At 25.8% G+C, this 126085-nt stretch overlaps 8 protein-coding genes across 15 annotated transcripts; 4 read left to right on the top strand and 4 right to left on the bottom strand.

Annotated features, from left to right (window-relative positions):
* The first annotated feature begins 7856 nt into the window (after positions 1-7856).
* LOC135927880 (uncharacterized) lies at positions 7857-11583 on the top strand. The gene is made up of 4 exons (XM_065464116.1): positions 7857-8009; positions 8148-8512; positions 9214-9314; positions 10403-11583. Exons 1-4 carry the CDS (start codon positions 7955-7957, stop codon positions 10866-10868), a joined length of 987 nt encoding a protein of 328 aa, XP_065320188.1. The 5' UTR covers positions 7857-7954; the 3' UTR covers positions 10869-11583.
* An 11904-nt stretch (positions 11584-23487) lies between these two features.
* Positions 23488-26538, bottom strand: LOC135929170 (uncharacterized). The gene is made up of 4 exons (XM_065465695.1): positions 26392-26538; positions 25017-25249; positions 24394-24494; positions 23488-24334 (listed from the first exon to the last, which is right to left on the bottom strand). The coding sequence occupies exons 1-4, from the start codon at positions 26444-26446 to the stop codon at positions 23788-23790; spliced, it is 936 nt and encodes a 311-aa protein (XP_065321767.1). The 5' UTR covers positions 26447-26538; the 3' UTR covers positions 23488-23787.
* A 467-nt stretch (positions 26539-27005) lies between these two features.
* On the top strand, positions 27006-38456 carry LOC135928008 (uncharacterized). Of its 4 annotated transcripts, none has more exons than XM_065464319.1 (4): positions 27006-27292; positions 34993-35057; positions 35106-35241; positions 37412-38456. In XM_065464319.1, the coding sequence occupies exon 4, from the start codon at positions 37440-37442 to the stop codon at positions 38181-38183; it is 744 nt and encodes a 247-aa protein (XP_065320391.1). In that variant the 5' UTR covers positions 27006-27292; positions 34993-35057; positions 35106-35241; positions 37412-37439; the 3' UTR covers positions 38184-38456. The 4 variants fall into 4 exon arrangements, with proteins under 4 accessions (XP_065320391.1, XP_065320390.1, XP_065320389.1 ...); XM_065464318.1 differs by having other exon boundaries at positions 37385-38456; XM_065464317.1 differs by lacking the exons at positions 34993-35057; positions 35106-35241 and having other exon boundaries at positions 37385-38456.
* Positions 31221-32402, bottom strand: LOC135928585 (uncharacterized). The gene is made up of 5 exons (XM_065465041.1): positions 32351-32402; positions 31987-32240; positions 31705-31805; positions 31523-31647; positions 31221-31447 (listed from the first exon to the last, which is right to left on the bottom strand). The coding sequence occupies exons 1-5, from the start codon at positions 32400-32402 to the stop codon at positions 31221-31223; spliced, it is 759 nt and encodes a 252-aa protein (XP_065321113.1).
* A 4646-nt stretch (positions 38457-43102) lies between the features above and the next one.
* LOC135928143 (protein arginine methyltransferase NDUFAF7, mitochondrial-like) lies at positions 43103-47893 on the bottom strand. Of its 3 annotated transcripts, none has more exons than XM_065464507.1 (6): positions 47711-47893; positions 47556-47666; positions 47290-47508; positions 47043-47150; positions 45146-45289; positions 43103-43676 (listed from the first exon to the last, which is right to left on the bottom strand). In XM_065464507.1, exons 1-6 carry the CDS (start codon positions 47780-47782, stop codon positions 43188-43190), a joined length of 1143 nt encoding a protein of 380 aa, XP_065320579.1. In that variant the 5' UTR covers positions 47783-47893; the 3' UTR covers positions 43103-43187. The 3 variants fall into 3 exon arrangements, with proteins under 3 accessions (XP_065320579.1, XP_065320580.1, XP_065320581.1); XM_065464508.1 differs by having other exon boundaries at positions 47556-47669; positions 47711-47848; XM_065464509.1 differs by having other exon boundaries at positions 47556-47669; positions 47716-47779.
* Positions 47894-59224: 11331 nt separating this feature from the next.
* LOC135928995 (uncharacterized) lies at positions 59225-93191 on the top strand. Of its 3 annotated transcripts, none has more exons than XM_065465478.1 (10): positions 59225-59334; positions 87418-87521; positions 87641-88048; positions 88308-88638; positions 89678-89738; positions 90283-90413; positions 90555-90724; positions 90857-91079; positions 91201-92584; positions 92721-93191. In XM_065465478.1, the coding sequence occupies exons 2-10, from the start codon at positions 87438-87440 to the stop codon at positions 93082-93084; spliced, it is 3156 nt and encodes a 1051-aa protein (XP_065321550.1). In that variant the 5' UTR covers positions 59225-59334; positions 87418-87437; the 3' UTR covers positions 93085-93191. The 3 variants fall into 3 exon arrangements, with proteins under 3 accessions (XP_065321550.1, XP_065321552.1, XP_065321551.1); XM_065465480.1 differs by having other exon boundaries at positions 59316-59334; positions 87423-87521; XM_065465479.1 differs by lacking the exon at positions 59225-59334 and adding an exon at positions 68060-68081 and having other exon boundaries at positions 87423-87521.
* A 10712-nt stretch (positions 93192-103903) lies between these two features.
* On the top strand, positions 103904-109540 carry LOC135928584 (lathosterol oxidase-like). The gene is made up of 4 exons (XM_065465040.1): positions 103904-104148; positions 104193-104325; positions 108663-109070; positions 109374-109540. The coding sequence occupies exons 1-4, from the start codon at positions 103939-103941 to the stop codon at positions 109538-109540; spliced, it is 918 nt and encodes a 305-aa protein (XP_065321112.1). The 5' UTR covers positions 103904-103938.
* A 5814-nt stretch (positions 109541-115354) lies between these two features.
* On the bottom strand, positions 115355-122611 carry LOC135928055 (homeobox protein 2-like; the record flags this gene model as incomplete). Its single annotated transcript, XM_065464385.1, has 3 exons — positions 115355-116608; positions 121693-121911; positions 122489-122611. Coding segments are annotated over 3 exons (1596 nt in total), but the record flags the coding sequence as incomplete, so codon positions are not given.
* Positions 122612-126085: the final 3474 nt, after the last annotated feature.

Raw genomic sequence — 126085 nt, 5'->3', positions numbered from 1 at the left:
AATTATCATAAAGTATTACACAAACAGAAGAAAAAAAGAAATTGTGAAAACTACAAAAAATATAACTAAAAAAAGCACAAAGTTTTAAGTAATAAAAAAAACGATATCTCAGGTAAAAATAAATAGTCTATTAACTTGATTAGTTGTTAATAAATAGGAACTATCACTTTGGTCTCTTGGTTTTTCTTAAAAATATAGCTGCTCAAATTTGAAAGAAATTAAAATAAATTAAAACGTCTTAAAGTTTTTCCCAAATTTATTTAACCTACCCTATATTTTGGCAATGATATTAATTAGTAAGTGTTGTTAAATGGCTCGTTTTGAGCCGATTTTTAAAAACGGCTAACTCAATATTTCGTCCAGAAAAATATTACGCAAGCCTCAAGATTTTTCTCATAGAAGGAACAAAGGTCTAGGCATATATTATCGAAATCTCGAGACTTAGGCAATATTTTTCTAGCTAAAATATTGAGTTAGTCGTTTTAAAAAATCGGCTCAAAATGAGCCGTTTAACAACACTGCAAGTATAAATGAGAGGATTATTTTTAACAGAGAATAAAAACCTATTTCAAAAGTATGACATCTTAAAATCGATTGATTGGACTAGCTTTACTCAATATACATCGAAATTTAATCCGCAATACAGAACAAAATATTAAAAAATTAGTCAAATCGCAAAGAAGGTAAAATTTTCATTTATGAACGCTATATGTTAATTTGCTTTTTAAATCCTCAGATAATGTTCCTATTATGTGATTTACCTACTGATTTAATTGTAATATTTTTTAAGAATATTATACACTCTTAAATATTTTGTATTTACCAATATTTTATTATTTGGGTTCGAATATCAAATTTAAAATATAATAAATTTTATGATTAGTTTTAATAATTTTTATTGCTCCAAAAAATATCATTTCAATAAAAAATAATTATTAAATTTCTGTATACGGGTCTGGATGGGGAGAACGAATACTATATAATATATGTGGATTTTTAAATAATTAATAAAAAAAAAATTTATAGAAATTATATCTATTTTTTAATGAATCTATTTTAAAAATGAATTAGTATCGGTATTGACAGACTTTTTAGCATTTGAATCGATATAAAGTTTTTTGATTAAAGTATATTATTAACAATTCTGATAAATATAATATTCGATATTTAAAAAATAATTATAAAAACAAAAATCAATATATAATATATATTAAAAAGTGAATATTTGTTGTCCGGTTTATTAATGTTTTTGCTTTATTTCTATTTTTGAATATTCAATTTCCCGCCCTATTTTTTATTGATATTAATTTAAAAAAACAAATCTATGGTTAAGGAATTATTTATAAACATAGTAATGAATTGTGATTTTTTTAAAAAAAATACTATAGAAATAAAATATAACATAAACTATATGATCAAAAGTATGAAATAATTAGGAGAACGAATACTATATAATATATGTGTTTTAAATAATTAATAAAAAAAAAATTATAAAAATTATAACTATTTTTTAATGAATCTATTTTAAAAATGAATTAGTATCGGTATTGACAGACTTTTTAGCATTTGAATCGATATAAAGTTTTTTGATTTTTAAAAGTATATTATTAACAATTCTGATAAATATAATATTCGATATTTAAAAAATAATTATAAAAACAAAAATCAATGTATATATATATATAAAGGGAATTTTTAGTTATGTTTTTTTGTCCGGTTTATTAATGTTTTTGCTTTATTTCTATTTTTGAATATTCAATTTCCCGCCCTATTTTTTATTGATATTATTTAAAAAAACAAATTTATGGTTAAGGAATTAATTATAAACATAGTAATGAATTGTGATTTTTTTAAAAAAAATACTATAGAATTAAAATATAACATAAACTATATGATCAAAAGTATGAAATAATTAAAAGCTACAAAAAGGAACATTAATAATAATAAGTGAGGGTTTCAAAATATGGTTTAAAAATAAATATATAATATGATATAGTGGTGCAAAGTTTTCACATAAATACGTTTGTAAATAATATTTTTGATTCCATGGATAGCATATAAATTTTGACTTCTTCCTTATTTTTCAAATCGAATTGATTTCAAAATTTATACACACTAAATCATTCATAATATTTGAGTGCAATTGACGCTTTTTATATTTATTGGACAAAGATATCCTTTGCAAGTTTTCTGAAGTTCTCATTAAATATCATAAAAATGTAGAAAGTGAGGCAATGGTTAGCCAGATTCAAAACGTGAGCTAATACTAAATAATCCCGAAAACTGCAATTTAAATCGTTAAGTGATTTGCACATAAAATATTTGTAAGCTAAATGGGTTATCAATTGAGGTATTTCACAAATTAAAAATTGAACTACTATGGTTATTTGTATCAAAGTTGCTGTAGATTCCTCGCCGCTCAACTTAAGTTTTATACCATTGCCTGGGCTTTTAGAAATGAAAGTATTATTATTGATATTACTATTGTTATTATTGATAATTTTATGTGCATATGATAATTTTTTCATTCTTTTCCTGTTTATAAAATAGGCTCTGTGAGCCACTACGATAAAATAACTTAATATGGTTATGAGCAGCACTGGAATTATCACACTTATGATATCGCTTAAGATCTCTAATATATATGGTAATTTGTCCTGGAAAACAATATCCAAGAAATACCCATTGTAAACATTAATATATTGGGTACTTGCTTGTTCAAATGGGATTGAAGAATTACCTTGAACTATATGGAGATCAGTATTTGAAACATTTAAAAGTAGCCAACGTTCGAAATATTGATCCAATAATGAGTTGTAGTTCAAGTAATTCTTCATGAAGATGAAATGGACATAAGCCGTGCGGTACCAAAGTATCGTTCTACTTTCTGTGACAATAGAAACTAGAGTTATGATTATCAAACTTATCTTGCAATTTTTAAGTGTAGATAGCGATTTATATCTTAAAGGTATCTTCAGGGCTATGAATCTATCCACTGTCATGGCCAATGTGATTCCTATTGATATTTTCAAACAAACATTTCTTAGAGGGAATTCTAAGTTACTCATAAATAAATTATAATATTTAGATCTCCAAAATTGAGATTGATTATAGGCCCCCCAATAATATAACAACGGCCAAGGGATGAGGGTAAAGCAAAATAGGAAATTATTGACCGACAGCGTCTCGGCGAATAAAGTAGTGACAGTGGCCTGACCTTTGTTTTTGTTAAATATTTTTCGAGCAAAAGTATAAATCTTGGATACTATGTGTAAAATACTCAAGAAATAGTGCAAATTGGATGATTTTAATGTTTTGCTATTATCAGACTGTTGATTTTTCCTCTGAGATTCTTCAACCTTTATTCCTTTTTCGTTTTTTTTAAAGTCCTCTCCTAATTTATCTTCCTTAAAATCAACAATGACAGGTATTTTTTTATTGTATTTACTAGTTGAATCCTGAGTCACTATAGCTTCTTTGATTCGTTCTTTCCCACAACTTTTCTTTCTTGAACCGTTGAAACTCAAAAACATTAGAATATTTCCTACCATCCCTAGAACTGTTAAAACAAGGGAAATATAGCAAAATCCAATTCTTTCAGATTTAGTTATGAAGAAACCAGAAACCATCTTCAATTCATTCATTTGAGTAATTATTATTTTCTAGTGTGAAAATTTTAGTATAGAAATTTATTTTTTAATAAAGAACTTTTTATTTAAATAGTTATAAAACTAATTTAACGCAATTTTAATTCAGTTTTAAAAAATAAATTATACACAATTATTTTTTTAAATAATTATACTATTTGTAAAGTATATTTAATAGATATATTTATTTATTTACAATAAATATCCTGTAGGTTGAAAAAGAGACTGGCGTTTGTTGGTTGTTAATATATCGAATACCATGATAAATAATATATTTTTAAATTACGGCTATCTCCGTCAAAGGAAAACAATATAGTAAATATAAATCGTTATGGTTTTAGAAATGGATTAGAGATGTGAAGGAGCTAAATATTAATTATGAGATATTTTATTAAACTAAACATTAGTGAAAAATCAATCAAAAATTTATTTAAAATTAAAAGGCGATACTTCACAGGAACCTCAAGTAATTTCTCAAACCAAGATTTCGTTAGCAAAATAAATACTTGATGATAGGATACTCACATTGTATGACCTATAATCATTAAAATTTAGCTTAGTAGTTTATATCTACCCAACCCCTTTTAAAATAATTAAATTTATTAAAATTCATGGATGAAGGTTGTATTGGTCCTTTACCCATGTATCCATCTTATTCTAAGTCACTTACTATTTAATGATTCTAATTAGATGTAAAATGAGGAATAGAGCTCGATCCAACATTTGAGGGCCATGCGCAAAATATAATTTTATTTTGTATAAATATTTATTATGACAATATCAATTACCATGGAGGGGGAATGGTATAACAAAAGATATTACATATCTGTACCGAGCTTAATTTTTCAAACCCAGCCAGACCCGACCCGAATTTTGAACAAAACATTTTTTTTATTTATCCCACCCGAGGCTTGTCAGCTCTTCCAGATAAATATAGATTTAATATTTATTTTTTTAATTGTAAAAATATTATTCTTACAAATAAATATTATTAATACCTTGTTTCTTGTAATTTTTACAATATATCAATTTATTTCACTAAATTGAATGATGTTATATTTAAAAATTTTAATGGCCTGGCTCTAATTTTATAAAAAATATATTAAACCCGACCAAGTTTGACCGAATTTTCTTTTAACCCAGCCTGGGTTTTAACATATAAATCTCTAATAGGCATTAAAATTGAAGAAGGAAGTTTGTAAAGTGGCAATAGTCATTAGGATAGGGTGGGGAAGGGGGGAGGGATATTGATAAAGGTATTTGGACAATTACTCGTATTGAGAAATGTAAGCCCGTTTTAGGATAGGTTGTTTTTGATAAGTTTTTTTTATTCATTATAGAAAATAATTTTGTTTATAAAAACTTATAGTATTTTAAGCAAGCAATCATTATAAGCAAGAAAATGAACAAGTTTATTTAATAAATTAATATTGATATCTTTACATCTTTGGAATCCCCATCAAATTCGCTTAAAACTAATTCAAATTTTTTAAATATAATATGCAGAGACCTGCAGAGGTACCATTTGCACGGCCTGGCCCAATTTTAAATTTTTTAGGCCCGGCCCGGATATTTTTTAAAAAAAATTTTTACGGCCCGGTCCGGATTTAAAAATTTAAGGCCCGGCCCGGATATTTTTTAAAATTATATTCGACCTGGTATATACAAAAATTCACCCATGAGGTATTTTACCATATTTTTCAGCGAGTATTATCGCTTATTATTTAAAAAATACATGTAAAAAGCTATTATTTTGAGAATATTATATTGAATTTATAAAAATTATAACTGTTATTTATAAAAATGGATATTTTGAGCATATATTATATTTTATATTGCATTTATAAAAATAAAACTAATATTCATAAAAATGGTAATAATATTTTGAGCATATACTATATTTTATATTGCATTTAAAAAAAATAAAACTAATATTTATTTTATAAAAATGGAAAATATTTTGATATAATATATTGTATTTAATTTACTATTTATAAAATAAAAATAAATCGCTATTTAAAAAAATGCATGTATAATAAATAGTATTTATTAATATAATTTATTTTATAATATAAATTTTTAACAAAAGAAGATAATTGTATTATATAATATTGTAAAAAAAAATAATGAAAAATGTTGGATTAAAAACTTTCATGACTCAAGGTAAATATAAAAAATGCAATAAATATTTGACAGTTTGCAAAGTAAAAAACCAGCATGATTGACGAAACCCTATACTCAAGAAAGATATTAAAAATTCACAAATTATCATGAAGAAAGAGAAGCATATCTACCTTTTCAGGTTGAAGATTACTTCTTCTTTCTTCAAGAATTCTCCCAGTAATGGAAAAATTCCGCTCACAGCTTGCACTTGAAGCAGGAATTGCCAATACCCGTTTTGCCAATTTTGCTAAAAGTGGAAATTCTCTTTGATGAGCCGCCCACCACTCTAACAAATTATCCACCTTAAATATTTCATCTATTTTTTTATTTATGTAATTATAATATTCATCATCGGGTATTGACATATTACCAGAATTACCATCGCCCCATTTGTCATAAAACGATTCAGTTTGTTAACAACAATCCTAATTTGACTGGTCGATGGTATTTCATTTACTTCCTGAGCCTCTTGTAATTTAATATAATCTTTTATATAGTTTTCGGTCATCTTGCGATCTGTTCCTGACAACATACGTAATTGCTTGAATTTGGGACAGAGAAAAAGAGAAATAAAATGATACTTGTGTAAAACAAATTTTTCAATTAAAAAATGCTTTATATTAAGTAAAATCAATTTTATTTCTCCTTTTTTGCTTTGAAAGGTATTACAAACTTCAAGAAGTGATATTCCTTTATTTGATTGTTTTGGTAAAATATATTCTAAAAATTTAGATATGAATTATAAAAAAATATATTAATAATACTTGAGTATTGGGGCTTATTTAAGATATTCCTTTATTTGATTGTTTTGGTAAAATATGTTGTAAAAATTTAGATATGAATTGTAAAAAAATATATTAATACTTTGAATAAATTTGCAGGAAATTAATAATTAGATCGATCTGTGGGTGTTAGGTAGTGTTAACCATCACCCAATATTATATTAATCATAACTATAATATAATATAATCTTATAACCATTAACTCATAATGTAAAAATTTTTATAAAAAATATTAAGGCCCGGCCCGGCCCGGGTTTGACAATCTTAGGCCCGGCCCGGGTTTGACAATCTTAGGCCCGGCCCTATATTTTAAAAAAAAATTTTTAGGCCCGGCCCGGATATGTTTAAAAAAAATTTTTAGGCCCGGCCCGGGTATATTTAAAAAATTTAAAATACGGCCTGGCCCGGGCCGGGTTTAGGGCCGGGCCTGCAGGTCTCTGATAATATGTAAGAAAATATAGATATAAATTTTTAGAATTGCCACCAAATTTAGCGTTTGTATGTTTTTTCCCGGGAATGTGTAATTAATTTTTTCAACTTTAAATCATTTTTTTAAGCGCGTTAAAACATTTTATTGGAAAAGTATTTCATCATTTTTGGAACATCTATCCTATTAATTTCAAGCATTTCGATATGAAATTTTAACTTAACATAATTTCCCTGTACTCAAGGTGTCCCGTCCCCTCTGGATCATTCCAGAATAAATATAAAATTTTGAATGTCCTTTTTCTTTCTTCTCATTTTCTACTTGCTAAGTGTCGATAATTTTTACTTAAAACAAATAATAATAGTATTAAATTAAACCTATTTTTATTAATATAATTGCAAAACATTTATAATTAATATAAAAGAATACTAGAAATTTCATAAATAAATATTTCATAAAATATTTAGCATTTAGATTTTTTTTTTAAAGATTCGGACCGAAAAAACGGAAGTTGCAAAAACTGGAAAGAGGAGACAAATTGTAAAAGCTTCGGACTAAATATCGATTTTAATTTGGCTTATCTAGCCCTGCCCATTTTTATCTTGTCCAGACCAGGCCGGTCCTTCATTAATTAAATTTATAAATTTAAAAAATAATATATTTTATAAAAAAACAAATATAAATCTTTATTGATATGTTTAAATTTTTTTTATTAAAATTATATCCTGTTTGCAATTCATAAATTTAACATTTTGGCCAGGGTACAGGTAAATATTTCAATATTTTGCGTTTAAAATTGATTATAAATTTTTTTTTGTATTCTATACTAAGCCAAATTAAATTATTAGGTATATACCAAGCTATATAATATATATATATATATATAAAGTATACTATTTTATAAAATTTTCATTGTATCAAACTTAATATACCATATGATGATTCGTTTATTATTCTTAACTTTAGTCATAATTAGATATATGATTGCAGGTAATTTATGTGTTATCATTTTTGTTTCATCTTTTTCTTTTTACCATCTACTCCCATTGCTCTTTTTAAATATCAAAAAATTATTGTAACAGTAAACTAAACGTACCAACACTCTTTTATTTTTTTAATAAATTGAAGATGATAATAAGAACGATCACGGCAAAGAATTTCGGCTGGAATATTTTGATTCCCGCAAAGAACCTGGTCAGAATTATTTTGATCGCGGTGCAAAACCCTGGGAAGCTCATTTTGATCGCGACAGAGAACTTTATAACGGCGAAGAAAGTGGGCAGGATTATTTATATCGCGGCAAAGAATTTGGACAAGATTATAATCCTTTGGACGATTATGACGAAGAAGGAGAGGGAAAGAGATGGGATAATTCTCGTGGATTTGATTACAAAGACCCAGACGATGTTGATGAGGATAGCATTTTAGACGACCTCGATAATTCATATAATTCTGATGGAGAGGAATGGGAAAATAATTGGTGGGATAGAAAAGTTAATTAAATGTTCATTTTTTTAAAAATTTAAAAATTTTTTATTTACAAGTTGGAATATTAAATCCAATTATGAAAATTCGGTAAATGTCGGAAATGTATTCTGGTCATTGGCCGAGTTTTATAGTGTATGTCCACTTTTGTGCAAAATGCATTTTTTTCGATAAATCAATTCAGTGGGGGAGACCGGGGTGCATGTGAGCTCTAAACGGCAAACTTCAATAAATTTAAAACTACTTAATAATATTGAATAAATAATCTCAATTTATTCCATATATACTTTTATGCTACACATAAAAATAATTTTTTAAAAAATTATACTTTTTTAACATTAATAATTTTTCCGAAAAAAGAATTTGAAAGAAAATGAGCTCTCCCCATAGAAGTATGAGCTTTCCCATGAGGCTCATTTGAGTTGCTAAATATTTCTTTAAGAAAAATGAGGTATAAAGGGAAATTAGTAAAAATTAGTGAAATTTATTGACAATTTAAACAAATAAAGAATGGATCAAAATTGCAACATGTTCCAAAAAAAAAAGCATTTACACGGAACAAAGACCCATAAATATTTTAGATGCATTTATTAGATAATTGTATAATATAGTTTCTTGCTCTTTCTTGAATATTTGTCTTAATGTAGACATTTTAAATGCATCTAAAACTAAAATAATAATAAAATATATATATTAATGTTTATTATAGGAAAGAGGTAGCAATAGGAGGAAAGATATCAAATGCACATATGATACCTACAGGATATGTTATAGGAGAGGAAAAAGATTTAGGGGTCTACCAGGATGTCGGTAATGAGAAAATAATTTGCAATAAGCTAATAATTATTATATAATTATATCATAGACCTATATCAACATATACATAAATAGATCAATTAAAAATTAGTTTAAGAAAAAACTTTGACCGAAATATTATCCATTTTAGTATATACTACTTCATTTCGATTTAAATTATAAAGGAGATTTAAGTATAAATTATAATTTTTCTAAATTATATTTATATTTTTTTTAAGAATTATAATATTTCTAATTTATATATATTTCTAATTATGTCATAGATAATCTTTTTTCGGTTATACATTTCTTTCAAATAATTTTTAAATTTATTAGAAAAAATAGGTAACTATTGGTGTCTACACAGTCAGGATATGGGTGAGAGGATAGAAATAGCCTCAGATCTTTAAGGGTGGAGAAAGATAGGGATGGTGATAGAATTTTTAGGAGTTAGGGCTTTAGCCAAACATTCTGTATGCTATTATATAGAAACTATGTCGAAATACAACCAATTATTTTTTAACTATAATTATGATGTGTTAGGTCTTTACTTCTAACTAAAGGGAGGAAGAGCGGGGGGACATTTTATTTCCTTCTAGAATTTGTCTCTTTTCGTGATTATCATCAATCTTAGATTTTTTCTATCCTCCTACACTTTCCCCACATCTTGTCTCTCATAAATATTATGTGACAATAAAAATAATAATTAAATATGTAAAAGTCAATTATAAAGAAGTTTAAATTATTAATTTCTTAAAAGGACCCGGCCAAATACTTGCAATAAATTGGCGCCATTAAATAAAATCAATTGGTAGAAAAGCCGCATAAAAGTTGTCCCCCCCCGTCTCTTACGAGAATCCAGGCTGCGCCTTTGGAGATATGTTTCTTATATGATACAAAATTTTTGTTTAAGATAAAACAAATATTTTATTTAATTATACTTGGAAATAATATATTTATCATATTTAAAATATATATATATATCAAAATCAATATTAAAGCGCACCAAAAATGCTGCATTGTTTTGGGCATAAAATGTTGAAATATTTAAGCGTTCTATGTGGAATTATATATATTGCATAATAATCCATTGTATAAAACAGAAAATTTGTAGATTGCTTTAAGCCCTGGAGACCGATTTTTAAATGTGGACCTGGTAAAATTTTTCATCAAGGAGTTCAGTGTTGCCGAAAAATAAATAACAAATTCAAATGTCGCTGTTACATACACAAAATTTTTACGACTACGACCTTTAGAACTTTAACTAAAATCACCATGTCTACCACGCCTACTAAACCTATCACGCCTACTACGCCTACCACGCCTACTACGCATACCACACCTACTACGCCTACCACGCCTACCACGCCTACTACGCATACCACACCTACTACGTCTACAACGCCTACTACGCATACCACACCTACTACGCCTACTACGCCTACCACTCCTACTTTGCCTACCACCATAACCACTACAACAAATACTACAACTACTACTACAACTATTTCCAATACTACTAGTTCATGCAAGTACAAGCATAAGTGGCATAAGAAAATTTGTTATTAATTTTTTTTCTCTGTTTTAAATTTAAATTATAACAAACTGTATTTATTGATCGAGGGACGATTGTTAATTTTCTCATTTTTATTAGAATCGCAATATATTATAACACAAAAATGAATAATTATTTTATATTTTTATATATTATATATTTTATTTTTGAAACTTCTTTAAAATAATTGAGATATGCAAGTTAAGTCAACACTGTTTTAACAATTCACAATGCCTTGTTTTTTATATTTTTAGGAATATAGTCTTATTTTTATTTTTACTCTTTTAAAGGTATTTTATTTTAGTATTGTTCTTGATTAGTCATGTGCCCAATTTCTCAAGCCCTGCCCGAAATTTAAATTTAAAATATTTATCCGACCCGTCTCAATCCCGAACGAATATTTTTTTATTTGTCCCGGAAAGCCCGTCCCAAAAAATTATTTTCTCACCCGGTATGTTTTAATGAACATCAAGTTCTTGATTTTATCGTCAAATATATTTCCGAAATTGTAATCAAATTTACTCTTATCTAAATGAGGAATACATATATACATCTCGTTATTTAGGTGATCTAAAAAATTATATAAATATATATATTTCATAATATTATTTTATTTTTATGCCTAGCTGTATAATTTATAATTTAATTTAAATTTTTATTCACAAATTGAAAGAAATATATCGCCTAGTAACAAATAATAAATATTAGCTCTTTGTTTCTTGTAAAAAATTGGAATAGAATTTATTTTATTTCACAAAATTAAGTCAATAAAAATTTTAGCCCTACCCGGATCGGATTGAAAAACAGGCCCGACTGTTGTTAAACAGCTCGAGTGGAGCTGATTCTAAGCTTGAGATTAATAGATGCCCAGACATTTGTGCCATCTATGACCAAAATTTTCAGGCTCTCCATAATATTTTTCTAATAAAATATTTAGCTAGCCGTATTTAAAAATCGACTCAAATCGAGCCGTTTAACAACATTAGGCCCGGGCCTACTTTTGAACATCTCTATATTAAATGTTATTTTATATTGTGTTCTTAAAAATATAATAAATATAATTTCCTAGAGTATGATCGTTTCTATTTTGTAGTGTTGGTTAAAAGGCTCATTTTGAGCCGAATTTAAAAATGGCTAACTCAATATTTTATCTACAAAAATATTAAGCAAACCTGAAGATTTTTCTCATAGATGTTACAAACATCTATTAGCAAAATCTCGAGGTTCAGGCAAGTTTTTTCTGGCTAAAAATATTAAGTTAGCCGTTTTTAAAAATCGGCTAAATTAATCTGTTTAACAATGTCATTGCAGCAATAATTGTAGAATAACATAATGGATAATTTTCCTTAAAGTTATTTACTGTTAGAGACTAGGAAAGGAAAACTCGTTTTAATGAAAATTATTGGTCATTTGATGAATTTAAAATAAAATTATCTTTGCAGTGGGTTGAGAGATATGAATGATATCAAGTGAAACGAAGAATTAATGGTTCGATTTCCGAGAAGCCCACACTTTTTTAAAGCCAATCATAGCGAACAGTTAGCTAAGGGTTAGAGAGATGGGTAAAAAAATTAGAGTCATATATTAAGGGTTAGAGAGATGGGTGGAAAGGTTAATGTTATATATTTGAGAATATATAAAAGTGACATGAAAAGAAACAAGAAGACCACCAAATACGATTGTAGACATTCATTTATTGTGACTTTAATTAAAATTATTTTAGTTTTTTTAAAATTGAATATTTTTTTGCGTGTTGGATCATTGTTTTAGTATATGTAAATAAATGATAAAGTTGGATGATGATAGTATAAGTTTGTTTAATAATTAATATAAAAAATAAGTTATATACCCCATTATTTTGGTTTTAGAGTTGAATAATCAAGAAAATACAATAATTTTTATAAGGAATTATTTTTTATATAGTAGTTAGATACCGAGGCAAAGTTAATATATATTTTAGAAAACTGGCAAAATTTATATATATATGGGTTGTATTTAGAATTGATAGGTTTATTTCAATTCCTGAATTATCAACAACAAAATTTAGAATTGTAAAAATAATTGTAAAAACTATTGATTAAAACAATTTAAATTATATTTATTACTGTAATTTTACTTTTTTTTTAAAAAAATAAATCCTCGACAATTGAAATTGCTTCTAACAATAACCTAATTTTATAGATAATTTTACTATTTATATTGTAAATTGTTATAGAAATGTTATAAATTGTAAAATTTTAAATTGGAAATCGAGGATTGCTGTAACTGGAATGTTTCTATGATTGCACATTCATATATGCAAATATTTTTTCTAATTTACACAGCCAATTAATTAAATATTTTAACTTTGATATCTAAATCCTTTGCGCAGATATAAGACATATGGAAGAAATCAAAATATACGGAGTAAATGACTCAAAAGAGTTGAAACTATTTTTTAAATATCCACCATATTTGTTTTATTAGTTCTGTAAATGTTACAAAAACTAATAAAAATATATACCCTTACTTGAAATCCCTTCCTACACTCAAATTACAATTTAAGGACAACTAACTCAACTAGAATCCCTTCTAGGAATTTCAGAACAGTTATTTTGTAACAACACGATACTTTTATTATAATATTTTATTAATACAAAATGTCTTCAAACAAAGCTAATAATTTTACAATAATAATATATTCGGAACAAATTCCATAATTTTTTAATAATATATTCAAAAAATAAATCCTATAATTTTTTTAATAATCAATTTTTATCAGAAAAATCATAATAATCTACAATTTTATACGAATACTATAAAAACATTATTTATATCACGTTTTCTTTAATGTTAATTATAATCCAATCAACCTTTTTTTCGTTGATTGGCATTATGCAAAAATTAATATAAATTCATATATAAAACTACGACAGTTACTTTCGTTACACTTCATTTGTGAAAAAAAATTTACATTCTCGCTACTCAAAAACGTTATCCGGTACTTAAAAAAAATACTAAATATTTATGAATTTTCATTTTGTAAAAAATGTTTCATGCTGATGCCAGGGCATAATAAATAATCTTCATCTGAAGAAATAAATACTATTAACATATATTCTTATAAAATAAACTACATTATTGACTTTATAAAGTTCAACAATAATATGTAATAAATTAAATAAAAATTAAGATCTTTGATGGTTTGAATGAAAAAGCTTTGCTTAAATTATTTATAAAATTTTCGAAAAAAATATAATAAAATATATTTTTTATTATATTTTTAAGAAAAAATTCAAAATACGTTACCGTTACTCAAAAAAAAAATAGAAACGCGTTACTCGTTACACCCATACTATTATGGCGTTCTTTACTTCTAAAAACGTAGCGCCGTTAGTAACGACTTTACTTTCATTGACGTTACTTTACAGCACTAAATTGTTATTTATTTTACCAATAATAAATAATTTATATTATATAATAATATAAGGCAAATTTAATCGCGTTCCAAAGAATCTTTGCCTTAAATTGCATTTTTTTTAGAGCTCATAAGTGTTTTGAATCAGAATAAAATACATGTAATTCTCTAAACTGAGCTAAATTCAAAATATGGAACCAGTGCCTCTCTTGAAATATTATAACATCTAACAAAATCAACTAATTATATTCATTTTGTATATTATTATCTGATACCTGGGAATCGGGTAGTAAATAAATACTATTTAAAAATACATACCTATTTAAAATAGTACAAACCTAAAAATAGTAAACTCAGGCTTAGAATAAAAATTTAAAAACAATAAAATGTATCAATTAATATATTAAAAAAATTGGAATATGATGGATCATAAAATTCATTTGTTTTTTATATTTTTGTTATAAGTAGTTTACAAAATGGAGCCTAGCAATTCAAATGATTAACTATGCAAAACCAATTGTAAAATAAATAGACACATCAGATCAATAATCTCGGGCCACGGGCAAAAAACATTCGGAACAGAGAATGGGACGAGTCAGCCTATACCCCCAGGCCCATACCCAGCTCAGGTCAGATACTAATATTATATTTTCTTGCGTGCCTGGGCCGATCTTGGGCTTTTGTAAAAAAAATTTAAGGGCTTGGGCTTAAAATTTTTCATTTAAATTTAACGTATTTTAAGGATATTTAAAAAGACAAATTATAACAAATCATTATAATTTTATTAGCCTTATACCACAATACACTTTCCTACATACCTTAGAGAGTTTTAATTTTTTTTTTATTGCTTATTTTATCTAAAATCTCAAATTTATATAACAATAATTATAAAATTTTAAGTTTATAGGTAATAAATATAATTTATATTTTAATGGATCCAATTTTATTAACAATAACATGATATATGATGTAAAAACCATTACTCGGTTAAACGGGTGCATATTTGAATGTAAGCTTAAAATGCCATTTTTATGCTCATTATACATCCATTAAATTGGTTAATAATCCACAAATTAAAATAAATTAAAATTTAAATCACAGAAAATTTATTAAATCACATGTTTATTTTAAAAATGTACCGAAATTTATTAAATGATCAAAAATACATTAGAAGGTTTTATTTTTACCGGGTAAATAAAAGTATAAATAATTAGGGTAAAAATTTATTTTTACAGATACCCATAGCATAATTGAAGATTATAAAATTAGAAAAATTAATTGTAACATTTAATACGATTGAATATTTAATTGTTTACAAATTCCAAATCAATGTAATTTTGATTTCTCTCCATTTTTTATCATATTAAATTCATAAAAATTATACTTATTATAGAGATCGTTCCAATAGCTATTTATATTTTCTTCCGCATCTTTACTATCAAAGACATATATCTCGCCGTTTTCATTATCCATAATTGGATAAAGGATTTACCTTTTTTAAAATCATTTCCAGCTTTAATTGTGTCGTTTAAATTATCATTCCTATACATAGAAAATGCTATTTTGTAAATTATTTGATATATTATGAAATCATAATAGATTCCCTTTAATCTGTTAGATTTAAACTGTTTAAATTAAATGTGCCCTATTTCATTTTTTTAAAATCAATTTTAAGTAATAAATAAAGGATCCTATCTAATCTCAGAATAAATACTTGATGCTCAGATAAACTTAATTGGCGAGAAAAGTGCCAATTAGTCAGGTATAAAACTGAAACGTTCAGAAAAATATATTTGAAACGCTCAGAAGTAAACTTCAGTGCTCAGATTATTTTTTCTCAGTACTATAGATTTTAAGAAATTGTATACGATTATAAATTTTTAAAAAAATATTGGCCTCTTTCGGTTTCCTTGGACTTCTGTACCCTTTAATTTCAACCACATACGTCTAAAATATTACGATATTTATATCCATAAAAAATAATTTTTCCTCGATATAAAATTTTATTAATTATTATTTTATAGAGATAAGGCGCCATTTATCATATAGAAATATTGGAACTAACCATTCGATTATAATATATCAAACCACCCTAGCTGCAAAAGACATATCTATAGGGGTAAAAATGGGAAGACTAAATGAGGCTAAGTTTGCTTATTGACTGATCGAATTTCAATATATATTATTTGCAAAACCATTGATTCATTAAAATATTATACTAAAATATGTATATAATAAAAAAATTTATGAACATTTAAAATAAATTTAGTGCTTGTGCTACATATAAACTATCTAGCTATAACTATGTTATAAAAATCACAACTAGTGATCCATCGGGCCTAATTTTTCAAACCCGGCCCGACCCGAAATTTTTTTTAAAAAAATTTACCGACCTGGCCCGGCCTATATATATTTAAATATAGAAATTAATTTTTACAATTACTCAAAATAAAAGACATATGTTATGTTTAGTTTCAATAAATAAAATTAAATATTTTTATTTTACATAAAAAATTATATACTTAATAAATTTAGATATATTTTAAAAAAATTTCAAGGTCCCACCCGACCCGGCCAGAATTTTTTTTTTTAATATTAGGCCCGAACCCGGCCGAAGCCAATTATTTTAAATAAAATTAGGCCCTAGCCCCCTAACTTTGCAGATCTCTAATCACAACCTCGGAATACCCAGAATGTAAATAACATAAGAAGAAGAAAAAAATTATTCACTTTAATTTGAGAACCATGTCAATATATTATAAACCCCATCCCAAATCAATTTACCCGAAAACCCGAGTGATATTTAACACCGCCATCATTATCTTTAACTTAATACTCATGGATACGTTAGAAGGTCAGAATGCCCAAAGCGTTATGATGAATAAAAACCAATATTATCTGTATATCATTATATTAACTTTTAGAAGATACCAATATCGAAATATTATATTAGAGTTTCTTATAAGCTTAAAATGTTTGATTTTTGTCTTCCTTTACTTTTAACAGTTTTGAAACTTATTGAACAAGTTTAGGACTCAGCCACCCATAGCCGCTCGAAAACAAAATAAATATAAAAACTGAAACTTAACAAGTAGACCTTGTAAAAATTTATAGAAAATGGAATCTACTCTATGAAATGATTCTAAACCAGAATAACTTTTAGAAAAATATTTAGACCGGCTTAACGGTAGAATTGTATTTTTTTTTAAATAAAAGTCCTAATCCATGGCTTTAGGTTTTTCGAATGTTCAATTTAAAAAAATAGTCATTATGACAAAAAGGATATTAGAGAAGTAGCCAGGTAACTCCTTTAAAAATTTGTCAATCTATGTATGTCATTTTAAGCAAACAAAGATTCCATTTTTCAAGTTTTATCTTACTTAGTCATTCCAATCAAAGCTTGCAAACTTCGATATTTATTAGAGTACTACCATTAAATAATCGCAAAATTTTGGGAAATAGATTAAAATATATCTAATCACAAACACAATTCTTTTTTCTAAAACACTATATTATTATGCATAATTAAATTCTTAATTATATAACATCTTGCGAAGTAAAATTATATTAATAAAATTTTATTTTTATCTTTTGACTTATTAATAAATATTTTTTTTAGTAAACAGATTATAAGATAGATCTATCAGTTTGGATGATAGCATAAAAAGTCCTCAGACTGTTGTTGATACATGTGCGGCTTGCCCACAAATGTGTAGGGAGCTCATTTTTTAATTTTTTCGCTCAAATTAATTTATCCCATTTAGCAGGGTTGGGCAATTTTTCAGAGAATTGTATTAGGATACAGATACAAATACTTTATAAAATTTTGTATTTAAGATACAGGATACTTTAGAAAAATTTTAATATGATATAAGATATAAGATACTTGTATCTTTTTTAAAAAAAATTATCTAATATACAAGAAACTTTTTTAAAAAACTTTAAATAGTCAAAATCAAAATGTATAAAGCTTTATTTTCTTATCTATAATATAAATTTATAAAAAAAATTTAAAATAAATTGTAGAAAATAACAAATTTATTATATAAGATAATGCGATATTTTTTTTAATGATTGTATAATTAGTAAATAATAATAATTCAGCATTATTTTTTAATATTATTAATTTAATAATTTATGATTCAATCTTTGACGATTTGGTCTATTAACCATATTAGCAAAGCTAAATAATCGTTAAACGGGGGTAGAAAAGGGTAATATTGTGTTATATTTAATAAATATTTCTTTTATATATTTATAACTATTTAACATATTTATACTTCATCTGTCATCTTTCATATAATTTAGGACCTGTAATTCAATATCTACTTTTTAAAACAAAAGTAATCATCATCTTCATCAATTGAAGATTTTGTTGACGTATTAATTTCAATATTATTTTTAAAATAATTAAAGCTTCATGTATTAACATCCTGAAGGTATTTTTTTTCTTTTTCACCATCAATCCAACTATTTTTAAAATAGGGATGAGAAATAGTTGCCAAAAATGCGCTTTTAAAGTTATTATCAAAATCTTTAAATTTTTTATTTAAAGAATTTTCTACGGTAATAGCTAATGGTTTGCAAAAATGTAAGTTTGAATTAAATTTGTAATTTTTTTTAACGGCATTTAATATTGGAACTGATTCTCCATAATAGCAGTTGATTTCACTTTGTATTTAGTCAATCGTTATAGCCAATAGGGACATTATATCGCAATATTCTTCTAAATATTGAATTTCAATATCTCTTAATGGAAATTCTAATTTTTGACATAATTTAGGAAGTTCGCCTTTAAATTTTAATAAACTACTAAGACTATCAAACATACTATTTCATCTTGTGCAGCAAGGTGTAACTAATTGTTTTTTTTAAACTGCTTTGATAAGTTCTGCAGTTGTAGGCATATTACTAGCATTCCATAGCTTAGTACATTTGGCTATTGCGGGATGATGAATTTTAGAAATGTTAGGAGAATCCTTAATAGCTTTCTCGACATCTGTTGTGGCAATAAGACTTATCGTATGGCACAGACAACGAATGTGGGAATATGAAATGATAATGAATATGATTATAAATGTGATTTATTATATAATTATATATTATATTTTTAGATGCTTGACAAAATTTAATGACGAGTCCGCAAAACCACTTATAGATTTGTGGCATTCTTTAAATTCTGCAGTAATTTTATTATGATCATGTTCAAGTACTTGAAAAAATTTCCCATTTAAAATACTTAATTTAAATTTATAGTTATATTTTTCGGTTGGAGAATCATCTGAAGATGAATATAAGCATATTATTCTATTTTCTTCTTCCATTATTTTAAAATAGAAAGATATAAATCGATTCAAATAAAATATGGTAGTTCTAATTGTTAGCGAATTGCTCATAAATTTTCTTAAAATATCTAAATTCTGATTAAATTTTTCATATAAATTTTAAAACAATATCATTTTAAATTTTAATACTATTTAAATTAACTAATATAAATTTTTTTTAAAGTTTCTGTATCTTTTTGAATACAAAGTTGGTTAAGATACAAATACTTTAAAATAATATGTATCTTAGATACTGGATATAAGATACTTTCCAAAATTTAAAAAAAGATACTTGTATCTTAGATACAAATATCCGCGATACTGCCCAACCCTGCCATTTAGATGGAGATGAGAAATACCTATGCGCCACCCTGTTGAATCTTCAGCGATAGAGGCAAAAGCTTTATAGATCATGTACACGTAATTTTATACCATCGCCATTTTTAAAAAAAATTTATTTTAGGCATTTTCTTCAATTCGATATTCTTATCATATTTATAATTCTTTAACTACTTTTAATTTTCACGTTTTTTATTTAAAAAATTTGTTCATAAAATTTTAATTATTTTTAGGTTTTATTTGTTATCTTTCTATTCTTCAAAAATTTTATATACAAACCTTGATTTAAAAAAAAATTCATCTTCACTTTATATAATTTTGATTAAGTAATAAAAACGATACCCAATATTTTATATATCTTAATATATTTAAAAAAGTGCAAAACATTATATTTATATTAAATTATGCTAGGCATGTTTTCAAGAACTTCCAAGCTCGGAGTGGGGTGTGGGGGATTGTTCATTTGGGAGGGCCAATATTTTTTGAAATAAAAAGAATAGCTAGGCATTCGGAAATTTTTTTTTGCTATTTTTAGTGTAGATTTGTAAAAATAAATTAAAATAATATAAAAAAACAAATGATTTTGATTTTTAAATTTTAACATAAACAAATTAAGAGATAAGTTTATTTTATTTTTTTAAATATCCCATTAAAACTAAATATTGTTTTTTTCTATTTTTCATTGACAAAAAATTGGAAGTACAGCAGTCAATAAGAAAATATTGAATATACGTTATAAAATATTCAATAAGAAAATATTGAATAACTTACGTTATAAATATTATGAGGTGAGTAATTATAATGAAAGGTGACAGTTTGAGATCTCCAAGTGTCTAAGAGTGGTTTAGTTAGAAGCCACTTAGAAGAATGAGTCATAAGGAATATTGCCTATATCTTTGATGGCTACACCAAAATGGTCAAATACAATTGAACATGTTTCCAAATGGGTAAACCCTTATTTTTTATTGAAAGTTTTTTCGAATACACCCTCTAATTCGAACATACCTTAGAGAAATTGATCTCATAATATGTTGATGTTATATTTATTCCACCCTTGAAATTTGATATTAAATCTCAATTGCTTACAAATTAAATATGATTCTTAAAAAGAATCTTGATAAATAGCTGAGTGATTTTCATTCCCCTTCACCCGAAAAACTTCACTCCTATCTTATATAGGCACTTAATTTGGCTGTGTTCTACGAGCATGCATTTCATTTACCATTATATCCTATAAAAAAAAATTTATAGGGTAAGGAACTAGTGATGTTAAGGTAACTAGTTACGTAACTAGTTACCTGTTGGCTAAAAAATAACTGTAACTAGTTATAATTTTTGAAATGTAACTACCAAAAGTAACAAAGTAACTAGTTACTTTTAAAGATATATTTAAATAATTAATTTTATTTTTAATATGTTGTGATAAATTAATTTTAAATTAAATTTATTTTTTAAATTAAATTTATTAATTTAAAATTTTGTGAAAATGTCTGATTGTTATAATTTCCCGTTCAAATTGATTTTATTTTCTTAAATTGTTACATTGCTGCTGGGCTTCATAATTTTGTAAGCAAATTTAAGTAACAAATGTAGCACAATATATTTTTTCCCGTCAAGTAACAAGCATTGGAACTTCATATCATACGTAATAAAAATAAATTTTAATTTAGTATAAGGAAAAACAAAGATAGATTATTTTAGAATTTAATATTAAATTATTAATCATTACTTACAAGAACCAAGTCTAACAAAAGCATAAGCACATTACTCAAATTTAAAAAAATGATTACAACATCACTTGATGTAGTTGGATTTTTTGACCTTAAGTGCCAAAATATTCTGGATAATGAACTTATAGAAAATTCTATCATATCTAACAAGTAACAACACTTTTTCTTTATATAACGATTTTCCAAAGTTAAAATTACTCTTTATTAAATATAATGTTGTTCTAACATCAAGTGCTCCCGTAGAGCGCTTGTTCAGTCTAGGTAAGCTCATTTTTGGAGATAAACGAGCACGTCTCCTAGATAATAACCTTGAAATTAATTTGTTGTTAAAAGCAAATAAACATTTATTAGATTCTAATTTTTATGAAAAATATGTTTTTTTTTTCATTGCAAATATATATTTTTATATTCGATGTAAATATTCAATTTTGCGATATTTTTTTATATAAATAAATTGTATATTATTTTAAATAACTGATTATACTTTGTTTATCCTAATTTTTTTTATATTAAATAAATGCATTCAATAAATAAATAATGCGCTATGAATGATGTATAAAGTAAGTAACTAGTTACTTTTGAAAATAACTGTAACTAATAACTAGTTACTTTTGTAAAAATGTAACTAGTAACTGTAACTAGTTATGTTTTTGCCAATGTAACTAGTAACTGTAACTAGTTATGTTTCAAAAGTAACTTTTAACATCACTATAAGGAACCCACTATTGGCGAGCGAGAAGAATTGATTTTTGTTCATCTCAAATGTTTTTTTGTCTTTTTTATGAGCTAATTTATCTTTGAGTTTTTGAACTTATATAATTGATTCTGCAGATTATAAATATATGGGAACTTGATCCCATCTTTCTAGCTTACCTAGAAAGGTATAAAATAAATCAGATTTAAGCAGCTCTGGGAAAATCTTGCAAGGACTAAGATTGCATTTATAGAGGTTAGTGTTCGATAAACCAATGTTATGCACCAAAATAGATTTAAAGGCATATTAAGGCATATTAAGGCATATTGAAAATCTTTTTAATATTTTTAATCAATACAAAAAAAAATAATTACGTTATTTTGCTAAATTTGTTTCAAAAATACTAGCTTTGAAGTTTTTTGTATTTTTTTTGATATATTTTATCGATATTTTGCTTAATATGTTTGATAAATTGTTAACTTTTATTTTTTGTGGAGGGATGTTAAATATGCAAAAAATTTCCCCATGGCCTTATAGTTGTTAAGGGTAAAATGATTTTTTTATATATAATAACTCAAATCATGGAAGTGGTTCTAACTTATATATCTTCTTGATTAATGTTGCAGCTAGCAGATTCGTATGGTAATACATCGACCTAGGGCATGGCCTTAATGCTCTATTTGAATTTACGATAAGTGAATAGCGATTCATGTATTCTCATTTTTGTTCAAAAAATATTTTTTTTACTATAAAAAAAATGTCTAATCACTACTCACCTACAGAATTGTAAATTTCGACCTCAGAAACATAGTGACTCAAGACCTAATGCAGATGTAAAACTTTCGAATTTCCGTCATTCTATTATTTATGAATCTCAGTCATCTTAACAACAAGTGTCATATAATTTAATTAATGTGTATCAATACAAACGCTTGTGGTGTGCCATTTTGGTGTCTCAATAAACAATTTACACTAAAATTTTTAAAAATCAGTTCTGATTTAACAATTTAAAAAAACGATATAACACAAAATGGCATCACCAGATGATTTGTATTCAATAATGTCTCCTGATCAGTCAAGTATTACATGTCTTTGACTGCAGTAGTCGTTTATAACGTTACAAGTGCCATTCATTATAAAAAGTTTAAATTAAGGATTAACGCCAAAATATTTTATTTTAATCACATAGATAAGTTTAAATTAAAAATTACAATATCGATATTATAAATATTAGAAATAATAATTATAAAAAAACATATTATTTTAAAAAAATTGAAAATTAAAAGAATATTTAAAAATTCAAGAAGAAAATAAATATTGAATAATTTATTTAGATATACTTATCATGTGATATAAATTACAAAAAATTATAAATACCATATATTTAATGTAAATTTATAAATTTAAATTATATAAATAAAAAAAATTAATTATAAATTTTTTATGGTTTTATGGTATTATAGAAGTTGTCACGTTAGCTTGTCTAGTAATATTTATTGGCGCCGTAGTTAAGTTTGTTTGAGAACTAGAAAGTGTCGTTACATTCGTGGATAGAGTCAGAATTGAAGTGCTCCCGGTAGAGATTTGAGTTGTCACGTTTGAAGATGGTATAGTGGCAGAAGTAGTATTTTGCTGAGTAACAGTTGAATTAGTTTGTAATATAGTACTATTGGATGGTGATGTCTGAATGGTAGTAATGGATGGTGTAGTTTGTATGGTGGTAGTAATGGATGGTGTAGTTTGTATGGTGGTAGTAATGGATGGTGTAGTTTGTATGGTGGTATTAATGATGGATGGTGTAGTTTGTATGGTAGTAGTAATGATGGATGGTGTAGTTAAATTGTTCATTTTAAGAGTTGTAGTTAATCTATATATGTAACAAGGACATTTGAACTTACGATTAAATTTTCTGCATGACTGAAATGCCTGGTGAAAGACTTTGCCAAGTCCGCATTTGAAAACTCGTTTATCACGATTGTCACAATCTACGAATTTTCTAGATATTAGATATATATTAAATAGTTTCGAAAATATTCAGAAAGTTTTTAATATTACCGGCATCCAGGAAGGCCCCTAAATCGTTTCCCTCTGTTACCGCAAATATATTGGATATTATATGTACATTTGATGCCTTTCCTGCTTTTACTAAATCTTGCCTAAAATTCATATAAAAGGCATTTTGTTTTAGAATAATTAACCCTTTTAAATTTTATAATAATAACTCAATAATATTGGAACCCCCTTTCCCTTTCTTGATAAAAGTTTTCCTTCATACGATAAAAAGCGTAATTTAGATTTTTGAGGTATGTATCACTTGCGGTATATTTTTAAAATGAACATACGATTGAATAAATTATCTGTGATGGAAAATTATTTATGAATAGGAGCCATTTAAGCTGTTTAAGATGGATATTAGAATATAAGCCTAAAAAATCCTTTATTTTTTAAAATTTATCCATTGTAGGGATTATTAGCAAATCTATAAGTAAAATTTCCATCATAAAAAATTTATTAACATGTATGTTGTTTTTTAAAGTGATATAAGTCTCAAAAATAAGCTTTTTATCGCACAAATAAAAACGTTTGTCAGCATATTGAAGATAATTTCTTCTAATTTGTCCATATTAATATACAATATCGTTCCTAAATATATAAATCAAAATAAATATTTTATTAACATTTCTCTCTTTATCATCGTTCCCATGACTTTCTTCTTCAAGGTCATTTAAATCATCAAGTTCATCCCAAAAGCTATTTAAATCATTCTCTTCCGGGCTTGTGTCATGAAATCTATTCGGTTTACCCAATATTTTGTTATGTCTTTCCTCGTCAAAATCTGCCAAAGGATTTATACCTTTGCCGAAATGATCGTGGTCAGGTTCTTTGACGTGATGGTTTTTATTATGACTTTCTAAATAATATAAATTAATAAAATGATAAAGTGGTAAAAATTTTATTTGGTTTAAACCTAAATACTAACAGAAACTTATTTCGTTTAAATACTTTCTAAAACCATCACTCTAATTTTTTTTGAGTTAATATACTTTATTAGTTCATTTAATATAATATTAGGTTACTATCGGGATAAGGATGTTGAGATTAATTTTAGATATTAGTAAGAAACAATTTAGAATAATAAAAAAAAAGGGTTTCAATCAGCAGAAAATCGATTGGAATTGTGTTAGATTAAAATGTTTTGCATGAGAAAAAAGTTGATAAATTAGGCATTTTTAAGTGGCAAATGATTCGAATATATTTTTTGAATATTACATTTCATAGGGCAGGGGGGAGAGCAAGGGGGAATTTTTCCCTTTGTAAATTTGTGTGTTCTCGTAAATATCATTTGAGATAATAAAAAATTCCCCCTTACTCCCTATCTTCCAAAAAATGTATATTAACTCGATTAAAAAAAATTTGAAAGAAAAATTAGTAAAATTAATAACTTTTTAAAATATAGTAAGGAAAAACCTAAATAATTTTTATAAATCTATATCCAAAGGCCTACAATAAATGGGCCTAAAGATCTTCAATAAAATTTATGTGGAAAACCCCATTTAATAGTACCCCCCCCCCCATCTAAATCCTGGCTACACTTATGCTACATTCATTTATAAAACATTAGACTACTCTCTAGATGAGGATGTTGAGATGGGAGTAATTAATATAGTAAAGAATTTTATAGATAAACAATAATGGAGGAATAGAAGAAGTAATGTTGTTACCGTCTCGATTTGAGTCGATTTTTTAAAAAATTTACATCTCAATATTTTATCCTCAAAAATATTATACACGCCTGAAGATTTTGCTTATAGATCGGACTTAGGTTTATACATCTATTAGAGAAATTTTGAGTCATAGGAAGTCTTTTCCTGGTTAAAATATTTCCATTTTTAAAAATTGGCTCAAATCGAGCCATTTAACAACACTAAGAAGAAGTCTATACTATATAAAACTGATTCAAAATACGATGTTCAAAAAAGGGTGATAGCTACCTATATATAAATATTATGCAAAGAAAGAAAGAAAAATATTCAAATAGAAAAAGTAAATTACCTGTAATCTTAAAACTTGCTAATATTAAAATTGAGAACAAAAAACTAGCCGTCATGGTTTTTAATAGAAAGTAAAAATGTTAAATCTAAAATAATTTATATATAAAACGCTATATATATACTGTTATTATCATTATTAATTTTCTTAATTTTTTATTCAGAAAAGATTAGAAAAAGGTGATAATAGATAAATTAACCAAAATCAAAAAAAAATTTTAAACGAAAATTTTAATAAATTTATACACTTCTTATCTTAAATAAATTTTTTAAATTTATCTGTAAATTTATAATATATTTTTTCCCCCAAATTTTAATCTGTCGTTTAGAATATTTTATAATTTCCTGTATTAATAAGATAGGAAAAAACCTCAAATACCTGTGAAACCTGATAATGGATAAAAATTAAATCGGAGGTGTTAATTTTTTCTAAAAAAAATGCTAAGTTTGGCGTTACGATTATTGTCCTGTTGGTCCGTCTTGTTGTTTATTGTCATCGTCAACTTGTCATCATCTCGTTTGATTATTTTTCGTTGTGATTTGATGTTGTAATTATCATTATAATAGTTATCATTATTATTTTTAATTTATCAAGAATAGAATAAATAAGTTTTTACTTACTATGAATTATAATTAAAATTTATTTGGTAATGAAAATTTCTAATAGTTTAATTAAAATAGCGAAAAATGTTTTTATTAGGAGGTTTAACTAATGAGATTCAACCATAGATTCTTTATAGATTGAACTAATATAAACATAGAGTTAAAAGCTAATCATCCTCCTCATTCAAATGATACTCATGAGAATATCTCAGAGAGAATTAGTGGTGATTTGACTGTATGAAATTGAATGTAAATCAAGTAATGTCTTCAGTGAATTTATTGGCATTCCATTAATATCAAAAGTATCATATGCATCATAAATCATATTTTAAATATATATAATGAATTAATAACATGTCACTATTGAATAATAAATAATGTATCACTGGATCATAAATAATACATTACTATCTAATAAAAACATACCTTATATATCTCTTTTTGTCAAAAATTAAAATAGGTTAAAATAAATCATTTTAAAAATGTGCATAACAAAAATAAAATAAAACAAAAATATACTTTATTCAAGAATGAATTTAAGTTAGGTGACAAAATAAGAAGAAATATAAATTGTAACGCAATACTAATATAAATGAAACTAAAATGTTTTCAATCATGCAATGAGGAATAAAACTTAAATATATTTATATATAACATTCCCTCCTTTGTTTTAGTGGGTGGGGGGGGGGGTCTTACTAAGTTTAGCGTTACGATTCCTGATTGTCCATCTTGTTGTTATCGTCATCGTCATCGTCAACTTATCATCATCTCGTTTGATTGTTTTTCGTTATCATTTGATTTATCATGATAATAGTTATCATTTTATTTTTAATTTATCGCGAATAGAATAGCTGAAATAAGAATGAATTGGAATGACCGAGATAAATCTACCAAGTTTTTTTTGTTAAGTCTTAAGTTTGAGATAAAGGTTACTAGTCTGGTCATAATGAGAAAAAGAAATGACATTGTTCCGATATTTTTCACATTTCAATCTTTCTGTGGCTAGTAGATCTTTGTTTAAATTGATGGAGCCAGAAGGCCGATTCAAGAAAAATCCAATATTATGAACTTGAAATCCTCCCATGGCAATCTAGTAACTCCAGGTCTTCTCTAATCTGTAAATATTGGGGGGGGGGGGGTGTTATGGAGCTGCTTACTGCTTCTGTTGCATTGGAGTTCTTTGTGGCTTCTTGCATATTTATGTGAAGTGATTGAGTTAATGTTCACCTTTAGCTAATGTAAAACTGAATTCTTAAGAGTTCTAAGCTAAAGTTGTTAAATGAGATTGACCCTAAAAATTTATTTACTGAACTGTTGTTCAAAGCAACAAAGGAAGAATGCGACATTTTGCATTTTATTTTTACTGTTTACATAATGGTGTAATTTATCAGATTACATGATTATGAATTCTAATATTCATATATGTAAAAATATTTTTATTTCTATAAATAATTTTTCAAACTTTATTTATTAATTCTATTCCTTTGTGAAGAGATTCTAACATTTCTCCTCTTATTTTTTAAATTATTTTTACAAGACGCTTCCTTCAATCTTTAGTAATCTCTTTACAAATAGTTCTGATTAAGAATAAATGGATGTAATGCATTTGTATAGAAAGCAGAGGCCTACAGAGATTGAGAATTTTAAACATTATACTCAAACTTTTAAAAAGTCTATTCTCAAACTGAGCCCGCCTTTAAATTTTCTTATTGCCAGGGTATATCAGAAAATGGGTGCTTATCGAAGAAGCTGCAAATTAAAAAATATAATTCTACCAACATATCAAATAAATCAAAACTTTTACTCCATGATTTCTCTTTTTTTTTATTATTTCTTTTTAGATATTTTAAACAGCTGTTTCTCAAATTTTAACTTTTCTAACCCTTTCTGTTGTCTGTCGATGGAATAGTTAACAGTTATTTATATAACGTTGATAAATTCTAAATGCCAGATAAATTATATAATTAAATTGTGAGGTAATATAAAACTATGGTTAGTTCAATTAACGATATCATCTTCATACATTCACTACGGCTAGAAGCTAAATATCGTTATAATAAATCAGCAATTATGGAAATGATACTATTAGATTTAGTCCATCATTTTCAAAAGTCTTTAATATAACTTTTTATACAGATATTTTCATCTAATCCCCTCTGGAGTAAAATAAAAAAATCTGTTTGTGTTATATCACTAAATCATTCCTTTAATTTCATAGCCGCTAAATCTAATGACATAAAAAAAACGACCCCCTATCTTTATAAAGGGAAATGGCAGACCCTGCCCAGGACCCTAACCAGACTGGCGTGGGCCATAGAATAGTATTTCATATTAAAAAATTCGGGTCGGGTTTAATCAACAAACTTGATCTAGGCCTAAAAATAATTTTTTCCCACAAAACCCATATAAGACCGAGCAAATTAAAAAAATTTAAATATTAATTATATCATGACATTGACTTGATTAAGAAGATGAGAAAAGCGAAGAGCATTTTATTAGAACTCAAGGAAATTAGGGCTAATGTTGATGAAGAATTTAGTATTTTGTGTATTGTTGAGTCAAAAGCAGAGCTATAGGTGTTTAATATTTGTTTCCCTCGACTTGCAGCAAGGCAAACTCTTCGTTAAAACATTAATATAGGATAATAGAAGAGTATATCTTAGATACAGATACATTTATAAATAAATGAATGGTTTTTAATTTATCATGCAGCACTCACCATCTGCAAATATTACATCCACAAAAGCTTTCTCAATCTTTTTCAGATGGTGATAGGGAAAAAAATATTTGTTAGATTTTCATCATGAAGATGTTAAAATATCTTATGATGCCTTATTAGCTGAATAACTATGTATGTAGGATTAACTATGGTTGATATAGTCTCAAAAAATGCTATGGATGCTAGAGATCTGCAAAGTTAGGCCCGGCCCGTACCCAGCCCTAGTCCGGCCCGGCTAATCGGGTTCGGGCCGGGCCCTAATATTTTTTCAAAAAAATCAGGCAGGGTCGGGTAGGACCTTAGAAATTTTTTTAAATATATCTAAATTTTTTCAACTTTATATTGAATTTTTTATGTAAAATAAAAATATTTGATTTTATTTATTGAAACTAAACGACATATAACATATATCTTTTATTTTGGGTAATTATAAAAATTAATTTCTATATTTAAATTTCGGGCCGGGCCGGACTTGAAAAATTAGACCCGATGCAGATCACTAATGGATGCTCTGTATTATTTCAAACACATTTTCGATTATTCTTAATGTATTAAAAGGGTTTATATATTAGCAACTCTTCCTATTAGTAAACTAATGAGAGAACATTCTCTTTTTTAAAAAGAATAACAGAGTCCTGCAGAGGTACTATTTGCAGGGCACGGCTCGGATTTTTTTTTAAAATTTTTTACGTCCCGGTCTAGGCTTTTTTTAAAAAAATATTTCAGGCTCTGCCCGACTATATAATATTATATTATTATTGGTTTAACATCAATCTCTATGCCATTCATTAACAATATTATTTTCTAATCAACCTAAAACCACGATGCATTTTTACTCTTGTAATATTATTTTACTAGAGGAATAGCAAAATTGTTCTACATCTCTCTAAAAATAATTCAAATATATATCTTTTTTAACATAAACAATCTTTCTTTACTATAGTTCCCTCTGACTTGCATGATTAAAATATAGACATTCTTAGACTATTTTATTTATAATATTTAATCTCTGCATATTTCGTTTCTTAAATAAGAAATATTAAAAAGTTGGTATAAATAATAATTATTCCGATAAGGGTTTTTTGAATCCTTTTTCTTATTATACAATAACTAAACTAATATGAACTTCCATAAACAAATCAAAAAGAACATTAAAATTAAAAATGATAGTAAATAAGTAAATACTGGATATCTGAGTTAATAATATATATTTATAATATAAAAAAACTATATATTAATATGAATAAGAAATCGAAAAAAAATTAATAATTATCGATACTTGATTATAACTAAATAAATAATATTAAATTTTATTAAAAACTTTAAAATTAAATCACATTTTTATAATAACGAGAATTTTTTTTTAATCAGTTGAACATATTAATGGATATGCAAAAGTTAAATATAAAAAAAATATTATAATATAATATACAATAAAGATATTATTATATATACTAATACTATATAAAATAAATATCCATGCAATGATAAATTTATCATTTGCTATGTATTTAGGGTTTCGGCTTAGTCGTACCAATAATTATTTTTTGCGAAGTGGAAAGAGCTTTAGTACTCATGGGGGCTAGAGTTGTCGTAGTTAGTTTAGTAGTAGCAGTAGTCATTGGCTGCTGAGTAGTTGTAGTGGTAGTTTGTATGGGGGTTGTAACGGATAGTGTAGTTAAGGTGGTTGTAAGAGTAGATGTAGTAGGTGTAGTTACTGTTTGCTGAGTAGTGGTATCTGTAGTTTGTATGGGGGTGGTAATAGAGGGTTTAATTAAAATGGTAGTTTTAAGAGTATTCGATAAGATATTACCTATGTAACAACGACATTTGATATTTCGATTAATATTTTGGCACAATTGAGTTTTCTGGTGAAAGATTTGACGGCGTCCGCATATATAAATTGCTTTCTCGGGATGATTGCAATCTACGAATTTCCTACCATATTAAGTAAATAATTTTTAAACATTTTCTCTAATAATATTAATTTGTTACCGACAACCAGGAAGTTCCCTAAATCGTTTGCCTATACCAGAGCAAATGGACTCGGTATTATATGTGCAGTAGATGTCTTTTCTACGATTGCTAACTTTTGACTTGAACAAAATCATATTTTTTTAAAAAAAGACATAGAGATAAATAAAGATAAGCCTCATAAAGTTACTGTGCTTTAAAATGAAACAATTATAATTGAAAACTAATATCAAAATGCTCTAATTATATATTTCAAAGTTAGAAACATCTGTCTCTAAACACGAAAATTATTATTTCATTTACCATTCTCTCATCTCCATAATTTTCCCAATTTTTATCTTCATCAAAATTATCCCAATCATCGAGGTCATCCCAAAAGCTATTTGTATCATATTCGTCTGGGTCATTGTTATCAAAATCCTTCCCCCATACTCTGCTATTTCTTCCTTCGACATGATGAAATACAGGATGATTTGAATCTATATCAAAATGATGACCATGCCCATGACCATAACCATGCCCATATTGTTTCCAAGATGCACGTCTATTATGGCCTCCTATATCGAAAAAAAATTGTTTTATATTATTTTTATTAAAAATTAATGAGAGAAGGATCAATATCAAGCAGGGCCAAAAAAATATTTTATATAATATTTAACAAAATTACCTGCTACCTTATAACTTGCTAATACTAAAGTTACCAAAAAAAAACTAATCATCTTAGGTTATTTTATAAAATAAAAATTTTAATTCAAAATAGTATCAATATAAAAGCCTATTGTATATTAATTTTTAGCAACTTTTAGATTATAAAAAAAAAGATAATTACGATGAATAAACCAAAATATTTAAAAATTAATAGCCAATTATAACTTTAAAATCGTGGGGATTAAAATATATCAAATCTCCCCACATTAAAATTTAAAAAACTATATTTAAAACCTAATCTAAAAATATTTTTTTTGAAAAATTAATAATCTAGTCGTTTTAAAATTTTTTTTCCAATTTCCTGATATTGATCACAAGGGGGAAAAAATCATAAATACTAACTGATAATGATTAACAAAACTAAAATTTTATATTTTAATCGCGAATATTTAGATAACAACATTAAAACCATATTTATATTCTATAACATATACAATACATTAGAAAATATTTTATTGATTCGTGATTCATAAAATAACAAAAATATAAAAAAAAAATTAAAAAATCTATCAAGCATTTAATATAGTGTGTGATTTAAAACGTTTGCATTTTGTGTGCTTATGACAAATTCAATATCTTCTTCCCTCTGTAACTTTAGATAAACAGTGTTGACACAAATCATCAGGTGTTCTCGTTGTGTAATACAACTAACTTGTATTTATCATTGCTCTTTCCTCTAGATTATATCATTATATTAGTCAATTTTCATATCTTCAAATTGGGTTTTCTTTGATGAATCTTTTTATACGAATGCCTTCCTCGATACTGTTTATTATCTACTTCCTCTTTTAAAAAAATTAAGTTTTTTAGCATTATTTTAAAAAAGCAGAGCTATGAACGTGAACCAGAACAATATTTCAATGAACCAAAATCCGAACACTTTTTTAAAATTTAGGATTCACGGTTCAATAACATTTTTTTAAAATATAATTTATTAAAAATAATATTAATATCAAATATAAAAAATTATTTTTTTGTGAAAATTATTTTGCGTGGAATAATTTTTACTATATTTTAGAAAATACTTCATTTTATATATAAATTTTTAAAATTTTTACCACCATATTTTGTAACTCTTTTTAATAAAAGACAATAATATATATTTTAGGAAAATTTATTTTTGTTTGTTGGATTATTAAAGGTAAAAAAAAAAGAAAATAATCACAAATAAATATCTTTGTTAATTCCAAGTTGCAATGCAATGTCAAAGTTAGGCATAAAAAATCGTTATTTTAATTTAAGCATCTAGATTTTGTAAGATATCATGATATTTCGCTTTTATTTTTATGGCAAGGCCTAAATATAGTAAAATAAAATTTATAAAAAGGCTGATGTTTCTGTTATTTTTATTAAATTTTATAAGTCTTTATTTTTCTGGACCAAGAGCCCACCTGAACCCGAACCTACCTGAACCCGAACCTGGTTCAGATATATTTCACTGAACCATTTTTTTAGAAGGAGGGTTCACGGCTCTTTAAAAAACATTTGAGATGTATATAAAAATATTTAATTAATTTTACCTCAATAAAATATTACATTGTTATACATTTAGGAAATTTAATTTGATTAATATTAGATATCTCTTAATGGATTTTTTTTATTATGCAATCAGTTTTATATTTAATGTCTTCTTACGATAAAAGGAGAATGCAGAAAATATTTCTTTCTTATTTCTTTTTTTCGCTCGTTCTTTATCTGTTTTCCTCCATTTAAAATTGTGAGACAATATAGATGATTTCTTGTAATTAATAATGTCTCTAGAACATTGTTATCATTTGAATTATGATTTTCAATGTTACCTGCAATATCTATAAATCCTCTTACCATTAATTTCGGCAGTTTTTCTCAATTGGGTTTTTTTAAAGTGAGCCTGTGCTTCTTAAATCGTTAGAAAGCGTTTCATTTTTAATCATTTAAGTAAAATAATATAAAGTTAATAGAAATACAGAAAATGTATTAAAATGAAGATCATTAAATATTCTGCGAAAGGAATCTCAATAAATATCTAATTTTATTATTGATAGTTAGATGGGTAACATGATAGTCGTATAATGGAAAAGAAAAATTACATTTTAAATGATCAAATCATAATATCATGTGATTTTAAATTTGATATGTGAGAGCTATCGAACCTTAAACAGCAACCATAATAGGTTTATTGCTTAAACTGTTTGGCAGAGGAAGGAAGGAGGAGCTATAAAAATTAAAAAGAATATATACGTTATGAATACTTTTTAAAAAATTTAGTGGGGAAGAGGTTTAACCTTCCTTTTTCCCTTCCCCCGCCAATAGATCCTGAGATGGCCACCTATCACATATAAATTATATTTTATAGCTTATCTAAATTCAAAGTTGATAAAGGATCTAATCAAAAGATCGCTGATCCTGAATTCGATCCTAAATTTGTTAATTTTCCCGGATTTATGATCCAGACATAAATTGAGGATCGTGATCGCGATCCTTTTTTTAAAAAAGTCGATCCCGGATTTCGATCCTCTTATTTTATCGATTAACAAGTCTGTCTAATTTTAATTTAATTTTCAAAATATTTTAAATTAATTTATAATATAATATATTTAAAAATTAAATTTATTTATAAAGTTTTAGACAATTGATATTAACTATTTTATGAGCGTTATTTGGTAATTCAAATTCATCTCTAAAAGGTGATACAAAACAATCAAAATATATATTAAATCTTCATTATTTAATAGATAATTCTATCCATTTCGGTGAGAACAATGATGAATGCATAGCTAATGCTAAGAACATGAAGTTACAACCTTTAAATTTAAAAACAGCATCAGGCATAGAAGAGAAGATTTGATTTAACTAGAACTTAGGAGAAGGGTGAGGATGATATATTTCAGATTAAATTAACCATTTATGAATACAAATTACAAAATAAAATAATATTTTAATATTTTCAAGGTACAGAACCGTAATTTTTATATATGACCACCAAACGATATTTCTAGAGGTATTGCCTCTTATATGTACTCTTACCAAATATGATTTGACATTAACGTTAAATCTACATTATAAATATAAAAACCATTATAAAATGAATGACATTACAATGTTCTAAGTTTAAATACTATCTCTATAGAGCATAATTAATATAAAAGTTACACCGGGGATAGATTTATCTAGGGCAGGTATTTTCTTCTTAAATAGTTTCCGTGATTTAAAATTTAAGGCAAATTTGTATTTAAATAAGAAGCTTAAATAGTCTCAAAAATATAAAAAAATGAATATATAAAATTTAATATGTAAGAGACATGTGTAATACCGGGGCAGATGATTTCTCAAATAGTTCTAAAAACTAATAAACTTTATTTTTGAAATTTAAACCATAAAATAATTATGATATATTTTAATACAAATTTTTAAAATGACTCATTTATTTAATGGTAATTTTTTACAGGCACTCGAAACTAGTTCTATATTTTTTTTTGTATGAGTATAATGTTTAAAAAAATAATATCAGAAATTTGATTAGGTAATTTTTTCATAGAAAAAAATGCGATTTTTTGGGAAAGATGTACATAAACAATTTTTAAATCGATTGTTCAATTGAACTTGAGTAAGATACATGGCAAATGTACACATTTTGACCAATTTTGAAAGAAATTGATCCAATAGAGAAAAAGAATGGGGATGGAGGAGGCGATTCTACATCTTTGGACGTTTAACCCTGAATTCTCCGTTAGCGCGAATTCATGGCGAAGCGCATAAAATTCACAAGAATACAAAAATAAAGCATATTTTGTATGCCGGCGGGATATCGCTCTAACTGTGAATGCAGAATAAAGCACTTCTTCCCTAATGCAAAGATAATTTTTGAAATATATCAATAAATAAATTTGACATTATAATTGATGTCAAATTCTGATATGGATTTTTTTTTAAATTGCAAACCTATTATAAATTTTCTAATAATGAACATTTTGACATAACCTTGTCGTAAGGAAAAGTAAAAAAAATAAATATATAAATAATATCTAATTCTCCACTTGACCCATCGTATTAAGATTTGAATGGAGTTAAGAGATTGGATAAACTAATTTTAGAAAAATATTGTCTTGAGAGAATTTACTTTATTTTTAAACTCTCTAACCATTATAATATCCTTATCACTTTATACTTTAAATATAATAAAGCATAGATATCGTGAAAAGCAGTAGAGTTGTTAAAAGTTTTCCTATTTAATTTAATTTTCCAGTTTTTTAAAACGTATAACTGACAAATTTTAATTATTATTAGAGATAGAGTTTCCAACTGGTTCCTTTTATCCAAAGAATAAATATTTCAGTTTTCGCACTTTTTACATAAAAGTTTAACTAGACTTTTTAAGGTATTATTCCTTTTATAACTTTTTTAATGTAGTTTTTATAAAACAAAAAGGAAGAATCTAATAAAAATATTATATTTTTATCTTATAGAGACATAACCATTCTAATGTTCGCAAATTATTCTTTTTTAAATCGAGGTTTAGGCAATATTTTTCTGGCTAAAATATTGAGTTAGCCGTTTATTTAAAATCAGCTCAAATCTAGGATAACAACACTATAAAATACATAATATACACTTGCAATTATAATTTAGATATATTTATTTATTTTTTATCTTTTTAAATTTTAAATTATCGATCTAAACATAGTAAAAAGAACATACATTATACTATAATATAAATATTAATATTGTGTATGGATGATAATAATTATGAAAATTGCGAAACTAATAACAGTAATAAATAACTTTTTTATATATAAAAAAAGAGGCAGAAAAATTATATTAAAACGGAATAAAAAAAATATTGAGGACATTTATAAATTATGTATTGTCACCTTGATTTTCATTTTTTTTGTGTTTTTACCAGCGAATAAAGAAAACAGATAAATTTATAGTGGCATCGTAAATTATTCCTCTTACATAAACCTTTTATTTTTGTGGTATTTAATTTATAATCGTAATTTTATTAATTTCATAGTTAAAATTTGGCTTAAAAATCATAAAGAATAATAAAGATGATCGAAAACTAATAAATGATAGATTCTATAGAATCCATCGGCATCGAATTCGTGTCCAGGGATCTAAATAACGATGTTGATACACCTATTCCAAATATATTAGATTCTTCCAAAATTGAATCTACAGATCAACCTTTTTCTAATATTAGCGAGGTATCGTCACATCGAAATTCTGGAAATATTAATATCACGGTAGAAAACGTCAACCATAAATCAGATAAACCAACTCCCCACGTTGAACCTCAAATAAGACGCAAAAATCTTATGACAAAGATTGATAGTGAATCTGACCATTCGAAATTACCCATTAAAAACGTACGTAGATCATCGACTCTTCCAAATCCTAAAATGCATAAGCAGATCTCTTTTCACAAAGATAATAACATAAAAGTGATTGACTATGATAACAAGTCCCGCCACCACACTGTCCTACACAAGGTATTCTTGAGTGTATTGAGGACCGAGAAAAACATAACATGTTTTAGTAAATTCGTGGCTTCCACTCTTTGCGTTGGTATCTTGTTTGTCATAACTTTATCCTTCGTTCTTTACTTCCATTTTGTGTGGAATCCTAATTCTAAAAACGTTAATATACTATGGGGTTCCCCTTCTGATTCTAAAAATGATAGTGGCGACTCCAATACAACAAATGTATCAAATGCCGATTTTAATCAGACCAATTTTTCCTCCATGGTTACCACAATATTGATAACTAAAAAAACGTCGCGTTATTTCGGCAAAAAATTAAAAATTATATGAGGGCAATAAATAAAATGTTGATATTCTAAAGATATATAAACGTTTTATGATGAATTATGTATTATATATATCTTCACAGCTTATTATAAGTTTTTAAAAGGTTTTATGTACAAAATGCAACATCTTAATTCACACTAAATATATCTATATATAGGGTTGGCTAGGGTATTAAATTGACATTTGTTGAAACTATTCAATGCCGATTTTTTTTTCCTAACACATTCGCAATATTTTTGATTTTATCACTATAAAAATAAAATAATGCAAATAAACTAGCAAGATTTTGTAATGAAAAATTTATTTGTGTTCAACAATTTTCAAATATATATGTTGTATTAGGATTTCGAAACCTCTCAATAAATCATTAACTGAAGTGAAGAGTAAATATGAAAATTTTGATTTGGCGGTAAATTTATTCCAGCACAATGTAAAAGTATATATGAATTTTTTGCAAAATTTTTGCCAATAAACCATTTTGCTTTTTCATAAAAATTATTATAAATTAGTACAAAAAAAACTATTTGAACAGGTCTCTTATAAATTTAGGAGTAATTCAAAAAATGTTTTTGACAAAATTCTGAAATTTACAGTTTGGGTACTCTAAGCATTCTATGAAATCCTTTGGGGATTTCAAATATTTTTAATTTAAAATAATTTATTTTGCAAGGGATTTTTAAATTTAAAAAAAAATAAAAAATATAATTTGATCGAAAATGTAAATTCAAGCATGTATCGAGTATCCAACACTAAGAATTTATAAGAACAACGTAAAAGAAATTATACTCATTAATATAATATTATAAATAAATTTAAAAAAGATTCAATGTCAAAATTTAAAACGTGAGTTTTCCTCTATTCATGTTGAAATACATTTCGGCGATATAAAAATTTCCATAAGCGATATCAGTAAATCATTTAAAATTGAATGATTCACTGGCAGATTTTTTATCCTTGTAAGATGTATATATTGTAGGATAGATGAGGGGGTGGGGGGGGGGGTCAGGGTAGGTTTTACAATACTATCAGAAAATTTAAAACAAATGCAAGTAAAAACAAATTATAGATCAAGATGTGCCCAATCCATCTCATAAAAAAAAGTTTAGCTTTTCCTGCCAATATATTTTTAAAAATATAAATATTTAGGTGAAATGTTAATATTTTCGCAAAATATATGAACACAACTTTACTGTATTATTGAAAAAAATACTAAATTTAAAAATTATTATTTAAACTTATATAATAATAAGAGAATGTAAGGAATAAATTTTAAGATAATTCAATTTAGGCACCATCGTACATTTAAATCATTTCCGCGACTATTTTAAAAAAAAAATTTTTTATAACACATATTAATGTTTTTTTTTGTTCATTTTACACGGAATGCAAATTATTTCGAAATTCTCTTTTTACATAATTAATCAGACTAAACTCTTTTACTCATAACAGCATCGTCCCAAGATTAAATTTATTATATTAAAAATTGTTATTGCTCGATTTTCAGTGAGGACTATAAACGTCTAATATCTTTTATCCGAGGAACACGTGTACAAAATTTTAAATCAATTCGTATAAATAGACAATATTTATAAAGTAATTTTCATAATTTAAGAGTAAAAAAATACTGTTTTTTTGACATATCAGCCCTGGAACATTTTCGAAAAGATGCACATATGTAAGAAATTTAAAAAAAATACACTTATAAAATTTGAGGTATTAATATCTAAAGGCTAAAAAGTTAAACATATATCGCTTTACCCTGGACTCCCCTTTATTTATTTTAAAATCAATCTTTATTTGTAAAAATACTATTTAAAAAGCTATAAAAAATAAAAATATATTTAAAATAATATATATTAAAATATAATAATTAATAATATCGACTATTTGCGTTCCCGAAAAGGAGCCGTATTATGTTTCAATATTTCTGATAGGAATTAGGCATTCTTCACATACTTATTACACTGTTAGAAATAAATTTAACTGTTTGTTGAATTTCTCTAATCCTTAGTTTTAATTTATTTTTTACCATACCACATTTATAAACCCATTTATATAGACCAAAAAATTATTATAAACAATTTTTCATTTTTTTAATAAAAAAAATTTTGAAATATGAAATATTATTCATATTGATAAAAAAATTTATAAATATATTTTTAAAAAAATTCAATATAATTGTCCGAATGTTTTGTTATGTTCTGATTTTAAAAAAAAATTTTTAATTTTATTTTATAGTCGATAAACATGTGTCTAATATCACAACCTTAATTTGACTTCGACACAAAACTTTCGATGTTTGTAAGTATATTTGTATTTTTTCCCTCGCATATCAATTATGATACACTTAAAATTGCATAAATGACAAAATATTCCCCCATATCTGTCTATAAAATATTCATCCTATTTGTTGCATCAACTTCCTGTCCATAAAAAAAGGCCAAGAAGCCCCTCGGAAAGAAAATAAAATTAGAGATTTTTAAAATTCAGATATTATTGACATATCTATGGCTTAGGTCTAACCGTCAAAATTTGAAAAGATAAAGAAAACGGTCATATTACTTCGTCATAACTTAACATAGTAATTATTATACACATATTGTCCTGCCATTTTACGATCCCAATACTTTGTAAGTCAACTCCCACGCAATACTCTCAACTGTAATTCAAATCATTAAATCTGCATGTTCCCTTCGCTTCACGTCTGGTATATATACTATGAGCAGTATCGAGGATGTGTATCCAAGATACAAGATAATTTTGTGTCTATATTTTGTATCTATATTATTTTTTAAACTTTAAGATCTTATCTTATATCCAAAATAAAGATTATTTAAAAAAATCTGTATCTTAATCAACTTTGCATTCAAAAAGATATAAGTATTTTAAAAAAAATTGTATCTTTGATTTAAATAGTATTAAAATTTAAAATGATATTCATATGTTTTAAATTTAAAAGGAAAACTTAATACGAGTTTAGATATTTTAAGATAGGATATTGATATATGATGTTGGTCTTCCTCTTCATATAGGAATTTGGTACTCAACTACCATTTATTAAAATAACCAATCTAGCATCACCTCATATATAAAATTATGAACCAAATTATTGATGATAAATTATAGAATCGGAAAGTGAAAACAATGATGGCACATAAGGAGAATACAATAATAAATTGAGCATATTAAATAGAAAATTTTTTGAAGTCACCCAACATGAACATACCAATAACAATATGAGAATTAATGCAGAGTATAAAGAATACCTTTAATTTATAAGTGGCTTTACAGATTCATCTAATTTTGTTGCATTTAAATATATATTTTATAATTTTATTAAAATCATTCTTATAATAATTTCATATTCATTTTTGGATAAATTTATGTTTATTTTTTAAATAAATGTTATATTGATGATTAATGATGAAATGAAAATGATATATTAAAAATCTTTTAGAATTGAAAAGAACAAGTAAAAGACAATTGATAAAATATATTAAAAATAAAAACTAATAGTAAAAAAATCTCTAATCCAAAATATTTTTTCTTTCATTGATAGAGACGTCATCTAGAATCATATAAAAATTACATGAATCATCATAAAGTATTACACAAATAGTAAAAAACAAGAAGAAATGTAAAAAATGCAAAAACAATAACTCAAAAAACCTTAATTTTTAAAATAAAGAAAAAACAATATCTCGGGAAAATTTAATAATCTATTAAGTTGCTATCTATAATTGAACAAAGAATTTGCAAAGATGATAAATTTAAAAAAATTTCTTTTTAGTAGACATAAAAAGGTGGGGTACGCTGTGGTCTCATTCACATCCCCAACAAATCAGAATTTGTACAACTAAATTCTGATCCGAATAATCACAATTTCAAAATCACTACCCTAGCGGAACTAACGTACTTAGGTTCCGCTCGAATTCTTCACAACAGCCTACTCTTGATATCCTCCTTAAGATTTAATTTTGGCCAGGTATCCTCACATAAATCATTTTTCCTACTCAAAAATTCTTTAACATTCCATGCATTCTTTATGCTTTACGCCCAACTCTTGTTTTTAAATTATACCTCTTCGCATTTAATATCTTGAACCAGAAACACAAAATTGCATGTATAAAATGATGGTTAGGTTTTAAAATAAATCCCTTGCCCCTTCCACCTATTCATCTAAAAATTTTGACTAACCCATCCGCCCAAATTTTTAACATTATTTAATTTGTTGGTTTAGCTCTTTATTAATCTTTTTGGTATATTTTTCGATCGTATAAGACAAATCCTCAGAGACAACTTTTGCCATTTGCTGAGCCAGTGAGCCTTAAGATGCGCCTAAATATCTTCCATACTTGAAACACCTAGACTTTTCAAATTCGACGGACAACAGCCTCGTGGAATCACCGGAATTCTATGAAGAGGGACCAATTTCTAGTTTGAAACTATTCCTTCATCAATCTTTTGAATCAATCCAACCCAATTTTAAAATACTTTGATAATATGCTTTATTCTTCAAAGATTTGGAATCCCACATCCGCAAGGTCTCTTGTGACATAAAATATTATATATCATTGGATGAATTAACCTAATAAAATTACTATTAGATTGTATAAATATGATATTTATTGGATTATATATATAAAATAAAATAGATTGTATAAATTTTTTTATGAATTCTTATATATAATATGATTTTTAAATATAAATCGGCTCAGGAGTCGGCTTAAATGACTCATTAAGCCGCTCGAGTTTAACCCGTTTTTTGAAATCCGGCTCGAGTTCAGAGTCGAAAAAACTCTACTATTTAACAAATACACATATATATATAAATAGATGTGTACAAGGCAAATATATAAAAAATAATATATAATAGGATTAATTTTATTCGATAGTATATTGGAACACTCACACCAGACAATTTTTATTTTTCATCAAAAATAAGATATAAAATAATTTTATCCATATTAGTACATATACAATAAGTCACGATTTGTATTTAAATAATTATCGAGACTTAATGATCAAAAACTTGAATCGGTTTCCCATAGCGTTAGGTCCGACCAAAACTTCGAAGTTTTTCATCAATTTTTCCTTTTCCAGTTCTGTATCTGGATCCTTGTTAAGATCTAGTTTATTCAACAACATTTGAAGTCTAAGCGCTGCCCCGTTCTCCAGTAAAAACTGTCTTTGATCAATTGGCCCTATGATTTCCAACCTATCATTCTTTTCCCCGTTTGTGTTCGCCGTAAATTGATCGTTTATAGTTTTTGAGCGATTTACATCGGTGTAATCACCATATTTTAAATTTGACTTATCGAGAGTTTCCCCGTCAAAGTTTTTTCCCCGGTTTTTATTGCGTTTCCAATTTTGTTTGCCCAGTTTTTCGTTGTAGGAACGTAGAATTCGTAAGCAAAACTCGAAATCAACATCGGCCGTTAGATCACACTCTCCGGGGTTAGAAAGCGGATCTTGGATTTCGTGATTTTTAAAAGCCTAACCAATAAAAATGATATTAAATTTTTTTTTATAGTCTCTTAAATAAATGCAATCAAATGATAAAGCGTATTATCTTTCTCAAATATTTTAACTTAGAATGATTTCTATTCGTAAATATATAGAACACTCTTCTAAAAGTTTAATGTCAACTTAGGGATAGAAAAAAACGAAAAAAATTAAACAAAAAAAACAGCTTTTTGAACAACAAAAAACAACAAAAAAACAACAGAAAAAATTGAAAAAAACAATTTTAAAAAATACTAAAAAGACAATGCCACCAACATCGAGGGAACGATGGAAATCTTTTTAAACCTAAACTTATTTTTATATTATAAAAAAAACTTTATTAAAATATTATTTTTCGATAAATGCAAAATTATTATAAAACATTTCGGTAAGGGTTGGGTGAGAATGTTTAAATAACAATGTAAATTATTTTTAAAAGTAGAATTTTATTAATTTTTTTAAATTGTAATATGCTGTGATACAAATCTCATCATGTATACGACAACCTTTTATTGCTAGAAAAAAAAGGAAATAATTTATCAATGCAAATAGTGCTCATAACACATTTCTTCTTCAAGTAGCAGCACACTGGATCATAATATAAACTGTATAAGAATGATAAATTCTCGAGCAGAAAGTTGATATTATACAACATTATGAGCCTGCATCAACTCACTACCATTTTGTTCACAACATACACCAATTTATATTTCAATGAGAAAATGTTCATGAAAGCTTGATTGTCTATTATTTGTATTGTTAAATTTATTTCATTTTAAAATTTTATTTAAATGATTGTGAAAATAAAAAATTTAGCATTAAATATAATATTATATTAATAAAAGAAATTTTAAATAACTAAAAAACAATTTGTATTTTTCCCGAAAAAAAGGTTTTTCATCCCTAGGCTATCTTAATACTTAAAATCTGTTCATATAGTCCATTTCAATTAGTGAACATCGCAAAATCCGAAAGCTGAATTTACACACTTTTTTGCCTTCTTATTTGCTTAATTAATTAGTATAATTTAAAACTTGACTCTTATTTCCTTTTCAGAATTATAAATTGATTTTTAGATAGCTTTATTTATTAATCTATTGTTGCAATACATATATTACGGCAATAAACATTATATATAATCCATAAATAAAACGGGTGTGAGTAATTATAAAATCGAGGGCCCTCCTCCTAGTAGTGGTAAGTCGTCGATTTTTCCAAAATAAAACAGCTTAGCCAATTTTTTATCCTAGAAAAATACGTTATAACCGTTAATTTAAGGTTTAATATAGAGGTTTAAGTCATATTTTTTAAGATAGTTTGGCTAAGCAATATTAGAATTGGCCAAAGTCAGGGGTTTAAAAGGACTTTCAGTGATAATTCCCTTTTAGTTTTACGAGGTGGGGAAAATACCCTTTTCTTGCTTTCTTTCTTATTTTATTATAATTAACATTAATTTAAACCCTGAAGGTATCGCTTTTGTCCCCTAAATGTCCATAATCACAAATCAGGGCAAATCCTCCATTTTCAGACAATCTGTCACACATTATTTTAAGGATGGAGCCAATTTCTGGACTGATTTCAACATGGTCTCTAGTTTCATTTTCCTTAAAGAATAATTTTTTTAAAAATAAATATAAAAATTTTAAAAAAAATATAATATATAATAATTTTTAAATAGATTAAGACTTTTATCATTTGAAATATTTAATTTTTGTATTAAATGTATTCGATATCTATCCTAGGCAAAGTCATACCTCGTTAAATCTAATACTAAGTCAGAGTTTAAAAGTAGCGCACATTCATTCTAGAACCCAATCTATTATCGAAGGAAAACCTGAAACTTGATGAATACAATTCCTTGGAAGTCAAATATCCCTTATTTAAAACTTTGTGCCTCCCCCCCCCTTTAATTTGTTAAAAACCCATAAATCAAGGAAAATAGAAAAATATTTAAATTAACTAAATTTTCACTAATTGTATTTTCCTCATCAGATTGAATCAGGGTTGCCAGGTCCCATCATCAGCGTGAGACTCCCGCAATTTTTTAGTTGGCACGGAGATACCTCCCTCCCGCAAAATTCCCGCAATTTTAAAATTTCTCCTCATTAAATTTTTAGCATTTTAACGTTTTTAATTAAACACTATTAGATTATTTATATATTTTTTAAATAAATTTTAAATTAAAAAAACATGTCTAGTCTGTCAATTTTCTTCTTCCTAATATGTTTTACTCAATAATAAAACAATATCATTCATTTATATTTTATAATTTTAATAATATTCATTTAAACACTTAAATAACGAATATCATACTTATTTCTAAGATAATTATTTTATTTATTATAGTTCACTTTGTGCAATTCATTATTATAATAATATCCAGTATTTAGAACAGCGTTGAAAATTTCAGAATTATGAGAAACAGTCATTAATTATTCCTATTTCACAAATATCAAGCTCTACAAACTACTAGTACCACAGATCAGGCGTGTATCTAGAAATTTTCAACGGGGGGAGGGGGTAAAATAAACAATTTATTAATACATTCCAAAGAAAAAAATCGGCAGTCATATTAAATCTAATAATGTATCCGCTTCAGATAAAATATCCGTTTCAATTGATTCTGATATTTTCCCAAGTGCATTAAAATAGGCTCTTCTAGATCTAAAAAAATGCTGTAGCAGCTTGATGTCGAAGACTCCATCTTATCGTGCAGGATTTTTATATTTTCTTTTTTCCTGTAGCACAAGAAATCTCAGTAATAATTATATTTAGATTCTGCCTATTTGGATATCTAAATATTTCATAAATTCTAGAAATTTTTTTATTTGATAAAAAAAAATTATGAAGGAGATATTTATACTAAAACAATTTTACAGTTGTTAAAAATAAGGATAATTATTTATTTTTTTGTCTCATTAGATCAAATTATTTTCTTTTATAAATAAATAAAGTAACTCCACTACAAAGAAGCAGAAATTAAATCTAAGTATAAAAATTACCTATTTTGGAAAATATTATAAAAAGTTACACAATTTGTTAATATTAATAAAGTAATTGGAATTAATAGGGGGAAACTAGGCCATTTCACAAACCTGGTTCAAATGGTATATATCAGCCCTATTTGATATTTAATTATGGCATAGGTTTGAGAGTAATTAATTACATATGTAGTTGATTAGAAAATTACAATTTTTTTGGAATTTGTATCTATAATTAATTTTATTTTTTGGCTAAAAATAATGAATTAGTAACTAAACTATAACACAATCAATTTTTGCAATCATTCATTCAGATTCTTAAATCAGACATTGTATATTAAACACATTCTATTATTATATGTATAATTTTAAATACCTTTATAAATGATGATAGGTAAGATGCCTTGGAACTTAAAACATATGTTAAATCAGTTTGTTCTGGATTTAATCCTATTAAAACTTGTCTCCATCCATCTTTTGTTTTCTAATTTATTTATTGATAAGTAAAATTTAATTAATTTTTAATTTAATTTAATCAATATATAAAAAAAAATTTGACAGTTTAATATAAGATATTTTTATAAGTAAAATAATAAATTTATGATTCCAATTCAAATTTTTACTTGTAATTTATAAAAAGGAAGTGCATCAAAAAATTCATTCGCAATAAAACAATATGGACCAATATCAATTGGTAAATTTTCTAATTTTTCATACCAATTTATAGAGTTCTTGTTATTTATATCTATTAAATTTTGTTGCTGTATCTTTTTGAGCTTAGGACTTATTTCAATCATATTGTATCTAAATTTATCTGTTGTTGATGGAAATTTTCGAAATGTCTGTATTATATTTTGTGTAGAAATATTAGCATGTAGAGTTTATTTACTCGTTGTAAATCCCTCATTAATGTGCCATGGCCTGGTCCTAACTCTACTAGGTTGAAGGGTTGATTATTGTATTTTGATAACCATTCATTTAATATATAAACCCCAATTATCTACTAAAAATATTAGATATATTATAATAATCTATTGACCATACCTCACCAAATATTTGACTTATTTCAGGTGATGTTACAAAGTCTTCTTTTTGACCAATGGCAGTTTTTTTCATGTAATAGCCATCTAATGGATTGGTTAAAACATATTTGATGTATTGAGCTAGAGATATTGGACCTTTTAATTTAATTATGTCATATACACTATATATTTTTTTTAAGTTATAAGTCATATGGAAATTTATGAATGTATGTTCTAAAATCTAGGAGTTATAAATTTAAACTAAATGTTGACCTATAAATTAAACAATATGATATTAAATAATAATAAAACTATGCTAAATTTGATCTACTTTTCGTAAGTAATATTATAATAAGATATATTTCCAATAAAAATATTAGGGCCATTGCTTTTATATGTTACTATTTATCAAAAAAAGTAAGATAAGAAATGAAATAATTTAATTATTGAAATTAGAGACCTTCATTAGCTATGATTTCTTCATCAGGCCTAGCTCAGGTAAACAGTAAAAATAATTTGCAGGCCTAGTCTATCTTTAATATATAAAATTTAAACACAAGCCTATCATAAGACTTAAGTGTTTTGCCCAAGCTCATATCCAAAATTTTAATTTATTGTTTTGAGTGATAATAAACAATATCTAAGTGTATTTAAGCAGTTTGTTTGCAATATTACAATTTATTATTATTAGAAGATAAAAAATACAATATATTACACAGTGGCGTCGCGCTAGGGGGGGCGCAGGGGCTCGAGCCCCCTGAAAAATTTAAATAGCCCCGTGAAGCAAAAAAAATTTTTTTTAATGGAATCTTAACCCCTTGAACTAAAAATAAATTTTTTGATTGCCCCCCTGAAAGATTTCTTTTTTAATTCTATTAAGTAAAATAGATTTAATTTTATTATTTAAAAATTTATAAGACTATCTAAATATTTATAAAATGAATATTATTTTAAATATTAGATTAAATTAATACATATAAATTATATTTTCACTATAACAGCTAGCAATCAAATTTTGTGCTAAAAATAGAATATCAATATCACTTACTAAATATTAATTTAGCATTAACAGTTGAAGCTTAATTGACTATTATTATTTATTATTTTATAACCCTAATTAAATAAATATAATCATTTATTAATTGAAAAATAAAAAATATATTGAAATTAGCAGAGTTCAAAATGACTAATCAACTGTATATTTCTTTTTAAAATTTATTATCATACCTATTCCTAAAAACATTTTCAAGGTCCAAATAAGTATAATAAAAAGTAAGTAAGTAGACATATAGTTTATAATCCTCTATTATATTCAGTTGTTTATAAAATATTTGTTAAAATGCCACTTTTTTAGACGTATTTGACAGTTATAATATATTACAGCTAATATTATAATGATTTTAACTAATAAATGCTTTTGATAATAAATATAGTAACAATTTGCTTTCAACTATTTACCGCCATTTATTTATTTATAAATATTTTTAAAAATTTAACATTTTATTATTCATTTTAAAATAGATGTAATAAATTTGATATCTTTTCTTTTTATTTTTACGTTAAGAAATCTATTTTTTCTTTTTCAAAAAACAGTTTTGAGTTAAATCTTTAATACAAGTATATTTTTGATATTTTTACAAACTACAATTATTTTAAGATATAATATACTAACTAGAGGTGATGCGACCAGCGTCTACATGACAGAATTTTCACAGGATGCAAACCCCCTTCAAAAACCTTTGCCTACCCCCCTAAAAAATTTACCACCTGCCAAATATCAATATTTTGTAAATATAAAGGATTTATTTTGTAAATATAAAGGATTTATTTTGTAAATTATTTTGTAAATATAAAGGATTTATTTTGTAAATACAAAGGATTTATTTATTTTGTAAATATAAAGGATTTATTTTGTAAATATAAAGGATTTATTTTGTAAATATAAAGGATTTATTTTGTAATTATAAAGGATTTATTTTGTAAATATAAAGGATTTATTTTGTAAATATAAAGGATTTATTTTGTAAATATAAAGGATTTATTTTGTAAATATAAAGGATTTATTTTGTAAATATAAAGGATTTATTTTTTAGATAAATTCAATTAAAACGTCGATTATTTACAACGAATTCATTATTATAGCATTATGAGCTTGCTAAAATATCTAAACCTTTTAAATTACATTTAAAAGGATAGTAGAATTTGCAAAACAATGTATATGATTGTTTGCAATATATAGATTTGGTCGATGAATTGTATTATAATAGTTATTTATTTCCTATTTCATCTCAAATTTAATAGATAACCCCCAAAGAAATTTATCCTACCCCCATTAAAGCCGCCTACCCCCTACTCTCCTCAAAAAAGTAGGATGCAAACTGTTCCTACCCCTCCCGCTCATGTAGACGCTGGATGCGACAGTATATAAAATCATAATTGTTTCATCATATCATTCTCGTCCTTATTTTATAGTTCCAAAATGTTTTATTTCTAATATGGCATCCTTGGCATGTGTAAATAACTCAAGGCTTCAATATATTTGCACAATTATTTCTTCAAAAGATTTTTAGTGTTTTTATTTTATCAATTTATCCAACATAATAAATTCTGATACTAGCTTACATCGTGAGTGTCATGGTCATTACTGCAAATTAACCAGCATCTATTATTTGTTTGGGTATGTAATTTAAGATTATTACTACAGCTGCTGAGAGCATATGATTGCATATTTTAGATATGCAATAATGGTCAACTGTGTAGTCGTTTATATATCATTAAAAATAAAAGATAATCTTTTAGAAATTTAATATCTCATAATAATTGTCTTGATTACTTATCTAGCTTCCATCATATCATCTAAGAGGAAGCTCTAACTACTATATAGTTTTATGATTTGGATTGGTCGTTTATATTCTCTTCTTCAAAAATTATTAATTTGGTAAGGCCTATAAATTTTTTCTTATTAGTCCATTCTATAAATCATTGTCTAAAATGGTAACAATTAGTTTCATGACCTTTTGTCAATATAAGTTGCAAAGAATTATATAGCCTTATGTGGTTTTTTTAAAAAACCATTATCAATTTAGGCATATGTATGAATTAATTAACCTTTTTTATCACTTGTAATTCTTTAGACGCATATTTTTTTTATAAATGGCAATAATACTTACAATAGACCTTCTGATTACAAAGATCGTGATTGTCAATTGAATACGAACCATGCTATGAACATCGAAGTAATTTATGATGACGACGACTCAAACACATACCTTAAAGAATATAATCTGCAGAATTTGGAAGTGTACAATCTGGGGGTCAAGGACACCACATATGACGCGTACAACGTGACAGTGAACATCAACAACATACCCACGTTGATGCAAGTTGACACCGGTACCAGGGACAGTATACTTCCGAAGCTGACAGCTAAGACTGTAGACATAACCGCGATACGTAAGACGGATATTAAACTCACTGGTATACCTCGAATCAACCTACTCCTACAAACCCAAAAGGGTCAGACAAGAGAAAGTTCACTTGAAGCCCGATGCTGTGCCTAAGATCATACCTTCAAGGAGAATTCCGTGCGCCAAGATTGATGCAACGACTCAGAAATTGGATTTCTGCCTGAAGCACGACAAAATAAACCTCACTCTAAAGGAATCTAGATATCCTATGCCATGCACAAGTAATCAATCCTGTTTGGAAATTAGCTAGGGATTGTCTTTACTCTACCAAGCCATCGTACGGTTTGAAAAGAAGACTGCACCATGAACATGGGTGCCTATTTGCCTGGTGATCATGAATGTTAATAACGTTACCACTCAACTTATCCAAGGAAATCATAAGCTAAATTTCTTTGAAGGGTGGAATGTTGAATATGTTGATCAATGTTATTTTATTATTTATTTTGGCAATTGATTTATTTCTTTATTATATCAATTTGTATTTATATTTAATCGGTCAAAATTTTATATTAACATTTTTTTTATACATCAATTTGTATTAGTTATTTTTTTTATATTGTTTAAAAAAGGATGAGAAATTGTTTTTGTTGAAAGACAGATAAAAAAATGTAATTTATCTTTTTTGTAAAATAAAAATGTAATTTATCATATAATAAAATTTAAATTATGACAAAAATAAAATATATAAATCATGATATTATTCTTAATGGAAAACACTATTAAATTCCAACAGTATCTTTACAGAATACAAAATTAGATATGATATCGAATCGGATAGGATCGACCTCTAAAAAGTGGTATACACCCCTAAATAATATATATGCGAAATGTTTTAATTTGATAATCAACCATCTTCTATAAAATATTTTAATAACAATTATCTAAGAGGGACTTATGTTTAGATATTATTATGTTAATAATTATAAAATTAAAATGTATAATATACTTTAATATGCTTAACAAAGTTTGTAGAGGAGTCTGTTCAACCTTTAATAACTTTTTTACTTGTGCAATTTTGACATTCGGCTTGTACCTTGTCCTTTTCCACATGAATTACCTTATAACATCTTTAATTTTAAGATTCGGATTTAATTCAGAAGAACCTATTACCATTATTTCATCTTCACTACTATAAATGTTAAACATTCTACAAATTGAAAAATATTACATATAAAATATAACCTTTACTTATTTAGTTTTGGTGTTGTTATTTACAATCTATCTATCTTTGTGATCTGTAAGATTTCCAACTAATTAAGGTTATCAATATATTAAATATAGCAAGAAAAAATAAAGAAAATAATACATGATTTCACGAAGAAAATAATATTACATTGTGTGATATGTAAATGTTTTAAACATGAATATTAAATTGAATCTGTATCTGTGTCTTTTTAAAGAAAATGAATTAGATACAAGATTCTTTTCAAAATAAAGGATCTTAGATACAGTAGTATTATTAAAAATGTCAATAAGATACTAAATACAAGATACTAAAGGATCTTGTATCTTAGATACAAGTATTCGCGGTACTGCCCAACTCTGATTATATTGAATGAAATTGAAGAAGAATAAATATTCACAATATAATTATTAAAAATTAGAATGATAAATGATAAAATAACCTGGCCGATTTGGACATTGGAAAAATACTGATAAATTAACCTGGCTGGTTAGACGTAATTATAAAAATTATGATGGGGCTCTGGTCTATCAAACATAGTCACCATAGAATTTGAATATGAGGATGAGTAGTTCTATAAATTATCAACCATAGTCCCCACACTCTATTTAGAAGATAATTCGAATCGATGTTGTACATAAAGATATTCGGGGGTAGTTGCCCATAAGATTCAAGTTACATCAATGAGGTCCATAGAACAGGGACAGGTTCTGATCATTACTCAGTCAATGATGATAAGGAGGAGTAGTGGGACCAAGAAGAAAATGGTGGAGGGGGGTTACAGCGACTTCATAGTAGTTTAAGCGATAACGGATTGTTCAAGGACTATTCAACATTTAACGACTTATTGACTGTCCATCTGAATACGCTTAGTGTTAATGGTTGGTAGAGAATTGGTTATGATGACCGCGATGTCGTTCAAGTTATAACGAAATTCTCGAGGACCGTTCAAAGTTTAACGCCATTGGAAGCATCCTAGGTTTGCGACTGCGCAAGGATGTTGAAATAGATAAAGGAGTTTGCTACCGAAAACAGGAATTGACAGGCAAGAATAATAAATCCAGATCATATGGTGTTGGAGATGAAGAAAGTTTGAGATTGATTGCCGGGTATTATTAAATGGGATGAGGATGTTTATGTTTGTATTATTATTATATTGTTATAGGATATAGATGATATCAATATAATTTGTATAAATGGTTTATTTGATCGCGATAAAGAATTACATGAAGTCCAAGTTATATATATAATTAACCAATACAATAACATTTCAATTGATTTATCAAGTTGCAAAATTACAGACCTATGTATGATATTTTATGTGATAATTCATAAAGTATGGTGTTCAATTTAAAAACTTCCCAGAATTATAAATAGTTGTTTATTTTAGTGTTCTGCAACATATATTCTGGTTTAGGCCTAGTATTTTAAAAAAATGAATATAAAAAACTCTCATACGGCAAGATTAAATTTTATATTGATTATATAATCATTTTTTTTTAAAATAAGGAAATTAATTTTAAAAAAGCATATTCACACATGTTACATCTATTTGTTCATATTGAAGAACTTTCATCAAAATAAAGGTAAATTTCTGATTCACACTCATATAGGCATATTTCTAATTTGTCCATCAATAAGAGGGAAATTTTTGATTCATCCATCATCAAATTAAGGAAAATGCAAATATTTATTAGATTGTGGGAATGGATCCTTCATTAAGGGTTTTTAATAATGGAAAGCACAAAGCACTCCTTGGTATAGAGTATTGAGTAAGTTTGCATTTTCTTATGATATGGATCCATTCTTCAATATATTGCAAGAAAATATATTTTGATAATTTAAACTTTGATACTGTGAAAATCTAAATCCCACATCTCTGATGAAATGGCTAGGTGATATTTCTTAATTTGATGATTTCCTTATATTGTAATTTATCTAGATCTGAAGCATATTGATATTGAGTCCAATGTGAAATTCTTTTTTAACATAAATACCAATAACTTTAATGTCTTCTGATCAGGCATCTTGCATTATAAAATCATCGCCATTAAAAATAAAATATATAATCTAGCACATTTACATTTATATTAAATCACGTGATAGAAATTAATATTGGCTTAATATTGGTATAATGATTATCATTGGATAAATATTTTTTAAAAGAATACTATTGGCTGAATTTGATTGGCATTTTTCGTGGATTATATATATATATTTTATTAAAACTATTAGAAATTAATTAAAATTAATTGTGTTTTTTTAAATTTCAAACCCTAATTATAACTGTTTCTTATCCTGCTGCGCATATAGAGTATATTATAGCGGATAAAATTGGAACAAAATACAATCTAAATTTATGTTAGTCCACAAAAGTTACTATGGCAACACAACATAATAAAATGAATATTGAAGTAAATAAGAAATAAAAATAGTGAATAACATGGCAAGTGACAATGCGTGTCAAACCATTTACTAAACAATGGCCAAATTTTGTCAAATTTGCTGAGCAACTAAAGATTGTCAAAATGTAATCGGACTCATCTACTATATTACCCCCCCCCCAGTATGGAATCACCATGTGTTGGTCTCACTAGATTCAAAACCAGGTCTATCGGATTTGTGATCAACGCAAACTGACTAGACCACAGACTGTATATAAAAACATCAATTTTTCCCATATATATTAATAAATAAGTGACGTAAATATTTTATGAAAAAATTATTAAAACACAATACGTTTGACATTCAGGGTCATAAGCCAAATTAATATAACTAAAATCGCATTAAATATATTCTCCAATAATGTTTTAACAGCAATAAATTCCTTGTAAAACATTTTATATTGCCTCTTGCCAATAGTTTCTCAGAATAAATGAAAATAGAAAATGGGCATAATTAAGGGAGAGGACAAAAATTCCGGAATTAATAAATCAAGCCAATATGAGATGGAAAGGCTAAATAAGGGTCCATTGCCAAGAAAAATTAAATAAGAACAAAAAACGCTAAGGAATCGATAGAGATGTATCGTGGTGGCCCTCTCTTAAATAAATGTAACAGAAGTCTGAACCAAAGAAAAAAAATACCAGTGCAAGGAGTCAAATCAAGGCCTAAAAGAAAGAGGATCGAATTTTACCTAAAAAAATAACTTAATTATAAAATTTATATCAGAGACCTGCAGAGGTACCTGCACGGCCCAGCATGGCTCGGGTGTTTTGTTTTTTCAGGAAACCCGGATTTTTTAATATATTACATTTGATTTTAATTTTTATAGCTAATAATGGCGATTAAAAATATTCGGTTTTAAAATATATGGCCCGGCCCTATATATCATTTTCCAATCCAGATTGGTATATAATTGCAAATTTATATTTGATTTTTCAATTGAAATATATTATGCATAATTAAGGTATAAAAAATATACATTTTATATGGACCACAATTTAATGATATCACGCATAGTAACCCCGATTCACCTCGTAAATAATATATGACCTGGCCCATCCCAATTATAAAAAAAAAATGTTGATTTTCCCTCTGTAGGTTAGCTTTTCGGATTCAGTATTTACAGACCTCTAACCTTTACCTACTAAAATTGGCGAAATTGGATTATAATTTATCTTCCTTTTTTCCCCAATTTCCCATATGTTGTAAGAATTTTAAGAAAATGTATTCACCCGTGTACAGGGTTGCCAGATAAAAATTATTCTATTGTAATAGATTTTCAGAAACCTATTTTTTAAAATAGGCCGGCCGAGTTAAAAAGGAAACTAATTTATAGGCTAAAATCCATGTCGGATTTATTTTTCAAATAGTCATAAAAATATAAGGGGATTTTTCTTATTAAAAAAAGTTTTTTTTATGTTTGTTTTATCATTTTGATACAAATTTGTTAATATGGTATAAATATTCATTAATTATATAAATCCCGTCCTTTTTAGTGGTAATCAGATAAAACGTAATAAATTTAAGAGGAAGGGTTCCAATAGAAAAATGGTAATCACTTTTTTTGAATTTTAAATCTCTAAAGACATAATACATGATATAAAAATCTTCATTGAAAAAAATTTAAAAGGTGTGGGGAGAGGGTTTTGTGGAAGATTTTGTTGTATATTTCGGAAATCTCAAAAATATGGTAGAATTGTGTGAGTTGTAGACTTCGCTTAAATAAAATTGTGGTAACCTGCTAGTCAATGTGGTGGACCTGGCAATTCTGTGCATGTATCAGGACCCTTCCAGCAATGTAAAAATAGCTTTTATTAGCCCTAAATTAGTGTAATTTAGCTATAAGAATAACTAAAATTTCCCATTCCGATAATATATCCCTGCTTAGTTTAATTCAAAATATTAATTAAAATGGCCTTAATTGACTCGATGTTTTACCTATCCAGAATACAGGGATGTTATTATGCTAAGAAGAATTAAAAATTTACGGTCCGCAATTTAAGTTGCGATTATCGTGATATTTCTAACTAGCTGTTTTCTTGTTCCCTACCAGCCATTCCTAGAAATATAAAACGAATAGTAAAAGCTTAAATATCGCTGGAGATTGGTATGATTTATGGCTAAAAAATGTAGCAGGCCATAAGTATAATATGATAAAATTAGTACTGTGATAAAAGTACTATAGATAATATTATCATGGAAACTTTTATTTAGATAAATGATTAAGCTCCTCTACAAAGGAGGGGATAGGTGTTTGACAAAATATGATCAAAGAAGTTGAAGAAGGTAGAGAATTTTGAAGATGATATCGTCATTAGAATAAAAGGTGATAGAGAAGTAAATGTAACTTGAAGGGTAAATGTTAATTTTAATTTCCCTAATTTTCTGATTTATTTGTATTTCCTTCTTTTAAAATTTTGGTTCAGATAGGGAAGTATGTAGGTGATAATAACTTCGTTGACTTGGGATTGCGGGACAGGGCGACATAAATCAAAATTATCAAAATTGTTGTTATATCGTAATATACAGAAGAGGGTCGAAGCGAACCGCTAAATAATAATAAACAGTTAAAATTTTCTTAACCATAATCGAACTCTTATAATAAAATCTCAAGGGAAGGGAGTATCTATTTATTCATAGCAGTTTTTTTAAAATTCATAATTAATTATTTTAAAATAATAAGCGTAATTTTAAATTTTTTTTTAAAAACGATATAAATGTAATGTTCCGAAATATTTTTGTCCGGTCCAGCTAACAAATCGAAAGACCTCAAATACAATAAATATATAGAATTTCACTTTTTTTTATACATCTCTCATAATGAAGTGAAATCTAGGTTACATGAAGGGTTTTAAATCTTGAGCAACGACGCAAATTCAACATTAGATTCTAAAATATAAAAAATTTAGATTAAATGCATTATGAGGAGACTTTATATGTTTCGTTTCCCTAATATATATATTTCCTATTAGGCCTGTGCAAGCGCGGGAGAAGGCGGAAGAGAGGATCTGGGCCGCCAAAATTTGAACATTTTAAGGGAAGCTAAATTTTAATTTTTGTGCATTTAAAGTTAATTATAATATTTTAAAAGTTTAAATAATAAATATTACATAAATTATGAACCTTAACATAATTAGGTCATTTTATTTAAAATTATTTATATTTTGCTATAATATATTGCATAAATATTACTCAATACAATTCATTTTCTAAGCTTCATCACGAATGCCATTTTAAAATGACGAATCTGGTGCGTTATTTTATGAATTTTTAAGAGGCTAAGAAAATTGGGAGCTTTTAAAGGGGCGCCAAAATTAATTCATCCATGGGCTTCCAGCTCTGTGTCCTTTACAATTTATAAAGTATATAATTGTAACAATTATAATTTAATTATCTTGTATTAAATTCTTAGATTGAAAATGAAACTTTATTATTTCGATTTAATGTTATCAAAAATAAATTTTCTCCAGCGAAAATAAAAATAACGGAATAAAAATTGTAAAATATATTAATAAATATAAATAATATAATGTCAATATTTTAAATTATTTATAAAATTAAATGTTCCTATTTTAAAAATATGTAGTATATCAAAAAGTTATTTCGTGACAAATCGCTAAATGTCATTAATTTTTTTAAAAAAAATAACTTTATATATTGTATTATATTATTTTTTTATTCATCCTATTTTTTTTTACCTGCTATACTTCGAATAAGTCGTAAATATTGCAATTTGTTTATATTTTTCAAAAAAAAAATATAAGAAAAAAGCTAGTAAGTTACCTTTAAAATATTTTGAAATGACTTTTAACTGTATATTTCATATTTATAATTTAATCTGAGGTGGAGTGGAGATAAGTTTACACTAGTTACCACCAAAAAAGTGGTCTTTTAAATGATTCTAAGATAATGTAGATGGCACTTATTGTTTATAGATGCCACTTTGTTTAAAAGGTTAGGTATAATAACAATAAATAATTTATTCCCACACGTAAAAATATCTTTCTTTTTTTTAAAGAGAGCTATTAAAATCATTAAAATAAATTAAATGTTTATTTTTAAAAAAATATTTGTATGTTTTTCTTTACTTTCCCTCTCTATAATATTATATTTTATATATAAAGGTAATGCTCAGGCATGGAAATGACTTTTTAAATACATTATATAATTTTAAAAAGATTAATTAATTAAAATATATTAATAATATAAATATCCTATAATGAATAAAGTCAAAAAATATTTGTGTTATTTGTTTTAAAATGACTTTTAATTGAATATTAAATATTAAAATTATTTTTGAATAAATATTATTTCATTTGACAATTTATACAAAAATTATCAAAATCTCATAAATCAATACTTCACATTTTTTTATAATTATTATTATATAGTTATTAATAAATATAAAAATTTGATATCGTATTTATACCTTTCCAACTATATTTTAAATAAAATTTGATATGAATTCGCGGATTTTATAATTACATAAAAAGGTAATAATGATTTGTGTATTCTTAAATTCGTGGCCAGTTTAAAAGAAATTTCAAAAAAGTAATTTTTATTTTTAAAATAAATCTTTACGAAATAGGCTTTAAGATTGACTTAGAAAATGGAAATAAGAGTGGTTATTGTATATAATATAATATCGGCAATTTTTCATTTTATAGAATCGATTAGGATAAAAAATTTTCGATGTAAGAAAAATATATATAACCTAATATATGTTATATGTACATATAATCTATGATTACCTTATAATCTAATTCCATTCAAAATTTTTTAGGAAAAAAAAATGTAATCTGATTTTGCCTCTTGCTATTATTTTCCATAATAAGTTATAAAACGATTTTTTTACCAGATTTAAATAAATGGGCGTAGGCTAGTAAAATTTTTACGTATCCTCTCACCGGATTTTCATTGATTCATAATGAGTTTACGATATCACCCATAGATAGTGTTGTTAAAACCCCCGATTCGGGTCGATTTTAAAAAGCGGCCCGATTAAAATTATAACAAAAATAACATTATGTAAGACTAGATATTTTGCTTATAGCTGACAGAAATGCTTGGACATTTTGCCAATGCTTAGCTAAAATCTTAATCGGGCCGTTTTGAAAAATCGACTCAAATAGGGTTTCTTAGCAATACTACACGAAAACAATCATTTAAACGGCTAACCTTTTAAAAATTTATTGTTTCTTAGCCAATTTGGTTGGGTTCCAGCGGGATTTGCAGGTTTTTGATTTAAATCTAAATAATTGACAATAATATCTATGCATTAAATGGTGACAACTTATCACTGGAGAAAATTTGACGCTATTTCTGGTTGGATTGAAATCATTATGTGTTACTGAAAATATAAGAGCGAAATGAATAATTAATATGAATCAGTAATTCCTAAAATCTAATTCAATATAACATTAACATAAAATCTGTTATGTTCCAAACAAGAAATAACAAGTATTTTTTTATCCAATCACAGTACATCACGACAAACTACTATATAACATAAATATAAATTTATTACCATAAAAAAAATCTTCCCTTTTTCTCTCATCAGATTTTATACTTTAAATACTCTAAATCATATATAATAGGCAATATTTTATTTTATTATAAAATTTTATCATGGTTATTCCACTCATCCTTCTTTCGACATTCACTTGTTAAATGCCAAATAAATTACCTTTATTATTAGTTTTTTTTATAAGACAACTATGTTGATATGTTTATACACAAAGAAAGAAAGAAAGAAAGAAAGAAAGAAAGAAAGAAAGAAAGAAAGAAAGAAAGAAAGAAAGAAAGAAAGAAAGAAAGAAAGAAAGAAAGAAAGAAAGAAAGAAAGAAAGAAAGAAAGAAAGAAAGAAAGAAAGAAAGAAAGAAAGAAAGAAAGAAAGAAAGAAAGAAAGAAAGAAAGAAAGAAAGAAAGAAAGAAAGAAAGAAAGAAAGAAAGAAAGAAAGAAAGAAAGAAAGAAAGAAAGAAAGAAAGAAAGAAAGAAAGAAAGAAAGAAAGAAAGAAAGATATAGAAAGAAAGAAAATATAGAAAGAAAGAAAATATAGAAAGAAAGAAAATATAGAAAGAAAGAAAGATATAGAAAGAAAGAAAATATAGAAAGAAAGAAAGATATAGAAAGAAAGAAAATATAGAAAGAAAGAAAATATAGAAAGAAAGAAAATATAGAAAGAAAGAAAATATAGAAAGAAAGAAAATATAGAAAGAAAGAAAATATAGAAAGAAAGAAAATATAGAAAGAAAGAAAATATAGAAAGAAAGAAAATATAGAAAGAAAGAAAATATAGAAAGAAAGAAAATATAGAAAGAAAGAAAATATAGAAAGAAAGAAAATATAGAAAGAAAGAAAATATAGAAAGAAAGAAAATATAGAAAGAAAGAAAATATAGAAAGAAAGAAAATATAGAAAGAAAGAAAATATAGAAAGAAAGAAAATATAGAAAGAAAGAAAATATAGAAAGAAAGAAAATATAGAAAGAAAGAAAATATAGAAAGAAAGAAAATATAGAAAGAAAGAAAATATAGAAAGAAAGAAAATATAGAAAGAAAGAAAATATAGAAAGAAAGAAAATATAGAAAGAAAGAAAATATAGAAAGAAAGAAAATATAGAAAGAAAGAAAATATAGAAAGAAAGAAAATATAGAAAGAAAGAAAATATAGAAAGAAAGAAAATATAGAAAGAAAGAAAATATAGAAAGAAAGAAAATATAGAAAGAAAGAAAATATAGAAAGAAAGAAAATATAGAAAGAAAGAAAATATAGAAAGAAAGAAAATATAGAAAGAAAGAAAATATAGAAAGAAAGAAAATATAGAAAGAAAGAAAATATAGAAAGAAAGAAAATATAGAAAGAAAGAAAATATAGAAAGAAAGAAAATATAGAAAGAAAGAAAATATAGAAAGAAAGAAAATATAGAAAGAAAGAAAATATAGAAAGAAAGAAAAAAGAAAGAAAATACAGAAAGAAAGAAATTATAGAAAGAAAGAAAGAATAGAAAGAAAATATAGAAAGAAAGAAAATATAGAAAGAAAGAAAATATAGAAAAGATAGAAAGAAATATAGAAAAGATAGAAAGAAATAAAGAAAGAATGAATGAAAGAAGGTATACATTTTATTAAAATATTATCGATTTAAAATTAAAACACCTAAAATCGAATGTAAACATAAGATATAATAAATCATTCTAAATTTTAATATTATTTCTATCCAAAAAAAAAAGCCAAAAAAATAGTAAAATGCTAGGTAAGGGGAGCCAATATGTTTTCGCGACTCTTTTAAAGGTAATATATAAAAAAATAACTCCCATTTTTCAAATAAATTATCGATTTTTGGACTTATTTTTCAAATCAATTTCTTTTATAATACATATAATATAATATTTTTGAATACATCTTGGTCGCAAAATTATATTATTATATAATTAGACGACACTGTCTACATACTTAATTCACTTTAGTTATAATAAACTTATTTATGCATCACTTAAAATCCTATTTTATTAATATAATACAAATAAATATAATATTTTTTTTGTTTGGATATACCCGCCTACCTGATTAATAAATTTATCATTTATTATATCATTATTAGATTAAATAATAACTAATTCACTCTAAATTCAAAGAAAAAGAGATTAACTTAAAATTATTGAGGAAAGTTTTTTAAAATATTTATTCTTTCTAGACTGTTTTTATTTTGCATTTATTAAAGAAATCTCAAATTGAAGAGAGATATTAAAAAAATAATTCTAAGAAATTACATATATGTTTGTTTTGCTGCATTATTGAGAATTTATATTATAGTAAAATATGTGTTGATGCCGGATTATATTTTTCAAAAATATTATTGTAAATATTAATTTATATTTGTTAATATTTATTCCTATATAATATATATAATTTTCAAATTTTAATGGCGTATTATTTATCTAAATTTCTAGTCAAATAATAATTATCTCTGAAACTCCTTGTCCAACAGGGAGAAAGAAATTGCAAGCCTGTTCAACGAGATCGAGTCTCCGCCTTTAAGAAGTAACAGCTTTTTATGGAGTTAGAAGAGCCGATTATTAATGCTATTACTGAAATATCACAATGGCTTGAGAGAAATATTTCCTCAGAAGCAAGAAAATTATTGGATTCAATACTTATTCCAAATTTTTTTTTCTCATTAAAATGTATTATTTAATTTTCAACTATTTTATGTAATACTTTTCAAAAACATGACATTGACTTGATTAAGAAGATGAGAATAGCCGAGAGCATTTTATTAGAACTCAAGGAAATTAGAGCTAATGTTGATGAAGAATTTCATATTTTATATGTTATTGTTGAGTCAAAAGTAGAGCTATACATGTTTTATATTTGTCCCCCTCAACTTGCAGCAAGCAAGCTCATCTTCAAAAAATTAATATAGGATCAGTAGAAGAGTATTATAAAACAAATGTCCCCTCTCTTAGATACATTTATAGCCCAAATAAATAATTGGTTTTTAATTCATCATGCAGCACTTACAAATCCGCAGATATTACTTCCACAATAGCCATTCCAACCTTTTCATATGGTGATAGAAAAAAAAATATTTGTTAGATTTTTGTCATGAAGATGTTAAAATATCTTATGATGCCTTATTAGCTGAATAACTATGATTAAAAGATTAACTATGGTTTATACAGTCCCAAAAAATGCTATGGATGCTTTGCATTATTTCAAACACATTTTAGATTATATTCCCAATGTATCAAAATGGTTATATTTATATATTAGCAACTCTTCCCATTAGTAAACTAATGAGAGTCTCTTTTTTAAGAAGAATAACAGAGCCCTGCAGAAATACCATTTGCAGGGCACAGCCCAGATTTTTTTAAAAAATTTTTTTGGCCCGCGTTTTTTTTAAAAAAATTTTAGGCCCGGCTCGGCTTTTTTGAAAATAAAATTTTCAGGCCCGTTTTTTAAAAATAAATTATATTTATTTTTGATTTTATAGCTAATAATGGCGATTTCAAATATTTGGTTTTAAAATATACAACTCGGCTCGGATATGTTTAAAAAAAATTAAAATACGGTCAGTCTCTGAAAAACATACCTATGAAATACAAATTCTGAAAGTAGATTGAATGATTTGGATCTTTTGAATATTCATAGGCATTTAACGCCAAGCAAGGATAGATAATTGAAAAATTAGTTCAAAACATACAAAATACAATTATTCCTAAGAAACTATTTGTGTATTAATTTATATTTCCAACATTTTAATTTTTTATACTTTATAAATTTTAAAGGCTCAAAAAATTCAAATTTCAATTTTGGGTCATTTAAGTGATTCATATCGTGGTTATATTCACTTTGTATTTTAATTCACATTTATTTTATATTTTTTCAATGCCGATTTATATATATATATATATTTATTTTTGTAATTCACATTAATTTATAGTTATTAGTCTTAATAAATTTATGCTTAGTATTTTTAATTAACAATAATATTTCTTAAAAAATTTTATTATCCCCCCCCCCTAGACCAAATTCCTGCGTACGCGCCTGGAATATTGGTATTACTAATTTTAAGTTTTAACCCTCCAGGAAGTTTTAAAAAAATCCTTAACATATGGGAGACCGGGGTTGGTGAGTGAACCCCACCTAGCGCACACCTATAACTTCTAAAACAATTATTTATATAATATAAATGGTATCTCATAGAGCGATTGTTGATTTAAATGTTGAAGAAAAATATTTTATACCCTTCTGGAAATTGAAAATTCATAGAGAAAGTTACCTTGGTAACAATATTTGATTTATACTTCGAGCTCAGCTGAATTGACGTTTTTTTAATATAATTTTAATATTGTTACATAGAATAAGTTTGTTATATTGGTTATACCCTTTAAACGATAATCGAATCATTTAATTCTCTTCCAAACGAGGTTTTTTTCGAATATAATGTTTGGTTATAGAATTATTTAATAAAAATTTCGAAAAAAAATATGAAAAAATTAACAATTCAAAAGAGCAGATTCGGACTTCAAACCAGCCTCAAACAACATCCGTAAGTCCTCTACATTCATTACAACTAGAGGTATTTTTTTCTGAAAAATTGAGAGATAGTCTATATTTAATTTTTATACACATGGTTTTAATTTAAAGTTTTTTTTTAGCTATCTAAGTTAAGTATCTTAGGAATAAAGTATTGAGTGACGTACAGGGTCGCATCCTATCCCCGGTCTTCCCTGTTATTGCAGGAATTATATCTGAAAATATCCTCTAATAAGTGGTAATTATAATTCCGTTTATGAAAAGTCTATAACTCTTTCAAGGGCGTCAATTTTTTTGAAAAACAGGTCTCTAGGTCTAGTATTTTTTTTACAGCTAAGGGCGCAGTGGGACAAAAATCATTTTTATTTCCTAGAAAAACGCCAAAATAAAAATTACTAATCGACTCTAATTTACTGATACTTTGGTCCCTAAAGCGGTACTGAATTTTTAATTGAAAAAAATATAAATTAAGGGCATTTTTTTTAGTTAAGGTAAATAAGATTAAAAGAATTCACTAATTGATTTGCACTAATCCCATAGAAAAATAGTATTTATCTTTGTATTTTAATAAAAGGATATAAAACATGATTTATTTCTAAAGCATGGCTTGGTGCAATTTAAATTTTTTAAGCCTGGGCCCCAAACTTGTTTTTAATTTATTTGGAAAATTTATTGCCTATTTAAAAGTTAAAATATATGCTAATTGACTCTTTTAAGTAATTTAAAAAAAACACAAACCATATATTATATAATCCTTTTTTTAAATATGTATATATATATAAGTCAAATTGACCGTAAATAAATATAAAGTGAGACAATCATAGAAATAATGCATTATAATTAAGTGATTATTTTGTATTTCATATATGTATTAGTGTATTTTATGACAATGACACATCATAAAAATGCCTTCTATCGATTTCTTAGTCATTAATTCATTAGCTTGGCTTGATATTTTATTTAGTCTAATTTAGAGAAATTTTTTGTGTTTAACTGGATTAAATATTTTTAAAAATATTTGTAAAAAAACATTAATCAATTTTAAAAAAATTTAAAAAAATATCTTTCTTTACATGAATTTCTTTATTTCATTCATACATCTTTAAAACCTAATCTTAATGATTTTATAAATAAATCATTTCGTTTATTACTTCAACAATAATATAATTCCGAAGATTTAATATATTGAGGCAAAGTCTATCCAGGAATTTTGTAAAGGGAGGAAAAAAGATAATATTTTTGAGTTGCTTTTTCTGCCAAATACGTTATTGAAGCACTTTATGTCCTTTTTTAGGGTAGATTTCTGTATCTTTTTATTTTGATCCAATATCTTGAAACGAAACCCTTTTAATTTTTTGGCCTTGAACTGATCCGAATCTAGCTGAACACGGTTAAGTTTTTTAGCGGTTATAAGGTTATACTATCAAGTTTAACATATAGCAATTTTCTAAATAACAATCTAATTTGCTAAACATAAATTAAATATATATCAAACCGAGGGAATCACGTGATCGAGTCCGATACTATAAATCACTTCCCCCTCCCCAAAAGAGAACCACCAAGTTGGTTTCAGAAAATAAACATGACCTAGGATTGGCAAGACACGATCTTATCGACTAGGTTACCAACGCTTTTCGAAAAATCACGATTTTTTAAATTTACATTATAACCAAATTTGGCAATATTTATCCAGATGAAAAATAAACAAAATACCAATTTGATCAGGTTTGAAATTTATCAGCAGGTAAAAATAAAAAGGAAAATGAAAGGAATTATAAATTCGGGTACCGCTAATATTTTTAACCAAATTCGGTCAGAGTCAGACAACATCAACCCGTTTAGTATTTCCAACCCTTCGCATTTTGAAGGCCTTAGGTTTATAAAATTTTTCTTCAAAAAAATGGACTTGTGATGAAAAATTAGGGGGACTATTTTAACTATAATAAAACAGCCTTGCCCCTCATTCACAGCTAGCGCGAATTAGATGGAGGAATACAAAAATCAAAACTGTGAATGTCGGGTGAGTCATTTTTAAAACAAAGTTAATAACCTCCAAAATATTTTTTTTTTTGAAAATCGTGATGGTAATTTTTAAAATCTTCTAGGATTGTGTTTTAGCATATTTTAAATTTTAAAAATAGTTTATTTATTTATTTTAACCTATTTCTAAAAATCTTTTTTAAAAATAATTTGAAAAGTTTTAAAATTTTAATGAAAAATCAATTATGTTAAAAATTTCAAAAGGTTTGTCAATTTAATTTTTTGATGTTTTGGGTACAGCCTCGAAAAATTTTTTAATTTAAGAACTAGGCCATTATAATTCTTTATATAGCCTTTTTGACATGTTTACTCGATACATACATAATATCCATATTTAATTGTATAATTATAAAAATTATGATTTCGAAAGAAAACAAAAATTGCAAAAAAGTGTACCATAAATAATTATATAAATAGCGCCAAATGTGACAATTTTTTTTAAATTCCCGCCATAGTTTTTTTCTTTTAATTCCAAGGGTTAGAATGTGTTTACATGATTAAAATTTAAAAAACAAATAAAATAAAACCATATGAAGAATTACAATAAATTTAAAATTGAAAAAAATAAAAATCTACAGAATTTATGTTTTTCTTCAGTGTTTTTTTAAACATAACTATACAATTTAATAAATATTACATTTTAATTTACATATATTAAAATATCAAAAGAATATCTACCTAATAAAATTTTAATTTTTAAATTACCAATATTTTCCTTTATTAACTTAAAATAATCACGTAAAAAGTAAAGTATAATATAATATTAAATTTAGTAAATTTATGCTCTATGCTATATAAATTATTTTTAAATTATATATACGATAAACAATATATATATTAAGCTTCTATATTGTTATAAAATAATATAAATTTTTTGTATATTAAAAAATTGTCATAATTGTCCCATAATAATTTTATATTTAAAATCAAAGAAAGAATTTAAGAGGGACAGGACGCTAAAAAAAAATAAAGCAACACAAAACACATTGTAAATAATTTTTTATTTTGCTTAACGGTTTTTATTTTGTATATAATTGTTAGGTTACTATACATTATATTTTTTTCAAATACAAAAAATTAATGCTATTTAAACATATAGAATATTCATAATTAATTTTTTTGCCAAGAGAATCAGACAACTAATTAAAACGATATTATAACTCTTAAAATCCAATCCTTCCAAATTATTATTGAATTACTGAGAATTAAACAAAGGTAAATATTTTCTTTATATTTTGTTGTTTTTATTTATTTTTGATATAGAAGAGGAGTGTAAGGTGGATTGGGTAAATTTTTTTAGTATTGAAGTAAAAGTGAGAAAGAAAAGGAATGAACGATGGAAAGAAAGAAATTAGAATTTAGCACTTTATATATATTTTTTTTACCTCAGGAGTATCTCTAAGGGGGGAGGAAAGATTTTTGAACTTTTTCTGCCATACATTTTATTAAAGAATTTAAGACCATCTTAGGGTCTTTTTCCAAATTACATATTATCTTCTTTAAACGCTTTATTTTTAATTAAAGATTTGAATTATAGTCATAATTTTTTAAAATTTTTTAATTTACTGATTATTTCAAAAAAATTTATTGGTTATAATTATTTTTATTTTTTTTATAGCAAACAATGCCAATTTTTATTTGTTCTAAATTGTATTTTAAGAAAATTTTGAAAATTTTTGAAAATTTCCCCCTTTTTGACCCCTCTTGGTGATGCCAACAACTATGTGTGGTTTACATGTTGATTGGCCGAATAAAAAAAAATAGCTAAGATTAATTAGACTTACCTATCATGAACAGTTAGCACGAATTCACGACGAAGAATACAAAAATACAGCATATCTTGCATACTTGTTCTAGCAAATTCGCACTAACTGCGAATACAGGATTAGCCAGATTTTTTTTAGGGCTCTAATAAATAGGCTGAAAAATGTTTTAATTAATAACATGCCATAAACTTATATCCAGCTTCTTACAATAGGTTTATGATACGATTTAGTTAATTTTTGATTTGGATAGAAGCTGCCCTATTTACAATTGCATATTTAAAAAATCGTGATTTGTTAATGTTACCTAGTCGACAAGAGAGCCGCTTGCTAATCCGTAGGTTCTGGGTTCGAATTTAATAAGGATCATTTTTTTTCTTAAGCCAACTTGAAGATACCCTACTTAGCAAGTTTGTTTGTTATTTAGAAAATTGTAATATGTTGGCTTGACAGTATCCATCATCAAACTCTTGCAAAACAAATACAAATATCGTATACCTTTTATTATTAGATTCCTCAAACTCTTATCATTTTTCTAAAAAACTCTTTATAAAATGGGTTGTCTTATAGAAGTTTTCTCCTGTATTAAAATAATATTTAAGGCGCAGGTGTACTTTATATTTATTATATTATTTTTTTTTACCTTATATCTAAGCTGCCTTTTTTTTCGTTTAAAAAAAATGATTTTTTTAAAAAATTGGCATCAAATTTCGAATATATTTAATCTTTTTATTATACATTGTTCAATGGTATTTTTCTTTTCTATTTTAAATTTAATAATACAATGGCCATACTGAAGCCACTTCAATCTATCTTTTTTTAGCAACAAAATTTTTGATAACACAAAGATTGAATTTAAATCCTTATAAAAGCTTATAGAATTTTTTTTTTAAAAATCAACCTATATTTATATAAATGAAAAGTTATGCCCTTTGCATTTTTTTTGATGATATAATATAATACCTTTATCCGGCCAAATATATATTTTACATTATTTATTGCTAATTAATCATCATATACAACAATATTATTAAAAACTTAGAAAATTTTTCTAAATTTTTTTCTCCTTATTTTCTCATTTATGACTTTGGGGCTTTAAAAGACAATTTGACTGATTTAAAAATTTTTAATAAAATTAAAAACTCAATTTTAAAAAATACCTGGTTGGGTGATAGCCACATATAGGTTAACTCTCAATCAAACCAAAGGGTTCCGGGTACCACTTCGGAAGCAAAACAAGCAAAAAGTTATGGTACAATATGGCTTTTTCGGAATAGCTTCAGAAAGTTCTAAAAAATATTGAGAAAATTATAACTTATTTCGTTTTCCTTTTTTTCAATTGCAGTTTGCTTCACAAAACAATGTTATTAACAAAACGATGATAAGATGACTATTAGTGCTGTTAAACGACTCGGTTTGAACCGATTTTAAAAAACTGCTAACTCAATAGTAATTCCAGAAAAATATTAACCAAGCCTAAAGATTTTTGATTCATGGGAAACTTTTCTTATAAGATTGGGTTGATTTATAGCGAGATCTATGCGACCCATCCTTAAACCCCACTGAGCGGGCAACTTGTGCAAAATATTTTCTCTGGCTGGGTGATTTTTTTAAAAAAACATATCTATTCCTTTTTTTATTAATAAGAAATTATATTACAAATATTAGGGATATTATATATTATATACGAATATATTATTTTCTTTATTGATTTCTAAAAAAAAAAATTAAAATTATATTATAATTAAATTTGTTGTTAATAATCGTGAGAAAAAGTTAGCTGATTTGTGAGCATGAGTAGAATACAGGTAATTTGTTATATTTATCAATCCCGTTTTACATAAATCAATTTTTTTTCCCCCATTGAATTAGATAAAAAAATAAAATTCAATACTATATTATTCTAATTAGTAACATGTATAATTTTTTTTTTGTGAGAGAACATTGATTATTTAATTATTTAATTCCCCATCCCTTTGTATAAAAAGAAATCACCTCCATTTAAGTTAAACATAGAAATATACATTATAATAAACTACTTTGTTTAATTTTAAATAATTTGTTCCAGTCAGACTCAGGACAGAGGCTTAGTACGAGGGGGGAGTGGGCACTAAGTTGAGATTTTCCCATAAATTTTATTGGAGATCTTTAGGTCCGTTTAACTTTGGCTATATTAAATTATTATACAAATAATTTTTAGGTTTTCATATTTTTATATTAAAATGTTTTTTTCAGCAAATTTTCTATAATAGTCGTTATTTTAAAATTTTTACTAATTTTAATTTTAAATTCTTCTTTATGTGATATATTATACAAATTTTTTGGGAAAAGAGAGGTAGAAGATGAAAATAATTTTACAATAACAGGCAAATTTCCGAATGGAAATGGAGGATTTTTCCTTGCCTCCTCCCCGGCTATGCCTACGAATCAGGATCATATCTATTTTTATTTTATATATATTAATCATTCTGCATATAAATTATGTAATAATATATCCTAAATAAATTATAACAACTATAGAATTTCGTTTGGGACGATTACTCCCGGGTTTGGTTAGTCTTGGTGTCAGCACTTTCAATTTTTAAATAAGAAAAAAGGTGTTCATTATTTATGTACAGATTTCTTTATACTTATAATATAATTTACATATAGTATGTGGGAATATGAAATAATTATAAATGATAAATAGAAAGAAAGTAATATTGCTGAAATATAATATTTTTTTTTTAATATCTTACTACTTTTTAAAGGCTACTTTTGAAGAGTTATTAGTTAATGTAATTAGTTACCATTACAAGTTATATCTTTAAATAGGTCAAACTAGTTAATTTTAAAAGTTACTTTACAAATTATTTTATATAACTCATTATTTATAATTTTACTATTTAGAAATTGTTATCAAAGAATTTAAATGAAACACAATTTCAAAATTGCAATCATAGAATTTAAATAAAGAAATAATTTCACTGAGAATAGTATACATATATCCACAACTGTTACATATGTTCTAATATTTAACCATTTGAACAATATTGGGTTTTACAATTAGATATATACCTGTTTGGCAAATGCCATTTGACGATTTTTTTTACTTTGATCAACTATTATATATTTTCTAATATTTACCATTTGAATAATATCGGGTTTTACAATTAGATAAATACCTATTTGGCAAAAGCCATTTGACGATTTTTTTTTACTTTGATATAATTATTATATGTAAATTAATTTTTTTTAAAACTGTTTTTCATTTAAAACCTATTGATTTATCAGATAATATTAATTATTAATAGTATTTGTAATATGAGAACGTATATTTATATTATTTTGTAACTTAATTGCATATTATAATATATAATACCTCAAGACAAGACCCATTTGACATTTAGAATGTAAATCTTAATAATTCATTTCTCCCTCCATCCACCCCTTTACCTTAATATAATTAAAGGGTAAACACTAGAATTTATTATTATTTTTTAAAATAACAAAACATTAATAATTTTAAAATGATTATATTATAACTTTCAGAATTGACAAATGTGAACATTTAATTAAATTATATACTATTTATAATTTTTTTTGGCGAAGGCTCTTGAAAGCAGTGGCGTTGCTAGAATTTTTATACCTAGATGTTGGGGGGAGAGTGTAACTTTTAAGTTTTTTTAAAAAATTATCAACAAAAGGAAATTTCTATCTAAAATTAGACATATTCTCTATTTTTTGCCAAATTTTGAGACGACTTGATGACACCTGTCAAAATTTGCATACTTTTTAATTAATGTTATCCTCGATGTGTTTTTTTCGGCAATGTGTTATTTTTTTCAACCTTAAATCATTTCTTGACGGCTTTTTTTACAAATTTAAAAATAATATGATTTTACCGAAAATATACGTCGCCATGTTTGGAATACCTATCCTATGAATTTCAGACAATTTTTCCATAAACTTTTGAACTAAATATAATTTAATTTTTTATAATAATTTTTTTTATAAATTATAAATAACTCAAAAGAAAACGGTAAAATTATCTACAATTTATAAGATAGATATTCTTAACATACTGGATTACATTTACGGTAAAATCAGATTTTTAAATTTAAGAAAACGCGCTCAAAAAATAATTCATGCCGTGCCGCTTTACATATACATATAAAAAAGTCAAAATCACTTCTAGACAAAATTATTACGACTAAATAGTGCAACTATAAATTTTTTAATATAAATTATAATAATATTTAACATAACATATTTATTATTGGATTATGGTAAGTTATGAAGGTCAAGGTCGGGTCTTATGTTAGGACCGGACCGATGCCCTCAGATTGGATTGGACAACGGAATTTAAAAAAAGATTATCAAACGCTCAAATTTACAAAAATAATATATATATACTTTTTTAAAAAAATAAACTAATTACTTAATAATGTTAAAATTAAAACCACAAGATTTAGCCATTCTTATTATTTTTAAAAACTAACCTTAAGGCAAAAGATTAGCATTTCTATCATTTTTTTGGTAAAATCTTAAAGCTTAGGTAATGTTATTAAAAATGGACTAAATCTGGCTTTTCAAACAACACTATACTAATTATACAGAAACCCTATTTGTCTAAACTCAATTAAAGTTTTACCAGTTTAAAAAATTTTTCGATCCCCAAAATTTTAATTTTACCGAAGATAAAATCCTGGATGTGCCTATGAATTGTTAGATTTAAATGTAAAAAATTCCCAAATCTTTGTCGTCATTCATTGTGTAAAATAATTTGTCTAGTTATTTTTATCATCAAATAAACTTGGGCATAATATTTAATAAACTTTATATCCTTTTTTTAATATAAAATAACGTAAAATAAAATTATTTCAAAATGTATCCAAAAATAGATAGAGATACTTCTATAAATAGTATCTTGATACAGACAGCACATTTTTGTAGATACAATATCTAGATACTTTAGCAACTCTGAAAATTAAATCTCGTTATATAAAGAATTCGATTGGAACAAAAAATTAAATCCGATGTTTAAATGTAACATTTTTTTATAAAATATATAATGATTAATAAGGTGTCCTAATTGCCAATGCGTATTATATCTTGCTAATTAAACTACGCTTTAGAGATTGGGTTTTTGAAGGCTTTTATAAAAATAATAATATTATGAAATAGGCATTAGGGTAGGCAGAGTCTTAATAATTTATGACTTTCTTTTCCATTTTTTTACTCTTTCTTTTTTATTTACTATCTGTATTTTCTTTTCTGTCAACCTCTTAAATTTAAACAAATGTCTCTTTTTTTTAAGAAAAGAACAATTATTTAAACATTATTTATAAGTAATAATATGAAATATTATTATATAATGCCCATGTCCTTTATCAATTTCAGGTATTTTAGTTTATATTAATTATCCTCACTTCTTCTTTCTTTTACCTTTATAAATATAAATAAAATTATGTAAATTTAATAAAATAAAATAAAATCCATAAAAAAAATTGCTACATATTGCTTTAGTATACATTAATAATAAATAGTATCATATTTATGAAGATATTACATAAATGTCTTATTATACTACAATACACAAAGAAGGCGTTAAAAATAAGATAAAAGTTTATAAATTATAAATAATTATTGTATAATATATAATTATTTCTTTATGGAAAATTAAAATGAACCTATAAAACGGAAACTAACCTTTATAATTTTTAGTCATTATTTTGTCCCGCTTATTTGAAGGTATCCTTTGCCTACTTTTTTATATATAACATAATTTTCTTGTGTATTTATTTGTATCTTTTGAAAAAAAAATATACATTAAATTTTTGTGGAGTCGTTTATTAGTAATAACCATATTTTATTTACATAATTTTTAAAAATAACGAAAGGAATATTACTAAATAATAATGATAAACGTTAATTTTATTTTTTTTTAAAAGAAAGGATGAAAAAAAAGACATACCTTCTAGTAGGCAAGTAAAAAAAACGGAAAAACAAAATATTCGGAGAAATCTTCAGCTGCCAGAGTAATGCTTGTCCACAACTTGCGTTGCTGAATTAAAAATTTTGAAATATAGTATTTTCCTTGAAGATCTAGCCCCTCTTTTGTCTGGCTTTCAGCGTGGTTCCCTATCCTTTTATCAATACTACTATCATATGATTTAATTCGTCAAAAAAATGTTTGCCATCTTTTTGAAAAATTTATAAAATTCCTTACCATATTTAATTAAGTTTTACCATCATTTCTGCTTTTACTGTCACTAGCGGCAATCTGAAAATAGAAATGATATAAATTTAAAATTTCATTAATATTAAATTTATTTTTATATTAATAATCGCTAAATACTGTTAGATTTATAAATTAATAGAGTTATGAAATCAAGATGGTGGTTTTTAGATCCACGCATTTTTGTGTGATATCTATGCATTTTATAAATAAGTCCATGGTCCTAAATATATCTAAAACGAATTATTAGATACGATTTTGAATTATAATAAGGAAGATATATTATTCGTCGAATATTTGTACATGTTCCTTGGAACAACTTATTTTTTCTAAACTTTATTTCTACATCTAGAAATCACTTTTTAAATTTTAATAATCTAATTTTTCCAGTGTTCGAAAAAAAATCTTTTGAAGTTTTTAAATAAGAAAGATTTTTGATTAAATTTACCTAAAATGCCAAATATGTTAAGTAAAAAAAAATTATATATTCAAAAAATTTTTAACATTTTTTCATAGTCTGAATTTAAAAATATTTTTAAAGAAATTAATTTTTCGAATCAAATCTAATCAAATTGAATAATGTTTTCATACGAAAACAAATAAGGAATTATTTGATCCTTAAAAAACGAATAATACAAATATTCGGTTCAATTTTTGTAGGTTTAGTCGTGAGTGAGATGGTTGCGCAATTGATGATTGATTCACAGTGAATATCGCATTTATTATTTATTATTTTTTTAAAAAAAAACAATACAAATGGGATTAATTTGCTCATATTTTATGCTACTCAAAGTTTGAAATGATATTTTAAGAGATAAAATGTTATAATAGTGTAGAACTGAAACCATCGTAGAGTTGAGTTTCTAGTTCTTCAGATTCCGAATTGTAATTACTTGAGTGAATTTTGATATTTGCAAAGATTCGAGTTTTAAACGGGGAACTCGGAATTTGTTACACGAATCAGGAACGATGACGAGTCCTGAAGCTTTTGAAAACCATTGAATATTCCTTCTTAATTCATCAGCATAACAACTTAAAACCAAACTCATTAACGAGATTGTGGTTATTTCTTATAGATGATGTTATGGATAGACTTATTATTATGTATTCCCCCCTCCTATTCCTAAGTATGTATTACCCTAAAAAATTCTAATTTTTGAATATTAAAATATTTAGACATCTAAAAAAGAATTGTTTCTCTTATAATACTAATTGATATAATAGTATAAATACATGTATAATTGATGATAGAATAAAATCGGATACAATACAATAAATAATGTTACATTACATATTATGATGTGTTTTAAATAAACATAATCTGCCAATATTTCTTGAATATGCAATAAAATATATGAGATGTGATTACATATAATTATAGATGATTCAGGTGTGTCAAACGAAACCTTAAATCAAATATCTTAAAGATAAACATATTATATCACCAATTTTTAATATAAATTTAATTTTTTTTTAAAGAAATCATAGTTTGCATATTGCAATTTTTTTGAGATAAATATAATTATATATTATATATATTTTATACAATATGTATTAGATATTAATATTTAAATTTTGCGTATATTAATGTATTGACAATTACATATGGCCTCCTGATTAATAATTCTTATAACAGCAGCTAACAAAATATAAATAAACGCAATATGTTTTTTGTCATTTAAGGTTTTATTGGGAGTTAAAAAAAATGGTAGACAACTAACTCTTAAAAATAATCCAATTTTTTTCAATTCGATAAAACATCATTATAATTTTTATTCAATTTGGATAGAGGATATGTGTGTTCTGTTTTTATTTTTGAATAAAACCAAATTGTATATAAAAAAATATATATGTGTATACTTAATTATGTTTTACTTTTAAATGTTATGTTAGACGCATTTTTTTTTATTATAATAAGAAATAACCAAAATTATATCATCTGAAAAAAAAAATTATATATTATAAAATATTTTTTTAGTGATCTGATATAATTATAAAATAAATGAAATTGAAAGGCAATATAATATTTACATTTTAATTTTTATAATTATTTATATTAGACTGTGGACCATAATGGGATTTAGGGGTCCAACAAACCTTTAGAAAATATTTCGTTCCCTTAATAAAAATTTTGAAAAACAGTTTTTTTTGTATTATCTGTCCTTTATATACAATTAAACGTGTCGCGGATAATAGTTAATCAGCGCAGACGTCGGGAGCATATCAAATTTAACGCCGGCAACTTATTTCATTCATTTATTAAAATTAATAATTTATTTGGAAACAACTTTTTGAAAATAAAACTTATTATACAAATTTTTGAATCAAATTATAATATCAGTTTAATCATTTTACTAGGTTATTATCATTATACAATTAAAATTATTTTTTAATTGAAGGGCATAATAAAGATTTTCTAGAGGTTAAGGTTAAAACCAACTATGGAAAATACAGGTTTCCAGGGTGTGCCTGTATCTGGAATACATAAATTTTTTCTAGGTAAAATCGAAAATCTGGAAAAATCCAATGCCTCTTATTTTCCAATAAACGATTATATAGGTTTATCACGATGTAGAAAGTGTTGTTAAAAGGACCGATTTGAAGAATTTTAAAAACCTTAATAAGATTTTAGCTATTGCTCATAGTTGGCAGAAAGGTTTTGATTTCTATTTAATAAATCTTGAGGCTATAATATTATTTGGCTAAAATCTTAATCGGGCAGTTTTTAAAAATCGACTCAAGTCAGGTTTTTTAACAATACTAGTGTGAGATTAAAAATGTGAATTTTAAAAGCCCCAAAAACAGGGAATATTTTATATATATATTTGAAAATGTCGAAGTTAACATTGATAGACATCAAATTCCAAAAAATCTTCATAAGACGAAACATTATCATCTAAAGTATCTGATAGAAATGCCATTAATTCAAATCATTTTCTTTTTTCGATATTGAGTATATCTTCAAAATTCGCTGTCTTGAATCTTATGGCAACTATTATTACTCTGATTTTTTAAAATAAGATTTTATCTTTCTTTTTTAATCATCTACTATCACTAAATTTTATAATCAGTGCCAGACTTTGATGATGATCAAATTGTTTTAAACGAGATCATTCTTTACACTAGGTCCTACATTCATAACCATGTGAATTTTGTTAAACGCCATAATTTATTTTCAATTTTATTTATCTTCGATAGAACAGTATTACATATGTTATTGAGTAAGATGATGAGTAGGCTATGCATAAAATACAATTATTGAAATTATTATCTATTTCATATCCGTACATATATCAAAAATAAAGCACAAAATTTGCCTATAGAAATTTATTGTTGTTTAGTTGTTTATGTGAGCTTTATCATTAAATGCATTCTGACTAACTTTGTTCTGTGATAAATCTTTTGTTGCTGAAATAATTCTATATTTCTATAAAATAGAAATTCATGTATTAAAAATTATAAATTTTCGTTATTACTTACAGAAAATCTTTCATTCCAATATTATTTATGAATAAATCCTCGCAACACATGAGAATATATTCCTGTTCCTTTTCATTTCTAAGTGATACGTCATGTTCATCTAATAAATCTTTCATTTAAGTTTGATGTACTTATATTTTTGGAAAAAGATTCGAATTCCTAACTATAGTTAATAAAAAGTAAAAAATACATTAAAACAAATTTAGTATGAAAATGAATAGATTTCATCCTCATTATCAAATTTGTAGGCAAAAATTACAAAAGATTTTTATCTGCAAGAACATTGGTTCCCTTATTATTACTTTTTTAATATTAGTGATTCAAAATGTTTTCAGGCTAAAGAAGGTTCTTGCAATGATATACGCCGCATTTTTTTGCTATATTTGTTGTATAAAATGCAATTTAATATTTCCTAAGTGTGACTGACATCTATAAATGATAATAAAATATATAATGAGTAATTGTTTGGTATTCCTATTTTTAATATTATCTTCTATAACACACTATTTTGACAACTTGTTAAACAAATCAAATGTTTTTTCTATAAGTTATTTATTTAAATAAATGGTATCACATTTTTCTTATAATTTTTAAAATTAAAAAAATATATCATGTCGCCATAAGCCTCATTTTAAATTGGAGGTGACATGATGAGCGTCGACACTCTTGGCGGCAAGTCAGCTTGATCATAAATCACCTGTGAAAGTGGATTTATCCAGTGGTAGGCTTGCGAGGCAGCACATATCTATATCGAGTTAAATAAAAGTGAAACATAAATTAATTGTATTATAAAAATTATGCTCTTTCTAATTTAGTCCTTTATTTCAAATTATTTATATTAATTGCATGTAAATTTTATCTAATTCATATTCTAAGCTGCTTATTCACGACGGATTGTCAGGTCTACCACATTGACTAGTAGATTTCCACAGTTTTTTTAAAAAAGTTGAAATCTACCACACTCAAAATTTCCCAAATTTCAAGATCAATAAATTTAATTCTTTCCTTCTATTGAATCTCCTGTTCTTAAATTTGTTATGTTTTATCTGATAACCAATAAAAGGACGATGATGTTATAATTAACTAATTTGAATAAATTTCAAAATGACAGAACAAACAACATTGAAAACTTTTTGTTAATAAAAAAATCCTTCTTATATTTTTATAAATAATTATTGAAAAAGAAATCCTTAATTAGTATTTTTTTTAGAACTAACTTATTACCTAGTAATATTAGCGTATGAGAAAAAAAATTACAGAATTGTGATTGATATTATATGTTACAATAAATTAAAATAAGCCCTCCCACTTGGTATTCCCCCTTAACAAAAAGTTTAAGTTACCTACATGTGTCTCAAACTTGAGTACAAATTTCGTAAAAATTTTTTAAAATTTAACTGTAAAAAAGTTTAATAAACTCCTACCTATAATTCTCTTTTTTTCTTCTAACTTTCGTCAAAAGTGATGAAAGAATATTTAAGTTTATGTTTTTAACTTTCATTATAAAGAAAGAAGCTTGGTTCAATTATTTCCATGTTTACTAATTTTTAATATTTTTTTTCTCCAAGTCTTGCACACGGTCTTGTAACAAGAATCTTCGTTATAAATATGTTGATTAGAAGATTATTTTATGCTTGGTTGCAGCGGCGTATCTACGATTTTGCTTCGGTAGTATTATTATAATAATAAAATCTAATTTGTTATAACAAGGTTTTCAGAAATCGGGAGCATCAATAGATGCCCTTTCATCCCATCCTCTCTAATGAACCTAACCAAAGCTCTATAAAAAACGAGCCTAAAACCCTCCAAAATGTATGTGGGAAGAGCCTTTCAAAATTTTACCTTAAAGAAAATTCTGGATACACATTTTGTATCATTAATAACCTATAATTATTTTTCATCAAAAATGCTTTGTATTATTTGACTGGCATATGTAGATAGGTCAATTCCTATCTCACTATTAATTTTATTATAATTATTAAAAATAATATTCCAGTTTTAAAAAGCTAATATCTTGAATAAAAACAAATAATGATAAATTTACGACTACATTCTGATATTACGGACCCCTATGGTATAAAGGGTCCTTGGGTCGTTAAAATTTATTTCCAATACCATTAAAAAAAACACTAAAAATAATATATTGCTTAGATAAATTAGAAATTATTTAAATGAGCATCTACTCCTTCCTTGAATGATCCCACACCTTTTTCAAAAAAATAATATTTATTTAATTTCTTTTTTATAGTCCCTCTTCCTCTTTTATAAGCTTTTTAGTCACCCATTTTTATAAAAATATTATTTATTTTTTTTTACATCCATAATTTAATTACACATTACAATAAAAGGAATAATTTAAATGTCTACATTAATGAATAAAAGTTAATTTTTTTAAAAAAACTCAATTTCAAAATGAGCGAGTTATATAAGATGATCGTGATAAAAGGAAAATTTCCAGTAAAATATTGGTAGAATATATTAGATAATTATGATATTAAAAATATTGCCCTAATTATGGACATCGATTAGAATCTCGAGGGTTATACAATGTTTTTTTGGCCAAAATATTGAGTTAGTCGTTCTTAAAAATCGGCTAAAATCGAGCCATATCCTTGTTTTAAATATAATAATAATTTTTTTAATTTGAAAGGAATATTATAAGTTCCAGATAACTTTCTACATAACCCTAGTTCATTTCATCTCTCAGACGAGAGATATTAATTATACTTTCATTGTGCATACAAGTGATCAAAACATTTTTCATACATTAAATCTTTAGGGAATGTTAAAAAGGGAATCTACAGAATTTCTAAGAAGATGTAATGTTATATTATTGTATATAATGAAGTAAAGTTTAAAATATAAAAGAAATACATTATTGTGTTACCTAATTATATATCTCACTAATTATATATCTTCTTTTTGAATATTAATGCCCACTCTTTTTTTAATTAACGCGAAAATAAAATTTATGTTTCCTATTTTCCAAAAGACATGTTATTTTTAATTAATAAAAATAAAATGAATGAAAACTAATTAAAAGATTAATCAATGTATGTATATCAAATAAAACTCTATTTTACCATGAAATATATATAATAGTAAATTAAAACAGGATATCTTTCATTTTGTTTATATTATGTGGGTAAAAAAAGTAATAATAGGTAATCTAATATATGTAATCTATCTTTTAAAAGTATATATATTACAAAAATCAAATACAATTATAATATTTATTTTTTTAATCAAATTTGTATTGTTATTATTAATTTTAATTATATAGATATGTAATTTACCTTTTGTCTTTTGATATTTGTAGCTGGGAATTTTTTTAAAAAATATTGAATCTTTAATTGATTAATAACTCTTATTTTATATAAGTTTTTTAAAAAGACACATATATAAGCTATATGGTATAACTTTGATTTTAAAAAATATTACAGGTATAATTAAGAATTTAGTTCAAATTTTACAGGGTAAAATTTTGTTTTAACCTTTTAACAAGAATAAATTTCTTCCTATATAATAATTTTTACATCATATAATTAGATTCTTGAATGGGGTAAATGGTGTATCCTAGTAGAATAAGAGGTAAATCCGTTAAAAAAGTAAATTATAATTATTTAGTTTTCTCATCTCGATCTCTCTATTCCCGTTAAGAGCAAACTGAAATTGTTTGGGACATAGATTCGGACCCTGTCTTTCGATTTATTTGATTCGACATTTCTTCTGGAGGAAGGATGAGAATTTAATATGCCCTATTATCTAATAACCAGACTGGCATTGGCACTACGATATCGTTCTTTAAAACAAAAATTATTATTCTTTTCATATTAATTTTATCTTAGAAAAAATTGTTTATTTTATTATATATATCTTATTTAGATATATAATCCATGATGATTCGGAATTGGGAGAGATTTTGTATATTTTATTAATCTGATTTGACTGAAAAAGTATTTTAAAAATGTATAGAGCACACCTACATTATCAACTTTCAATTTTTATCATGAACCTTTGAACCTAGTCTTAAGTTATATTTATTTATACATTTTTTTTCATATAAATTAAAAAATATACGAAAGAGGATAGCGAAATTTTTATGAAAATTTATAAGATATGTACTCCGCGCATGCTGGAATACATTTCCAGTGAAATCGGATTTTTTCAAAATATAAAAATCTACCATCGGGGTAAATAATTCAAAATTGAAAGATTCCATATCCCAATACGACATGTATTTATAATTATAAGTTTTAGGTGAATATTTCAAAGTTTTAAATTGAATAAAGTTTATTGGAAAAAACATAACTTCGACGGTATTCACCATAGAAGGCTTATTTATTTTGCCCAATATAATATTTAAAAGTTCTGAGTTGGAAAAAATAGTTAATTAGGTAATAATTGGGGAGGGGGGGGGGAAGTAGAATAGTCTGAGATAGTATATTATATATATATAAAATTTGAACATTCCCATATATATTTTCCTCTTATTTTTTATGACTTTTCTATTACTGCCCTTTATATAAAGTTCCATTCAAAATTTTCCTAATTGCCTCAATTTTTTTGGGGAAAAAAATTTGGTAGAGAAATTTATAAATTTTTCAATCGAATTCAGCAGGTGTAGAGTTAGAATATATTTATCATTATACACAATTTTATGCAAAAGGAGGTTTATCCCATTTATAAAGTACTTTTTCTTTTGTATATCTATTTGGGTTTTTATTTTTGGGGTAATATATTAAATTAATTGAGGCTTTCTTTTATCATTATTATAAAAATTGGGAAGAAAGAAGAAAAAAATTACCAATAAAAAAAATTATATTTATAAATAAGATCTAAGCCGAATTCTACCGGATAGTATTTTTTAAAGATAACTTTCATTGAATACATTCTCCAAAAATAAATATGAACTTTTAAAAAGAGTAAAAAAAATAGAAGAAAAAATATTTGGTCGAACTTCTTAAATGCAAAAAGATAAAAAATTTTTATTAGATATGAATATTTAAAAAAAAAGAATGCTCCCAAAATTTACCAACTTTCTAACCATCTCCAAAAAAAAAATTGACCAGTTTTTCTAAGTTACTTAAATATTTGTTCAGTTTATCCCATAAATTCTTTTGACTTCTTGAAAATCAAATAACTTTAAACCTTTATAACAATTATTTGACAACCTGCAAGCCCATATATACTAAAGCATTTATAATCTATTATTTTATACTTTACTCTAAAGTAGTTTAAGGACAACAGGATCATATTTAAAATTTAAAAACTAAAGTCAGGTTTGAAAGTATATATATATCCTATGGAAAAAGTCCTAAAATCGTTGTTATAATCTTGAATTCAATAACGATTGATGTGACAAGATGAGTAAATTGCTTTAAATTTTCAAATTTTTTTATGATTTACCGTAAGAAACTTTTAGACATAAATAGGATACTAAGCTACATTTATCCGTTTAATTATAAGCATTTTTTTAATAGAGAAGGCGCCTCAACAATAAAGAAAGAGGCAAGTTCGTAAAAGACTAATTATATTTATAAGTAAATGAAACCATTTAGAAAAAAACCCATAAATTAAGATGTTTTTTTTTAAATGTGACCACTATGTCTAATATGATTTAAATTCTACCTGCATACATTACAACCCTGTATTAAATTACTATTTATAATTTTTATAAAAAAAACACAAAATATTTAACAACTTTGTAATCAAAAGAAATTGATACTTTACGTTAAAATTTTTTAAAATAAATTATTTTATAACGTTTATATATATAAAACAACAAACTTGAAAGTATTCGAGTGATATCATATTATCAAAACTCACTATTTATATACTTAAACAGGTAAAACTTAATTTAAAACAAAACCCCATTGTTTTTTTTTATTTAAAATATACAAAATCAAAAATTAAGTCCAAATTTCAAGTATATAATATATACACACAATTATATTAATATTTAGGATATTTCAATATTGAAATGCGATACACTTGTGTAAATTGGATAAAAAGAATGTTTTCTTTAAAATAAACACTTTTATAATAAAATTGCTACTTTAATTTTTTTTTTTAAACTTTTTTATAAAACATAAAACAAAATTTTTTATTGATTCAATCTCCTTTTTAAAACTAAATTGGAAAGATAAAATTAGTTCTTGTAATCTTCTCTATAATAAATTAACCAATAAAATATACTGAAATATTTATAAATTTAGTCTAATATGAACATAACGATAAGCTCAAGCTAGAAAATTTCACGAGGTTGAAAAATAGTTATATTATTAGTTCAAAATTTCTAAATATGTGTAAATTAGAAAAGACTTAGAGGGAGCCTAGGGATAGAGATCTGCGCAGCCTGTTATGAATCTCAGCTAGCTGGTCATTCCTGGCTAAAAGAGTCAAGGGTCGCGTTAAAAACCTTTATAGAAAAATTAATGGCCCAGTCAAGGGCGGACCTTTCTGAAATCAATATACTTCTGTCTACCTTTATGCAAAATGTTTGAATCTTCCCACTATTAATAAATTACCTACCTAGCAATATATCTTCGATTATACTTTAATAAAAAGTAGTAAATAAATTATAAATATAATTTATTATCTCGATTAAGAAGGTGGATGAAAAAATGTAAATTTAAATAAAATTATATTTTTTTTTTAAAATAAAAAAAAAGAAGGACAAAATACAAAGAATTAAATAAAGATGATTAAAGAGACATAACACCGACCGACAACTTGGTTGTAATTTATCAATAAAAAAAAATATATACTTTGGCAGTAAAAACTTTAATTATTTTAAAATATATTTATAATATTAATTATATCTATGTAATAGATAGATAGGTATTTATTCTTATATTATTTTTTTTGCAAAGTTTTTTATAATTATTATTGCATTTCAAACTTTTGAGTATATAGAAATATAAACTAAAAATTGCAGCAGTCTAAAAAAATAAATATACAAAAGCTTGTTTTATCTGTTTTCCTAAATTTGTCCTGGTCTATCATACATTTTTAATATTCCTGTTAAATAAACTAAATTCTCTCATTGTACTAGAGGTATGTTGAGTAAATCGCCAAAATAATTGGTGAGTTAAAAGACCCCTCCTAACAACATTTTTTTAAAATTTTGTATTCAAAACTAAGTTATGACGAATAGTGATCTGCATCGGGCCTAATTTTTCAAGCCCGGCCCGGCCCGAAATTTTTTTAAAAAGTTTTGCCGGCCCGGCCTGAACCCGAAATTTTTTTAAAAAAATTTACCGAACTAGCCCTTCCCAAATTTATTTAAATATAGAAATTAATCTTTATAATTACTCAAAATAAAAGACATATGTTATATGTCGTTTAGTTTCAATAAATAAAATCAAATATTTTTATTTTACATAAAAAATTCAATATAAAATTGATAAATTTCGATATATTTAAAAAAATTTACAAAATCCAACCCGACCCGGCCCAAATTTTTTTAAAAATATTAGGCCCGGCCCGAACCCGATTATTTTAAATAAAGTTAGGCCCGAGCCCGGCTCGAAGCCCGTTTGGGCCGGGCCGGGTACGGTCCTGGCCTAACTTTGCAGATCTCTAATGACGAAGTATAATTATCTCAATTTAATTATAATTTTAATAGTCGTCATGAGGTAGTAAAGAAGTAATAACAACGTATATCTTAACTTTACATCTGCACCCTCAATTATTTAATACAAAAAAAAATTTCCTGGAAATAATAGGAATTTTCTTTCACAATGCCCTTACTCTTTATATTCATATAAACAAAAATCATAACTTCTTTAAAAAAAATTATTTAATAATCAATGATAAATATAAATTATAAGTGAGCTACTCAGGAACCCCATTAAAGTAAGTCAAATAATGTTAAACAAATTGTTGCTTATATAATGCCTTTATATTTTTTGGTGTAAGGTATATCTTGTATATATATAATTTTTTTTAAAAAAAACTTTGACCACCGGTAACAATATTCTAAATTAAAAAAAACTTTAACTTTTCATCATAATATTATATATAATTATTTTCTTATTGCACGTGCCTTCATATTTTTTATTTTGCAAAAAATAAACTAAATATTTTAAACTTTTTTAAAGAAAATTAAAAATTTTACAATGAAATAGATATGTATATTTTCATTATAATAAAAATAATTGTTTAAATAAAAAGACAAATGTCCACCTATACCTATGTTCCTTCCTTCCACCTTTCCTTATTTTCTTTTCTTTACTTTTTTTTAAACAATTTTTTTTTTATCAGACAATAGAACATTATTAAATATTATATTAACCTTCTGTCGGGTAAAGTCCTTATTAGAAAACTTAACTTTTAAAAAAATATATTATACAAGAATTAATAATATATGGAAGAAGGGATATATAGTAATAACGGACATTTGTTCTTATTTTAATAATAAAAAAAAAACTTTTTAAATTATATAAAAATCCCTAACAAAATGCTTACCACAGAGATGATTATTTTATAAAGCACGTTTTTGTGTTTGTTAAATTAAGTTTCTAAATTTATTTTAAGAAAAATTAAATTAAAACGTTTGATGTTCTTATTATAGATTTCAGCATATATTTTAAAAAGTTTCAAACTATTTTCCCAAATTTTAGGATGTTGTAAGGGTAGAAAGAATTCTAAAATATATATTGATTGGGCTGAGACGCCCTGCTTAAATTCATTCGTATTGCACCTTTATTAATAAAATTTATATTATTATTATTGTTATACCTTTATTATATCTATATACTAAAAAAAATATATACCTTTCTATTATAAAATAATAATATAATAACTGTACAATGTACAACACATATGCCCATATTTTACAAAAATATTATAAAATGCCACATGTTGCTGCATTTATATTTTATTAATATTATATATATTATTTTTTAAGGTAAAAAAAATTTAAATAATTAATGTAAAGTATAGAAATTATTTCTTTTATAAATATAAAAAATTATATTATATATAAATTGGAAAATACGCGTGGCAAAACATTCCATAAAATTTATTCCAAAAAAACAAAAAATTTAAAATTTATTATAAAATTTATTTTAATTTTCTGAAGTAAAGTTATTCTCTGGAACGATGATGATTCCTGACAAAATATTCCCTAGAACTGGCGTTCCCTATTTTCTGATATTCCTGCTATTCAACCTTTTCATAGATCAAGTAATATTTCTAAAATCTATATTATTATTTTTCTTTCATGATATCTAATGCTTTCATAACACATGTAACTTTCTCTTCCTTTTTTTTTTAAATTAAATTTTTCTAAATTTATTTTAAAGTGCTTTAGCTCTGGCGTTTTTGAGATAAGGTTGAATTCCTTCGAAAACTATAAAGGGGTAGACAAGACCGGAACTTGTTGCACTAATTCTCCTGATCAAAATGACAACAAGGGCGACAGTTTGATCGGCGGTTCTAAATGTGGTGGAGGCCAATGCAATACTTACTTTACCGTGTGCCTCAGGCATTACCAAGCCAATATTAAGTCTACCGGAAATTCCCATTCCATGTTGACAGATGCTGGCGGAGAACTGATGAACGATAAAGCTTCTCAAGACGATTTTGGCAGTGTCAAGAGTAAATCTCCCGGATCTTGCACCTTCGGCAGTTTTATGACGCCTATTTTGGGTGGAAATAGTTTTCACGGCCACGATCACATTTACGCACTGCCTTTCTCCTTTTCTTGGCCGGTAATTATATATACCAAATAATTGTTCTTGTTTTTTAAAAAAAAAATGTGATATGGTAATTTTGTCTAATGAAAATTTATTTATAGTTTATAATTAAAAAATAATTTATTTATTATATTAAGAACATTAAAATTCTAGGGAATATTTGATAACTACTATTGTATGTTGTTAGTGGCGTCAGTAAAGTATATTATTTACAAAAAAATATTTTCCTTCATTGTTCGGTAATATTCTCATTTTTTTGGAATCATATTTGTAGGGAACATTTTCGCTCATAATAGAGGCGTGGCACAATAATTCTCTCCAAAACAATATCAATCACCTTAACTCCAACGAGCAGGAAAGACTCTTAATCAAACTAGCTACTCAAAAATCGGTTTCAGCTGATTCTAGGTGGACATCGGATGCCTATCTATCTACCCACTCAAAACTAAAATATTCTTACAGGGTAGTTTGCGACAGACATTATTTCGGAAAAAATTGTGCTAATTTATGTCGGCCTAGGGACGATAAATTCGGGCATTACCTATGCGGCAGAAATGGTCAGAAAATTTGTAAGCAAGGTTGGAACGGGCCATATTGTACCCAAGGTTAAAATTTATTTATTTATAAAATTTTTATACATGGTAAGCGCGAATAAGAAAAAAAAATAAGAAATGGGGTATTTTGGACTGGGGTTTATTAATCATGATTTATATTCATTTTATTTTTTTTAAAAAAAAGAAATAATTAAAAACTATTTAAGGAATTTAGGCCTTTTATTTTTAATAATTAAATGAAATTTATATTTTGTAATTTTAACATTTCGAAATTAAAACTCTAAAAAAAATTTTTTATTCTTTCTTTTAAAAAGGGGGACATTTGGTATTATTTAATGATAACGTGTGCCTCGAATCTTACGCTCTTTATTTTTTTATAATTAAATGTTATACTTTTAATATTTCTAAAATAAAACTCTTAATATTTTTAAATTTTTTTCTAGTGGATACATTTAGTATTTTATTAATGATAACGTGCGCCTTGAAATTACTTTGTTTAAATTTTTTTAAAAAAATTAAATTTAAAGCAAAAACTAACCACTGTTCATAATTTTTTTTTTAAATATAAATTTATGGAAAAATAGTCAACCACCTTGCAAATTTTTAGTTTCTTTCTTTTTAAAAAACAAACATTTGGATTTTTTTAAAAAAAAAGATAGATGAAAGGGGGGAGTGTAGGGCAGATGTCCCACAATACAAACACCAAAATAACTTTTGTGTAAAGGTAAAAAAAGAAAGAAATGAAAGGTGTCGCTAATAATAAACAATTTTTTTTTCGTTATTATTCTTTATTTTTTTTTTAAAAAAAAGATAATTTTCTTTTAATTGTAAAACAGCTGTCAATATCACCCGAAAAAAAAACTTTATAAAATTTTAATTTTTCTTCTGAGGATGCGCACTAAGTTTTGGCGGAGTTTTTTTTTAAGGCAAGTATGACCCTGTATTCACAGTTATTTCCCCCACCACTATAACTATCAATGCAGGGTGGGTTTAATCTAAAAGAGAGAAAGCGAGATTCCTAATGTATTAGATATAAATAATAAGTTAACATTTTAAATAAAACTTACTTATTGTTTAAAAAAATGTTTAGCTGTTTGTGCTAGAGGTTGTCACTCTGAACATGGTTATTGCGAAAACCCTGGGGAATGCAGGTAAATAAAATTTAAATTGCAATTTTCATAATATTTTATTTTTCCAATTATTATTTTACAAATTATATAAATATAAATTTTTCTAAAGTTTAAACTAGGTGGGGGGCTGGCAACAATACCAATGTTTGGTTATCTAAAATAGCAATATTTTTTTGTTTATTGGAAATACATTTCGTATTGTTTATTTATTTAGGACATTGTAATTGAATTCAAAAATGTAGAAAAATTAAAACTTTAATTATATTTAGTCCGTGAAAAAATCATTCAGCTTTTACCCTCATTTTGAAATTGATGAAATTTATTTTGAGTGCAATCAAGAGTTTTAATAATAAAATAAAGAAAATATGGATTTTTTTTTGTCTAAGTTGTAGGAATACCAATATTAACCATTCAATATAATGAAAATATTGTTTAAACCAATACAATAGTATTGTATTGGTATTGTAAGCAAGCCCTCGAACCATATGGAATTTTAATAAATATATTTAGCCAATTTGAGAAAAAATTTAACTAAAACAAATATTTTTAAATAATAAATAAATAGGTGTAGATTGGGTTACAAAGGAAAATACTGTGAAGATTGCATAAGATATCCTGGTTGTTCACATGGCACCTGTCACCAACCTTGGCAGTGCAATTGCCAAAGTGGTTGGGGAGGACTGTTTTGCAATCAAGGTAAACCTATATTATTTATTTATATAAATCTTTTCAATTAAAATTATCATCAATCATTTCTCATCGAGAATTGTATATTTCTTAATATCTTTCCTAAAAATTACTTATTATATTTTAAATAAAAAAAAAAATTAAATTTAGATCTCAACTATTGCATCAATCATAAACCTTGCAAAAATGGGGGGCAATGCACTAACAGTGGCCAAGGTAGTTTTACCTGTATATGTCCAGAAGGATTCACTGGAATCAATTGCGAAATTGATATATCCAAATGCGATTCAAATTTGTGCCTAAACGATGCCTCTTGCAAAGTAAAAGGAACTAGATATTGTTAGGCTGAAGATATGATATAATCTAATTTTTTGTAAAAATATTTTATGGTTAAGGAAAAATATTTATAAAGAAATAATTGAAATTATAATTCTTTAATTTCTTTTTCAAAGTTATCGGGAGAAAAATTCAACTATTCTTGCCAATGTTTGCCCGGCTATGTTGGCAAAAGATGCCATACTAACACATTCACGTGTTCCGATAACCCTTGTCAAAATCAGGGCCAATGTTCAGATTTAACAGACGGAGGATATAAATGTACCTGCTCAACAAACTTCACGGGTCTACAATGCCAAACTAAGCAAACCAAATGCCAAATCAACACTTGCAAAAATGGTAAACATTCATTACTATATTTTGCTAAATCATTTATGAGAGTGCTTAATATAAAAAAATAGTTCAAATAATGACACATTATATAGCTTTAAATTTATAAAATAAAAAATAAAACTCATAGATGGTAGATGCATTATAACAGAGATAACATTACACAGCCAAACCACAACAACTCAACAACATTCTCAAAAGTGTCTATGCCAAAAGGGCTTCACTGGCTTGGACTGCTCCGAAAAGGAAGTTATATGGTTAATCAACCAACAATCCAAATCTTTACCAATTTCCTCTCCAAACTCTAAAAACCTGTTGTCGTCTCCAGACTCTTCAAAATTATTTCAAAGTCATTGCGACATAAACCCTTGTTTGAACGGTGCCACATGTTACGAACGTAAAGGAGGTGCTTCTCCTTCTTCGTCTTTTGTGTGCCGATGCGTTCCGGGGTTCACTGGAAGCTTGTGCCAAATAGACATCCCGGACTGTAGAGCCCGACCTTGTTCTAATGGGGGAACGTGTACTGACTTGATCAACGATTACTCTTGCAATTGTCCACCAGGGTTTGAAGGAAAAGATTGTTCCGTTACAGTTCTCATCGAGGAAAATGAAGCATTGGCTGTGAGACAAGATCTCGAGGCAGATAAGATGTTGAACGGGGACTTGGATAAATTCGATCAAACCGCCACCATGACTAATAAAGAAGAATTTATCAAGAAGGAAGAAAAAGAAGAGTCGCCAATTAATTCTGCACTCCTAGGTCAACCGCCAGCAGTATCTGCCACAAAGGAGACTGGTAACATGCCTTCTTTCCTTTCTAAAACTGAAATGATCATGATCGCGTGTCTCAGCATTTCCTTCGTGACCGTCACCCTGGCCATCATAGGAATCCTGGTTGTTTACAAGAAAAAATTACTAAACGATACGAATCAAACCTCTGATGGCGTTGACCCTCAAAATAATAATTTTTATGGATCTTATGTGAAGAACAAAAATTCTGGAAATAAAAACCACCAAGTTTCAGCTGGATTGGCCAGAAATACTCTCCAAATACCGCCGACCATTGATGAGAGTGAATGTGGCGAAGAGTTGTATCACAGGGAAGATTACTACAAACCTCTTAACAAAGGATGTTCGGAATATAGTAAAGCTCTGAACAATAACAACGACAATCGGGATGTTCAGATAGATAAACTCGGAAAATTTGACGAAACGGATGGTTCCTACGAAGCGACATATGATAGTTATCGTTATGACAAAAACAATGTAGGCCATGATTCTTTGAATTCCAGCACGAATAGCGAGATCATATTCCAGCAAAAATTACGTGAAAATATTCTTGATGACGGTTATTACAGCAAATCTTCAACGTTCAAGCAGAATACCCCCCAGACATATTCAGCCCTTCATAGCGGTGTCAATAAAAACATGCTAAATGCCGCCAAAAATAACAAGATGTCCAACAACAATATTGATTACGAAGCCATTTACAACGAACCCCAAAAACGAATAAAGTAAAAAAATAAGGAATTTATATGTTTTAACGTGCGATGATATAAACGAATAAAAGTGATCACATATTTGTTTTTAAATTGAAAAAACACTATTTTAATTGTTTCCTAAATGTTTTTCTTTTTTAAAAATCTTCAGCACCATGCCAAAGACTCACTTAGACCACAATAACCAGAGACCTCAGTCGAACTCCCATTTGACCGAAAGTCTGATCAATCGTGAAGAAATTAACAATCTTGTCATATCAAATAAGCTTAATCTCGACAATACGAATTCTAAATCCTCACCTACGACCACATCGTCCCCACAATATATAGCTTCTTCTAACGATAATTCGCCCCCTTGTATCATTAACCTACCTGGGTATTACGCTTACTGTACCGAGCCCGAACATGAATTCCAAACTCACGATCGTATCAACGCGTTAAAAGAACAACAAAATCAATTTTCTTCGAACAAATGCGAAGTTAACGGAATAGAGAATTACGCTAGTATAGTCTAAAAGAATTCAGTACAACTTTTTTTTACAACTCTAAAAGATAGAAGGAGATTTTATTCTTAATGTGGGAAACATATTTTTTTAACGAAAATAACTCGATGAAAAATAATCTTAACCGGTTTATAAATTCGATCCTTCAATCCTAAATATCGTTAACATATTAAGGAATATTTTTTTTTAAATTATTTTTCTGAAAAAGTATATACTTTTGGAATTAAATTTGTAAAATATACCACAGTGCAGAGGTCTAACTTATCAATCATCACATCCAAAAAACTCTTATATATATTTTTTTAAAATAATATAAATTTTTATGAATTATGTGACGAGAATCTAATTTATATTGTTACTTTTATATTGCTATTCATCATATTTATATATTTTTAAGAAAAAAATTTATAACAAAGAGAATACCAAATTTCCATTTATACATAATAATTAATCTACGTGATTTTTATAAATGGAAAAATAGATTATTTTTCTGACAAAATTTTTATTTTCTAAATTATATAATAATAGGTGATAATTATCATATTATCTTCGATTTGGTGTAATAATTTATTGATTTTTTCCCATTCTTTGGCATTAAATTTGTAATTTATTTATTCAACATAATTAACATAATATACTCAATTTATAAAATAATGATATAATTAAATAAAAAATATTCATATATGCCCTTTTGCGAACAACACAAATTTGATTAAGATATTTTTAGAAAATAGAAAGGTAAATACATTTTGGAGAAATTTCTAATGACATAAATAAAAATAAAATAAAGGTAACTAAAACATAGACAGGTGTTAAATTTTAGAAATTATCATTTGAATATATATATAATATTATATGTTAATAAACTTAAGTTGCGATCTTTGAATCTTTTTTTTTAAAAAAATAGCCCAATTTTCCCCTCTCCTCTTCTAATACTAATTAATATGCGGTAATAAATTTCGAAAAAAAAAATTTTCAGGCAAAAGTGAAAACAAATTTAAATGCTATTTATTTTTTTGGGTAATTTTAGTTAACTTTAAAAAAAGGATCTTATGGACCAATATAATAAAATAAGTTTTGAAAAATACGTTAGACCTAAAAATATATTAAAAAATCTGGGTCAGACTCGAAGATAGACATTTTTTTTAATTCAGTCTGAACTCCAAAATTTTATCCCTCAGGTATTTGATTTTAAAAAAATTAAACTTTCCTTAAAAAATAAATATATTTTTTATATAAATACCCAATCCCATTTTGGGAGACAATTTATATTATATTCGAGATTTTTTTTGTCATATTTTCGAGTCATTTGATGATCATTCAAAATGTTATTAACGAAAAAAACAAAATTTTGAAGCATTTAAATTATAAAACATTTTGATTTTTAAGGAGTATCAAAAAGAGAAAGAAAAAAAATTATAAAACGAAGAGAAGAAAATAAAAAAAATTCAAAGGTAGCCGCTTTATAATGTCGAAAAAAAAGATTTTAAAACATTCCTTAATTTTTCTTTTTAATCATAGACACTTTCATTCATTTCAAATACCATCTTAATTTATTCTTCTCAAATTTTTTTTATGGTTTATAGTTTCTTTCAAGTGTATAAAATAAAAGAGTCTAAAAAAAAATTTATGCAAAAAAAAACATCCAATGATATTTCAATGATAAAAAGATGATATGGCTAAATTTTTTTTATCTGGGTGACCATTGGTGTTCAAATTTGTCATATATTTATTTTTTTAAAAACTTTTAGATCTGTTTTGAGGCCTCTTTATAAAGAGAATTATATATAAGTCTGCTTAGCTTATTTGATAGCTAACTTTATATACTATTTTATATTTGTTTTACAGAAAAATTTTGAGTATATTTACATTGTATAAATTAAAATAAAATAAATGAAAATGGCCCACCTGTTGAGTTAGGTAGATATCGGGTTTACATTACCAACAGCAACAGGTAAAAAAAAATATATAATGATTGTTCTTTCTAATATAAAAGAAATTTTCATTATATTATTATTGTTAATAAACTTAATATTTAATAATCTTATTTTGATCGTCATATGTCAATGTCATCTGGGGTATAAAATTAATTGGATTTTTATAAAACTTTTAAATAATATAAAACAATTTTCAAGTTACCTAAATATAATATATAAAAAACTACTTTGTCCCAAAATTTCTTTATTTATTATAATTTTTTGAATATATTTTATTATTTGTTTGAAGGAGAGTAGGCATATGGGATAGGGGAATTATTCATCGTATTTTAATATAAATTACTTTCACTTCAAGTTTCAATTCAAATCCTTTGATTTAATTATTACTTTATTATTGTAGTATAGTTTTTTTTTTTTTGCATTTATTCAAGTAGCTATTAGAATCTTATAAAATACTTTGATAATTAGTTTGATAATGTATTCAATAATGAATTTTTATTGTATATTTAAATATTCATATTTTATTTGTTGGCCTTTATATAATTTAATAACTTTGCCCTATAATAAAATTTTCTTTCTTATTTTTGATTACAGGGGGAAGACAAGGACTATTTAAAATATATATGCTTTTTATGGCGGTAAGGTAATAATAAATGAAGGTAATATAATACCAAACTAAATTAGGAATATAATAAAACGGGCCACAAATATTTCTAATTAAGTGTACATTTAATTTTTATTGTTTTTAACCAATCTAAATTATTTAGACGCTTAATTTTATTCAACTTTTCTATATGATAATTTTTCATCCTTAATACATGATAAAGTGTTCTTCACATTTGTTTAAATTTTCCTAGATATAAAATACATCACACTAAAAACTACCTTTTACATGTGCAATATAATTTTTTTTCTTTCAAAAAATTTTAATTAATTATGAATGCACAATGGCGTATTTGACCCTTTTACGGAAAATACAGGCCCCGAAATTAAAAAAATACCTATATTGTAAATCGCAATTTTAAGTTTTCCTAAAATTGATCTTTAGAAGATTTTTATTCTATAGGTAATTGGGTAATGGCTCTACATTAAGGCGTTTTAATTTATAATAATTTCTTTCAGATCTGAGCTGCTATATTTTTAAGAAAAACGGGTCAAAGTAGTTTCAGCTAAAAACTAGATTTAGTCTATTTATTAAATTTTTCCCCTTATTTCTAGCTTATATAGAAAAGCCGTTAAACCAATTTAAAGTCGACCACTATACCAGGCAAAAAATGGAACGAAATGGGGAATTTTTAATTATATATTTTTTAATTATAAATTTTGCAAAAAAATGGGCAATAAATAGCGTATATATACAAAAATTTTAAATAAAACAAACAATTGAATGTATAAAAAACTACATTTAGAAAAAAAACAATTAAGAAATCGGTTTACTTGCATTGCTATATGGAATCATGAATAGCAATAATTGGTTATATATAGTGCTGTAAAGTAACGCCATTATTAATGTCGATACCTTTTTTGAAGAAAAGGAATGCCATTCCTTACCTTCTTTTAGAGGTAACGAGTAACGGTAGGTATAACGCAAAACATTACTCGTTACTTCTAAATTTTTATTAAAAAAATATGGAAAAACATATTTCATTGTATTAGTTTAACATTTTTTAACTAGAAAGATTTTTAACATATCACTCTAAACAATTAATATTATTAAGATATAGTATATTTTTTTTAAATGATAAAACCCATAAGGAAATCTTTCTATTTTAAGTTCTATGAAGAGGGAATTTCATTCGGAAGAAGTACCATTGGAACATGAGTGTCTATTTTCTATCAATAGATTTTTCAAACATATCAAGGGTTTAACCATAGGCGTAGCCATGATTTTGCTTGTGAAGGGGACACTATTAGAAGAAGTTTGCCACAGGAAATTTATGGGGAGGGGGGGGGGCTATAATACTTGGTCCTTGGTTATGTTACATTTTTATAAAATTAATTATGGTTAATCACTTTTTTTTATGAAAATGATTTTTTCTAAAAAATTTTAGTTTTGGTCATTATTTAAAAAAATTATAAACTTTTACTTATTTTCCTTTCAAATTATTAAATTTATATATAATATCACTAGTTTCGCGATTAATCATCAATATTTCTGAAATTTTTCATGGGATCTCATGTAATATTATTACAAGATACTTTTAAAAAATAACCAGTTACAGTTATAAAGTATTGAAATACCTTACAGTTATATTTTAAATAACTAGTTAGATCACAAGTTACTTTGTAAGTTATTTAATTAACTCATCGTTTTTAATGTAAAATTTTTATTATGAAAATTAATTTTCCCATGTACAAATTTTAATTAATGGTTAAATGTAAGTACAATTAAATATAAAATTAACACTGAGAAAAATATACCACAATTTAATAATGATTTGCTCTGGAAAAATTTCGAATAATATTTATTTGCACCGAAAAATATCTATAGATAAAGACAATATTAATTTTTTTAAAAGATTTTATCCTTAATAAAATTCTAACTATTTTCAAAATCTATAATGTCTAAAATGCATGCTTTGCAAAAATAAGCTTCTCTGCTAATCGCATGTAAATGACATGTTATATTTTTATAGGCAGCCATTATAAATTTGGGAAATCATTCTAAACATTCTTTATATATAAATAGGAAATATATTTTGAAAGGTAACTTGCAAAGTAATTTGTAACTTTTGCCATTACATTTCAAACATTGTATCTATATACATTTATTTTTTTGCAAAATTAAGATAGGTACTTTCTAGTTACTTTTACAGCACTATCATTTTCATTAAATTTTAACCTTTTCTATTCAGAAGAAATGGATACAGTATCGTTTATTTTGGTTTATATAGTATTTAGTAAAATTGAAATAATATCCTTAATTTAATTATCGAGATAATTCATTGATTTTGACTTTACCCTTAAAACATTATTTTCTCCATATGAAATTGTATTTTGAAACTAATTCTAATTTTGCAAGGAGTTTGGGGCATGGAATAATATAGACATTGACAAAATTGAAGAGTAGGGTGATAATTTGCTATTAATTTGGATTTCCTTCTCCTTCATTTTACTAATTTCAATTTTAAGGGTACATAGGAGTAGTGAATAATGTTATAGGCAGATTTAAGGTTGCCGGATCTCCCGTTTTTAGCGTAATTTCCCAATATTTTACTTTAGTTAACAGAACACATCATCTATTGATTTACGCTTTCTCCCGATTTTCCTAAAAAAATTCTTCCTACTTTTTAAATAAATTTTTAAAATTTAGAATAATTAAATAAAATGATTTTTTTTTAAATCTTTAAAACTTTCCAATTAAAAATTTAATAATAATAATATCGTTTCATTTTAAAATAATATTATGATAAATCATATATTCCCTTCCTTTTCTGATGTTGAAAATAATAATTATGTAAATGTGATGTAAATATTATTATAATTTTTAGAAATCAAACTATATAAAATGATATTTTAGGAAATAAATAATTTATTATTTAAAATTTTAACAGTTTTGTATAGCCCAAATAATGGAGATACCGAAACATTCCCAATGATGCTACGCTATTTTAATAAAGAAGGAGGTCTTTCAAGTAAACTTCTAAAAAATTTATAGGCCTCGGAGAAATCGAACAAAAACCAAGAAATGTAATTTGTAAATTTTCAAAGCAAACAAATTTTTTTAGAAAGAATTTATTTAAAAACAAATAAAGTTTTTAATAACACAATTTAACAAATAGACGAATTAAAAATTGATTGAAGAAGAATTTACAAAAAAATATTGGTAGATCATTAAATTGATAATAGGGTAATGCAGTGGCCCCTACACTTTCTGAGCGAATGAAGCAGAATATCCCCCTGAAAAGTACCCCCTTGAAAAGTACCACCCCCCCCCCCCTTCAAAAAAATGTTTATTATTTTATGACACCCATAAATTTCAAAAATAATTTTTTTTGCATCATAATTTTAATATATAATATAAATAAAATGCAAAATAAATATACTTTATAAATATTATTTTTAAATTAATAATTTAGATAAATTATGGGAAGAGAGAGCGAATTTATAATTTCATCAATATTTAATTGTTTAAATAAATTTTTTTTCCATTGATAATATGGTTAAATCATTGAGAAATGAGTCTTTCATGGTACTACGAAGTCTTGTTTTAATTAATTTAATTTTACTCATGACTCTTTATGCAGTAAATGAGGTTGTAGGAAGTGCAGCAAGCACACCTATTTTAAAGCTAAAAAAATTTCTATATTTAATGATGAAAGTATATATACCTCTCCTTTTTGGATTGTAATGTTTGAAGTCTAGAACTTTCAAAATCAAAAAGTAGATTTCTCTCCTTCATAAAATCTTGTGCCTTTGAAAAAACATCGAAAAATTTATTGTTTTTATCTTATTAGATTAAAAAATAATTAAGACAATAATTTCTCAAATTAATCAAGCAATCTTTTGCCAATTGAATTTGATTTATTGCAAACTATATCCTTCAAAATGGTTTGCAATTTTGTACAAGCCAAACTTGTTATCAACAATATTTTATCCAAAACACAAAGTGATAAGATAAAATCAAATTTTTATATTCTAAAGACTATTGCACTAGCCATAGTGGAAGTGGCAGGATCTTCAGAATCCTTTAAATTTGTTAAAGCTGCCCTCAAGGCATCATAAAGTAGAAAAAAAATTTACAATAGCTTTATATGACGATAGCCAGCTTCTAAATGAAAAAACATTTTAAATCTAAATAAATAAGGTACTATTACGGAATGGTATTATTGATGCGTAGAAATCGTTTTTTTCAGATCATTACACTGACATTTTTTGAGTACCTCATATCTTTTTACATCAATAAAATAGATATAAATCACATCTAGTATTCCTAGAACATTTCGAAGTTCTTTAATTGATTGGCATAATTGAACAATGATTAAATTTAATCGATGACAATAACACCAAATAAAAGCTACCTTTGGCGCTTCTACTCTAATCAAGGCCTGCACACCATTGATTCTTTTACTCATGTTTGAGAAGCCATCATAACTTTGCCCAACTAGAAATTCAAGGGGTAAATTCATCGAGCTGAGTTTGGATATTATATCATGCTTAATATCGAGACCTGTGGTATTTCCCGTACAATATGTGTCAATCAGTCCTTCAACAGGCTTCGGCGTCTCACTATTTTCAACATATCTTACTATCAAAGCTATTGCTTCTGATTTCGAAACATCATATGTGCCATCAACTATGATTGAAAAGCACCTGTTAAATGTAATCTCATTTTGAATTTTTTTATAACCATATTTTTCATGGTTTCAATGAGAATATTTATGTTATTATATGATAATGGATTTGAATATAATTTTGTTTTTAATCCCTTATTTTTTTTTATCCCTCTTTCTTTCTTCATTTTGTTGTATATACATTTTTAGTACAGGTTCAGAATCTGCAATAAGCTTATTAAGGGTCATCATATTGTCTTCTTGTTGCCTGTTCTCCCAGAAGGCTTGGTTACGAGATATTAAATAATCTAAATATCATATTATAATTCTTATGATAGAACGGTTATTATCTACACATTCTTTCTGGGGTGTTATAAATTTTAATATCGAATTTTTATTGTGAGAAAGCCCTCTATAATCGGCCATCATATGTACCCGTGAAGATTCATGCAGAATAATATCACGATTAATATTCTGCCATATATCTAGACCTTCACATGTCCATTTTGAATTTGTGTGTGGACCTCCAAATAAGAGACATGTTAAGCAAAAAACTTTATTCATTAATACTATAAGTAATCCAATTTCTAGCAATTTTGCTATTATCAATATTTTTCATAAATGCTTTCATTAAAGAATCTGTTTCTATTATTATTATCTTTGGGAAATAAATAATGTGTAGGTTGAAGAGCTCCTAATTCTAGATATTTATCAATTATAAATTTGTCAATTCTTTTTCCAACAATATTGATGGGATCATTTTATTCCTAAGAAAAGGAAGGGAGGGAAGATAAGATATTTAAATTAAAATATTAATACTACTATCTATTCATATTATGCTTAAAAAATAAGTAGAAAAATTTCCGTCAATATATATTAAATTAAATATTAAGTTGGGGGGATGGGGTCTTATTATTTTATTTATAAACCAGAAATAATCACTTGATCATGATAGATGTAACAAAACAGTAAAAGAATTAAATAATAAATAAAATTTTAAAAAAAAACTTTAAAAAAAATTTAAAAACAAAAAAAGTACCCCCAATCAAATTTACTGAAGCAGTTGCTTCGGACCCCCACCCCTCATTGTAGGGGCCATTGTAGTAATGTAAAATATTTAAGAAAATTTATATTAAAAATATTTATTTTTCACAAAGAATGTAGTAATTCTTTTAAATATAAACATATTTCTCTTCATTTAGTATAAAAACTAACCATTATCTATGTTGTATGGCTCCAGTTAGCCACTAATGCAGTCCAGAACTTAATATCTTTAATAAACTTTACTAATCAATGCTTTTGATAATAAATATAAATAACAATTTTGATTCAATTCTTTAACGCCATCTATTTATTTTAACAAAAAATATTGTTAAAAATTAAACATCTTATTATTCATCCCACAATGATGTAATTCTTATTATATTTTGGAAAGCTTGAAAAAGAGTTTATAGTTAAATATTTAATACATCAATATGATATTATTACAAATTATTATTATTTTAAGACATAATATACTAACTAGTGGTGCTACAATAATAAATAAAATTTTAATTGCTTTCATCATATCACTCTGGTACTTATTTTCTAGATACGAAATGATTCCTTTAATATGGTATCCTTACCGGGTAAATAACTCAATGCTTCAATATATTTGCATAATTATTTATACTAAAGATTTTTAGTGTTTTTATTTTATCAATTAATCTAGCATAATAAATTCTAATATGATTTCGTGAGTGTCGTAGCTATGACTGTAAAATATCCAGTATCTATTATTTGTGTGGCCATGTAATTTAAGATTTGCTGCTGAGAGCATTTGATTGCATAATTTAGATGAACAATAATGGTCAACTGTCTAGTCGTTTATATATAATTAAATAAGGAAGATAATCTTTTAAAAAATTAATATCTCACAATAATTTCCTCGATTACTTATCTAGCATCCATAATGTTATCTAAGTGGAAGCTCTGACCACAATATAGTTTTATGATTTGTTAGTCGTTTATATTCTTTTCTTCGAGAATTATTGATTTGGTTAAAACTACAAATTTTCCTTATTATTCTACTCTAAAAAACATTGTCTAAAATGAATTATATTCCCTTGTGTGGTTTTTAAAAACCATTATAAAAAGCATTAACAATTGAGGCAGTGTATGAATTATTTAACCTTTTTTATCACTTGTAATTTTTTAGATGTTTTTTATATCCAAAACCGAAACTAATATTGTAATAAATTGATAAATATTTGGTACTAAAAAATATTATATTTAAAATGTCTTGTATTGTTATTTGCATGTATAATAAATAGAAAAATATGAAATTCAGAATAATAATTCATAAAAGTAAACAATCTAGGTAAGAAAAACAATTGGAAAAGGTATTTAAATTACAAATCTGCATGGCATCTTTATAATTATAAAAAATTTTCCCAATTTGCCTTTCCTTTTATTTAAATTTTATCATGTTTATCTCATTTTTATTTATCATTTAACATAAAATGGCTAAAAAAATTTGTAAAAATTAACAACCAATGGTTTTCGATAATAAAAATATCATTCGAGGAAAAAATATTTTATAAGAAATGAAAATTTAACCAATTATATGAAAGTTAAACAAATTAAAAGCCAATGGTAATTATGACTCACATAATCTTACCAAATATTTTCTGTTTTAATATTTATGAATAATTACATTTTACATATATAGATATAAGAATAACCCAAAACTATTTTCTTGAATATGTTAAATAAGTATTATCTTGAATATGATAAATATGTGAATATTGCTATACATTTTATAAAATAATAATGACATTTGATTTAATTTACCCAAAATAATTTTTACATTAGTTATTTATTTTAAAGTTGTTAGAATTTTTGATGAAAATTGTCAAAAGTATCTTAGTATTTTTAAGAACAGCAGTTAATTGATTTTGCCAAAACTCTAATACTACTTTATAAATGATATGAATATTTGGTATTTTTTATATTAAAATCAGTGGCGTAGCTACGGGGCTGGTTTTCGGGTTTGGACCCCTCCCAGAGCTAAATCTTTTTTCTAGTATATACGTTCAAAAGACTTAAAAGTGACTTTATAATAAATAAATGCCATTAATATTTATATTTTTCTGGTTTTGATGTTTGTTAAAGGATTATATTACTATTGAAATTATTCTGGATAGTATTATTATAAAGTCATTGAGAATGGTCTACTAAATTATAATAACATATTATTGATACATTTAAAAAATGTATTTATTATATATTATAGAAGATATGGTTATGATTTGTAAGATTAAATCGGCCGAAGGCCGGGGAAAAGGGCCGAAGGCTCGTTAATGGGGGTCTGGGGGGCGAAGCCACCCAGGCTTTTATATGTATGGACCCCCTCTAAGAAAAATTCCTAGCTACGCCACTGATTAAAATATAATATTAGACATACTTAAGAATAGTATAAAACCTATTAAAAATAAGTTATATTAAACTTATACGATAATAACCTTTTATAATAATCAGATAATTAAACTTATTCAATGATTAGACATAATAATTTTAACATTTGAGATAAATTTATTTTCTTAGTGGTAGAATAGATATTTAAATCACCTGTAGTTTTTTATTTTCAAAAAAATTCTTAAATTTTAAGAATAAATATGAATATTGTACTAAACTATTGTGATAAATATATATTATCACCCTTTATATATTCTAATAACTGGCCAGAGAATAATATTTGGCGACAGCTATTATCTTTAACTGTGATTGTTAATAGTGGTGCTGCACTTATATATATTCTTGCAGCAACCCTTAGTTATTATTTTGTATTTGACCAAACATTGAAAAAGCATCCGTTATTTTTAAAGGTTATTTTCTTTAATTTAGAGTAAGTTTTTAAATGAATATTTAGGATCAAATTTTTCTAGAAATTAATTATGCCCTAAGATCAATTCCACTGATGAGTATACCTACCTTGGTGATTTTTATGCTTGAAATTAGAGGGTATAGCAAATTATATGATAATCTTACTTTATCCAAATATGGTAATTTTTTAAAAAATAATTCGAATTTTTTCAAAAATGTTATCATGACACTAATTCTAAAGATTATATTGAGCTTAAAATTTAATTATATATTTTCACCATTCCTAAAATTATTTTTTAAGAAAATGGATCAATATTTATTGCTCATATTTATATTTCCTTTTCAAATGGTTTGCAAAATATAGCCATTAAAATATAAATTTTAAAGAGTCAACTGGGACATAAAATAATCAAAATGAAAACCCAGTTTAAAGGTAAAAAAAAATCATTCTTGTCTAATGCATTTAGCCATTAGGCAGATGGACAAATCACTGTATCCTCCAGAGTTAAAAATTTTTGATAAAAAATATTTAAAAAAAAAGGCCTTATCATGTATACATTGATTTAATGAAGTTAGAGCATCCATTATAAATGAAACTGGAGAAATAGCAGAATAGCCTGAAAAACTTCTCTACAGAAAAAAAAACACCTTACTAAACTTGTTAAAATAACTCAATTTTCTTTACTGGTAATGCAATCTATTGCAAAAGATGATACAGGCCCTATTCTAGCTTCACCCATTGGGTGGTGGGTGTAAACAAAAGGAAGGACTGCTAAGAATTTTTTTTAACACCATAGAACAAATATTTAGGTTATGGAAGATGAGAATAGACTTGTAGTTGAAAAGAAATAAGTTGATTTAATGATTATATTATATAATAAAAATGATATTGTTTAATCATGCTTATATAATATGTTAGGGTTTCATTTATAAAATATATGTAATTATTTATAACTATATTTAAATTAATATTATGTATGATCAATGGTTGAGATGTATTTTATTTTAAAAAGTTACTAGTTTCATTTATGTATTTTTCATGTCCTAATAAAAACATCATTATGTCGAAAGTGTATCTGATGATAATTCTCTTCAATGATGAAAATGTTGCTCACAATTTGATGTGAATGATCCAAATAATAACCTGATCAGATTGAAAAATATTTGGAAATGCATTTTTGTATGGGTATAAAAATTTGATATATTACAATCTTTATAATTTTCTAACTTTTTACAAATAATTTGTATAACAACACTTCAATTTTATTTACTAAACCCTCTTCAGTAATATTACAAATTTCCAATAAAGGTTTTAATTTATTTATGTCTAGAAAATATGGAGTATCAAAAAGAATGCAGGCATCTAGACTTTCTATATAAATATTATCTTCCATAAACTTCTTATATCATTAAACTATATCAATGTTATTATATAATATTTGTAAAATCATTAAATCAATTTATTCCTTTTCAACTTTAAGTCAATTCTTATCTTCCATTTAATTTTATAAACATATTTAATCATAATTATACTTTTTTGTATATTTCAATTTTGTGTTCAAATAACTCAAATATTTGTTCTATGATGTTAAAAAAAAATTCTTAACTGCCCCTGTCCTCCCCCCAAAAAGTTAATCTAGAATTGCACCTGATATAGCATTCTTATTTTTAAAAATTTATCCACAAAATATATAAAGTATTTCCCAAAAATCAAAAGAATTTAATAAAGGGGGGTCAGTTTGTAATTATTTTTAATAGATCTAGAATCGGGCTGGAGATGATATCAATTTAGTTGAAATGAAAATCCGATTAGAGCCTAAAGAAATAGATAAAATGTCTGAGAAATTTCATAAATTATGTGATTGTTGAGTTCAAAGTTAAAGCAGGTCCTTATGAATATTTGATATTTGCATACTGCACCATAAAACTCATTATTCTAATATTATAAGAACATTAGAAGAATATAAGATAATTCTATTTTATCCCATCCTCCTTTTTTAGTGTTGTTAAAAGTCTCAATTTAGCCAATTTAAATAAAATGGCTATTATCAATTTTAATCAAAACTTAATCTTCAAGATATAGCCAAAAGAAATCTAACATCTGCCAACTTTCCCCAGAATCTCTATCTTCTAAATATTATCCATATTTTACAAATGCCAAAAAATCGAGGTTTTTAACAATGCTACTCTTTGAATAATTTTTAAGTCCAATAAATAAAAGTTTCTTGATTCATGCAACTTTCCTTGCAAATCGAAGAGTATTTTCCTGATAAAATTATATATTTTAGCCACTATATCCATCATTCATATAAATAAAAGAACATTTTTTTTAAAATCAAAACTTAATATAAGAAATGATATCTCAGGAATTAGATTGAATTTATATATATTTGAAATTGGGCCACCTTTTTTTCTAATAATTAATTCTCATATATTTTTATCATTTTAAATGCTCAAAGAAAACTTATATTTTTTTATAGAATTTTTTTTTTTGCAATACATATTTATTCATAAATAGTCTATTTTTGCCAATTCCATGAATGGCTAAACCGAAAACTATCCTTAGCATCGAGGTTATATGCCGATTATATTCGCTTAATATTATATATCAGCATTTTTGTTGTTGCATTAAAATGATCCCTAGGATTTATATTTGAAAAATTTACAGATATTTAGGTATTAGTGATTGTTATTCTTTTTAATCAATAGTCCTAATAAATTTTAGATATTCAATAATAACTTCAGGATGTATTAGTTTATTTTTATTTAAATTATTCCCCCCACCCCACCCTTACACTTTTCCTTTTCAAGTAAATTCTTGGATACGCGCATGGTCCTAAAAAATATATATTTTTTAAAAATGGCTAGATTTAAAAAAATAAAACCTCTACTCTAGATTATAAAATACAATAAAAATGTGTTCTGGACTTTTCGCTGAGGTATTTGGCGACACAAAACGAAATTAATTTGATGGTACTTTTAAAAAAACCTCAATTTACAAAGAAAATTAAATTGAGGAAAAAGGAAATTAAAATTGGTTCAACATCAATTCGGCGCTGAAAATTTGGTGCGGCGACTATTCGGCGGTCTATTCAGCGCGGTGACACTTCCCTATTGCAATTTAAAATTTATTAGTATAAAATAAAAGTTTCATTATAGAGGTCATGTTGAGGGTTGGTCTATTAATATATTTTTCATTTTTTTACAAAAATCTCAATTTTATTTACTAATGTTGATCCAAAAAAAATATATTAATCTTAGAGAAAAATCTTATTAATTTTTTATAATTCCTTATTTAACCATGAAGATTATTTCTTATCTTATTAACTAAAATCTCTTTAAATTGAATATATAAAGTATAATGGTGCTTTATTTGTATTAAAAATTTTAATTTGAAAAAAAAATCACGAATTTAAATGGCTTCGAGGGAAAATTAAAATTTCAAATTTAGGTTAATAATTTCAAATTAATTATATTTAAAACCATTATGAACTGGTTTCGGTTCAAAATATTTAAGGTTCGGTTACGGTGACTGTTCAGAAATTTATAACGGCTTGTTTCGGTTTGGCGGTTCGGTTTGAAACTCTGATTTAAATTGATTAAAAGAATTAGTTTAAGGATTTTAAATAAATCTATAAAATGAGACAGTCTTAAAGAGAAAAATATTTTGTCGATAATTATATTTTAAACTAGTACAATCGTTGGATGCGATTGAAAAATGCCACCTCTAGAATAAGACTTCCCTCCTGTTAATCCCTTATTTAAAAAATAATTTGAATTTTTTTGGATCAACATTAATGTTGTTAAGTTTGGATCTATTTTTAAAAATGGCCGATTAAGAATTTGGCCCAAATAACATGTGAGATTCGAGATAGAAGTTTCTGCCATTTATGCGCAAAATTTCCAGGCTTACATAAAATGATTTTGGCTAGGATTTTAATCGGATCGTTTAACAACACTAATCAACATACCTTAAAGCATGGTAAATTGGTTCACAAAGAATTCAGGGCATAAATATTGGTTTATTATTTTTTTTGAATAAATTTTTTTATTGATATTACGCAATATTAGTAAATAAAATTGAGAAAAAAAAATAAGAAATAATTAATAGGACCAACCTTCAAAATAATTTTTATTTAATCACCCTTTTGTTTTATACTAATAAATTTAAAATTGCAACTGTATTAGATACGCGCCGAATTGTCGTGATACAAAATAACAACAAAAGTGAAATTTATACAGCAAAAAAAGGAAATCGAAAATAATATTCAGGAACCAAAATTTTTCTACCCTTAAAATATTACAAGACACCCCGGGACTTCTGCCCCATTCATTCTTCCATATTTTTATATTATACGCAATTGTGTAATAATGAGCAATTTCCATCTTTAATTATTTATATTTTAAAAATAAACAAATATTGTGCTATTTTTATATATTGGTAACTAACCTCTATCCAACTCGTTTAGAAATTCAATTAAGTGAATGATTTTAATTTAAAAAAAACTTAAATCAGGTTACTGCAGTCTAGTGATGGAAGCCATATGCTTCATAGCCTTTACTGATGCTCTGATATACTGGATCCACCGGATGCTTCACTACCCCCCAGTTTATATCAAATTCCACAAGCAACATCACAAGTGGAAAGTGCCTACCCCCTTTGCCAGCCATGCATTTCACCCTCTTGATGGCTTCGCCCAAAGCCTCCCTTACCATATCTATCCCTTCCTTTTTCCTCTCTCTTCTCATCTCTACCTCCTTCTCTTCGTAAGCGTTAACGTGTGGACCGTGAGTATCCACGACGGGGTTTATTCGGTTCCCACACGGCTAAAGTGGGCCATCAATGGCGCCGCCCATCACACCGATCACCATCTGTTTTATCGTTATAATTATGGGCAGTTTACAACTATTTGGGACCGTATAGGTAAGGTTTATCTTTATTGTGTAAGTTTAAAGCTTAGTGCACTTTTTAAAAACGTCTTAAATTGATATATAATTTTAAATTGTTTATACTTGAAAATTTTGGGATATGAATAAAAATTCCCTTTTAAATAGAACTATAGTTTAGCCCCCATTGAAAAAATTTGCATAAAAAATAAAAGTAAATCCATTCCAGTAAATTATTCCGGATTCGAATTCTTAACCTTTTATACTAATACAATACTCTTGTAAAAAAATACCAATCAATCCATGGACTTGTAATTGTATTACTTATTATTTTTACCAGGTAGGACTTACAAAGATCCCTCTAGTTGGAACGGCACCGGACCGGCCGATTTAGTCAGAGTAATATTGAATCAAGTGAATGGGATCAATTGTTCCACCAATGATGCATCACGGAAAAGAGAAGGGTACGAGAAAGTGACGAATGAAGGGAAGAAGAAGGTACTTTGAATGTGAATAAGAATATATTCGCAGTTCAGGAATATTTATTATTTCCCTGATGTAATAACAAGCCATTCGATATCAAATATTTATGAAATGATTTTGGTTCGACTCTTGAGAATTTTGTAACCTAAATATATATTTTATAAGTTTTATAGTTCTATTGTACTAATCATAATGATGGTAGAAATCAAAGTCTTTTGATGCTTTATTTCTAATACTATCTCCATTTTTTTTCCTCAAAAATTCCTTATATAATCCGGTTTTTAACATTTAATTTTAGAGAATTGAATAGATTAATTTATTTTTAAAAAAATTGGAAGTTGCAATTTTAAATCTTGTTTTTGCTACGATTATTTATAATCCAATCTCCTATGCTAAACCCAAATTCAAAATATATTTGCGGAGAACATCAAAATTTTTAAGTTTTGTATGAGAGTTTTCTCTCCTATAATCGTGAATTTTTAAAAAATATATTTATATTATACGCTTTAAAATTTCGTTTTCTTTTTGCTCAATTTCTGTTCGGAAAATCAAAAAAATGTTAAATAGTAGCCAACCTTATTATGACTTTAAAAGATAATAAGAATGTGTACTACAACATTTATGCTATTTATTATTCTTATTGTATATTATATATTTTGTAAAAAAAAATTGTATTTTAAAATTTTTTTTCCTAAAGACACCATAGGACACGATTATATTGTTGTTTAGATTATATAAACCTTTTAGGAATCTTTAAATATTGAATGCTATCATTTATTTATCCTTTATTTACTAGCTAAAATTAATGGCAGAAAAAGGGTTGAGATGTAATATAAATATATATTCAAATAAAATGATATCTAATTTTCACATTTCTATTTAGCATATTTTGGATGGGATGGGAAGCTATCTATCGATGAGCCTGACTATTTATAATTCATTACAAATTAATTTTTTTAATATAAACTACTTATCAGAGGCTTTGAACAATTTTTTAAAAACGAATTTGTGTTCGGCTAAAAAAAAAGGCCAATGTACCCTGTTATTCAAGTTTCAGAACTCAGTAAAATTAAGTCTTAGAAAATTAATTAACACGTATAAGATATATCTTTTTTTTATTATATTCTTCATAAATATACATTATGACATTTTGTATTGAAAATTTATTTATGCAATTATCATACACTATTATATTCCTACATTTGAGCCGTTTAAACAAGATAACACCTTTATTGCTCTTTTTGTACTATTTTATATATTTCCAGAATCCCGAACAAAAAAATCTAGAAACTAGACTACTTCTCTCCAAATTTATAGGAATTTTCTTAAAATTTCTAGGAAACGGTTCTAACAAAATTACTACAACGAATATATAAGAGAATTGTTTTGTGTGATTAATTTTAGAGACAATTTGGAATTTCCGGAACGGAATTAAATCCAATAAGTGGAACCAGGGCTCTATAACACACACACTGGGGGGGGGGGGTTGATGCAATAGCGTAATTAAACATTTAGAGTAGTACTCTTTAGGCAACATACATATCCAATATCCATTTTTATAATTGAATCATTAATGTGTTTTAGATCATCAGGAGGTCATTGTGTAAAAGGGTATTTATTTTACATATTATTTTCATAAAATTTTATAGTACATTTTTAGATTTATAACTAATAATGAAAAATTGTCGAATCTAATTATATATATATTAAGGTTTTGCGGCTTCCTTGCTAATGAAAAATAATCCTTGCATAATTTACATGAGTTCTCTTCATGACGGGTCGTAGAGCAACTGTCTGAATGAATGATATTATATATCTATAGTTAAAAACCAATAATATGCCATCACATCAAATAATTCAAAGAAAGAATAAACTATACCATTTTATTGAATCCAATAATTCCACACTAAATCAATTATGATTGAAATTTCTAAGTCAATCGAATCTTGCGAATATCGATGCACATATGGTTGGAGATAAAAAGGTAATTTTATTCCTTATATTAACTCCTACCCACTCAGCCATTAAAAAATCTTGAAGTTTTACTCTAATGATTTTGAAGGATCTGATAAATTCTCATGATTTTGAATTTTGGTATGAGAATTCTAACAGAATCAAGTATTCTCCTTTAAAAAATATTTAGAAGCGCTTTCTCGCTTTTAGATTACTTATATAATATAAAAATTTATTATTTATATTAGCTACCTTATCTATTTAAGTACATGCACTGATGAAAGGTCTCTTTACCACGTAATAAGATTAAAAACAGGCCAAAAATGATTAAATTGTTTGGCCTTTTAAAATTTATATAAGGGAGATTTCTATGAATAATTAATACCAAATAAATTAGCTAAATCTCAAAGTAAAACTAGATCTTTTTCCTTGCTAGATTTCAAGTCAATATTTAACTTAATTTATTATCTTCAAAATTCGAATAAAATTGCAATATTATATTCCATTATATAAGAATTATTACAAATATTAAATTAACAAATTTAAAATCAAACATACTTAAGTATAATGTTATAAAATATCATAATTTTTTTAAAATGAAGTTAAACTTCAATTAAAATTTTATGATAATGGGGATATATATTTGCATGCATCATAGAATTAAAGTTTCAAATCGTTTGTTCAACTTTACGGTGTGCCTATTATTAAAATGCAAAATAAAAATTATAAATCGTTAGGTTTAGGATTTTCCCCATGGAAATATTTTTGCTGCACTACTGTCAGGAGAGCATCGGTATCATTGGTTAGAGATCTATGGGACTCTGAAACCAAAATATCCTTTAAAAAAAATTAAGAGCCTATTATAGAACTCCATTTCTAGTAATATTCAGTATTGGAACTTGTTTCTATCTATTAATCCTATTTTTTTAGTTGGCACAAGAATATGCTAGACGGCTATTAATTTAAAATAAAAAGTATCGTCTATTATGTTGGATATTCATGATTTAAACCAGAGACCTACAGAGGTAACATTTGCCCGGCCCAACCTTAATTTTTTAAAAATATTTTACATTTATTTTTAATTCTTATATCTAATGACGATTTAAAATATACGGCCCTGCCCGGGTATTTAAAAAATTAAAATCCGGTACCCAGGTTAAATAAAAAGCCCCTACCCTAAGGAGTTTTTAATCAGGGATGGGTTTGGCAAGAATAATTCTTTAATTAAGGATATTTAAGTATAAGAGATTTATTTCCCATATATTCTTAAAATTTAATATATCCACTGAATTCAGATTTATCCCTTGAAATTAAAAAATTTAATATATATATTTTTTTAACCTTTCTACGTTTCTTTTCACGAAATTCATACAAATTTGTTTTAACTATTAATTTACAAACTTAACTTCTTATAATGTCATAGAAGCTAGTTCTAGGCTTAAATTTAATATTTGAATATTCTTTATCAATTTCGCGTTGGAAACCCCGAATCATATAGCAATCCGAAGAAATATTTACAATTTAAATTCCAATACATTTTATATTATATAAAAAATTGCTTAGATTTATATACTTTATTATGATTAATGTTTATCTGTGAATTTTTAATATAGTAGAAATGTAAAAACAAATGGCTCCTAATTGTTTTATAATATATTAAGATCTTTTTCGGATAAAAAAAATTTTCATTTCTTAAGGCCTTGAAAAAAACTAAAATTTAAAAAGCAAATAAACCTTTAATAATTAATTATAAGCTAGAAAACTTCATTTTAAAAAGATTAATTATAATTAAAATAGAATCATTGCAATTATTATGTCATAACCCTTGTTATCCCTTTGTTGAATTGAACTTATATCGATCACTTTAAAATGCTTTAATATTCTTTGCAAAAACTTGAATCCAATTTTTTTTAATGGATAATAATAGGTGTCTTTATAAAAAAAATTTATTTAGATTGTTTTATTATGGATGCGACGACATATCTTAGATTTTTTATATTAGTTTATTAAATAATTTTTAATTTGGAAATAAAAGTTATTCATATTATTTTTAATTTTAAAAATGTTTTATTACTTTTCTGTTCTTCTCTTTATGAAATAAAAATTTTATTTTTTCCTTCCGGTTGTCTCTAGATCTGCCATACATCCTGCTTTGTTCCCGCTAAATATATTTCTGCCTCGCAGAAAAACATGATTAAATATCCCGAAAAAGAGTTAAAATTTTAAATTCTCGCAAAATTGACAAGAATAATCGATTATCAATTCCTATAAATTTTAAATTCATTTTTATATAAAATTAGCATAATTTTTCCTATTTTCCAAAAGTAAAATGATTTAAAAACTTCAAAAATTATTTCAAATAACTTAATAAAAAATATTTCCTTCTATCCTTCCTTTGCCATTTGATATAGTATAAATAGCTACCTATGATACAAAATTCAACAGATTAGCGAATAATAGAGCTCAAATAATTACAGATATATATATATATATATGATAAGTAATGAATAAATTTTTAGAACGTATCCATGAAGTGGTTTTGATATATTCCTGATGTTATATATAATGTATATATTTTTTTTAAATATCAGCTCTAGAATACTTATTTTCTATTAAGACATACATTAATTTTAAAATCATTTTTTTTAAGAAGATGGTAGTTGATCTTGGCATGATCTTATGTGAATAGGATAAAATGATAAAAAATTTGAATCAAATGACAATGATAATAGATTTTATAAGTTCTCTAGTAAAATCTTCGCTAAATGTTTTGATCTGTTATTGACAAAGTCGAAGCAAATATAAATTTTAGCCCCGATATTATCTCCAAAATAATTATGTAATATATTAGGAAAGGTATAACTTTTAATGAAACGAAATAAAAATACCTCCAAATTATTTCATCCAAAAATGGAAGAATTTTAAATTATAATATAATCAAGCCCCAGCCCTATAAAAATAACCTAATTTTATAATCATAATTCGCCCTACAAATATCACTTCAGAGCGCTAAACTTAATATGAAAAAAATAAATAGTTCTTAGAATTATGGTCCAACAGATTCTAAAAATGAGTCGCGAAAGAAAATCAGCTGTTAAATGAAATATCGACTAAATATATAAGAATTTGTCTCTGTTTTTTTTTTATAAATTTTGACTTGTGAAAATATGACTAACATTGAAATAGATTGACAAATTTGTAATTTAAATAAAGATCAATAATAACGTTTGTCCCGCTTTTTAACACGTTAATATTTGGATCCCGCAAATGGGCTTAAAATTATGGCAAGTCTAGTTGGCACCTTTCTAAAAAAATAATGAAATGCAACTTCTTTTATATGTGATTAATTAAAGAAATGAGAAAAAAACCGTAACCAATTCCGAAGTTCATTAAATACAATGTTTATTTGGAATATTTCGACCTAAAAATATTAATCCGTTAATTTTAGTTAAACTATTTTCCCTTATTTAAGAAAAAAAAATATATTAGAGAAAATGATTTGAACAATATGCTTCTTTAAAAAAAATTAAATAATTCCCTGATTGATTTCTTTATTAAAATCAATATATTTATATAAGAAAGATGGAATTAATTAATTAAAGATTATCTAAAATGTTTTTCATCTCATTCTTTCAATTTTAGAAATAGAAGGCTGTTATTAATTTTAATTTTTGAGAATAGAAATAAATAATATTTAGTATATTATTAAATTTAAAAAGGTATAGTATGATAAATATTTTGATATTTATTCTAAATAAAAATAATAATATACACTGTATGTTATACATAATATAATATTGCATGTATTAATTACGTAATTGTAGTAATATCATATGTGATTTATTTTCCGATTTTCCGTCGACAGTTGGCCAAATTTATTTTTTCTTATAAGTGTGCATCTAGGTCTGACTGGAAATTTTCTTGCGAAGCGAGGCAAGAATTCAAATAATTTGGGTACAACGGGAAATGACGACTCGGATTGGAAATTACCGTATAAGGCTGTTGACAGATGGGATAATAAGAATTGTAATTATAGGTCCCTATAGCAGCTGGATTAGAAGAATTATCCGCATATAATGAGGAAGAATGATTGGGTATAAGATTGTTATAATCCCTATATCCGGGCTGTTGTTGATTTAGCATCATGGGATACAGTTCTTCTTGCAGATTCATAACATCATTAGGAATGAGGTGAATATGGTGATGACTTGAAAAAGGAGGAGGATTGTAACATTTCATTTTCTTCAGTAATTTCCCTAAATGATGGGCTGAGCCTTTGTTATGAATGATATTGTTGTTATTATTATTATTCGTAATATTATTAATATTGTTACTATACGAATTATTTAAGGCCTGTGCTTTGATGACGGGAGAATAACTGGCAGAGGAGTTGAGAAAATTATTTGGGTAGAAGGGAGCCCTAGATGGGACATGACTGTTCCAATTTTGATTTAGCATTTTTATGTAAAGCGAATTATTTTCTTCGCAATCATAAGTAGGGTGATTCGCGTCGTTTTCTATCATCGCATCATTCTGACTTTTGTCCATCCTTCCGCATTCGTATAAGTCTGTTGACATTTTAGATATCAAGGGGATATTATTTAATGGAAGGCATTTCGTTGAAACCCTTTTGCTAATCTTGGTAAATCCGCCTTTCATATGTTTAATGGATGAATCTTTTCTCTTACCCCTATTTTCCTTCGAAGCCGATTTTGATTTGGTAATGTTATCTTTGTTTTCTGTAAAATTATCGCAAATTTTGAGAATTTCATTTTTAATGTTGTTGAGCTTGCAAGAGGAAGTTGATATAGGTGAATCTCTTTTATTGTTAGATCTTTGTTCCTCTGTAGTAGCTGTATTGTTAATTTCGTTGTTTAATAAGGAAATTTGGTGGTTGTGTTGGTGACTCGTTGTGTATTTAACTTCTTCGTCATAGGCGAGATTATCGTTCACAATTAAACTATTATTGGTGGTAGCATCGCGATTAGTAAACAATGGTGGTAGAGATTTTGTCAAGAGAGGTAGGTGAGCTATACCGAAAGCACTCAGGTCTTCGTAATTACCATTCTCAGACATTTTGGAGCAGAAATAAAATCTTTCTTTCTTCCTCCATTTGGCTCTGCGATTTTTAAACCATACCTATTTTAATTAACAAAGAAAAATTGTTTATAATTTGCCCAATGTTTGCTTTTTTATGAAAGGCAAAGGTTTGGGTATCTATTAGTCAAATCTCAACACTTTTAGCTAAAATATTGAGTTAGCCGTTTTTAAAAATCGACTCAAATCGAGCTGTTTAACAACAATAGCCTAAAATTTAAATATTGAGCAATAACTTTGATAATTTATAACGATTGTCTATTTTGGGCAAAATAGGTTAAGAAAATTAATATGAAATATTTCCTAATTTCTGATATTTTTTAAATTCATATAATTGGCGAAATGGAAGAATATGAAGGATATATGAGATCTATATTTTCTCGAACCATGGGTCGGGCCTAAATTTTGTAGATAATGCTACCGGCAACCCCGAGCCTATCTTTAAGAACTTTCAGAGTCGGGTTAACGAGACCACCTTAAAGGGCTCTAACAATATATTATAATATATTTATTTTCGATCCTAAAAATAGTGAACTTACGCTTTATAATCGGTTAATATGGATAAAAAAACAATCAAAATATATTTTTATATAAAATATTTGAATATTATACTCTTAACTAAGGACTAAGTCTACCTAACCCAAATGACCAAATTCCAAAAGTGTATAAAAAAATTAGTAAAATTCTTTTTTAAAAGTTAAATATTTAAAAACTATTAAGATAAAACCACTCTAAGAAAGGACATCTTTTGTTTCATTCATTTTTGAGATAAGATATTTTCTATATTGGTTTGAAACCATTCAAACTTTTCGCATATAATATTTTAGTTAACATTCTCTTTAATTTTTTTTTGAAGACTTATAGAAATATTTTTTAGTCCTCTACTGAACTGAATATTTTTTTGAGGCGAGAGTCCTTTATTAAGATTAAACCTAAAAATTGAGTTATTAAAAAAAAAAAGGAATATAGATAGATAGTTTTTTTTCTTCCAATTTCAGGAAATTTTTGCTTCCGTTTTTATTTTCGGGCCCTATTGATTGGGTGATTTATGCCCGGTAGGCATATTACACATAATAGCTTATAAAATTTTAATTGTTAACTAAATATAGTCTCTTTTTTCTATATTCAAGTAATATAAGATAATCTATAAACTTCCTATATAATATAATCATAACATCTCTAACTATTTTGATAATTATTAACGACTATACAAAAAATATATAGCTATATATATATAAAGTATTTATATAGAAAATTTTTTATATAACAATATATATTAACTAACTAATAATAGTTTTACACTTCAGTGGACATATTAAATTGAAATGTTCCTATTTTTTCAGATTTGATATATATAATATAAAAAAAATTTATATTATATCATTATATGTTATGTATTATATTTATTCTGTAATAAAACAAATTTATTCATTTATAATTCATCTTTTATATTATCTAATTTGTATTATAGATTACATAATTTTCGGTCCTTAAATATAAATGATTATTATGTATAGTTTAATTAACTTTTTTTTTATTTGACTGTATTTTTTTCAAAAATTAAACGGTAAATAAAAATATATTTGAAATTAAAGTCAGAGTATAAATTTTTATATTTATTATAACATAAAATATTTTTTTTTAAAAAAACACTAAATAATACTTTTAATATTTATGACTTTATAATTCACTCCTCCATTTTGAATGAAATAATTTATTGGTTTTTTTTTAAAAAAAAACACTCAAAAATTTAAGGGAAATTATTTTATGAAAATAGAGGAGACCGGGGTCGGGTGGCAAGCGGAGTAAGATGAAAAACGCAATATAACTTTTACTTCTAAGAACTAGATATAATGTTGTTATAAAACCCTTGATTTAGATTACGACTGAATCAAGAATTTAGCCAAGTAAATATTGTCTAAGTCTGGGATTTTTTCAAAAAGAATTTAAATATTTCTGCTATCCTTTAGCAAAATCTTGAGGCGCAGATAATATTTTTTTGCTAAAATATTAGTCGGCCATACCTTTCTTAGACATGTGTCAAAAAGTAGCTTTTAATGCGTGTTATCTGTCTTACATTTTAGCAATGCGAGTTTTAGCGGTTACAGGTAAAAATAATTTTCTTTGTTTCACTGAAAAAATGGTTTCGGTTTTCATGCCCTGTTACTAAAAATAATTATCAAATTTTACAATTTCAAATATAATATTCTATTAACATTATTTCCAGTCTTCTAATGTATGAAACAGCTGTTAAACCATATAAAGTCCTCCTTACTGCCTTTGGCACAACAGGTGAAGGGGCTAAAAAGAGGCTGAGATACTAACTTCGCCCAGACATGTAACCAATGGACCCTACACACCTCCCACCCCCTCTCCCCCCAAAATGTGTACAATATATCATTATAAGGAAGAATTTGAAAGATAAATTAGTATTTTTAAAAAACGGTTATAATTCAAAATTATTTTAAAAAGGATTTTAATTTAAAAAAAAGTGAAAACCCAAAATTAATTTTATAAAAATCTAATAAAGCCAATGACCTACAATACCTAAAGATCTCTAATAAAATTTATGAGGGAAAAAATTTATCCAATAGTGCTCTCACCCTTAGCAAAATTCTAGATAAAACAAAGGATTAAAAATAAAAAATAGAAAAGCTAAGATATCTTAGTTTCAAGAAAAGTAAAAAGGAGAATTTTCGGAATAAATTAAAGTAAATCGTGTTCTTTTATATACTGCGCATTATGTTTTTCATGGTTTTAACTTATTTTTACAATTTTACTCCATATGCTTTGTCATCGGTCATGGATTTATATTTTTATATTGAAAATTTCGAGCCAGGCAGGGCTCTGGCTCAATATGGAAATAGAAAATTCAGACTTAAGCCGAAAACATTAAATTTACAATGCTCTATTACAAAGCTTGGATTTTGTTTTGAAAACTAAAGTTTATGCTATCATATAATACTATTAATAAAATTTATAGAAAATTTTTATTTTATTTTCAGCACGTTTTACAAAATTTAATATAAGAAACGAAGATTACCTTTCAATCGAAAACATATTTAAGCTATATAAACAAGTTTTCGACAGACGGTGTTAAGAAAAGAGCCATCGAGATATTCTTGTTTTTTGTTTTAAACCTTGCTCAACAACAATATGAACTCAGGAACTGACTGGGAAGCAGACCCCGCGGGAAATGTTTAACGTAGACCCCAAACTCCCCTTTGCGGGCCTGCGTTCGTTTCTGCAAATGTTTCTATTAAATATCTCAATACGAATTCGCATCTACACATTCAAAAGATTGATCCGTTTATAGTTTATTATAAATATTCACATATAGAAATATGTGAATATTTATGGGTATGGGAAACCGGGATAGGTAGGGATACTTCAGTTCTTTTATATAAATTCATGAGTTTATTTAGGGCTAAAATTAAAAAAATAGTTAAAACAGTTTTAAAATATCTCCAACTAAATGTTGATGAAGAATAATTTTTTTATATATTCCTTCAGAAGCTGTTAAAAGGAATATTTTAATATAAAATTGCCTCTTTACCAGAAAAAATCGCATCGAAAAAAAAACTCAGCATCTGTGGTTTCAATACTAAATACTAAGTGCCTTAAATATGGGCCGGGTCTGACGCCTATATAATTTTTTACTGCGGACCTTGGCTGAACCTGATCAAAATATTCTGACCCATTAAATGATTGTTACAAATACAAATGCAACTAAATCCTTCCCTTTTCTACCGTATTTTTATATAGGAAGTTAATACAAATATTGTTATGAATGAAACAAATAGGAATGGATGCCTGGGGTTCTTGAAAATATTTTATTTCGCTGGAGTTCGTTGTCAGGCTTTAAGGAGCATAACTTAGTTTCCCATCCCTTTAAAAAAATGAGTGTTTTATAACTCTTCTCCTTAAAAAAATAAATGCCCATTATTTACACAATAGCATCGAGATAAAATTTTCCTGACAATCGTTGTATTTTAAAAAAGGCCAAATAGGGGAGACCAGGGACAGATGGCAAATGGAGTGAGAAGGAAAACGCCCATAAAATTTTATTTCTAATTGCTTGAAATCTAACAATTTATCAAAATATGTCTTTATATACCTGTTATATGGTAACTTTTTTTAAATGAAGGGGGAAGGGGCTGATTAAAAATCGATTTTGATCCATCCTTTTGCCACATTATCCTTAAAAAAAAATAAGGCCACTTCCAAACATGATATTTTTTCAAAACGAGGCACGTTTTTCGCAATACTTTTTACTTACAAACAAGCAAAAATTAATATTATTAGCTGATTTTTATAACAAGTTTTTGCTTTAATCTAAAATGAATAGTTCTATATCATATAAAATTTATAACACATTTTAAGGTACAACCTATCGATAAAATCTGTTTCTAACTATATAAAAACCGAGAAAACTATTTAATACTGCATCCGAGGATGCTCGGTAAGAACGGCAATTTTAACTGATTAAAACATATTAGGTTTCATAACATTCTGCACAATAAACTGACATAAGTAAAGAATTCGTTAAACTAATTGTCATCAAATAAATAATAAAATATTTTTCAATATATTAAAAATTAATTCGAATAGATATGATTAATTATTATTTATAATAAAATAATAATTTTACAATATTTAAAATTAAGAATTTCATCAAATAAACTTCCAACTGTATTATTATTTATCATAAAATATTTAATATTATAAAAATATCAAATAGACTACCAATAATAGTTCCCATTATATAATGCCATTATTGATTAGATGATTATTTTGTTTACCTATTAGTTATATTCAATAAAATTCTAAATTAATATTGCACATAGTTTGAATTTAATTTCACCCTGTATGCCTTGCCATCTCACCCGGGCATTGGACATGATGCCCAAAAATGGCTTTCACTATATCAACGCCAACACTATATAAGGTAAGAAGTTCCTATTTTTTTTGTTTTATAGCCTAGCTCTCATATTATATAATTATTAAATGAAATACAAGGGGTGGGATACATTTTCTTTCGCAGAAGAGAAAATCCTTGTTTTCCGCCCCCGGTCTCCATAAAACTATATATTTTTAAAATATTTTTAAAACAAAGGTTTTCTAACTCGAACTCTAGGTTCCGATAAATGAATCCAATTAGCTATATCTTCCCTAGAGGACATATCCGGATATCTATTTTTATTGAAAGTGGACTCCAATTCAGCCAGTTGATGGCTAGTAAAATGGGTTCTCTGCCTTCTTTGCTTTTTCTTATTTTTCTTATTGGAACCTTCTATCAAATCTAAGCTCTCTTCAGAATCTTTCTTGTTACCGAGTAAAGAAGTCTATAAAAGATAAAAAAAAAATTAATTAATTTATACCTTTAAAAAATAATCACTAAAAATGTGTGAAAAATGTTTTAAAAAAATGTGTAAACATAATTAAAAATATATCACATAAACATTTCAACGATATTTATAAAACCAAATCTTTAACTAGTATAGATTTTACAATTACTACCCATTTAAGACTAAATTAGAACTGACCATTTAAAAAAAATCTCACCATAAAATCATAAATTATCATGTAAACTAGTTTTGTTAAACGTCTCGAGCCGATTTTTATAAACGGCGATGTCAATATTTTATTAGGAAAAATATTATGCAAGCCTTGAGATTTTGTTCATAAGTGGCACAAAGGTTTGAACATCTATGAACGAAATCTTGAGGCTTAGACAATATTTTTCTGGCTAAAATATTGAGTTAGCCGTTTTTCCTTAAATCGAGCCGTTTAACAAAACGAATGTAAATTACCCATTTCTTCTATATACTAACATTAATAGTGGAAGGGTGATTACCAAAACAAATAATATTATTTTGATTTTTATACAATATAATATAATGTATAATTTGTAAAATATACGTTGTATTTCTTGTACCCAGCAAGTTTTGAATTAGAGGAAGTTTTGCAAAATTGGCGAATTTTTTGAATATTCGGGATTGTATCTGGTTGCGGTAAATTGGGTTTTGTGCATAATTCATCTGTGAAAAAAATTAATGGTATTATTTCGAAAATAATATATTTTGGAAATCGTTGAAGCTTTAGAAATTTTCCTTGAGTTTTCAGAAGAATTTTAAAATATTATCAAAGCATTATTATAATATACAAGTTCCCTTTTTTTAAATAAAACATTTATTTTAGGTTTGCAAGGCTACTCTCCTGGGTAATGTAATTTCAAAAGAAGAATTTTACAAAATTCTATGGCAAAATTTGACTGAAATTTATGAAGTAGGTATATATATTATATATTCTACACATGCTAAATGCACCTCTAAAAATATGCGATTTTTTCAAATTTAAAAATCCTATTCAATAGTTAAAATTGAGAAATCGCGAATCCTCATGATTCCTGATTAGTCTTTATTCCAGAAAAACTTACGACAATATATATATCTATAACTAAATTCTTTTGAAATATTGAACTGATCTTATATTCATATTTTTTTAATGTTAACATTTAAAAATATGGAAAAAATATTTTCTCCCGATTTAAAGTTGATTTACATATAGGAGAAACTGGAGCATATAAGACCAGGGAGCACATGAGTTGAATTTTTATGAGAAACAAGGTATGAAATTTAATCCTATAATAGATACTTATGATTTATATATACAACTAAAAAATATATTTGTTCTCATGGGACACAACTGCATCAAGAAGAAGCCTCGGGCTATTATTATTGTATCAAAAATGACAAGCTTTAGATAGTATATGTAATTTAAAAATATTTTACATTAATTTCCAGGTACTATAAAAGCTATATGCACATTAAAAAGACTCCTAAGATAAATTCTTTAAGAATAATTAAAAATCATAAAGAAGGCACAAATAGAGATATGGATATACCAATCGAAAATAAAAATAAGCATTAACCAGTTTTTAAGGATGAAGAAAAAAAAATTATTTGACAATTTATAAGGCATATTTCACATTAATTTATAAGCTAAGAATTTTTAATAAAATTAATTTAACCACTATCACCAGAGAATCAATACGAAAAGGATTTAATACTTATGGCTCATGAAAAATATAACGACCCAAAACTTGGCTTTCAAATTATATACATCAAAATTTAAAAATAAAAAACATCGTATTATATTATAATAATTTTGAATATTCATAATTGTTTGCATTTACAAATTTTCAAAATATTTTTGTTTGACTATTCGTCTTTTCCCCAAAAAAATCCTATAACTGTTAAGCCCCCCCCCCTCCATTTAAAATTTATGGCGATGGGCCTGAATGTGTGTGAAATATATTACATAAATACAACTTGAATCCAATATAATGTAATATATAAACAGCTTAGATTCATTTATTTATAAATAGTAATGGATTTTATGCGTTAATTCGAAAATTTTCCTCAATTTTAAAAACATAAGCTTATAAAATTAAATTTTATAAAAATGTATTATAACTAGATCCTTTTATAAAAGAACCTTTTATAAAAATTGACTTTATGAAAAATATATCCAGGATAAGGATGGATCTAGATATAAAACAACGATATCTGATTTGTAGTAGGATTGAATCAAAGTAAGCGGAAAAATAGGAGATATTTACTCAATTACTATATAAAAAATTTTTAAGAATGTTTAGATCTTAGAAAACAATGTGAAATGGATAAAAAGCCGTATAAAATTTTCTAAACAAGGATAAAAATGCAAAAAATAATAAATTTTGAATGAAGATTATTGTATCATTTGTAAAAAACATCAAATTTAAAAATGATTAGGCAGAATATGTAAAGGATAGACCCATTTAAGCGTAAAAAATCTTTATAAATAACAAACTTATAACCTTTTATATATGGCCCCAGAGTTCTCGATGTTTCTTAAGCAAAAACTTAACCTGCCAATCATAAAATTATAAGTTCGAAAATGATTGGCGTCAATATTAATAGATACAAAATAAAAGTTTGGTAGGAAATCTAATTACATCGAAAATCTCGCCTAATCTTGCAATCACAGATAGCACGAAAATTTTAGAAGCCAATTAATTGTAATAATTAAATGGCGTCTGAAATGGAGATCCGGATTGTCTTTAAGAACCGCTTTGAAAAAAGATTCCGTTTTTGAAAATGGACTAAGTCTTATATGTTATAATCTTTCATCTTTCTTAAATATTTTTATGTTAAACAAAAAAAAAGTTTTCTATAATCTTTGGTGCTTAAAAAATAATTTTTAGTTAGTGGTCCTATGTATCGCAAGTATTGGTCTTAGATACCCCTATTTGAATCAATGTACCCCAGAGTTTTAATTTTACTTGAAAAATGAAAATATTTATCTTTAGATATACCGTTTGGAGGTAGCTGTCAATTTTTTCGTTGATTTATATATATTTTATAAAAGTTTTCACAAAATCTATAATATAAATTCTATTTGTAATAATAGACTCAAAACATTCATGTATATAAATAAGGCGATAAGGCCGTTAGAAAATAAAATTTCAAGTCCACTAACTAAATAATTTTTTGTTTAATTATATACCTGTAAAAGAAGGCATAAATGTGGGATGTTCAAAATTAGGCCCTATGTTGCTATTAAAATAAGGTAGATACGATGATAACGATATTGGTATCGGTGAGGAAGATATGGTAATTAAGGATGTCACAGAATTTTTTGTTGGAGAAAGTCGGGGAGAGGAGTAAGGAATTTTGAGAGATGATTCATAACGAGGAATGAAATTAGGGTAAGGAGGACCACCGCAACCTTTAAAATAGGTTGCGACGCCCTCATCCATATGATTAATACCGCCGTGGATTACCGGATCCATCAGTCTTGGGGGAAACGTGGACATATAATTGCTACAGTATTTGGAAGAAGAATGGGAGGGAGGAAGGGAAGGAGGAAGGTTGTATCCACCCATATGATAGCTAGAGTTGAATGTTTGAGGATATTGGCAATAATTGCTAAGGGATGGGTAACATGATGATGAACCTTTAAAAATTGACTCATTGTTGTAATAATGGTTGGGTGGTAACAACCCTCTGCTATAGCCGGGGGTCATAAAATTAGTACTGTTGAAATGATCGCTTAGTGAATGATGAATTGATTTAGGATCATTATCATTGTTGTGTAAGTTCAGGAAAGAATGGTGATGGGCGAACGTGCTGTTCGAAGCTGAAAATTGATGATCACTATATATGTCATTACAATGAAGGGAATACTTGTCAAATATTTGGGGGTGGTGAAGACTATTGTAAGAGGAAGCTATATCTTGCTGCTGCGTTTTGAAATATAACGAGGAGCCATGATCTATCATTGTTGAGTCAGTAGGAGTGGAATAATAACAATTAGGTAAATTTTTGACCTTGATCCTTTCGCAGCAAACATATTTATTAGAATTCATCTTCTTGGGTTCTAAATCTCCTTCTGTCTTGCTGTGAAACGCGCTAGAATATGTCATCATAACGTTAGACCTGCAACGATTGTTGAGTTTCGGATCTCCCGGGGAAT

Source organism: Gordionus sp. m RMFG-2023, chromosome 4 (genome assembly GCF_954871325.1).
Source record: "Gordionus sp. m RMFG-2023 chromosome 4, tfGorSpeb1-WG-v2, whole genome shotgun sequence".
In the NCBI taxonomy this organism is placed as follows: Eukaryota; Metazoa; Nematomorpha; class Gordioida; order Chordodea; family Parachordodidae; genus Gordionus; species Gordionus sp. m RMFG-2023.
This window is presented reverse-complemented; position numbering and strand designations above follow the sequence as displayed.

Excerpts from the sequence above, each read along its gene's own strand:
- LOC135927880 (XM_065464116.1), top strand. The coding sequence starts at position 7,955 with ATGATGATTCGTTTATTATTCTTAACTTTAGTCATAATTAGATATATG. Across the intron at positions 8,010-8,147 it reads AATTAGATATATGATTGCAG|ATGATAATAAGAACGATCAC; the intron begins GTAATTTATGTG and ends AATAAATTGAAG. Across the intron at positions 8,513-9,213 it reads ATAATTGGTGGGATAGAAAA|GAAAGAGGTAGCAATAGGAG; the intron begins GTTAATTAAATG and ends TGTTTATTATAG.
- LOC135929170 (XM_065465695.1), bottom strand. The coding sequence starts at position 26,446 with ATGACGGCTAGTTTTTTGTTCTCAATTTTAATATTAGCAAGTTTTAAG. Across the intron at positions 25,250-26,391 it reads AGCAAGTTTTAAGATTACAG|AAAGTCATAATAAAAACCAT; the intron begins GTAATTTACTTT and ends TATATTATTTAG. Across the intron at positions 24,495-25,016 it reads ACGATGATAAAGAGAGAAAT|GCAAGATTTAGTAAAAGCAG; the intron begins GTTAATAAAATA and ends TATGAATTTTAG.
- LOC135928585 (XM_065465041.1), bottom strand. The coding sequence starts at position 32,402 with ATGATTAGTTTTTTTTTGGTAACTTTAGTATTAGCAAGTTATAAGGTA. Across the intron at positions 32,241-32,350 it reads AGCAAGTTATAAGGTAGCAG|GAGGCCATAATAGACGTGCA; the intron begins GTAATTTTGTTA and ends TTTTCGATATAG. Across the intron at positions 31,448-31,522 it reads CAAATGTCGTTGTTACATAG|ATACCACTACTCAGCAAACA; the intron begins GTAATATCTTAT and ends TACAAACTACAG.
- LOC135928008 (XM_065464317.1), top strand. The coding sequence starts at position 37,440 with ATGATAGATTCTATAGAATCCATCGGCATCGAATTCGTGTCCAGGGAT.
- LOC135928143 (XM_065464507.1), bottom strand. The coding sequence starts at position 47,782 with ATGAAAAAAACTGCCATTGGTCAAAAAGAAGACTTTGTAACATCACCT. Across the intron at positions 47,667-47,710 it reads TAAGTCAAATATTTGGTGAG|ATAATTGGGGTTTATATATT; the intron begins GTATGGTCAATA and ends TATTTTTAGTAG. Across the intron at positions 47,151-47,289 it reads TTCCTTTTTATAAATTACAA|AAAACAAAAGATGGATGGAG; the intron begins GTAAAAATTTGA and ends TAAATAAATTAG.
- LOC135928995 (XM_065465478.1), top strand. The coding sequence starts at position 87,438 with ATGATGATTCCTGACAAAATATTCCCTAGAACTGGCGTTCCCTATTTT. Across the intron at positions 87,522-87,640 it reads TCAACCTTTTCATAGATCAA|TGCTTTAGCTCTGGCGTTTT; the intron begins GTAATATTTCTA and ends TTTATTTTAAAG. Across the intron at positions 92,585-92,720 it reads GAACCCCAAAAACGAATAAA|CACCATGCCAAAGACTCACT; the intron begins GTAAAAAAATAA and ends AAAAATCTTCAG.
- LOC135928584 (XM_065465040.1), top strand. The coding sequence starts at position 103,939 with ATGAATATTGTACTAAACTATTGTGATAAATATATATTATCACCCTTT. Across the intron at positions 104,326-108,662 it reads TCTTACTTTATCCAAATATG|GTTACTGCAGTCTAGTGATG; the intron begins GTAATTTTTTAA and ends AACTTAAATCAG. Across the intron at positions 109,071-109,373 it reads AACTATTTGGGACCGTATAG|GTAGGACTTACAAAGATCCC; the intron begins GTAAGGTTTATC and ends TATTTTTACCAG.